This window comes from Callorhinus ursinus, unplaced genomic scaffold, assembly GCF_003265705.2.
Source record: "Callorhinus ursinus isolate GAN/ISIS: 27379988/994484 unplaced genomic scaffold, GSC_fseal_2.0 scaffold8, whole genome shotgun sequence".
NCBI lineage: Eukaryota > Metazoa > Chordata > Mammalia > Carnivora > Otariidae > Callorhinus > Callorhinus ursinus.
In genome coordinates, this window is record NW_027397070.1 from 65,218,439 (window position 1) to 65,345,822 (window position 127,384).

The 127,384-nt window shown below is 42.8% G+C and overlaps 3 protein-coding genes across 9 annotated transcripts in view; 2 read left to right on the forward strand and 1 right to left on the reverse strand.

The window, feature by feature from the left end:
- The window catches only part of ATG2B (autophagy related 2B), an 80,012-nt gene extending 50,698 nt beyond the window's left edge, over positions 1-29,314 (reverse strand). For 2 of the 5 annotated variants that reach the window (XM_025869407.2, XM_025869406.2), the window contains exons 1-6: positions 28,689-29,311; positions 10,231-10,393; positions 6,837-6,989; positions 6,259-6,361; positions 4,762-4,924; positions 3,685-3,864 (exon numbers count right to left, since the gene is read on the reverse strand). In XM_025869407.2, the coding sequence (XP_025725192.1) occupies positions 3,685-3,864; positions 4,762-4,924; positions 6,259-6,361; positions 6,837-6,989; positions 10,231-10,393; positions 28,689-28,850 (924 nt within the window). In that variant the 5' untranslated portion in view covers positions 28,851-29,311. Of the gene's footprint in view, positions 1-3,684; positions 3,865-4,761; positions 4,925-6,258; positions 6,362-6,836; positions 6,990-10,226; positions 10,394-28,688 lie in introns of those variants that run through there. The other 3 variants (XM_025869408.2, XM_073895852.1, XM_073895851.1) reach the window with 3 other exon arrangements.
- A 62-nt stretch (positions 29,315-29,376) lies between these two features.
- On the forward strand, positions 29,377-50,424 carry GSKIP (GSK3B interacting protein). 2 transcript variants are annotated; one of them, XM_025869405.2, is made up of 4 exons: positions 29,380-29,501; positions 39,495-39,555; positions 45,655-45,913; positions 48,610-50,424. In XM_025869405.2, exons 3-4 carry the CDS (start codon positions 45,656-45,658, stop codon positions 48,763-48,765), a joined length of 414 nt encoding a protein of 137 aa, XP_025725190.1. In that variant the 5' UTR covers positions 29,380-29,501; positions 39,495-39,555; position 45,655; the 3' UTR covers positions 48,766-50,424. The 2 variants fall into 2 exon arrangements, with proteins under 2 accessions (XP_025725189.1, XP_025725190.1); XM_025869404.2 differs by lacking the exon at positions 39,495-39,555 and having other exon boundaries at positions 29,377-29,501.
- Positions 50,425-56,437: 6,013 nt separating this feature from the next.
- Positions 56,438-121,409, forward strand: AK7 (adenylate kinase 7). 2 transcript variants are annotated; one of them, XM_025870437.2, is made up of 18 exons: positions 56,438-56,944; positions 61,872-62,060; positions 66,999-67,107; positions 72,020-72,114; positions 80,187-80,297; positions 90,675-90,755; positions 92,729-92,817; positions 93,548-93,638; positions 94,382-94,459; positions 95,538-95,687; positions 99,494-99,622; positions 101,039-101,168; positions 107,027-107,155; positions 107,509-107,577; positions 113,126-113,323; positions 116,462-116,682; positions 119,442-119,600; positions 120,244-121,408. In XM_025870437.2, exons 1-18 carry the CDS (start codon positions 56,840-56,842, stop codon positions 120,280-120,282), a joined length of 2,172 nt encoding a protein of 723 aa, XP_025726222.1. In that variant the 5' UTR covers positions 56,438-56,839; the 3' UTR covers positions 120,283-121,408. The 2 variants fall into 2 exon arrangements, with proteins under 2 accessions (XP_025726222.1, XP_073751958.1); XM_073895857.1 differs by lacking the exon at positions 90,675-90,755 and having other exon boundaries at positions 120,244-121,409.
- The last annotated feature ends 5,975 nt before the right edge of the window (positions 121,410-127,384 follow it).

Below are 127,384 nucleotides of genomic sequence, written 5' to 3' on the forward strand. Positions count from 1 at the left end.
AGTATACTTTAATGACTGATTACTTAAGTCTTGGGATTCCTTCAACTAAGATTCCCTCCACTAATTAACACAATCTAAATGAAAGACTTAAAGGCCACCAAACTGTTGTTCTAAGGGGAAAAATCCCCCTGCAAAATTCCTTGTTGGCAAGTCCAATGTCCTATTTTTATCTCTGAGTTTTCTGAGTATTTCAGGTATTTGAGGAGGCTTCAAGTCACAGTCACCAGGAAGAATATGAAGACAGCAGCAGCACAGAATTCATTCCCAACAGGATTTCAAGACTCAAATCATAATCCTCAAAGTGGGATTCAAGCCAAGAGCAAATAAAGTTGGCTTTCTCAAGTTCGCGCATGGGTAACACTCCCTAAGAGAGCATGTGAGGCCCTTCCCTACCAACAGTGTGCCTCTCCACACGTGCACACAGGGTTCCACAAAGCCCGCTCTCTGTTGGGCAGGAAAGTGCAGGCCACAGCAGAGATGCCCACGAAGCAGGTGCTCATGTGGACTGCCTTGCTCTTTTCCAAGTCTTTGTCCATTTTTCCTCGTGGAAATAAAAACCCCAGCTGGTCTCATCCTGATTCCTGTGGAGTATATTCTGACAAAACAATTACTCTATTTTCTACATCACATTCTAACAAGTTGAGTATGCCTGCCTTACTTTTCATTCATCTCCTCTTAGGGCTAATGCTAACACTCTTATTATCTTTATTCCATTTCACAATTTTAAAAGAATTCAATTAATATTTATATTTGGAAAATGGTATCTTCCCGGGGCGGATGGACAAATTTCTTCTGATTCTAAAAGCAAAAAATATTACACAGTAATGCCGAGAAGCTTCCATGATCGGAGAATATAATGTATTCTCCAGGAATAACAATCCTCACTATTACCTTTTTCTGAGTGTTAGGGCACTATGCTTTTACTACATTTCCGCTCATTCTAGAAAGGCACCTGTTTTACAGACGAGGACATGGAATCATAAAGATCTGCACAAGGCCATCTACAGACCCAAAGCCAGGATTTTAACCTAGTGTGACCGAGATGGGAAGCCCTCACTCCTCCCATGGTATGGTTCTCGGTGGATTTGTTTTATGGAGCTCCTTGCTGAGAGCTGCCATCCCAGATGATGAATCAGCAAGGAGTTTAGGCTGGGGACAGTGGGAAAATCTCTTTCTGATTACATGCCATATTTAAAAATTGGTTTTTAATTTCTTAGTATTGAAAACATAATCTCTGACCTTTATTAGGATGGATTATCAAGAGTTTCACTTCTAATGTTCATAGAAATATTACTTGTACATTCTAAATTTGGCATACAAAGAACAAAGCAGCTCTTACTTTCCTCTGGAAACAGAAAAAACAGAACATAACTAAAATAATTTCAAACTCAATATGACAACAGTAACCAAACAAAATGTCTATAAATTCAATACATACAGCTCCTCTATTTTCTTATACGCTCCTGAGAGTATATGCTAAAACTGAACATGTGAACTATCAAGCCGACACACAATTTGGGGTGGGTACCATCTCAGAGAACTAAAAAAAATTTTTTTAAATTTATTTTAGAGAGCGAGAGCGCACACATGCACATACAAGGAGGCAGGGGGCAAAGGAAAAGGGAGAGAGAGACCTCAAAGAAGACTCTGTACTAAGCGAGGGCTCAATCTCACGACCCTGAGATCATGACCTGAGCGAAAATCAAGAGTCGGACACTTAACTGACTGAGCCACCCAGGAGCACCCCCCCCCAAACCTTTCATAACATTTTGATCCCACAGTTGAAAAACCTGTGGATCTAATGAACATTGGTGAGACTAAAGATCTGACACCTGAGCACCCCTCACCAATGCCATCTTTGTCTACACGGCATTAAGTTTATGGGACTTATGTTTCTCAAAGCTAATATCTAGAACTTTAGCCTTCATTTTCATTAAATAAGAACAAAAGGTACTCAAACTCAAGTTACAACACAAAAATTACCATGTAGACAAGGATGTTAATATCTCCAAATATCAAACACTGGCTGGCAAACAATGCCATCATGCTATAAATTCCAGATGTTCACTTGTCACCTAATACAAAGATGTCCAAAAGTAACATCGAAAAGGCACTTATACAGGGGCGCCTGGGTGGCTCAGTCGTTAAGCGCCTGCCTTCAGCTCAGGTCATGATCCCAGGGTCCTGGGATCGAGCCCCGCATTGGGCTCCGTGCTCCGCAGGAAGCCTGCTTCTCCCTCTCCCACTCCCCCTGCTTGTGTTCCCTCTCTCGCTGTGTCTCTGTCAAATACATAAATAAAATAAATAATAATAATAATAAATAAATTTTTTTTAAAAAGGCACTTCTACAAATCAACACCTAATGTGCAAAAGTTCAGGTTTGCATAAAGATCAAATATACAAATGTTGAGGACTAGCTAATCAAAACAGAACTATAAAAGTGACTGCCTTTTATAGAAGGCAGTCAGAAGAAGGAAGGTTCTTCCTTCTTCAAGAAATAGCTAATGCATTCCCCAGAGGCATGGGTGTGTTAGTTTCCCCAAGGATGTTAGCACCTCAGGGGATTCCCTGTCATGCTGAAACAGACCTATGGCTTTCCTGTTATTTTATGAACAGGCTTAAGACCTAGTGAAAGGATCTCATACCCCCAGAGGTAGGACAAAGCAGTAAACAAAGGAGAGGAAGTAATCAGCAACAGGAAGGTTGGCATTCTGATCATCACCTTCCTCTGCTTCTAACTGGAGCCAGGTGTGCCAATCCAAGGATGGACTGCTGGAGATCCTCAATCGTCTGAAAATCTTATGTGCATGCACGAGTACTCAGTTGCTCCCTCTTCCATGTCCCCACAGCAATGTCTATACCCTTTATTATACGTTGTATTAAGGCAAAGACAGTATTCCCCTCTTCTCTGCATCTCACCCAAGAAACTGCATAGGGCCTGGCATCCAGTTTACTCCAACATCTACAGCTAGTTAGCCCAGTGAGTAAACAGATGAACAAATCCTGATATTTTCTTAATTTAAACTACATTTACAGAGATTATATAGAAAATTTGTTTTCAAAGTTTGAAAATAACACATAAATGTCTTTGAAAAGACATTTTTAACAGACTAATATAGGCTTCCTGATTCTCCAGCAGACTGTTCAATACTGTTCCCTAAGAACCAAGTGCAGCTGTCCCCTAAGAACCAAGTGCAGCTGTCTTTACAGGGTCTTCAAAAAGCCATGAGACATCATGAAAAAAAAAAAAATCAATCTCTTTTCATAAACATTGTACAACTATAAAAATGGTCATTCCATTCAAAACACATCTAGGTGGGCATTTTTAGATGCATACAATTAAACACCTTCTATAGTCAACTTCTTACTTCCATATTCTTCTCCTTTAAACTGAAAGTTATGATGACAGAAAGTCTTTAACAAATTCCTAATTTATTAACTCATGAATGTTTCTGAACTGCTAGAATGGGCGAAAGTGAGTGCAGGAGACAGTAGTAATACCTGAGCCTGAGCAGAGGCCCTGAGACCTAAGGACAGAGGTACCAGCTGAGATTAAGAACACGGACTCCAGGACAGAGGGCACCCTAGTTACAGGACAACCCACAGTGGCCAATTGGTGGGTCACTACACACATTAAATACTTGTACTTCTGTTTTAACTATAGAAAATGACACAAATACTGACCTTAGCTCCAGGAAGTACTTCATTCTGTTTCAACGTGAGACTCAACTCCAGCCTACCAATTAGCCCTCCAATCTGCACTGGGTCAGAGGGCGCTACCTCTGGTAAATTTCTAGTTAGTTGTGGGTGTGGCTCATATACAATTTTGGGATTCCAGCTAGGTGACAGCTTTGGCTCAGTTTCCTATAATAAGGCAATTAAGAATAAAGTAATTCTTTAGAACATCTTAGTATAAATAAACCAAAATGCAAAAAACAAATGTCAACTTAAGAAGAGTAAAATATTTGACATGAAAAACTGTACTATGTGACAATGAATAAACCAGTGTCTTATAGCTAGCAGGAAACAACGGTAATAAAGGCAAATCATGGAAAAGGACTTTATGAAAAAAAAGCACATCTATTCAAATTACAGCAATAAGAAAACATAATAGACATTCTATAATTATGAAAATCTGAAATAATGTAAAAGATAAATTATGGAAGGACTGATTTATAAAAGGGCTCTCTACTCTTAGAAAGGAGTAATAAAAAGTTCCTTAATTATAAAACATTAAGATATAATTTGTAAGTTTTCAGCCATACATTCATTATGTAAGGTAAATGTGAACACCGCTTTTGTTTTTATTATAAAAGGGTATTAGTTGTTAATATATCATTTTCCTACAAGACACAGTATCCAATGTTATACCCTGGTAGGAAAGGCATTAATCATAAATGTTGAGTATTTTAAAAAAAACTCTGAAATGTGGGTCTCCATTACTGAATATTTGTGTTAACGTCCAGATCAGATGGAAACTCACTAACACGTATTTTATATCCTAGCACAATTTAATTGCCCTCCTTTAAACCATTTATTTATTTTTAAATTTATTTTTTTGAGAGGGAGAGAGACTCTTAAGCAGGCTCCATGCCCAGCGCAGAGCCTGATGCTGGGCTGGATCTCACAACCCTCAGATCACCACCTGAACCAAAATCAAGAGTCAGATGCTCAACCGACTGAGCCACCCAGGTGCCCCTAATTTAAACTCTTTAAAAATCTATGATTTAGTGTTTGGTTTTTTCGTTTTGTTTTTCTTACCGCTGGTGCAGTTGAACACACTGGGGAAGATTTTGCTGACGCAGAAAACTCCTCCCAGAAGAGAGATACTCCGGAGAGCTGGAGTAACTTGTGAGCAAAGGCTGTGGGCTGATGCACGTTAATTCCTGAGGCCTCATCAGCAGCTTCATCACAGTAGACAGTTCTCAAAGTTCAAAACAAAAAGCGCTGGCATAAAACTCCTAAGAAAACCTACTTGCAAGTCTAAGAAACACACATAGCTTTTTAAGGTAAAGAGTTTTTCGAGTGTTAGCACTTAGAAAATGCCTAGAATGTGGTCAACATTAGTGCTTTACTACAGGAAATGTTTTCACCAAGAGAACCTCAGCCTCAAGAAGGATAATTTTATGGGGCCCCTAAACTGGAGGAAAAGATTAATAACTTCCTAAAGTTAGCCTCAAGGAAAACAATTCCTGTGCTTCCTCACAAACATCTCTTAGTAACAGTGAGACAGCATTTGGCTCCAAGTCACAAGTCCGCAATGAATGACATTTTTTGAATTCTTTGACTATTCTATGAGTTCTTATGACTCACTTCATTTTCAACAAAATACAGAATGTAGTTCTACATGAGATTTTAGATACTTTTTAATATACCATTTCAGGTAACACAACCTAATTTCAAAAATCTGCTAACAATAACTGTTTCACTAATAGGTAATTTTATGATAGAAAGACAGAAACCATAACATATCTGCTTAAAATTGCGTAAAAGCCCCCAAAAGTTCCCTATACAAAGTGTCTTCAGTGCTCAGTGGAATTCCGCGTATTTCTATCACATTAAGACACAGGTGAACAGTGACTACCCCAAGGGCAACCCTCTCGGGTCCCCTCCTTCTTTGGGTGCTTTGTACTATCTGTACATTACTGTACTCTCAAAAAACTTTGCTTTGCTGCCCACCAAAAAAAAAAAAAAAAGTGACTACCTCAAATCGACACTCAGCTATTTATAAGGCTCCCAGTGGGCATACACAGAAAACTAAGTCCTGGTTTCTATCTTTTTAAGTAAATCACTATTACACAAATACTCCCACAGAATCCTCTCAGAGAAAACTGCAGGCTTAGGCTTTCTCGTGAAAGCAGCACTCAGATCAAGCACAGGAAAGCAAAGAAGCCCCTCGTGTTAATGAGACATGCTGAAACAGGGCATCGCTCATATGAAAAAACTCCAACTGGAGTGTCTTAAATTTAGCAGCACTGACACATTCATGATTTTTATTTGATATTAACTAAAAGAATCATTTGCTTTGAATTCCACACATTATATATAATTATACCTCAAATGGTACTTTAAGTTTTCAATAAAGGGATTAGAACATATCTTGGAGAGCAGAGCTTTACTCTAAAAACATACAATGTAGTAACTCAATTGCATCACTTCTAATCTCTAAAACCATCATGAAATCTAATGAAAGTCAGATCTTACTATCTATAAAAGAAAAGAATAGGGTCATTTATTCTCAGATATAAGAAGTCTTACCTTTCTATTCGAATTTCAAGTGCAGTTCCAGTTTTGGAATTTTCTGGCACGTGTTCAATTCTCAAGACAGTGTCTATAAAAGTGACTTTTACTCTTCTTAGTACTAGAGTAAACAGGTAACCATCAACATGAGACCACATGTATACTAAATAAAAACTTCTAATGAAAGGAATATATAGTAGCTTAATAAGAACTTACAAAATAAACTGGTAGTATTTCTTTCCTTAAAAATCCCCAAATCTTGAGTTTGGTAATAAACATTTTTCCTCACTGAGCACCTAACAGATACGTGTGCAATGCCCAACACACTCTGCTGAACTCTAAACCCTTCATTACACAAGAATAAAGGAAACAGGAAAAAAAAAAAAACTAGGGTACAGAAGGACATGAAATTAAATTGAATATTTAAAATAACCTCAATTCTAAAGTTCTGAAGTGAGAACAGTAACGCCTTAAAAAAAAAAAAAAAATCACTCCAATGGATTTTCCTTATACAAGGCTCACTAAAGAAAGGTACTACATTACTAATTAAAAAAAAAAAAAACTAAAATTTTTGAAAGTACTCCATAATGCCAAACCTGTTTCAATGGTTTCAGCAAACTTTTCAAGTCCTTCAAAAGGCTGCGATGCTTCTCCTTGTTCATCTGTTAATTTCTGGCTAAGACATTCTTTTGCCAATTGCATACTGCTGGTCATGAAACTTGACCAATACATAGGTTCAGAACCAGTTGCTGCAGAAAATATAGATTAATCCTAAATAACTTCTTATAGTTACAACAAAGCAGTTTCTTAAAATGCCACATTTGAAATATATTCTTACCCTCCAAGAGATATTTAACATCAGGGTGTTACCTAGGCATATGGTATTCTAGAAATTACTCTTGAGATTTAAACATCACCTTACAATAACGGAGAAGAAAAAGGAAAAAAAAAATTAACAGAAAGAAGTCCAGAGACATGCTCTCATTAAATATGTATCTGTCAAATGTTAATTCATGAATTCATTCAACAACTATCTAATGCATGCATGGTACTGTTCAAAATACTATAGAACAGGGGTCAACAAATTTTTCTGGTGAGGGTCAGATAGTAAATAGTTTAGGCCCTATCACCTCTACCCTGACTACTCAACTCTCTCGCTCTAGTGCAAAAGCAGCCAGAGAGAATAAGGAAATGAATGAGTATGGTAGTGTTCCAATACAAATTTATTTACAAAAATATGACAGATCAAATTTGGCCTACAGGCCATAGTTAGCTGACCCTGCTGTAGGGGACCGAAAAATAATGATTAATTCTGCCCTCTGAGAGCCTACAATATATGGAAGAAATGAGATGTGGTTAAGAAGAATTAGTAAGCAACTATGCAATGTCAACAGAAAACACTGACAGCTAAATCAAGAGGTTAATTCTTCCCACAGACAGAATTTAATGGAAATCTGGTAGAGGTGGCTTCTGACCTAGGCTTTAGAAGGTCAGTATAAATGTAGATAAAACAGAAGAACATCCTTGGAGGAATCCATGAACTGGGAAAAATCCTTTTCAGATCATCCCTCATCAAAGAATTGCACTACACTTCCTTCCATTATTCAAAACAAACTAACAGATTACTAGAATTACCGCCTTCCAAAATGGAATTTAAAACCCTTCTCATCACGGGGCGCCTGGGTGGCTCAGTTGGTTGAGCGACTGCCTTCGGCTCAGGTCATGATCCTGGAGTCCCGGGATCGAGTCCCACATCAGGTTCCCTGCTGAGCAGGGAGTCTGCTTCTCCCTCTGACCCTCTTCCCTCTCGTGCTCTCTATCTCTCATTCTCTCTCAAATAAATAAATGAAATCTTAAAAATACATTTAAAAAATAAAAAAATAAAAAAAAAATAAAACCCTTCTCATGGAATATTTTTAAAGGCAGAATATTTGACTTTCCATAGGAAAATATTATTCTATCTACTCATCATGGTTAAAAAATAAAATATTCTTGTTAATTAAATGCCATTATCAAGGAGGATTTCCATGCATAGACTACCAATTTTCAAAGTACAGGTGCTATTAATTCTAGTAAGCATAATTTAAACTTTGGTGTTCCAGACAGCACTCAGAATTGTAATTCTTCAAGTATATCTTGACCAACATCACTTGTCACTCAAAGAATTTAAATTCAGAATTTAAGATGATTTAGATCATGACTCTATCGTCTTATAAAACACACACACACGCACGCACGCACACACGCACGCACGCACATACTCCAAAGTAGAAAATCTGAGCTACAACAGAGCACAGTGGTTAAGAACATGGACTCCAGAACTAGACTGCCTGGGTTGAGATCCCAACTTTCCACTTAACTACCTATGATCTTGGACACGTTACTGAATCCACCTGTGCTTCAATGTCCTGCTCCATAAAATGAAAGACAACAAACCGCATCTATTTCAAAGAGCTATGGTAAGATAATATTGGTAAAGCACTCACAACAGCATCTGGCATGCAAGAAGCACTATATACATGTTTGATAAGTCAGAAAACGGCATACATATAACTAAAGCTACCACACGGATACACTTATAAATAACTTACTACTACTTTAAAGCTTTTCCCTCCCAAACTTTTCTTTTGAAACTTTTTAATCCTAAGGAAAAGGTGAAAGAACGGTACAATGAACAAATGCATAGGCTTCACTTCGATTCATCACAACTATATACGCACACGCAAATACACACACTCTTATCCTTTTGCTGATCTATCTGAAGGTAAACTGCAGGCATCATAACACTCACTCCTAAATACTTCAGCAGGTAACTCTTAAGAATACAAACATACCCATGGCAAAAGCTCAATAACATGAACACACCCAAGAAAGTTAACACTGACAAAATACTATCTTCTATACATTCCACACCCAAATTTCCCAGCTGTCCCAGTAATATCCTTCATAACAAAAACATAAACACGGGATTATCTACTTCAGTTATTCATGTCTTCCTCTTCTCTAATCCGGAACAATTCCTCTCCTTTTCTTGTGTTTCATGATACTGATACTTAAGAGTACCAACTGGTCTATAGACCAGTTAGTCTATAGAATTTCCCTCATTTTGGATTTGTCTGCCTTCTTCCTTATGCTGTGATTCAAATTAAGCACTTTTAACAGGAACAGTATATATATGATGTGTCCTTTTCAGCCATCACTCAGGACACACATCATGGCAGTTTGACCCACTACTGATGAGATTAAGATTGACCACTAGGATTGTTGTGGTGTCTCAATTTCCTCCACTGTGAAAAAAACATTTTTCTCTCTGTAAATAACATGTAATCAATGGGAGGTATGTCAATACATCTCAATATCAAGCTCAACAACCTTTCACCAAATGGGGTTAGCATTCATTGATGATTACCACTGGTATCAATTTTTTTTTTTTTTTTTTACCATGGTGGCCAAAAACATAGTGATGGTCTATCATTTTTTCTACTCTAGTAAGTACATACTCTACTGCAATAAAGAGCTTTCCCTTCTTCCTGCCTCCCTTACATACTGAATACTTATTTTTAACAGTATGGACTTAGAATTGTTTTTAATTCCAAGTGTTATAATCCATTTATTGTCATTATTCCCAGATTTGGCCAATGAGAACACCTACAAGCCCAGTCCTCTGTCCTTTTAACACTTCTCCATCAATCATTAAGCACTTCCTTGGTTTCTGGCACAATACTTTGAAACTTTAAAATACAAGTCACTTTACATAATCAGTAACAAATAATTAAACCAAATCATCAGTATACTAAAGTTCCCATGGATAAATAGGGCAAGAAGTAACTCTAAAGGTAAAAAATCACCCCCAAGACCTAATATTTTATCTACTGAAAATCTCACAATGCTAAGTAATTAAATACTGAATTTAATACAATTAGGTTACCTTCCCAATCTGTGAAGAATACAAACAGAAACAAAAAAAACAGAAACACGTAACACACCTACCTAGGCGGGGTCTAGGCCGGAAGACCATTTCTAGCCCTTTCACTTCCAGTGCACAATTCTCCTGTAGCAAGGAGCCCCATGGAACTGACAGAGAAATTGACTGTATGAATCCTTCAGTGACTTCTAAAGGCGCATCTGCCGACTCCAGGATCTCATTGAGACACTAAAGAGAAAAACCAAGTGTATTTTGAAATCACAGGAACAAGAACTCAAAATTGTTTAATTTATTCAAAGATGCTGAATATGCTCATATGTGTGTCAGACACTAGGAATAAGGAAAGCAGAGTCCAAGATAAAGACTCCCCATCCTCACGAAGTTTACAAAATAGCTTACCATGAAAGACACACATAATTAAGGTGTGATGAGGTACATGAAAGAGGAAATATACTATACTCTTTGAGCATGTAATAGAACCTAACCCAGAGATCCAAGACAGGCCACCTGAGGAAGAGCTATTTAAAAAGTGAGACCAGAGGCTAAGGAGTTAATCAAGCAAAGTGGTCCACAAAGAGACAACAGTGTATGGAAGGAATCAAAGAAACCAGAGGTCAGAGAGTGCAAGCCCACATATTTGAGATGCAAAACTTTATGAAAAGGAAAAGCTGCTTTAGGCTCTAGTGTAGTGTGCTAGGGTGATGAGCCAGAGATAAAGCACACAGATAAGGGAGAGTGAAATCCAAACAGCCTTGTAATTCATGTTAAAGAGTCAGACTTTTATCTCAAAAGCAAAGTGAAGCCCCTGAAAGGTTTTAAGCAAGGGCACCATGATGAAATCAGAACTGGAGGGGAAACAGTTTCACTACCAAGCCAAGCATGTATTGGAGGAAAGCAAAATTCAGGCAAAAAGGTCATTCGGAGTAAGAGAAGCTAGGGAGATTGGTTTGGCGAGGACAGTGACACTGAGGACAGTCAGAAGTGGGCAGATTTTTGTAGAATATTAGGAAGTAGAATTGGCATCATGAGAAATAAAGAAGGAATGAAGAATGACTTCTGGGTTAGGGACCTGGGCAGCTGGTTAGCTGGCAGTGCCATTTACTGAGAAAAAAAAACCTGGAGAGGCAGGTTAGGGGAAGCTCAGGAGCTGAGTTCCAAAGAGTATATGTGAGCAGGCATCTAGGTGAGATGTCCAGGAGGCAGCCGGATATTCTGGTCTAGATGTCAGGAGAGCCATCTGGGCTGAAGACACAGAAGGGCATTATGAATCCAGAATGTCAATGAAGCCCTAGGGTGAGGAGAAACAGTCTTTGGGAACTTATGCAAAGTTAAATGACAAGAGGCCTAGGACTGAGTCCTGATAAACTACAATATTTAAGAATTAAGAATTGGGCAGGCGCCTGGGTGGCTCAGTCGTTGGGCGTCTGCCTTCGGCTCAGGTCATGATCCCAGGTTCCTGGGACCGAGTCCCACATCGGGCTCCCTGCTCCGCGGGAAGCCTGCTTCTCCCTCTCCCACTCCCCCTGCTTGTGTTCCTGCTCTCGCTGTCTCTCTCTGTCAAATAAATAAAATCTTAAAAAAAAAAAAAAGAAAGAAAGAAATACAACTTAAAAAAAAAAGAATTAAGAATTGGGGGCGCCTCTGTGGCTCAGAGAGTTGGGCGTCCAACTCTTGATTTCGGCTCAAGTCATGATCTCAGGGTCGTGAGATTCAGCCCTACATCAGGCTCCCTACCGGGCATGGAGCCCCACTTGAGGAACCTGCAAGTAAACTAGAAAAAAGCAAACAGAGAGATAGAAGGAAAATCAAAAAAGCCTTACATCCCCCCAAATCATGGAAAGACAATTTTAAAAAGTGGTGCAGTGCATCAAAAGGCAAGAAGAGGCCAAAGTTTTTAAGTGTCCACCCGATTTTCTGATATTTAGGATACTGGTGATCCAACTGAGAACAATTTCAATGGCGTGGTAAGGAAACCAGACTACAACAAAAGGAAGAGAGAATGGATGTAAATATAGTTAATAGAATAATTAAGTGTATTTCTTAACATACTTCTTTTTGACCATGTACTTTATAAATTAAAATAACAAATATTTATTAAATGCCAGTTTATATGTAAGGTACTTTCTGCACACAACAGTGAATAGCAACATCGTAATTCTTTGTCTACAAACTTAACGCTGAATGTTTTGATATTTAGACTGGCTCACATTTTATCATTGGAGGCCACTACTTTAAAAGGCTTTCTTCATGCTGTTTGTGTAATCCTACAAACTTTCTGAAGAGTACAGCGGCATGGGTGCTTTTAAGGTAAACACATTCAGATCCTCAATCCACAAATACATTGTTCTAAAACTGACCTTCCTGAGAAGAGCACTTAACCGTGGCACCATGTTGGAACTCCTCTCACATATTACCTTGTACAATCTCCGTCCTCCCACTTCGCCAAATGGGCCGATCTTTGCCCTTCCTGAATCCTCCTTTGTGCACTGCCTAGGGTATAAAAATCTCCAGGAAGCACCAGCAGTAAGTTTGTTAGTCTTTCCTTATCTATACATATCTTTGGCATGACACTCAAAGTCAAAGAACTAAGTGATGTTGCTACTACAAAAGCCCTTCGATTCTCATCTACTTATTTATGACTCAAGCCTATAACTATTTTAAAAATTTAGAATGAAATTTATGATGAGCCCTATCAAATACTAGTTGTAAGTATATTCATTTATGGACACATGAACTAGTCAGGGAAGAGCGGGAAAACCATCTACCCACATCATTAAGAAATGTATTTCCAGGACACCTGGGGAGCTCATTCGGTTAAGTGTCTACCTTTGGCACAGGTCATGATCCTCGGGTCCTGGGATTGAGCCCCACATCAGGATCCCTGCTTCTCCTTCTCCCTCTGCCCTTTCCCCCGACCTCCACTTGTGCTCTCTCTCAAATAAAATCTTAAAAAAAAAAAAAAAAGTATTTCCAACAGAAATTTTTATGTTTAGTTTTTCAAATGTATATTTATATTGTTTTGATCGACTGCACTTATAATCATAATACTCACACTTTCCAGAGGAAAAATGTTAATAAAGCCTAACGATTACCTAAAGGAAATACTGATACAGTCAGTATGGGAAGCGCTTAAAGGAACTAAGGAAACCACTAAAACACTCAAAAGACATCAAGTGAGGAAATCATTAAAGGAATTAAAATGGTAATTAAAAGGAATTAAATTTTTAAAAGGAATTAAAGGAAATATTGAGCAAGATGGCGGAGGAGTAGACGACCTAAATTTCGTCTGGTCGCAGGAATTCAGCTGGATGGGGATCAAAGCATTCTGAACACCCAGGAACTCAACAGTAGATTGAAGAAAATAGCAGCAACTCTATGACAGAAAAGCGACCACTTTCTGGAAGGTGGGACGTGCGGAGAAGTGAATCCGAGGCGATATTCGGGAGGACAAAGGGCAGGGGAGGGGGCCTACGACGACCGCTTCTGGCAAGGGATAGAGCCGCGGAGCACAAAATCGGACCTTTTAGAAGTCGGCTCCGCGGAGGGATGTCGCTCCAGTGGCTAAGCGGGAGGTGGAACCCTCGCGGGAGAGTGTGGTCTCAGGACCCTTGGGGTCACAGAAAGACACGGGTGACTGAGTGCGGCAGAGCTCCCAGGGATCGGAGCGGGGAAGCCAGCTGCAGAGACGGAGCCGAGGCGCGGGCTCTCAGCTCAGGGTGGCCATAAACCGTGACCCAACAAGCAGCAGATCCGGGGAGACTCCCCTTCCTCCCCCAGGAGGAGCGGCGCGGGAGCACAGCGCAGGGATCTGCTGGGTTTGCAGACGCCACACGGTGTCGGGTGCCAGAGGTAGAAACGCTTGGTCACAGGCCAGGTGAGCACCGAGTGTGGCCGGAGGCCAGGGAGAGCAGAGTGATTGACTGCTTTTCTCTGGGGGCTCACTGAGGAGTGGGGCGCAGAGCTCCCGGCTCCTCCGGGGGGAGATTAGGAGGCCGCCATTTCACTCTCGTCCTCCAAAGCTGTACCGAAAGCTTGCAGGGAACAAAAAGCTCCCGAGAGCAAACCCCAGCAGATTACTTCGCCGACCAGGCAAGGGCGGAAAATTCCGCCTACGGCAAAAAACATTTGGGAACCACGCAACAGGCCCCTCCCCCAGAAGATCAGCAAGAACAACAGCCAAGACCAAGCTTAACCGTCAATGAGAACCGCAGAACTCCAGGGCTAGGGGAATACTGCACATAAATTCATCACTTTCTTCCCCATGATTCTTTAGTCTTTCCAAGTTAATTTTTTTAACTTTCTTTTTTCCTTTTCCTATTTTTTTAAATATTTCTTTCTCCCTTTTGGAACCAACATCTTATCAATTCCTTAAAATCTTTTTTAATTTTAAGGTTTAGAGTCATATTTTATCCCTTCATTGTAGTTAACCTTATTTTTTTGTGTATATATAAGTGGTTCTCTCCTTAAAATTTTGGGATACAGTTTCTTCTAACAGACCAAAATATACCCTATATCTCTAGTGCATGGCTTTGTTCTAGTCTCCTGCCTGATCACAATCTCTCCCTTTTTTTTTTTAATTTTTCTTCTTTTTTCAACCAACTTATCAATTCCTTTTATACAATCTTTTATAATTTTCATCTTTACAGTCATATTCCATCCCTTCATCGTATTTACCCTTATTTTTGTATATATAAGTTTATCTTCTTTAAAATATTGAGAGGCAGTTTCTTCTAACAAACCAAAATATGCCCAAAATCTACTGTGTGGTTCTGTGTATTCACCAGCCTGATCATATTCTTTTTTTTTTTCTTTCCCTTTCTTTTCCCCCCAGTTTCGGGTCTCTTCTGATTTGTTTAGTGTACATTTTTCTGGGGTCACTGTTACCCTGTTAGCATTTCGTTCTCTCATTCGTCTGTTCCCCTCTGGACAAAATGACAAGATGGAAAACACCTCAAAAAAAAGGAACAAGAGGCAGTACCAACTGCCAGGGACCTAATCAATACTGACATTAGGAAGATGTCCAAACTAGAGTTCAGAATGACGATTATAAAGATACTAGCTGGGCTTGAAAAAACCGTGGAAGATACTAGAGAATCACTTTCTGGAGAAATAAAAGAACTAAAATCTAACCAAGTCGAAATCAAAAAGGCTATTAATGAGGTGCAATCAAAAATGGAGGCTCTAACTGCTAGGATGAATGAGGCAGAAAAGAGAATTAGTGATACAGAAGACCAAATGATGGAAAATAAAGAAGCTGAGAAAAAGATAAACAACTACTGGATCATGAGGGCAGAATTCGAGAGATAAGTGATACCCTAAGACAAAACAATACTAGAATAATTGGGATCCCAGAAGAAGCAAGAGAGAGGGGCCAGAAGGTACACTGGAGCAAATTATAGCAGAGAACTTCCCTAATTTGGGGAAGGAAACAGGCATCAAAATCCAGGAGGCACAGAGAACCCCCCTCAAAATCAATAAAAATAGGTCAACACCCTGACATCTAATAGTAAAACTCACTAGTCTCAGAGACAAAGAGAAAATCCTGAAAGCAGCTTGGGACAAGAGATATGTAACCTACAACAGTAGAAACATTAGATTAGCAGATCTATCCATAGAGACCAGGCAGGCCAGAAAGAACTGGCATGATATATTCAGAGCACTAAAGGAGAAAAATATACAGCCAAGAATACTATATCCAGCTAGGCTGTCATTGAAAATAGAAGGAGAGATCAAAAGCTTCCAGGACAAACAAAAACTAAAGGAATTTGCAAACACGAAACCAGCCCTACAAGAAATATTGAAAGGGGTCCTCCAAGCAGAGAGAGAGCCTAAAAGCAACACAGACCAGAAAGGAACACAGACAATATACAGTAAAAGTCACCTTACATGGAATACAATGGCACTAAATTCATATCTTTCAATAGTCACCCTGAATGTAAATGGGCTAAATGCCCCAATCAAAAGACACAGGCTATAAGATTGGATAAAAAAAACAAAACCCATTGATATGCTGTCTGCAAGAGACTCATTTTAGACCCAAAGACACCCCCCACATTGAAAGTGAGGGGGTGGAAAACCATGTACCATGCTAATGGACACCAAAAGAAAGCTGGGGTGGCAATCCTTATATCAGACAAATTTGATTTTAAAACAAAGACTGTAATAAGAGATGAGGAAGGACACTATAACCTACTTAAAGGGTCTATCCAACAAGAAGATCTAACAATTGTAAATATCTATGCCCCTAACATGGGAGCAGCCGCTTTTATAAGGCAACTAATAACAAAAGCAAAGAAACACATTGACAACAATACAATAATAGTGGGGGACTTTAACACCCCCTCACTGAAATGGACAGATCATCTAAGCAAAAGATCAACAAGGAAATAAAGACTTTAAATGACACACTGGACCAAATGGACTTCACTGACATATTCAGGACATTCCATCCCAAAGCAACGGAATACACATTCTTCTCTAGTGCCCATGGAACATTCTCCAGAATAGATCACATCCTAGGTCACAAATCAGGTCTCAACCGGTACCAAAAGACTGGGATCATTCCCTGCATATTTTCAGACCACAATGCTTTGAAACTAGAACTCAATCACAAGAGGAAAGTCGGAAAGAACTCAAATACATGGAGGCTAAAGAGCATCCTACTAAAGAATGAATGGGTCAACCAGGAAATTAAAGAAGAATTAAAAAAATTCATGGAAACCAATGAAAATGAAAACAACTGTTCAAAATCTTTGGGATGCAGCAAAGGCAGTCCGGAGAGGAAAGTACATAGCAATACAAGCCTTTCTCAAGAAACAAGAAAGGTCTCAAATACACAACATAACCCTACACCTAAAGGAGCTGGAGAAAGAACAGCAAATAAAGCCTAAACCCAGCAGGAGAAGAGAAATAATAAAGATCAGAGCAGAAATCACTGAAATAGAAACCAAAAGAACAGTAGAACAGATCAATGAAACTGGGAGCTGGTCCTTTGAGAGAATTAGTAAGACTGATAAACCCCTGGCCAGACTTATCAAAAAGAAAAGAGAAATGACCCAAGTAAATAAAATCATGAAGGAAAGAGGAAAGATCACAACCAACACCAAAAAAATACAATTATAAGAACATATTATGAGCAACTATATGCCAGCAAATTAGACAATCTGGAAGAAATGGATGCATTCCTAGAGACCTATAAACTACCAAAACTGAAGCAGGAAGAAATAGAAAAACCTAAACAGACCCATGACCAGTAAGGAAATTGAAGCAGTAATCAAAAATCTCCCAACAAGAGCCCAGGTCCAGATGGCTTCCCAGGCAAATTCTATCAAACATTTAAAGAAGAATTAATACCTATTCTTCTGAAACTGTTCCAAAAAATAGAAATGAAAGGAAAACTTCCAAACTCATTTTACTAGGCCAGCATTACCTTGATCCCAAAACCAAAGACCCCACCAAAAAGCAGAATTACAGACCAATATCCCTTATGAACATGGATGCAAAAATTCTCACCAAAATACTAGCCAATAGGATCCAACAGTACATTAAAAGGATGATTTACCACGACCAAGTGGGATTTATTCCTGGGCTGCAAGGTTGGTTCAACATCCACAAATCAATCAATGTGATACAATACATTAATAAAAGAATAAGAACCATATGATTCTCTCAATAGATGCAGAAAAAGCATCTGACAAAGTACAGCATCCTTTCTTGATCAAAACTCTTCAGAGTGTAGGGATAGAGGGTACATACCTCAGTATCATAAAAGCCATCTATGAAAAACCCACAGAGAATATCTTCTCAATGGGGAAAAACTGAGAGCTTTTCCCCTAAGGTCAGGAACACGGCAAGGATGTCCTCTATCACCACTGCTATTCAATATAGTACTAGAAATCCGAGCCTCAGCAATCAGACAACAAAAAGAAATAAAAGGCATCCAAATTGGCAAAGAGGAAGTCAAACTCTCACTCTTTGCAGAGGATATGATACTTCATGTGGAAAACCCAAAAGACTCCACCCCAAAACTACTAGAACTCATACAGGAATTCAGTAAAGTGGCAGGATATAAAAATCAATGCACAGAAATCAGTGGCATTCCTATACTCCAAGACAGAAGAAAGAGAAATTAAGGAGTCGATCCCATTTACAAATGCACCCAAAACCATAAGATACCTAGGAATAAATCTAACCAAAGAGGCAAAGGATCTGTACTCAGAAAGGTATAAAATACTCATGAAAGAAGTTGAGGAAGACGCAAAGAAATGGAAATACGTTCCAAGCTCATGGACTGGAAGAACAAATATTGTGAAGATGTCAATGCTACCTAGAGCAATCTACACATTTAGTGCAATCCCTATCAAAATACCATCAACTTTTTTCAAAGAAATGGAACAAATAATCCTAAAATTTGTACGGAACCAGAAGAGACCCCGAATAGCCAGAGGAATGTTGAAAAAGAAAAGCAAAGCTGGTGGCATCACAATTCCGGACCTCAAGCTCTATTACAAAGTTGTAATCATGAAGACAGTATGGTACTGGCACAAAAACAGACACATAGATCAATGGAACAGAATAGAGGGCCCAGAAATGGACCCTCAACTCTATGGTCAACTAATCTCTGACAAAGCAGGAAAGAATGTCCAACGGAAAAAAGACAGTCTCTTCAACAAATGGTGCTGGGAAAATTGGACAACCACATGCAGAAGAATGAAACTGGACCATTTCCTTACACCACACACAAAAACAGACTCAAAATGGATGAAAGATCTAAATATGAGACAGGAGCCTATCAAAATCCTTGAGGAGAACACAGGCAGCAACCACTTCGACCTCAGCTGCAACTTCTTCCTAGAAACATCGCCAAAGACAAGGGAAGCGAGTGCAAAATGAACTATTGGGATTTCGTCAAGATAAAAAAACCTTTGCACAGCAAAAGAAACAGTCCACAAAACCAAAAGAATGGAAGAAGATATTTGCAAATGACATATCAGATAAAGGGCTAGTATCCAAAATCTATAAAGAACTTATCAACCTCAACACCCAAAGAACAAATAATCCAGTCAAGAAATGGGCAGAAGACATAAAGACATTTCTGTGAAGACGACATCCAAATGGCCAACAGACACATGAAAAAATGTTCCAACATCCTCGGCATCAGGGAAATCCAAATCAAAACCTCAATGAGATACCACCTCACACCAGTCAGAATGGCTAGAATTAACAAGTCAGGAAACGACAGATGTTGGCAGGGATGCGGAGAAAGGGGAACCCTCCTACACTGTTGGTGGGAATGCAAGCTGGTGCAGCCACTCTGGAAAACAGTATGCAGGTTCCTCAAACAGTTGAAAATAGAGCTACCCTACGACCCAGCAATTGCACTACTGGGTATTTACCCCAAAGATACAAATGGAGTGATCGGAAGGGGTACGTGCACCCCAATGTTTATAGCAGCAATGTCCGCAATAGCCAAACTATGGAAAGAGCCAAGATGTCCATCAACAGATGAATGGATAAAGAAGATATTGGTAATATATATACAGTGGAATAGTATGCAGCCAAAAAAACAAAAACAAAATCTTGCCATTTGCAACGATGTGGATGGAACTAGAGGGTATTATGCTAAGCAAAATAAGTCAATCAGAGAAAGACAAGTATCATATGATCTCACTGATAATGAGGAATTTGAGAGAAGATCATAGGGGAAGGCAAGAAAAAACTGAAACAAGATGAAACCAGAGAGGGAGATAAACCATAAGAGACTCTTAATGTCAGGAAACAAACTGAGGGTTGCTGGAGTGGTGGGGGGTGGGAGGTATGGGGGTGGTGAGTGATGGACATTGGGGAGGGTGTGTGCTATGGTGAGCGTTGTGAATTGTTAAAAGACTGATGAATCACAGACCTGTACCTCTGAAACAAATAATTACGTATTTAAAAACAAAGAAGAAGAAGATAGTATGAAGGGAAAAATGAAGAGGGGGAGGAACAGGAGGGGGAGATGAACCATGAGAGACTGTGGACTCTGAGAAACAAACTGAGGGTTTTAGAGGGGAGAGTGTGGGAGGGATGGGTTAGTGTGGTGATGGGTATTAAGGAGGGCACGTACTGCATTGAGCACTGGGTGTTATATGCAATGAATCATGGAACACTACATCAAAAACTAATGATGTAATGTATGGTGACATAACATTAATAAATTTAAAAAAAGGAAATATTTACTTAATGCAAAAGAAAGCTGGAAAGTAACAGTAAATTTTAAAATACGATCAATTTCAATTTAATTACATGTTCTTATTGTAGAGAAGTCATAGCATGATCAATAAAAGGCTTCAGCATAAAATATATAAATTAAGATAAAATTTTGCAAAGCAAGAGTTCAATGGGAAAAGATACAATGTTAAATTTCCAACTATTAATGAAGACTTTGTTCAAGCATTTTTAAATGTATAATGATGGGTATTCAGATCCTATTGGGTGAAAATATGTATTTTTTACATCAGTATTTACAACACAATAAAAATTATCCTCTACAACTACTTAAACTGTTAAAAACAAAACTAAAGGCCAAGGTGGAGTCACCTGCCCCCCAGGACAGCAAATAGACTTAATTGCAGTTTCAACCTCTCCAGGAATGAAATTTTAAGCCCATCAGTCTGGATTTTCTGGTTGGCAACCAGTGAGGTAATCCGTAGTGTGGGCTCTCCATCCCAAATGAAGATGAGGTAATCCACCTAAAACTCCCTGCTCTTCCCCCTAAGGAAAGAAGTTCTGGCCAAAAACAATCTTCTCCTTTCTTTTGCTAGTAACTTCTTACCCTACCCTCCTCCCTCCTTCAAAAACCTTCCCGTTTGCACAACTTTGGAGCTCCCCTCTACCTGCTAGGTGGGGTACTGCGTTATTCGGCCAATTAGATTTTCAAATGCTCTTGGGTGAATTTTTTAACAAAATTATGAAGAATTTTCGAGTCAATTTTAAAATGCACAAGCAATGCGATAATTTTTCAAAAATTTTAAGAGAAAACCGGGCAAACGTGTTTGAAGAACACTCCTTTAAAAGAGCACGTATTCAGGTCCTAGCTCAGTCGCTTTACTAGCTGGGTGGCTTTGGACAAATTCTTGAGTCTCAATTTCCTCATCCATAAAATAGGATAGTATCTATTTCATAGGGTTACTGTTAACATAAATGAGATAATAACGCATAAAGCTATTAACATAGTTCCTGATACCAAGTACACACTTTATAAAAGTTAACTATTGTTCTTTATCTTGCACAGGGCCTACCTAGTGCAATGATGATCATCACTATTAGGAATTCAAGGTGTGTTCCACAGTATGGAGAAAAACATTAAGTTACGTTTCTCTTCACTATGTACCATAAAACTAACTAGGAAAACACATCCTTATTAGTTTAAACCAAGGTATCAGAATTCAGAGAGATAAAATAGAGCATAAAAATTAGGGCGCCTGGGTGGCTCAGTCGGTTAAGCGACTGCCTTCGGCTCAGGTCATGATCCTGGAGTCCCGGGATTGAGTCCCACATCGGGCTCCCTGCTCAGCAGGGAGTCTGCTTCTCCCTCTGACCCTCCCCCCTCTCATGCTCTATCTCATTCTCTCTCTCAAATAAATAAATTCTTTAAAAAAAAAATTTAGCAAGACCTGACAAAGCAATTAACATTTGATTTGCACTTATTACATACAGGACACTGCACTATGCTATTTTATATCTATGTTATTGCACTAAATTGTCACAATAGCTCTCTGAACTACGTATTTTTGTGCCCGTTTTACAGATAAGGCAACTGAGATCAGAAGAGTTAAGTAACTTTCAAAAGCTGTTCAATTAATCACTGCAGAAACAAAACTATAAAAAAATATATATTTTCACAATGGAAAATCTTGCAAGAGGCTCATAAAAATGATGTGCAAACACCACTAAGGCTCAGAAATGCAGTACCTGGGCTTGGGAGCTGGCTTATAGAACAAGCTTTCTAAGAGAGAAAAATTCTCAATCCCTTTGTACTAGTGTTTTTCAAAATGCAGTCAAGGACCATATGCATCAGACTCTCCTAGGAGGCTTCCTAAAAAGGCAGATTCTTGGGTCTTTAGAATGAGAATCTACAGCAAAGGGGCCAGAAGTCTGCATGTTAGCAAACTTCCCAGGTGAACCCAGTGCTGCTAGTGCTTTTAGAAGTTCAGGTTTCTTGAATCTTTTGAGCCAGTGTGATATACAAAAAGAATATAGGAGTCAGAAAGACCAAGGTTTGAAATCTCGCTGCACTGCTGATACTAAGCCCGAGTAAGTTATTTAACCTCATGGTAAAACAGAAACCCAACATAGAGCAAGAAAACATATATTAAAAGCACCCATCACAGTATACAGAGATGGAAGGTGCTTAATAAACAGACGCTATTATGTTCAAAAGCAAACTAAAATCCCCCACCTTGACTCTATGTCCCCTCTAATCATCAACCTCATTTCTCTTGTAACCAAGGCAACAATTTACTGGAACCACCAACCCCTACCGGCCTTCTAACCCACAGCTCCTATGACATTGCTCTGAACTGCCAAAAACAGCTGCCAAGCCCAACAATCTCCAGTCTTCCCCTTCCTTGAATTCTCGTCTCTAATTCCTATAGACGGCTCCCCTGTCTGAAACCCTGACTTCTTCTGGCTTCTACGACACTCTTCACACTCTCGCTCTTCCTTCCAATCCTGTACCACTCAGATGGTGGTTTCAACTCAGCTTCATCTTCAGCCTTTTTTGTTTCTCAGCCTCATCTACATACTACCCAGGAGCTTTGTGCGGTTCCTGTGTTTCAGTCATTACTGACACTCTGATAACTTGCAAATCTTTATCTCCAGCTCTCCCTCAACTCCAGTACTATATATGTTCTGAGAATTAATAAAAGGAAACCGCATCTAAAATGGAAGGAAGAGGCACCTGGGCGGCTTAGCTGAGCATCTGACTCTTGATTTCAGCTCAGGTTGTGATCTCATGGGTCATGAGATCAGGATCCACACTCAGCAGGGAGTCTGCTTGGGATTCTGTTTCTCCATCTTCCTCTGCCCCTCCCCCTGTACTCACACACACTCTCTAATAAAAAATAAATCTTGAAAAATAAAATAAAATAAAATGGAGACAGGAGGTCAGCAGGGACAGCTCTCATGCCCTACCACTGGTGATCAGTTGCAGACTCAACAAGGAGAGATCTACCTTGCAAGTCCAGCCTACCTTCGCTACTACCTTCCTATCCCAGCAGGAGGTAGGAAAATTTCCTTCTTCCCCGGCCCCCCACAACTGCCCAGCTGGGGAGAAACAGTCACAGTTCAGCCAATGAAGAGCCACTCTACTTCACACTCCCAGTTTACTCCAATGGACATTTTGTTTCTTTTTTTTTTCTTTAAAGATTTTATTTATTTGACAGAGACACACAGGAGAGAGGGAACACAAGCAGGGGGAGTGGGAGGGAGAAGCAAGCTTCCCGTCTAGCAGGGAGCCCGATGTGGGACCCGATCCCAGGACCCTGGGATCATGACCTCAGCCGGCAGACGCTTAACGACTGAGCCACCCAGGCGCCCCGGACATTTTGTTTCTAACAGCCCTTCCAACTTCTCCCTTTCCTCTGTAAAAGAACTTACTTCTTTGTTCTCCAGACTTGCCTATAGTTTTGCTGTAGCTTTACTTGTCCCAGATTGCAATTCTCTGCTATTACCAAATAAACCAATTTTTGCCAGTAAAGCAACTGCTAGTTTTATTTTTAAGGTTAACAACATATAGCTCCCACCGCCTCCTGAGCATCTGTCTGGATTTTCCAAAGTCCCCTTAAAAAAAAAAAAAAAATCAACGTCGAAACTTATTCTCCCCCCAACCTCAATCTCCTCCTTTCCTCTCCCATTGCTCCCCACTCCCACAGGGACAGAGAGGGGGGACAAACACAACCTTCTCTGTATCCAATATTTCCTATTAAGCCAATAAACTGCAGTAAGCTACGGTCATTCAAGATCATCCCTCTACTCATGTTTTTCATATTTTCATAACAATATTAAGAGAAATAGAATGTTTGACTCTAAAAAAAAGGCCCATCATTTAAAAAGTTCAGAATGGCTTATCTTATGGGTTATTTCCATAATTAAAAGTCTGAAATTTGGGGGGGGCACCTGGGTGGCTCAGTCAGTCGAGCTGTCTGCCTTCGGCTCAGGTCATGATCTCAAGGTTAGGGTTAGGGTTAGAGTCTACAGTTCAAGAATTTACACTGTGCCACTAAGGTACAAAATACTATCTCTAAATACAAAATGTTTAAATAGGTCATACTTACATGCAGTCTTATATGCACTTGGGCAAAATCCCCTATATTCAATATCATAAAGTACTTAGAAATTCACTCATTCTGTGAAATTCCAAGGTCTACTACAGTATATGAGTAGGACAAAATTCTCAGCTTCCTTGGCCAAATGGATTCCTTGTTATGTACTCAGGCAACATTTTCCTCGTTAGCCCAACGAAGTATATCCTTGTGATTAATTCTTGACCTAAAAGCAGAGCCACCTGAAGTGCTCAGCAAGTGTCCTATCACAGATTACCTTAGAGTTTTTCTTATGTTGAAGGCCATTTTGCTTTCAGTAATCAATGAGTTTCATACATATAGATAGAAAAAGAGAAGGTAACACTGGTCTACTACACCATCTGGCATAGAATTAGTAATCAAATGTTGCTTGAACTAAAGATAATTTTATTATATATACCAGTATAAGCAGGAAAGCAATAGAAAGATTATTAAGTTGAAATTAAAAAGCTTCAATGTCTCAATGTCTATCTTCCTGGACATACTGAATTTCTGCAAGGAAAGGGTTTTTATCCACTGCTATATCCCCCAGCCCCTCACTGTGGCACATGCTAAGAACTCAGTAAATGTAAATGAACCAATTGATGAAAAAACTTCAATTAAAAAAATAAGAATAAAGTCAAAGTCTTAGAGTTGGAAAAGGATGAGTCATCAAATCCAACTTCCTACCCAAGTAGAATATCCTTCTTTCAACATTTTAAATTTTCAACTACTTCCTTGGGAAAACAATATATGAATATATGAACCCACTACAGTTGTAGAATAGTCTCAAACCCTCTGCTTCTATTCCTCCCTCCCACTTTAAGCCCTTCAAAGGTAGTGATCTCCAAAGTGCAGTGTATGTATCCCCTAGAGTAGAACGGAGCACTTACAGGTATGTGAGAAGTTAGGCATTCAATCCTCAATTTTTCACATTTTTAGATTTAAAAGTTGTACCAATATTTAATATACAAATGGGCATTGGTACTCTCACGCCATTCATCAGATTGGCACAAAGCAAAGAACAGCAGCTCCACACTGGGGTAATGTTAAGAGTGTGCCCTCACTTGGATATTCCATTTCAGGATACTGAAACTTAATTTAACATTGATTCTACATTAATAAAAACAGATCTTGAAACAGTAGGATCTTTGTAAAGAGACAGAATATGGCAAAAACTTTCTGATTTCCTGGTTTTCTTATGGCCAAATATTTAAGAGTTGAATTTAAAGATAAGCAGTTTTCTTCTACACAAGAAGAGTTCCAAATATACTATTTATGTGATGACCCATGGCTATCAATAGCATATGCTACCTAGCAGTTATATTCCAAAAAACAAAACACACCATCTTTTCAAAGTAAAGACGCCACTTTAGGGGCACCTAGGTGGCTCAGTTGGTTAGGTGTCTGCTCTTGATTTCGGCTCAGGTCATGATCTCTGGGTGGTGAGATTGAGCCCTCAGCAGGGAGTCGGCCTGAGATTGTCTCTCTGCCTCTGCCCTCCCCCCCCCAAAAAGTAAAGATACCATTTTAATGAGTGAGAAAATAACTCTTAGGGCACATGGCTGGCTTGCTTGGTAGAGCACATGATTCTTGATTTTGGGATTGAGTTCGAGCTCCATACTGCGTGTAGAGATCACTTAAAAATAAAATCTTAAAAAAAAGGGAAAAAATTGGGGTGCCTGTGTGGCTCAGTCAGTTGAGCTGTCTGCCTTCGGCTCAGGTCATGATCATGGGCTCCAGGGATCAAGCCCCGCATCAGGCTCCCCTGCTCAGCGGGGAGCCTCCTTCTCCCTCTCCCACTCCCCCTGCTTGTGCTCTCTCACTCTTGGGACGCCTGGGTGGCTCAGTTGGTTAAATGGCTGCCTTCGGCTCAGGTCATGATCCCAGGGTCCTGGGATTGAGTCCCACATCGGGCTCCTTGCTCAGCAGGGAATCTGCTTCTCCCTCTGCCTGCCACTCCCCCCTGCTTGTACTCTCTCCCTCTCTCTCAAATCAATAAATAAAATCTTAACAAAAAAAATTCCTCCCTGTCTCTCCCTCCCCCTCTACAACACCCCCCTCCGCCCCCCCACACGTGTGCTCTAAGAAAGAAACAAAACATGTAAAAACAGAACAAAAAAACAAATATCACCACCTCTGATTTCCCATGAAAATTAAATTAAAACTACACAAATAAAAGTGCCTAGCACAGTGCCTAAAATAAATAGATGCTCAATAAACATTAATGCCTTTTCCCTGCTTTGAAGCCATGTGATTAATGAAGAAATAAGGGGCTTAAGAATTAGGTTTGAATTCTCACAGTACCACTTGCTGTCTGACTTGGGGCACATTTTTTTAAATTTCAACTTTAAAATAGAAATAATAATACCTACCTTATGGGGTTAATGTGACAAGTCATTAAAAAATAATGCATAAAGTCACTCAACCCACAAAAGACAATAAATGTCCAAACCTCCTCCTCTAAGATAGCTTATTCATACCTATACTAGAAGTATATAGATTCATGGGTCACCGAAATTAAAAATATCCATCAGAATCCCTATCTTCAGCTATGAATTACAGCAATATACTACCCTGACACAGTGGCTGGCATGGAATGCATACTCCATTAATGTTTCTTAAACTCTGGTGAATTACTACGTTGACTGTCACTGAGCTAACTGGCAGCCTGGGCTAGGATGATCTAGCCAGGTGTGGGACTAGGTCTACTCAAACCAGGGCTCTTTCCACTATCATTTGTACTCTCCCTAGTTAAGTCATCTACTTACTAAAAAAAGATATGTTTATTCATACTAGTACAAATTCATCAAAGGGTCATTATAAGGTGTTAGCATAATATGAATTTTTCAGGTTTCTGTGGCTAAGGAAGTCATTACTCTGTTAACACCTTTATATAAAAGTAAAAAATAGGGCGCCTGGGTGGCTCAGTTGGTTAAGCGACTGCCTTCGGCTCAGGTCATGATCCTGGAGTCCCAGGATCGAGTCCTGCATCGGGCTCCCTGCTCAGCGGGGAGTCTGCTTCTCCCTCTCACCCTCCCTCCTCTCATGCTCGCTCTCTCTCTCTCATTCTCTCTCTCAAATAAATAAATAAAATCTTTTAAAAAAAATAAATAAAAGTAAAAAATATTTAGGCTTTTTAAACAGTTTAAATGGGGGGAGGGGGAGGTCACCTTTTGTTTTGCTCAACTATCACCCGCAAGTCACCTATGTTTATAATTTCCTAAATGTACCCTGTGTAGGAATGCTTTTAAGAATAGTAAAATTTAAGATAGCACAACCAATTCAAACTGCCAGCAGCAAACTCTAGCCAACAAATAAAGGGTTGGGGGAAGGAGAAAAGCCGCTCCATTCTTGCTCAACTCAAGGCTAAATACAGTTTAAGTGAAATACAACGCATTGAACATACAAATGCAGGTACAACCATACGTGGTGAGTTAAACTATAGGTGAAACACCTGTAAAACACACAGTTTGAGTCAACTCACAGCCTCTAGCTGACAAGTAGAAAACAGGTTTTTAAATGTCCGAAAATCGCAGCTTCAGCACTTTTGAAACACCTGCTTTTATGATCTGTCACGTGAAGCCAGTAAGCAAAACTACCCAGCGCTACTAGGGCCACACAACCACTCACAGGTTGGCCTTGTAAACATAACATCAAGCAAAAAACAGGCAAACCGGCCGGCCGGAGGCCTTCACCTAACTTCCTTCCAGATGGCAGACGCTGTACGGAGGCCACGGTGTTCAAGTAGCCAACCCAAAATAAATAAAGGAATAACTAGGAATTCAGACATCCCCAAAGGTCTTCCTCATCCTTAATCTTTCCAGTGTGTCATCCCATGAAATAGGATTTGTTTGCCACGGAACCCCGCGACCCCTGCTACCCAAGGGTCAGCCCTGGTCACCACCTTCCGGGGACCCCTCGCGGCCAACTTTCCAAAACCCCCAAACCACTGACGCAACTGCTTCCCTCCCTGAAGACTCCGTCACCTCTGTTAAGTTTCTGAAACACGTGATTTCGGGATGCAACTTACTAGAAACAGACTAAACACTTGATTGAACACATTTCTGTGAGCCCTGCAAACCTTGGATCCAAACAATTCCCAGGGAGGGGTTGAACGTCACCAAGCTCGGGTGACACTCGTTCAAATCGCCCTAAGCATGGGAGCGAGACCCACCCGGCTGGCCGCCGGCGGCTCTTACCCATTTATCCAAGGGGACTTGGGCGAGGGACCCGGTGCCCTGGTACAGGTCCAGGCTGAGCTGCTCCAGGCTCAGCTTCTCCTGCAGGAAGTGGCCCAGGTACCTCTGCAGGAGGTACCGACAGGCCCTCTTCTTGATGGACTCCGAAAACGGCCAAGGCATGATGAGGGCTGGCAACGGGGCCCGCGGGGGCTGCAGGCGGCGACTCCGGCCCTGGGGCCCAGGTTCCGGCTCCAGGCCGCGGCGGCGGCGCCTCGGGTCCCGGCCCGCGTGCCCAGTCCGCGGCGGGGCCTATGCCCGGGACAGCCCCTCCATGCCCGCTCGGCGCCGGGCGTCCCTCAGGGCGACCCCATCGTCCGCGCCGCGCGCCTCGCGCTAGGCCTGGCAGGGACCAGGCACAGAGCAGTCCCCGTCGCCCCAGGCCCGGGGAGGGAGTGCGGGGCCTCCGCGAGGACCCTAGTAGTAGTCACCGAGAGAGGACTCAAGAGAACACGCGGGGAGGCGGCAGAGCCTGAGGCAGGTACTGAGGCGGACTCCTCCACCGCCGCCGCGCGACGAATTTGTTGTCCTACGCGGGGCGCGCTCCCGGTCCTGGGACGCTCCCGGCGCGTTCGCGACACCCACAGTCGCGGCGCGCGGCCCGGCGCTGGCGGAAGTGACGCCACACTAGGGCTGAGGAGGCGGGGAGAAGGGCCCTGAAGGGAGCGGTTCCGGCTCCGAGAGGGCGGGGCGAGGGCGGGAGGCGGGACGGCGCCGCGGGTCGGCTCCAGACGCCTCCGGAGGGAGGAAGAGGAGGACGCGGGGCGCGCGCAGGTGAGTCGCCGCGGGGGAGGCGGCGGGCGGGCGGCCGGCCGCCAAGAGAGGCTCGAGGGCGGCCTGGGGGTCCTGCGAGTCCTGCGAGCGGGACGCGGCGCAGCGGACCGGGCCGTGGGGCGCGACGGCGGAAGGGGCCCGGTGCCCGGGTTGACAGGGGTCTGGGGGCGCCTCTGGCCTGGGGCGTCCGGTCACCTGGGACCCCGACCCCGGAAACGGGCGCTCGGAGCGCCACCGGCCCCGGGCGGGGGGGCTGCAGCATCTCTCGGTCCTTCCCGCCACCGCGCCCCCGGCCCCCCCAGTATTGACCGGTGCCCATTGTCAGCAAGTTATTCGTCCCCCGCCTCTTTCGGGTATTGTTTCCAAAGCTTCATCTTCCGTACTGTTTGCCTAGCGGCTTGCAGTTTACAGAGCGCTTCCTTCGTGCTGGGTGTGCTGCACCGGCCACCGGGAAACTTGAGTTGTGGAGCCATTTGTGGGCAGAACTGCTTTCTCTGCTCGATGCCAGAGCCTCCGGACCCCGTGGAAACCTGAGCGAAGTACTTGTGCTGCTCTGGGAATCTGCGCCATCGTATTTCTGCCTTTTAGGGGGCAGCTCCTGCAGAAGCCGAGCTGCCCTTTAACTTGGTCAACCCGGAAAGGCCAGCGTGCCGGCGTTCGGTGCCCTGGAGGCCAGATGCCCCGGGTTAAAATCCAGACTAGACGAGTTTGAGTAGGGGACGAACCTAAACAGAGCACCGGTACAGAAGGTTTAATTAGGGTTAGCGAATTAGGACAACGGGCTTCAGGAGATTTTATAGATAACGTGGGTAACTTCCACCAAGACAGCCCGGAAGTGTTGACAGATGCCGGTTCCCCTTTCCACAACCACCTTTGCATTTGAGAACCAGTGTGCTCTCTGGTGTGTGTAGTTGCTTAGATTGTTGGTACCCCTCATTCTCTGTAGATTGGTCCCAAGCATTCTCAGTAACTTCAGTTCACTTACTCTTCGTTCATTGAAAAATATTTGTTAAGGGGGCCCTTTAAATGAAGGTCTTCACAGTTGGTGATGTGGAAAAGGTAGAAAAGAATTCAAAGAGTTTATGTTCTATGGTGAAAGGGCCATTCCTTTATTCAGTAAATATTTGTTGCCTGCCATGTGCCGGGCACGGGGTAGAGCAATGAACAGATTAAGTCCCTGGCCTCATGGAGCTTACATTTTTTGAAGGGAAGGGAAACGGACAATAATTCAATATACGGGGGCGCCTGGGTGGCTCAGTTGGTTAAGCGACTGCCTTCGGCTCAGGTCATGATCCTGGAGTCCCGGGATCGAGTCCCGCATCGGGCTCCCTGCTCAGTGGGGCGTCTGCTTCTCCCTCTGACCCTCCCCCCTCTCATGTGCTCTCTATCTCTCATTCTCTCTCTCTCAAATTAATAAATAAAATCTTTAAAAAAAATAATAATAATTCAATATACGGTAGGCCATGTGCTGGTAAGTGCTGTAGAAAGAAAGTAAAGTGATATAAAGAGAATGGAGAGGGAAGAGATTTGCCACTTTTATACAGAGGGGTAAGAGAAGGCCTCTCTTACTTAATAAGGTGATGTTTTAGCAGTCTTGGAGAACCCTGGGGAGCAAGACATGTTATTTTCCATGGCAAGGGAACAGCAAGTGCAAGGCCCTATGGCAAGGGCATGCTTGGTGAGTTCAAGGAACATCAGCGGGGTGTGAAGTAAAGAGGAGGAAAAGCTGGGGGCTTGGGTGGGGACAGTCCCTATAGGGCCCTATAAGGACTTTGGCCTTTAACTCTGGGTAGGTGAACGGGTTCGAGGAAGAGGAGTGACATAATGTGGCCTGAGTTTATACAGGATCATGCTAACTGCGTTGTGGAAGTGGGAGGACCAAAGGAGAAAAGGCCAGACCAGTTAGAGATTATTGCAGGAATCCAGGCAGCCCCAGGCAGGAACTTGAACTAGAGTAGTTGTGGTCAAGGTAGTAAGAAGCAGGAGATTCTGGATATATTTTGAAGATGATAAGTAAGACATGTTTATGAATAATAATTACATTTGCCATAAATGGAGTATAAACAAAGTGATGAAAAGGTGAAATCTCATCTGGCAGGGAATTAGAATAGGCTTTGTAAGTAACCGAGTGAGCCACCCAGGAGCCCCTAGGAACCAGCTCTTTCTAGGTAACTGTACTTTTGACAAATGGATACAATTGACTTCTTTCAAGTACAAATGTTAAGTGATTTCCTTTGAAATAGAGAATTGCATTCAGGCTGTCCATGGAATGCCTGAAATTTCAAATATCAGGAAAAGAAAATAAAAATCAGAAGATTTTATAATAACAAACATGCTCCCTTCGAGTGTTACAGGTGTTGCCTTGTATGTTTTATGCTTTCTAGGAGGATGTCAGCATAAATGTTAAGGCTTAGGACCTAGCATTATTATACCTTTAGCTCAAATAGGGTATGAACTCATCCTAAATCACAGCGCTATTTTTGTGTTTTATCAAAGACAGAGTACTATCACAAAATGTTAACCCCTAGTGTTAATTAAATGAGGAAGGTGAAGAAAAATTCTCAACCAAACACTGTCAACTTTTTAAGAATTCTGTAAAAGGCTTTGAAGTGACAGGTTAGAAGTTACATACCAGAGCTATGTACATCCTTCAAAGAAATCCATGTTAATGTGTGAAACAAAAGAAAAATGGATGACATGCTTTGGCCTTTTGAGACTTGCACCTGAGGTAACAGGAATATGATGATTAGGGCACGGTTCTGGAACCTGTACAAGACAGCAGCAGCCACAGCACTTTACATGATGTAAAAAGCACCAAACTCAGAGTTAAATGGCTTGAGTTTCAGGGTCCGCTCTTCTTTAACGATCTTTTTAATATATAATAATAAACATAATATTTCTTGAGCTTAGCACCTTCCATATGTACTTGTGGTATTCCATTAAGTGATGCTGTGGTTAGCTTTGTTTTAGAGAGGAAGAATGTGTGACCAGAGAGATTCAAGGATCTTGCCCCAAGTCCCAGAGTAGGTAGCAGAGCTGAGATTCTTGCCATGTTCGAGACCCTTTAACCACCGCACCTCCTGGCTGGCCACTTCTTCTTCATATTGAGAGCATTTTCCAGACTGTGATACATGATAAAAATAAAAAGTCATCCTGATTAAGATAGTGCATTTTAGCCCTCTGCTGACTGTTGGGATGTCACCTGTAAAGTCAGTCTCAAAGTGAAAATTGGAAATCTGTATACTGCTCTTGAAATCATTCTGCTTCTATTCTTTTTTTTAAGATTTTATGTCTTTGAGAGAGAGAGCACGAGTTGGGAGGTGGGCAGAGGGAGAGGGAGAAGCAGACTCCCTAAGCAGGGAGCCTGATGCAGGGCTCCAACCCAGGACCCTGAGATGGTGACCTTAACCAGACACTTAACCGACTGAGCCACTCAGGCACCCCTGCTTCTATTCTTTTGTCATGCTATGTATATTAAACTGTTGTCATCAAGGACAAATCTACAGTCTTTTTTTTTTTAAGATTTTATTTATTTAGTAGGGAGAGAGAGAGGAAGCACAAGCAGGGGGAGTAGCAAGCAGAGGGAGAAGCAGGCTCCTCGCTGAGCAGGGAGCCCGAGGTGGGACTCGCCCCCAGGACCCTGAGATCATGACCTGAGCCGAAGGCAGACGCTTAACCGACTGAGCCACCCAGGCGTCCCAAAATCTGCAGTCTTTTTTCACTCTTTGATGCTGTAAATTTGTGATGAAACAACAAAGTATTAAATCAAGTAGAGAATAAAGAACTTAGTGATAAATACCTTGATATTCAGTTCATCAATCCTCCAGAACACTAACATAGCCCAAAAATTATACCCACAGATGAAGTAAGAGCTGGTTCCTAGGGGCTCCTGGGTGGCTCACTCAGTTAAGCATCTGCCTTCGGCCCAGGTCATGATCCCAGGATACTGGGATTGAGCTCCCTGCTCAGCAGAGAGTCTGCTTCTCCCTCTCCCTCTGCTGCTCCCTCTGCTTGTGCGTGCTCTCTCTCTCTCTCTCTCTCTCTCTCTCTCTCTCTCTCTCGTGTCAAATAAATAAATAAGATCCTTTAAAAAAAAAAAAAAGCTGGTTCCTAAATAATGATGTATGATACTCTAAGGAATCCTTTTGGAAACTTTCTACAAGGTGATGCAGTCTACCAGAGTAAGAGCACCCGTAAGGTATTCCAATTTTTTGAAGGTGCTAGCAATGGAATATTGCTCACAACCTGGTAGGGAGCCAATTTAGAGTCGAAATGGAAAGCAGAGGGGTTTTCTATTTTATGCCTCTTTAGATATTGATTTGTCTTATTTTTGCTTATAATATACTTTATATTAAATATAGTACCCAGTCCTCTGTGTAACCTAGAGGATTACATGGAAACAAAAAACTAATGCCTGGAGCGTTTTTTAAAGCATTCCATTTTTTGAGTCTTTTCTTAGAATCTCATTTATAATTTCTCATTTGAAGGAAAGGTTGTTTATAGGGGTGTAGTATCACTGCTTATTTACAGTTTACAAGGCTTCTCAAATTGACAGCATCTGTATGTTTCTTCACTGTTAGCTCCCTCCATAATTGATTTGTTATTACTCAGTCATGTATATGTGTCTCTGTCACTGTTGGAAGTAGGGTACAGAGTAATTTTATGAATCAGTGTATAAATGGAAAAAATATACCATTTTTATTTGAATTACAAATACTGTATGTTTGTAACATATGATGATTCCAATTTTAAGTTTTAAAATTTTGGTGGCGGCTGGGTGGCTCAGTTGGTTAAGCGTCCGCCTCATTCTCTCTTGTTCTCTCTCTCTCAAATAAATAAAATCTTTTTAAAAATTTTTTAAAAAATAAATAAAATTTTTAATTTCAAAACACATCTTAGAGCTATTGAAAACAGATTATGTGTTATGTTAACAGAAAATAAAGATTAAACTGGCTTTAGCTTTGGCTAATTTCTAAATGTTGCTAATTATAATTAATCAACTTGATTTCATCTTTACTTTCAAAACTCTTGTTTGAAATGCAGATAAATTCAAACCTCTCATTCCAATTGAAACTGAAGCTACCAGTTACTTTAACTATCTCAATAGCTTGTCTTCTTTAAGAAGAATGTTTCTGCTTCTATTTCTTGTACTTTCCAGTATATCACATTTTCATCACTTGTCTTACTACAAACATAATACATTTTCTTTTTGCCATAGAAAAATTAGAAGATAAAAAATTAAAAGGTAGGGAATAAAGAACTTAGTAATCAATATCTTGATAACGAGTTTCATGAATCTTCTTACTTCTTTTACTTTTCACTCAAATATTTTTATCAGAGGCAGAGGAAACCCTAGGGGTGTGGAGGCATAACCTGAAGAGGGCATGGCCTAACACCTCCATTTGCTCTAAAGTTTTAGGCAATTTTGCATCCTACTTCATAATATTGTTACTATACCAGTGATGTGTATTTGGGGGGAATGTCTACAGTGTTTATCCTGGGCTTTGTATGCCCCTTGTCACAGGGCCAAGTATCACAGCTTGAGAAGCAGAGTTCATATTTTTTCTTTGGTTTATTCATTGAGAAAATATTCAGTGAAGGGACGCCGGGCTGGCTCAATTGGTAGAGCATGTGACTCTTAATCTCAGGGTGGTGAGTTCGAGCCCCATGTTGGGTATAGATTATAAATAAACTTAAAAAATATATATTCAGTGAAGACCTGCCTTATATGTGACCCTGTGCTGGTAATGTATCAGAGGCCCTGGTCTGCAATGAAGTACGAAAACCTACAGGAGTACTAATGCAAAGGAAGAAGGATATAGTGATTAACTCTTTCTTGAGATCAGATATAGAATCTTGAAATAAATGTGTCTAACCTGAATTTTGAAGAACTAAAAGTCTGAAAGTACAGCTGAACTTTGAACAGTGCAGGCACCAATTCCCCTGCAGTTGAAAATCCAAGTATAACTTTTTTTTTCAAGTATACCTCTTGACTCCCCAAACTCTTTTAACTAATAGCCTACTGTTGATCAGAAGCCTTACCACTTATATGAACAGCCAGATAACACATACTTTGTATGTTTCATGCATTATACACTATATTCTTTTTTTTTTAAGGTTTTATTTATTTGAGAGAGAGAGAATGAGAGAGAGAGCACGAGAGGGAAGAGGGCCAGAGGGAGAAGCAGACTCCTCACTGAGCAGGAAGCCCGATGTGGGACTCGATCCCGGGACTCCAGGATCATGACCTGAGCCGAAGGCAGTCGCCCAACCAACTGAGCCACCCAGGCGCCCTATACACTATATTCTTAACAACAAAATAAGATGTTATTAAGAAAAGTATAAGGAAGAGAGTGGCATAGTCGTTTAAGCCTCCGACTCTTGGTTTCGGCTCAGGTCATGATCTCAGTGTTATGGGATTAGACCCTTTGTGGGGCTCCCTGCTCAAGGTAGCGTCTGCATAAGATTCTCTCTCCCTCTGCCTCTCCTCCCCAACCCAGTGCGCACTCTAAAATAAATAAATCTTTTTAAAAAATTGTAAGAGAAAGTACATTTACAGTACAACATTGTATTTATTGAAAAAATTCTGCATATAAGTGGAACCATGCAGTTCAAACCCATGTTGTTCAAGGGTCACCTGTAATGTCAAAGTACAATTTTTTTTTTAAGTTAGAAACATGGGGGGGCGCCTGGGTGGCTCAGTTGTTAAGCATCTGCTAGGGTCCTGGGATCGAGCCCCACATCGGGCTCCCTGCTCAGCAGGAAGCCTGCTTCTCCCTTTCCCACTTCCCCTGCTTGTGTTCCCTCTCTTGCTGTCTCTCTCCTATCTGTCAAATAAAATCTTAAAATAAGTTAGAAACACTGGTCTTATACAGACATAGTAAGCATGTGTCAAAAATGTATTTAACTCTATGTAATGAATAAGTCATGAGAATAAAAGGCACACCTAAGGCATATAGTTAATGATAATTGTAATAGCTATGTAACAGGACAGAGGGTAGCTATACTTGGTGGTGAACACAGCATAATATATGAACTTGTCAAATCACTAAGTCGTACACCTGAAACTAATTTAACATTTTGTGTAAACTATACTCAAAATTTTTAAAAATGTATTTAACCCATTAATGAAGGAACTGGCAAGGTGGTAAAGTTGATCCAAAGTAATATGGGAGAGGAGTACCTTGGCCGGCTTGGTCAGTGGAATGTGCAACTCTTGGTTTCAGGGTCTTGAGTTGGAGCCCCATGTTGGGTGTAGAGATTACTTAAAAATAAAATCTTAAAAAATATATATATGGGAGAGCCTAAAATCACTGAAAGAAAAACTGATGAAATAAGATTGCAAAATTAGCTCAAAACTGGTTACTGGGTTGTGCACTCCTGGCAGAAACAGAGGGACGGGGCCCCGATTTACCCTTCCACCTGAAACAGTAAGAAAGTGGGCAGAAATATATGGGGAGTAAAGGTTTTTAAGACTTTGGGCATCGGACAATGAAGGACACTGATCCCTGGGAGGCAAGAAACAAATGCGGTGAGCCCATTGCCCTAGCTTACTGCCTAGAGATCTCCAGGCAGGGCACTGGGAGAGGAAACCTGGGTAGAGCCCAGTAGTCTTGCTGAGTTGAATATGTAGAGCTAGGAGTTCAGGAAGGCCAAGTCAGCTAGGACAGAGTATTAGAAATTAAGAGAGCTCTGTATATTTCCATAGCTTCCAAGAGCAAGGAAATCCTCCTGCAGCCTGCAACTGAATACTAATCAACACATAGGCGTGAGGAAACTACCCAAAAAAATTAGAGGAATTTTCAGAACTCTCAAACAGCACCAGGGAAGTTCCTGTTCCTATCACTGAAAATGGCAAACCCTCATAATCCACAGGACATCAGAATATTCAGAATGGTTTTTGACTCCAGAGTGGGTCAAAATTAACCAGAAACTAAATGTAGCTTTGATACTGCCTTAAGTCTAAAAGCAAGACCCAAAAGGATAAAGCTGTTTCCAGATAACTGTATCCCAGAAGAATGCTAAATAATACTTACAGGAGTATTAAAATAGCCAGGACTGTAAAAGGTAAAAAACACATTGTCTGGCATCCAATCAAAAATTATCAGGCATACAAAGCAGCAGTATACATCCCACAGTAAGAAAAATCTATAAATTGAAATTAAGCCAGAAATAACCATGAAATTAGTAGAGGACATTAAAGCACCATGTCATATGTTTAAAAAGCTTGAGAAAAGACTGAGCAAATTAAGTAGTAGAGATGTGGAAAATATGTTTTTTTAAAAAGACTCAGGTAGAAGAGATAAGACACTGCAGAAGAAAAGATTAGTGAATTTGAAGACGTACCAGTAGAAGAGGAGACTAAAAGCGTTGAGGGGGAAAAAAGTAGGACAACTTCACCTAGAGTAATACTCAAGAAATTTGAGTCCCCAAAGAGAGGAGGGACAGATCAATGTTTGAAGAAATAATGGCCAAAAATTTTCCAAATTTGTTAAAAACTGTATAAACCCACACATGCAAGAGACTCCATGAACCCCAAGCAAAAGAAACCAGGAAAACTACACCTAGAGGAACAGAGACAGTGATGACATCAGATTTCTCATGGGAAATAATGTAAGCAAAATAATAGTAGAGAGACATCTTTAAAATCTTGAAGGGGGTGGAGGACTGTCAACCCAGGTTTCTATACCCAGCAAAAATATCTTTCAAAACTGAAGGTGAAAGGAAGACTTGTTTAGATATACACAAGCTGAAAGAATTCATTAACAGCAGACCTGCACTGCAGGAAATGTTAAAGGAAATCCATCAGGCAGAGGAATATGAAACAGATCATAGATGCAAATGTAAATAAACACAAAGGAATGCAGAGCACCAGAAATAGTAATTATGTGGTTAAATATAAAATACTTTTTTAAAAATAATTTTTAACAGATTTTATTTGTCAGAGCGAGCACAAGCAGGGGGTGCAGCAGGCAGAGGGAGAGGCAGGCTCCCCACTGAGCAAGGAACCCAATGCCAGGACCCTGGGATCATGACCTGAGCCACAGGCAGACACTTAACCAACTGAGCCACCAGGCATCCCAAAATATTTATTACCTAAATCACTGAAAAATTGTTTAAAACAAGTAATATGTATTATGAAGTTTCTAACATGTAGAAGTAAAATATGACAAAAGTAGCACAAAGGCTATACGGTACACTCTTGCAAGTTTCTTATGCTCCATGCCATACGTGAAGTGGTATAATATCACTTCAAGGTTGAAGGTAGACTGTCATAAAGATGTGTATAGTATAAACTAAAGTAACCAATAAAAACATGCAACGGAGTTCATAAGCCACCAAAGGGCATAAATTAGAATACTGAAAAGTGGTCAGTCCAAAAGTAGGCAGAAAAATAAGGAAAAGGAAGAGAATACAGATGGCATGAATAGAAAAGAGCAAAATAGTAACCACATCAATAATTATAGTAGTCATGTTAAATATAAATGGTCTAAACACTACAGTTAAAAGGTAAAGATTGCCAGATTGAATAAAAAAGCAGGACCAAACTATATGCTACCTAAAAGAAGCCCACTTTAAATATAAAGACTGTTGGCTATTACCATTTACAAAGACCTTGAAAGAGGCTATTCTATCTAAATCAAGTTCTCCTGTCTGGGTAGCAGCACACTTCACATTGGGCCATCTGTATCATTCCTCTCTCAACATTGTCCTTGCATTAGACTAGTTAGGCTGGTCTCCTTAGAATCGCTGCCACACCCCGTGCAGACTCTTGTTTATGCTTCGTTCCCTATGAAGAATTCTTCACAACTCTCAAGTCCTTTCTGCTTTATCCATAACTTCACTTGTGCTCATTCAAGACCAGTTTTGACTGACCTGTTCCATGAGTCAAAGTCAAGCCCCATCATAACTGACAATTATGTCATAGATCACAGAATGTCAGAGGTCTCACGAACAATAAAGAACTTCTTGTCTATTCCCCTTACTTTATAGGTGAAAAAACCATGAGTCCAGTGAGGTTACATGGCCAGCCCAGGTTCATACAAGTTTAGTGGTAAGTTTGTAGTAGGGCCAAAACACATCATTGCTTTCTTTAATTATCTGCCACTCGCAATTAAGTACACTTCTTAGGTTATAATTATGATGCATGTGCATAGCGTTAATATTTATGTACATATTTCTTGTGCTTGCCTTATTTCCCAAGTTAAGCTATAATACCAGTAGACGTCTTTTTTCTTTTTAAGATTTATTTATTTTAGAGAGAGAGTGCAAACGAAAGGGAGAGGGAGAGAGAGAGCATCTCAAGCAGACTCCCCATGAGTGCAGAACCCAACACAGGGCTCAATCCCAGGACCCTGAGGTCATGACCTGAGTCGAAATCAAGAGTTGGACATTCAACCAACTGAGCCACGCAGGTGCCCCACCAGTAGACACCTTTAATTAGTATTCTGATGCTTAGAGAAATGCTGGATATATAGGTACACGGGTTATATTTGATAATTATGATATATGATAATTAATAAGCTTAGAGTCTAAATTGACAAGATCACAAAACATAAGAAGTAATTCATTACTTTTTACCATTTGAAACAAGATGGTTAATTCCCCTCCGTAGAGTAGCTAAGATTGAAAATATTTTTTCTGGGGGTGCCTGGGTGGCTCAGTCGGTCGGGCATCTGCCTTCAGCTGAAGTCATGATCTGAGGGTCCTGGGATCGAGCCCCACATCAGGCTCCCTGCTCAGCGGGAAGTCTGCTTCTCCCTCTCCCTTTGCCTCTCCCCACCTCTCTCTCTCTCTCTCTCTGTGTCTCTCTCTCTCTCTCTCTCTCCCTCCCCCTCTCTCCCCCTTCCCTCTCCCTCTCTCAAATAAAATCTTTTAAAAAATGTATTTTTCTAACATGTATTTCCAGATCTTGCTACTCATACGTAAAATAATTTAGTATCTTTTTATCTACTGATTGTTTTTCAACCGTAATATAAACTTTCTTCCTTATCATGTTATCTACAAGTATTCACAAAGATCTGTACCCATGCTATCTGGTGCAGGAGCCATTAGCTATTTAAGCTTAGATGAATGGGGGCACCTGGGTGACTCATTTGTTAAGCATCTGCCTTCAGCTCAGGTCATGATCCCAGAGTCCTGGGATCGAGCCCCACATCAGGCTCCCTGCTCTGCAGGAAGCCTGCTTCTCCCTCTGCCACTCCCCCTGCTTGTGTTCCTGCTCTCGCTGTGTCTCTCTCTAAATAAATAAATAAAATCTTTTTAAAAAATAAATAAATGAATAAAATAAATAAACTTAGATGAATGAAAATTAAATGGAATTTGAAATTCAGTAACTCAGTCACTCTAACCGGGAGCTGGTAGCTACTGTCTTGGACAGCGCTGATAAAGAATGTTTCCGTCATTGCACAAAGTTCTGTTGGTCTAGAATGTGTTATATAATGATAAATTGTTTTGCCTGCAGAAAGGGAAACCAAGGATTTTTACCAGATTCATACTGATGAGAGAGCCATTCCCGTAACCAGACAGCAGCCCTAATGTGTCAAGAGTAATTCTAGTAGTGTCCCTACCCTGGAATGGGCACACATTTCCTCATCCTCTATGGTGCAGGCCTCCACAGTCAGGTACACAAGATAATCCATTGAGAAGTAAGAGAAAATAAGTGTATAGTTCATATTTTGTCTTCTGTTTAAATTAAATGTATTGTGGTAGAATGTGTATGTAAATAAATATACATAACATGAGGTATCTGCTCACAGTATTTTTCGTTCCTGGGATGCATCATCAGAAATGTAGAAGCCATTTCTTTAGTGTCCCATTGATAAAGCCCCCCTGTTGCTGTGTGGTCTACTGCTGTAGCTCCAGCACTCTCACCACCAGCTGCCTTCGTGTTTGGCGGTGCCTTCAAAGCTCTGTGTCCAATCTCCTCAAGAGAGGATCTAATCGGATAGGCCAGTCACCACCCAGAATCAAGTAGCTGGACAGAGCTCTTAATTCAGGATAATTTATAGACCCCTTGCCAGCCTTGAGATGGTACCTTTAAATGAAACACCATCGCCAGTACATTTTGCTGTGATGATGGTCCTGGAGTTACAGAATACAAAGCATGAAACTATTGTTAAGGAACCTTTCCAAAGAAGGCATTAAGCTTGGCAAGTACTCTGGGCCGCCTTTTAAGAAAACCATGTAAACTGCCTGGTACTGTACATTCTCCGTCCAGTGTGTTTATTAAAAATAAATTACAGCTTCCAAAAAGGAAGGTCAGAAAGTAAAGTCTCTTTTGACTGCCTTCATACTCCTTTCCTGCTAATACGGTACAGACACTGTGGTAGAAAGAATAATGGCCCCCAAAGATGTCTATGTTTTAATCCCCAGAAACTGAATGTGTTACCTTATATGATAAAAGGAACTTTGCAGGTTGGATTAATTTTGGGACCTTGAACGGGACGTATCCTGGATTGTCCAGGTAGGCCCAGTGTAGACACAAGAGTCCTTGTAAAAGGGGTGCCCATGTCGAAAGTCAGAAAAAGAAGGTGTTATCACAGAACCAGAGAATGTAGTGATGTGCTTTGAAGGTGGGGAAGGGACCATGAGCCAAGGAATACAGTCAGCTTTTAGAAGCTAGAACAGGCACGGAAACATTCTCCTCTGAGGTCTCCAGTAGTAATGCATCCCTGCTGCTACCTGGATTCTAGATTTTTTACCAGCAGAATTATAAGAAAATAAATTTGTGTTGTTTTAAGCCACAGGGTTTGTGGTGATTTGTTACAGCAGCAATAAGAAACTAATAGAGACATGTATTGATAAGCACTTTCTACAGAGCTTTTATGAAGCACTTTCAGCATGACAGGCACAAAAATACCAGATTTCCATTTTTTAAATCTCTTTACTTTCATTAAGCTCTTGAAGAGCTAGGTCAATCACTACTTTTCATTTTGGGTTGGCTTCTAAATCAATTAGGATGCTTTCAGTTGCCAGTAAAAGAATGGGAATTTGTTGGATTCAATAACTGGAAAATGTGAAGGTCAGGCAGTTGTCAGGACTCTGGCTCCATTTCCCTGTGAATCTCTTGGCTCTGTTCTTTCCCACTGTCAGCATCATCCTTGGGCTAGTTTCCCCATCTCAGGATGGCTACCAGGAACACTTGGAGCTGTGTGCTCAAACTGCTCTGGATTGGAGTGACTGGAAAGAATTCCTGTGTCGAGGAGGACAGTCTTTAGCCGGGATTGGAGTCAATCTCATTTTGTTTCATTACTTTACTCAGGGGAGGGGGCGTTACGACTCCCCTAAGAAAATCTGGGTGCTATTAGGAAAGGGAAAGGGTATTGATAATAATCAAGAGCCTGTTATAATAGATAAAAGATAAATTATAATATCTTGAAGTAATACTGGTGTAAAATGTTAATAACTGGTATAGTGCTTCAATACTAAAATGTATCGTTTTCATGTGTATGTATCATTACCAGAAGTTCTGAATGTGTCTTTTTTTTATGCATCATAAAGACTTTTTTTGTTTTTGAGAGAGAGAAAGCGAGCACAGCATGGGTGGCCAGGGGGGACAGAGGGAAGAGAGAGAATCCCAAGTAGCCTCCACACCCAGCACAGAGCCCGACATAGAGCTCGATCTCACAACCCTGAGATCATGACCTGAGCCGAAATCAAGAGTCAGATGCTCAACCAACTGCACCACCCAGGTGCCCCAAGACATTTTAGAAAAATCTTCTAAAAGTTTGCAGTTAGGAAAGTTGTGTCGTTTTTGCCCATGGTGTTAATTATTACATAGCACAGCTTGATGACATACTTTCCTGACCTGTGAGGGTTTCTTCCATTCTGGTGTTGGATTCTTCGTCTTTCTCCATTATTAAGGTCCTAATTGCAGTGAATTAGACTCTTGCTTTAAAAGCTTGTCAACAAGCTTTCTCATATAAACATCTTTTTATGTAATGATTATTATTTCTGACATCCATAATTGAGGTCCTTGATCACTTAAGCAAAACAAAGATGTTCGGTATTCATGATGTGAAGAGACTTACAATGGACCGTTCCATTTCAAAATCTTCAAAACTGACTGTAAAAAAAAAAAAAAAAGGGCTCTTTTCTTATACACAAAACCAAGTATAATATTAAGGAGCATAATGATTATTTTTAGGGTTAGGTAGAAAATTTTAGAAAAACAAATTTTTCATTTTCATATATATATATCAATATTAGATTCCACTTATCTGACAAATTGCTCCAGCAATAGATAAATTTATAATCAACTTGCTAGTAATGAGTGACTAAGTCTGTAAAGTACCATGGAAGACAAGGTAAAGGAGCCTTAAAACATATCATTAGTTGGAATAGGATTGGAGGAATATATTATTAGTATATTTGCTATGCAATTTTTTGAAATGACAAAGTTTATCATCAACTGCCTTTAGCAAATAGTTTGCCTTTAATGATGGCAAATGACGTGCAGCTATAGGAACTACTTAAGATTTTTGTGAATAATTTTAGAGCAGTAGAATTCTCTGAACTTAAAAAATACGCAGAAAAATCCCCCAGAGATTTTGATTCACTTTCTCTGAGGTGGGGTCAGTGGCCAAGGTAAAAACCACTAACTTAGAGGATTTTTAATATTACAAATAGGGCAATTCTACAAATTACTGACTTCAGTAACTGTAGAAAAAGAGATGGAATTTTTAAGATAATAGAAAAATTACATAAATGCTCATGCCAAGTTGAAGAGTGCTACTACATTCAGGACAATGGATGCTTAATCCAGTTCAGAGAAATGAAATCTTTTTTTTTTTTTTGAGAAATGAAAACTTACTTTTAAAGCCTGCAGCTAAAAAGAAAGCATATTTTCTTCTTTAAAAGCCTACATTCCAGTGTAATTTGACATTCACTAACTTTTCTCATTCATACATTTTGAATTTTAACAATGCTCACTGCTACCCCAGTCACAGAAGAGAAGCTAGAACTCCATAGCAACCTGGCAGTAATACTGGATTGAGTTAGCCTGAGAAATAATGTTTTTCAAATTATAATATTTGGGTCAGTTCAGAGAAGTGGTAAAAACATGAGTCAGTCATTCAGTAAATGGTGTTGGGACTGTAAGCCATCCATTTCAAAATTAAAGCTACACAAAATAAATTCCAGGTGGGTCAGAAAGTTATCTGTACATGTAGACAATGAGAACTCAGAAGACAAGAGGTTTTTAAAATGTAGTCAGGGAGTGGGGAAGGCCTTCATAAGCAAAACCCCAAATCCAGAAGTCATAAAAGAAGCCATTGAGAAGTCATGTACTGTAGTAGGTAAAGATTTGAATTCTGATTTAATGGTCTGAGTTCATTTCCGTTTCAGTTTTTTACAGCTATATGATCTTGGAACTAAGAATACCGTATAAATATCAGAAAGATGTTTAATCAAAGAAATATATATTCCAACAGTGAGGCATCATTCTTTGCCTCTCAGATTGGCAAATATTAACAAGGATTGTAAAGAGGGTAATGAAAAAGTGTAGGCCCTCATATTCTATTCATGGAGGATAAATCAGTACAGCCTTTTTGTGAAGGTGAATCAGCAATATCTGTTGAAAGTTAAAATGAGCATACACTTTGACTCAACAATTCCAATTTTAAATATCTACATATTACATATTAAAAAGAAGTATGGGGGCACCTGGGTGGCTCAATCAGTTAAGCATCTGCCTTCAGCTCAGGTCATGATCCCAGGGTCCTGGGATTGAGCCCCACGTCAGGCTCCCTGCTTAGCGGGGAGTCTGCTTGTCCCTCTCCCTGTGCCTCTCTCCCCTGCTTGTGCTCTCTCTCTCTCTCTCTCTCTCTGTCAAATAGATAAATAAAATCTTTTAAAAAATGAAGTATGTACTAAGATTTTTACTGAGGCATTGTTGGAAATAGCTGAAAACTAATATTCTGAATTAGTGTCATTGTGGCAATTAACCTTTGGGGGAGGAGTGGAAAACGGATCTTTTTTTTGAAAACTTGTACACTTCTGTAACTGTAAAACTGAAAATGGTTTTAGACAATATTTTCCATAAAAGTTGTGAGCCAGTTAATGTTTTCTATTAAGGCATAGCTCCCTTTAATCAAACAGTAATATTTGGAATGTCTCTCTATAAACATGTCTTATATCTACTCCTTTGCAGAATGGAAACAGACTGTAATCCCATGGAGCTGAGCAGTATGTCAGGGTTTGAAGAAGATGCAGAGCTTAATGGTTTTGAAGAAGCTGATACGAAAGACATGAAGCTAGAAGCCGAAGCAGTTGTAAATGACGTTCTCTTTGCTGTTAACAACATGTTTGTCTCAAAAAACCTGCGCTGTGCCGACGATGTGGCCTATATCAATGTGGAGACAAGAGAAAGGAACAGATACTGCCTGGAGCTCACTGAAGCAGGGCTAAGGGTCAGTCGCTTTTCTTTTTAGGGGAAGAAGAAAGATGTTGCTGTCTCTACCACTTGAGGGGGTGGGGGAAGGAAGGGTGTTAACTGAGAACGCAACACCTTGCAGCTCCAACATTTTTTTTTTTTAAGATTTATTTATTTGTTTTTAGAGAAAGAGAGAGCAGGGGCGAGGGGCAGAGGGAGAGGGAGAGAGAATCTCAAGCAGATGCCACGCTGAGCGTGGAGCCTGACTCGGGGCTTGATCTCATGACCCTGAGATCACATCCAGAGCGAAAACCAAGAGGCAGACACTGAACTGACTGCACCACCCAGGCGCCCCAAGAGTTTTGTAAGGAAAACTTTTTTCCCTAGGGGTTCTTATTAATTCTAAAGTCTTTGGTCAACATGGGGAAATTGGATTTTTTGAAAAAGAAAAAACTTTGGATTTGCTGTGTTACTTTGCTTTGACCCTCACCCCCCAAATTAATTTATTTCTTGTCTGTAGCTAAATATGTCTGCCGAAATTAGGCATTCTGTGCACTGGGTGAGTTTTGCAATCATTGTGTTGAAAGGATCTTTTCTCACCTCTTATAAAATGTCTCTGCTCCTAAAACAGCACACCTGACTGCACAGTTCTCTAGCTGTTGGGTCAGAACTAAGTCACGGCAGAACACTCGGCCTCCAAATTTGCAAGAGTGTCCTGTCCTCCGTGTGAGCTTTCCTAGGCAGAGTCACCTCTCTGCACACTTTGAACCAGAATCCTCACTTTGGAATAGCAGAAAGCCCTACCCAAAAGCAGCATATCATTTAAAACAGCAAAACTCACTGGGGCGCGCCTGGCTGGCTCAGTCAGTGGAGCGTGCGCCTCTTAATCTCAGGGTTGTAGGCTTGAACCCCACCTTGGGTGTAGTGATTACTTGAAAATAAAATCTTTAAAAAATAATAAATAAGACAACAAAACTCACTGTTAGGAAAATTTTTTACCTGAACAAAGGAATAGGTATTAGAAATTCCGAAATTTAGTTTTGACTTTAATACTTACCAGTCTTGGTCAAAGATCTCTGCCTTTTCTGTTTCTATACCTAAGAGTAGTCCCGCAAAGTAGCACAGTATCATAAGGTACAGGGCAAGGCCTAAGCAAGTAAGAATGTCATACAATACTAAACAAGTACATAGACATCTTTTTATTTCACTAGATTCAGTTTGCTTAATATATGAACCATGTGTCCTGTGTATTCGTTGACAGTCACCTGCACTGAAGTAAATTGCAAGACTAGCCTCTTTACTACTTCCGGTTCCCTCATAACTGCCAAGTCGGTAGCTCCTTAGCTTTGGGAGTAGTACCTAGATTAACTAATCTTTGTGCTCTCCTTCGTAAATCCCTAAACTTATGCTAAAAGTGTGCAGTGTGTAGAAGTGGATCTTAAGTAGAAATAGACAAATCAAAAGTAGAGGTAAATGACCCTGCATAAATTAATTCAGTCTTGCATTGATTAATTCTGAGATGACTGTGGGAAGGTAGGAAGGGCTCTGACCAGAGTCAGAAGCCTAACATAGGAATTTGAGTGATCTTGGGTAAGTCATTCAACCTCTCTTAGTCCCTTCTTCTTTTATCTGTAGCCTAGAGATTAGGAAAAAAAAAAAAAAACTAAAAAGAATTTGGGGAATGCTTATATGAATAGTTTGCAGAAAGATCTCGATCCCTTAAAAACCCGGCACGTGGGTATCCAGTATTTGTTTGTTTTTGCAGTCTTAGTTAACTTTTATTGAGCAACTATCCTGAGTCAGGAATTGGAAATCAAACCATGAGTAAGGTATGATCCCTGTCCACTAGGAAGACTACAGACTAGCAGGGAAAGGAGGGGCAAATAGAATTGGAATGCACGGAGAAAGTGCAGTGACACAGCATGGTTCTGAAGAGGTGTGACTCATTCTCCTGACACGTCTGCCTCTGCTTGTCATGGAAAACAACACCACCACTACTTCTAACATAAACTTGCATCTTCTTGGATAGATGTCATTAAAAATTAGAGTTTATATAGGGAATTCACAAGCTTTAGTCAAATCAACGAAAACTAAGTTGATTTTGCCCTAACACTGTGCAGGTGAACCAGGATAGATCTTGTTGGGGACAAAAGCTTTCACTGTGCTTAAAGAAAACACACAAATACACATACACAGAATAACATTCCCTTTTATCTCACAGAATTGAGCATTTGTTTCCCTGTCAGATAAATAATGTGTTAGTAATGTTAAATTAGTAATGTAACTAATTGTAAAGCAGGATTGAAACTATAAACAATTTTTAGAACTCTTTATAAAAGTTTAAATAATGATAAAAATATGGACTGATGATACATTATCTCTTCTGGTGCCTTGTTATGGTTGATCCTCAGTCGGTGTGGGATTAAAGAGAAGCATGTTTCAGTCTATGAAAATGAAATACTAGTTCTTTGTAGCTTTTTACATTCCTTCTGACATTCCTTTTTAGTCAGGAGTAGGTAAACTGAACCTTTTACATTTTGAGGAAAAAGATGATAAAGAGGGCATTTTGTTGGTGGTGTTCCTGTATGTTTCCAGTTGCTTAGAAATGTGCATATTCTAACTATCGATTGAGAAATCGTGTCATTAAAGAACGGCCCCAGTAAACACGTGGTTTTTGCCTTCTGTACCAAGTTAAATCTAGTTATTTGATTCACTGTTGCATTTCTCTTGTAGGTGGTAGGTTATGCTTTTGACCAAGTGGATGATCACTTACACACTCCCTATCATGAAACGGTCTACTCGTTGCTGGATACCCTCAGCCCGGCCTACCGGGAAGCATTTGGAAACGCACTCCTTCAAAGACTGGAAGCTTTGAAGAGGGATGGATAATCATGCTTTTTCCTTCTAGAGGGGGCTGCTGGTACAAAATGTTGACATAAAGCTTGAAATACTTGCATATGGTCATAGTAGAAAATGCATCTTTGGTTTTTATGTCCATTTCTTGCTTCAAGCTTAGGCTTCTGACTCAAAACATCACTGATTAATGAATTGTCTTTCTTAGTTTCAGATTCATGAAGGGAATTGAGGCCATTGCTTGACACCGTAATTAAGACATTAAGATTTGTTCATATAGTATCTCTGCATTTCAAAACCTAATCAGTATTTCATTCTGTTATTACAGGACTTTGATGCTGCCGGCCCTCTCTCTTGCATAGGAAATTCTAGACTTGCACAGTAATATACAGGAATTAAAATGACCTAACTTCATACTTGGATTGAGCTTGCTAAATCAGGGGTTTACTACTAGCTTGGACTGACTTTGTAGTAATTATTTTGCTACTAGCCTTATTGGAAACAAATTATCGACTAGTTTCCCCTGCACAAATTTTGAAATTCACTGCTTCACTTAATCTATTTATATTACTAATATGGATTGATAAAGATGAATTAATTATATATATATCACTTAGCTAGTATTAAATGGAAAACAGGTACTGAATAATAGTTCTGTATTCCTTGTTTGCAACAGCCAGCCAACTAAGAGGACAAACCGTTAGCAAATGAATGTAATAATTACTTGTTTCCAAGATATTTAAGCACATAAGCAAATATAGGAACAGGCTCCATTTTTCTTAACAAAAAAGCATCTTCAGTGTGTGCGTGCGTGTGTGTGTGTGTGTGTGTGTGTGTGTGAGTGACTTAAAAGGAAGAAGATTCTGATTTCCTAGAAGACAATATTTTGGCCTGTGTTGATTCTTATTATGAATGTTTGTTTACATAATGTACAGTATATATTCAGAAAGTATTTTTGCCTCAATGTTTCCTTTCTATAAAGTAGTGCTTTGGTATTCCCATAGCCCTCCTCCTTCCCCAACAGATGCACAGTGTTCTGTCTCCATGCGAAATCTACAATGTAATATGCTGTAATATGCGTGCATTGTATGGGTTTGAAACCAAAGGATGAATGAAGCATTCAGAGACTTAATATTTGAAAAAAGGAGGCTCTGTTTTTATATTTTATTACAGGTACTAATATTTATAAAAATGAATTGTACCATGCTGCTACATGTTTTCAAGTACATATTGAATACTGAGGATTGGGGAGTTGATTTTCTAGTAGTAACCTAAAGCAGCTGTAGAAATGAAGTAAAACTCTGCATCGGGACACACCTTCGTAATTTGTCATTTGCAGACTTTTCTTAATCATTATTAAGTAATAGGTACTTTTAGGCTCTGAAGATCACATAGACCGCATTGAGGTTCGGTTGGGTCAGTATTCATCATCGGAGTTCATCGGGGTGCTTTAACTATGTTCGGTAAATGCATGTCCATTCGCAGCTTTATTTTCAGATGCTAACTATTTGGGCAGTAAAGTCTAACTGCAGGTCGGATTTCTTCATGCTTAATCTCAGGCTAAATAAATGTTAAGGATATTTGTAAAGTTTGAATAAAATTCTGTTTACTCATTTCAAGTTAAGTATGAAGAAAAGTGATTGTATGTTCAAAAATTGACATTGTTCACTTTGTGATAAATGACTGGTTCCAGGAGCTTCCACGTCCATTTTTTAATTCCGTGCAGTTACATTTTGCTGTGAAGTGATTTGCTCTTTCTACCATTACGAAAGAGGAACAGAGAGAGAAGACATTAATAAAACTATACAGTTACTAAAACTTCCATTTCATCTAGCTTATTTAAAGAATCTAATCAGATAAATTAAGCCTTGATTTCCCTTCCAAAAGGAAAAGCCTCTAAATAAGTAACTCTTACAAATCAGTAAGAAAACAAGAGCAATGGGTATATAATATGATCAAACAACTCTAAAGAATATATAGATGTCCAGTAATCACTTGAAAGATATTCAACTTGACCAGTAATTCAAGAAAGGAAAATAGGGTTTAGCTCTGTGTTTCACCTAATAATTTCATAATCTCCCTTATTTAAATGTAATGATGACAATAAGGATTTAGTGAGGGGCATTCTTACATCCTGTCGGGGAATATATCAATGAAACCTTTCTGGAAAACATTAGTAATAGAGCCTTTACAAAGCTTGTAACTTCTGTACTGGTAATATCCCAGCAAACTAGCATAGGGAAGTGACTCAGCAGAAAATACACTACAAGGATGTTTACTTTCTCTAATGAAAAATTGGAAAGGCTGTAAAAAGTGGTTGTTATGCCACATGCTTTAGATGGAAAAATATGCAGCCATTAAAAATCATGGAAAAAATGGCAACAGGAAAAAATTCTACATGATAAAAAAGGATTTAAACTATGATCTATTTTTGGAAAATATACAGTGTTCTACAATGTTAATAGTAGCTATCACTAGGTGGTAAGATAGGTAATTTTCATCTCCTTCATATGTTCTCACAGTTTCTGCGTTAGCCTATATGCACTAATTGGAGGCAAAATACAATAGATCCGGGGTTTCAGCCAGCCAAAGAACCTTTCTCTAGCAAAAGCACCAAGCTAGGTTGAGTTGTGTTCATTCCCAGGATCCTTGAAGAGGCAGTAGGATTGTGAAGACAGAAGAGTGCCCACCTCTTTTTCCATGATCAGCCCCCGGTGGTGTCCTGGTCATTAGCTTCCTCCGCACACAGCGTCATTCTGTCCAATGTTTAGAAACACAAAAAGTGTTGAGGGGAGCAGGGTAGAAATAGATTCCGACACAGATCACGTCGACTTCAGAACTCTGCCTTCAGCCCCTTTGTTTTGCGTATGACATAGCTGAGATTTGGACAGATGGAGGGACTTGCTCAGCGGCCCACCTGTGAACACGAGTTGGGTCAGAACCCAGCCTTCTGTCTCCACCAACTATCCCTGTCCGGTGTGTGTTGATAAAAGCATCACCTGAACTCTGTGGTTACAGGTGCATATCATTTTATTGTGCTTTACAGATAATGCAGGATTTTTTGTCACAAATTAAAGGTATTTTATTCTGGTGGTCAGTGATTTCTGATGTTACTGTAAGGGGGGGCGGCACAAACCATACCCATATAGGATGGTGAACTTAACTGATAACTTGTGTTCTAACTGCTTCAGTAACCAGCTATTTCCTTCTCTCCCTCTCCTTGCACCTGACACACAACAATAGTGAAAGTAGGCCAATTAATAACCCTACAGTGCCCTCCTAAGTAGTCAAGTGAAAGGAAGAATTGCCCATCTCACTTTATATCAAAAGCTAAAAATGATTAAGTTTAGTGAAGGAAACGTGGAAAGCCAAGATACGCCAAAAGCCAGGCCTCTTGCACTCGTTAGTGAGGATGTGAATGCAGAGGAAAAGTTCTTGAAGGAAAAAGTGCTACTGCAGTGAATACACGAATGATAAAGCAAAACAGCCTTACTGCTCATGGGGAGAGTTTTAGTGTTCTAGACAGAGGATCAGCCAACCACATTACCTTATGCTAAAAACTCTTCCAGAGCAAGGCATTAACTCTTCAATGCTATGAAGGGTGGGAGAGGTGAAGCTGTAGAAGAAAAGTTCAAAGCTAGCAGAGATTGGTCAGGGGGTTTACGGAAAGGCAATGTCTCCATAACATAAAAGTACAAATCAAAGCAGGCTATCGAGAGGATCTAGCTAAGATGAGTAACGAAGGTGGCTACACTAAACATTTTCAATAGATGAAACAGGCTTCCATTGGAAGAAGGTAACTTCTAGGACTGTTACAGCTAGAGAGAAGTCAATCCCTAGCTTCAAAGGACGGGCTGACTTGTCAGGGGCTAACGCTCTAGAGACTTCAAGCAGAAGCCAATGCTCATTCACGGTTCCAAAAAATCCTAGGGCCCTTAAGAATTATGCTAGGAACACCTGGGTGGCTCGGTCAGTTGAGAATCTGACTTCGGCTCAGGTCATGATCTCAAGGTCCTGGGATTGAGCCTTGCATCGGGCTCTGCGCTCAGTGTGGAGTCTGCTTGTCCCTCTGCCCCTCCCCGTGTTCACTCTCTCTCAAATAAGATCTTAAAAAAAAAAAAAAAAGAATTATGCTGGGCGCCTGGGTGGCTCAGTTAAGTGTCTGCCTTCAGCTCAGGTCATGATCCCAGGGTCCTGGGATCAAGTCCCACATCAGGCTCCCTGCTCAGCGGGGAGTCTGCTTCTCCCTCTGCCTCTGCCCTCCCACCTGCTCGTGCTCTCTCTCACACTCTCTCAAATAAATAAAATCTTAAAAAAAATTATGTTAAATCTACTCTGTGCTCTATAAACAGAACAACTAAGCCTGCGTGACAGCACATCTGTTTATAACATGGTTTGCTAAATATTTTAAGACCCTGCTGAGACCTGTTGGGAAAAGAAAAATTCATTTCAAAATATTTCTGACAAAATATTACTGACAGTATATTACATTGACAATATACCCGGTCACCCAAGAACTCTGATGGAGATATGCAGTCAGATGAATGTTCTTCTCATGCCTGCTACCACAACGTCTATTCTGCCCCCATGGATCAAGGAGTCATTTCGACTTTCAGGTCTTATTTAAGAAACATTTTGAAAGGCTGTAGCTGTCTTACAGCTCTGATGGATCTGGGCAAAGTAAATTGAAAACCTAAAAAGGATTCACCATTCTAGATGCCATGAAAAGCATTCATGATTCACGAGGAGAGGTCAAAGGACCAACATTAACAGGAGTTTGGAAGAAGTTCATTCCAACCCTCATGGATGATTTTGAGCGGCTCAAGCCTTCAGTGGAGGAAGAAATTGCAGATGAGGTGGAAACAGCAAGGAGCCTGAGGATGGGACTGAACTGCTGCAATCCCACAGCAAAACTTAAACAGATGAGGAGTTGCTTCTTACGGATGAGCTAAGAAAGTGGTTTTCTTGAGATGGAATCTACTGGTGAAGATTGTTGAAATGACAAAAGGTTTAGAATATTTCATAAACTTAGTTGATGGAACAGCAGCAGGCTTTAAGAGAATCCATTCCGATTTTGAAAGAAGTTCTACCGGGGCACCTGGGTGGCTCAGTCGGTTCAGCTCAGGTCGTGATCCCAGCGTCCTCAGATCAAGCCCCTCATCGGGCTCCCGGCTCAGCGGGGAGTCTGCTGCTCCCTCTGCCCGGCCCCCTGCCCGTGCTCTCTCTCACTGTGTGCACTCTTTTGCTCAAATATCTTTTTAAAAAAAGAAAAAGAAAGTTCTGTGGGTAAAACACTATCAAACACCATCACCCGGGGCGCCTGGGTGGCTCAGTCGGTTAAGCGACTGCCTTCGGCTCAGGTCATGATCCTGGAGTCCCGGGATCAAGTCCCACATCGGGCTCCCGGCTCAGCGGGGAGCCTGCTTCTCCCTCTGACCTTCTCCCCTCTCATGCTGTTTCTCTCTCTCTCTCTCAAATAAATAAATAAAATCTTTAAAAAAAAAAAAAAAAGAAAGAGCAAATCTTAAAAAAAAAAGTTTAAAAAAAAAACACCATCACCCGCTAGAGAAATCATTCCTGAAAGGAAGAGTCAATCGATGCTGCAAACTTAATTGTCTTATTTTAAGAAATTGCCCCAGCCACCCCAGCCTTCAGCACCCACCACCTGGATCAGTCAACAGCCATCAACATTGAGGCGAGACCCTTGCTGAGAGCTCAAACGATGGTTAGCATTTTTTAGCAATAAAGTATTTTTTAATTATGTACATTAGTTTCTTTAGACATAATCCTATAGAACACTTAACTACAGTATAGGGTAAACATAATTTTTATATGCCCTGGGAAGCCAGAAAAATAATTTCACTAGCTTTGTTGCAATACTCGCTTTATTGTGGTGGTCTGGAAACCAAAATTCTCCAAGGTATGCCTGTGTATGAAAGCTGATTTTGAAAAAAGAAAGGAGTAACAGTAAAAGAAGGGTACATTACTTGTTGATATAATAGAATTAATCAATAGAATCTCATTTTCTCACCTACCAATATGATAGATATAAAATTCTCTGGAAGCCATCCACTTATAACTATGGTGCTAGCTCCTTTAGCTGTTACCAGGAGTATAAACAATAAGAATGAAACAAGGTGAGATATTTTATAGTAACACATCCAGTTGAATAGCTTTCAAAATACCTGCTTAACTGCACATCAGTAGTAGGGACAAACTAAAAATCAAAAAGAGGCATCCAGTGAATTCTAGAGTATTTGGAATAACAAGTCATTTGAAAGAATGCTGAAGAAGATCTCCATCAAGTTTTGCTCAGGTCTTGCATGAATATTTTTACATCTTGTGGATAATTTAAAAAAAAGAATGTTGCTATGAATAAGCTGTTCCCAAATTGAATGCAAAATCTCAAAGGGTTAATTATTTTATCAAAACAAATTTTAATGAGATGAGAAAAAGGGGGCGCCTGGGTGGCTCAGTCAGTTAAGCGTCCAACTCTTGATTTGGGGCTCAGGTCATGATCTCAGGGTGGTGAGATCCAGCCCAGCATCGGGCTCTGTCCTGGGCCTGGAGCCTGCTTAAGATTCTCTCTCCCTCTCCCTCTAGGCTTCCCCACCATTAGTTAATTCATTCATTCACTCATTCATTCATTCATTAAAAAGAAAAGGGGGCGGAGACCAAAAAAAAAAAAAAAGAATGAAAGGGTCCCATTTGCCGAAGTGTGCCTTAGCGTTGCAGAAAAAAAAGCAATTTCTGGGGCGCCTGGGTAGCTCAGTTGGTTAAGTGTCTGCCTTTGGCCGGGGTCATGATCCTGAGGTCCTGGGATAGAGCCCCACATCGGGCTCCCTGCTCAGTGGGGAGCCTGCTTCTCCCTCTCCCTCTGCCTGCCGTTCCCCCTGCTTGTGCTCTCTCTCTCTGTCAAATAAATAAATAAAACCTTAAAAAAAAAAAAAGCAATTTCACCTTTGGACACCACTTCAGTAAAGGCTGTCAAATATGTCTTATTCAATCCTAACAGCCCTGTTAGGCTGGTGAGTTCACTCGTGTTTTACGTCAATTTAACAGCCGAGGTAAGGTTAAAACATCGTCCCAGTCGCTAACAAATGGTTGCAGAGCTGGAATTTAAGGCCAGATCTGCTGAGTGCCCAGAGCCTCCAAGCTGGCTGGAGCTCCTGGGTCACATCCGGTTTTTTTAAGGCAATCGGTTAAAAAAAAATACAAAAAACTACCCCCCCAAAATGCTATATGTGTTAAATATTTATATTTAACAAGTTATTGTTTAGAGCATGAAGTATTTCAATAGAATCTGACTATTCCAAGATAAGGGCAGGATGTCCACAAGGACATTTGTGGTCCCGTGATAAGGCAAACTGGATGTCATCTTTTAATTTGTCGGTTTATCTGGGCACCTGCATGTCTAATCTCATTTGGAAAGGTCAAAAGCCTAAATTCCGTCCCTTTGTGAATGTGGATGGCCGCCGGGCACCATGGCCTCTAGCCGCCACCACCCCTGCCCAGCCCCGAGGTCTCTCCCGAACTGCCACCGAACACCCGGGGACTGCCGAGCCCCATCGACCGAGCGGCGACTGACTGCACTGTGAGGACCACACACGCTGTCGTTGCAGCGTCCTGGACCCAGAACTCCATGGCAACAGCGGCTCCCGGCGCTGGAGGATTGCCACGTCCTCCCGCTCACACGATCCCACAGGGGAATGGGCTTCGGGCTTTCCTCGTTCAGCTGATTCAGCAGTATTTTCAGTCCTCCGGGTCTTGTGAACCCGGGGTCGTTTCCAGTTTCGGAATTAAAGAGACGGAAGGGAGCCGGGGTCACGTGGCCCCTACGGCACGGCCCCGGGAGGCTCCGAAAGAGAACTCGCTCCGCCGGCGAACGCTGGGCGTGGAGCCTAGCAGAACGGGGGTGGGGGGCCACTGTGGCCCCCAGGCCCCGCAGAGCCCACCCCGCGCGGGACACCCGCGGCCCCGTCCCCTCCCCGGGAACGCCCCGCCTCGCGCCCTAGGCCCCGCCCCCGGAGAGTCGGGGGGGGCCCCCCCGCCCCACCTCCTTGGCAACCAGAGGGACGCTTTCTCCTTAGCAACTAGTGCTGCTCCCAGCATGGCTGAAGAAAAGGAAGTTATTGCAGCCACCGAGAAAGTTATCCGGATCCAGAGGGTGTTTATAAACCTGCTGGATTCATACAGCAGCGGGAACATCGGGAAGGTGAGCAGCGGCCGGTCAGAGTAGACAGAGCCCCAGCCCCCAGTCCCCAGTCCCCCGCCCCTGGGTTCCCGAGCCCCGGAGCCCAGGGAGGGTTTGCGCCACGGGACGCTGTCAGGGCCTCCCCGAAAGGAGGGTCCCGCGTCCTGGGCACCAGTCCGCACGCAGAGCCGCAGCCGGAAGCCCAGGTGTTTGGAGATCGCCGGTCCAGCACTGGGTCCTCCCCGTTAATGAAAGGAAACTGAGGCTCAGAGGGAGAAAGGGACCTGCCCCAGATCACATAGCAAGTTGGGGGCCGGACCCGGACACAGGGCCCAGGTCTCTGGCCGCCTAACCGGGCTCTCCTTACCCACCACCGCCGCATCTGAAGCAGACATCTGACAGCTAAGCCCAGTGGTTATGTCGCCTAACCAAGCATATTCATTCATCCATGCCTTGCACAGGCATCTTGAGGGTCTATTGTGTGCCAGGCACTGTCTTGGGCCCTGAGTCCCACTAAACTTCCCCGCTCTTCATCGTTAGTCCTGGGAAATAAGGATATTCTAAAAGAGGATCCCGAGACCCTTCATCTTCAAATACTCGGTAGTCAGAAGAAAGCCATGATTTTATCACTTGCCTGAGCAAGACTCATTCATCTCAATTCTACCCTCTGGAGCTACCCAGAAGTGTAACCTCACCCTGGGCAGACTTCTGTGAGGCTAATGATCGCGCTTTCAGACAACACATGCTACCTGAATTAGGATGTGGCTACAGTGCATACCATCTATACTGGTTCCCTAGCGATCACAAATTACCACAAACTGGGTGGCTTAAAACAACCGGGTTTATTCTGTCTCGGTTCTGGAGGCCAGAAGCCCAAAATCAAAGTGTGGGCAGGGCTGGTTCCTTCTAAAGGCTGTGAGGGAGATTCTGCTTCATACCCCTCTCATAGCGCCTGGTGCTTGCCGGAAGTTCTTGCATCCCTTGGCTTGTAGACTCATCACTCCAACCTCTGCCTCTCTTCCCATGCTGTTCTTCTCAAGTATCTCTGTGTCCCAATTTCCCTGTTTTTAGGACACCAGTCATTGGATTAGAGCCCATTCTAATCCAGTATGACCGCATTTTAACTCAATTACATCTGCAAAGACCCTATTTCCAAATGGGGGTGGGGAGTAGGGGGCCACTATTCAACCCAGTACACCTTCTAAAGTTGATCAGTAAAAAAATAATACAGATTTAGATAGTTAATTTATATGTAAAATAGTATATTTTATATCTGGCATGCAATAATATATATGGTAGTCTATGTGATGGTGTTGTTAAAAAGGAAGCCACAAGGCCCAAGATGGAGTCATTTGCCAGGACAGCAAACCAAGACTTAATTGTAGTTTTCAACCTCTCTAGGAGTGGAATTTTAAGACAGTCAGTCTGGAATTCTCTGGATGACATCAATGAGGTTATCTGTCACTGGGCTCTCTCCATTCCCCAAAGGAAGATGAGGTCATCTGCATAAGATCCCCCCCTTCCCTAAGGGAAGGTGACCTTCCTAAAACAATCCTTTCTTTTTTTGCTAATAACTCCTCACCCCATCCACCTTCCCATAAAAACCTTCCATTTTGTGCAGCTTCTCAGGGCTCCCATCTGCTTGCTAGATGGGATTGCTGCTCAATTCATGAATCACTTAGTAAAGCCAATTCAATCTTCAAATATTCCCAATTGAATCTTGATTTTTAACAGTATGTACAGTGTATATGATATGTATCTACTATGAGAGACTAAAAACACATGATGTATCTTCCACATTACTAGAAAATCGAGGAGAGGGACAGAGAAAGGACAAAGACACAATTGGAAAAAATATGTAACAAAATCTGTTTATTTAAAGAAAGGAAGCATTAAAAAGACAGATGTAGTATGAAGTGATTTATGTCTTTCAAAAAGGTAGATACAAATATAAAGATAGGTAGACAGGTAGATGAAGAAATAAATAGAGATGATCTATATGCAGAAAATGTCTCAAAATAGGGGTGCCTGGGTGGCTCAGTTGGTTGAGCCTCCAACTCTTGATGTCAGGGTCACGGGACCAAGCCCCACGTCGGGCTCCGAGCTCAGAGGGGAGTCCGCTTGACATTCTTTCTCTCTCTCTCTCCCTCTGCCCCTCCCATAGACGATAAGTAATTTTTTGAACAACCACGGTATTTAGGTGTGTGATAGGTACTTTGGAAGAAAGAGAGTAGAAGATTGGCTGGTGAGAGAGGGCAGCTGCTTAGGGTCTCAGGAAAGGGCTCTCCTTAAAGCTGCCCCTTACCGTCACACCCCAGGATGAAGATGAAGCCAGAGGAGCTGGTTCTCAGGGCACAGCAGAGGCAAAGGTTCCAAGGCGGGAGTCGGAGAACAGGGGCGTGAGAGTGCAGGGAATCAGGCCCCAGGACAGCCGGCCCAGGGCCCAGGGCCCACGAGACTTGGCGGCCCACAAACATGTCCTAATCTCTTTTAAAATCGGAAGGAAGCAAATGAAATTTTGGAGTCAAAGATGGTAGGTCTTTATGGCAATGCAGTCACAAAGTATAATTTTTAATTTTTTTTTTCCTTGGAGGAAAGGACCCGTGGAAGTCTGAAGGTGGCCTTGCTCAGCAGCTCACTGGTGCCCCACGTGTGGTCAGCACTCCACTGATTTTTGTCGCAAAAATTAACAAAGCAGAATCAAACACAAAGTGGAAGGGGGTGTGGGAGATGCCAAGGGGGAGAAACAAGCAGGCTCCATGCAGAGCACAGAGCCCAACAAGGGGCTCCATCTCACTACCCTGAGATCAGGACCTGAAATGAAATCCAGATTTGGATGCCTGACCCACTGAGCCACCCAGGTTACCCCCTGGATTATTTTAAAAAGGGAGGGGACGTGATTGAGATTAGGCAAGAGAATTTAACCTTTTTCTCTACCCCTTTTGAGCTCTGGTTATTTTTTTACAGCATAATATTTTTTTTAAAGATTTTGTTTATTCATTTGAGACACAGAGATACAGAGAGAGAGAGAGAGCATGAGCAGGGCTAGAGGCAGAGGGAGAGGGAGAAGCAGGCTCCCCGCTGAGCCAGGAGCCCGATGCGGGACTCCTCCCAGCACCCTGGGACCACGACCCGAGCCGAAGGCAGCCGTTTAACCATCTGAGCCACCCAGGTGCCCCTACAGCATGATATTTTTAGAACAAAAGATTTTCTTTTAGTGTGTAGAGATCTTTTCCAAAAGCTTATCAATAACAGAATTTTTTGGTTATTCCTTGACTCACCTGGACGTCTAGTTCTGAAATTTTAGGGAATTACTGTTCTCCATACCAAGCAACATGGGACTGAGAATATGAAGCATATAAAAGAAATGGAGGCTGGCTGGGTCTCTAGTCTTCAGGCTCCCCGCCCAGTGGGGCAAAGCCACCTGCCCCCTGTCCCCGCCCCCCAACTCATCCCTGGAGGGGAGCCGGGTGGCCGTGGGGTCCATGTGCCGCCTTGGGGATCAGGAGGTCCGACTGCACCCCTCCCTGCCCATGCAATCTTGGGCAAGTTCCTTAGAGCCGGGCATCAATGTCCTCAACTGTGAAATGGGGTAATAAAATTGACTGTGTATGTTTGAGAGAGAAATGAAAATATATATGACATACTTGGTAGAAATAGAGTCCCATAAGTGGTTGAACCTGACAAGCTTGCATTACTAACTCGAAATGACTGTTATCAAAATAACAGAGGTGGGACTTCTGGTTTGTTTGGGGTTTTTTTGTATGTCTTTCCTCCCAAGGTGTGATAATGTCATGACTACTTACATATGTTTAACATGTAAATTAAAATAAAAATTGTTTTTTTGTTTTTTTGAGAGAGAGAGCATGAGCTAGCAAGGTGATGGGGGAGGGGCAGAGAGAGAGAGAAAGAGAGAGACTCTTTTTTTTTTTTAAAGATTTTATTTATTTATTTGAGAGAGAGAATGAGAGAGAGAGAGCACATGAGATGGGGGAAGGTCAGAGGGAGAAGCAGACTCCCCGCTGAGCAGGGAGCCCGATGCGGGACTCGATCCTGGGACTCCAGGATCATGACCTGAGCCGAAGGCAGTCGCTTGACCAACTGAGCCACCCAGGCGCCCCAAGAGAGAGACTCTTAAGCAGGCTCCATGCTCAGGAAAGAGCCCATTGGAGGACTGGATCTCATGACCCTGAGAGCAAGACCTGACCTGAAATCAAGAGTCAGACACTTAACAGACTGAGCCACCCAGGCGCCCCTCTTTGGATTTTGTTTGTTTTGGTTTGTTTTGGTTTGTTTGTTTGTTTTTTGCCAACTTGATTCTATTTCGTTCTTCAATAAGGTAGCCACTGGCCACTTGCGGCTATAGAACATTTCAATGTGGCAAGTCCAGATGGAGGTGTGCCCGCCCTCAGTGTAAAATGCACACTGAATTTCAAAGACTTAGTATAAGCAAAAAGGAATATAAAAGATCTAATTAATAATTTTATATGGATTACATGTGAAATTAGTAATATTTTGAATCTGTTGGGTTAAATGAAACATTATTTAAATTCATTTCACTGGTTTCCTTTTACTTCTGTTTAATGGGGCTGCTAGCCGGTTTAATTTACCAGAGAGGATAGCATGACATTTCTCCATTTCTATTAGACAAGACCAACATGGTGACTGCAGCCCTGCCCTGCCACATATGCTTGCTACATCCCTTAAGCTCTCTGAGCCTGGGTTCCTCATCTAGAAAACAGAGCATCGTAATAGTACCCACCTCACTGTGTTACCATGGTTATTGCTAATTTCAGTGAACTACCACCACTGTATAACCCACTGGCTGTGCGCGTCTGGTACCTCTAGCAAGCCCTCCAGAAACTTCAGTTTTTAGAATCCTTTCACTGGCTGCCCTCACTCTACGTTGTTCTTAGTATTTTCTTAGTAAATTTATGTTTTCTTGCAGTTTCTGTCTAACTGTGTAGTCGGGGCTTCCCTTGAAGAAATTACAGAAGAAGAGGAAGAAGAAGATGAAAATAAATCAACCATGCTGGAAGCCGCATCAGCCAAACTGAAGGAAGGCACCTTCCAGATTGTGGGCACGCTCTCCAAGCTCGAAAGCGTCCGGCCCGACTTTGCCGTGGAGACATACAGTGTAAGTCCGGGTGGCTTTTGCTAAGAATAGACCAAGGGCAGAGTCACCTCGAGCTCCAACACCTTCACAATGTGCTCTTCTTCTTCTTCTTTTTTTTTTTTTTTTTAAGATTTTATTTATTTATTTGACAGAGAGAGAGACAGTGAGAGAGGGAACACAAGCAGGGGGAGTGAGAGAGGGAGAAGCAGGCTTCCCGCTGAGCAGGGTGCCCGATAAGGGACTCGATCCCAGAATCCTGGGATCATGACCCGAACCGAAGGCAGACACCCAACCGACTGAGCCACCCAGGTGCCCCACAGTGCGCTCTTATTCTTTGCTTCTACTTCTCCCACAAACATGGACAGGGAGAAGGTGAGGGGCAGGCAGGTCGAGGCAGGTCTTTCTCCTCTGATGGAGAACAATCATTGTCTCCACTTTAAATGTGCCTTGCCTGGAGCAAAGAATTTAAATTAGATTTTCTTTTCTTTTTTTTTTTTTTAAGATTTTATTTATTTATTTGAGAGAAAGAATGAGAGAGAGAGAGCATGAGAGGGGGGTGGGTCAGAGGGAGAAGCAGACTCCCCGCCGAGCAGGGAGTCCGATGCGGGACTCGATCCCGGGACTCCAGGATCATGACCTGAGCCGAAGGCAGTCGCTTAACCAACTGAGCCACCCAGGCGCCCCTAAATTAGATTTTCTTAGAAGGGATGGATCTAATCTGTATTTCAGACTCATAAAATTTCTAAACTTTGGGCACCTGGGTGGCTCAGTCAGTTAAGCGTCCGACTCTTGATTTCGGCTTGGGTCATGATTCAGGGTTGTGAGATCGAGCCCCACGTCGGGCTCTGTGCTGTGTGCAGAGCCTGCTTAAGATTCTCTCTCTCCCTCTCCCTTGGCACCCCGCCTAAAAATTTTTTTTCTAAGCTGTGTTTAAAATGCATTCTACCCTCCATTCCCCAACAACCCTGGGCCGTGGTGGGTGCTCACCTCTGTGAAAGAGAAACCTCCTTTGGTAATAAGCCACTCAGTAATAACATATCATTATGTTGCTGTCTTAATGAGAAACAGTGCTTCTGTTGTGGAAAACCCACCTGTGTGCTCTGGAGCTGAAATATAACACGAAGACAGAGTTTGGGGATAAAGAGGAATGACAGTTTTGATACTTTGCCCAGCAAAGGAGGCTGCAGCGGGCTAATGCCTTCACAACTGCAGACCCTTCCAGTTAAAAAATGGGCAGAAGACGGAATAGACATTTTTCCGAAGACGACATACAGATGGCTAACAGACACATGAAAAGATGCTGAACTTCGCTCATCATCAGGGCAATACAGATCAAAACCACAATGAGATACCACCTCACACCTGTCAGAATGGCTAAAACGAACAACTCAGGAAACAACAGATGTTGGAGAGAATGGGGAGAAAGGGGAGCCCTCTTACACTGTTGGTGGGAATGCAAAGTGGCGCAGCCACTGTGGAAAACAGTATGGAGGTTCCTCAAAAAGTCAAAAATAGAGCTACGCCATGACCCAGCAATTGCACTACTGGGTATTTACCCCAAAGATACAAATGTAGGGATCCGAAGGGGCACACGCATCCCAATGTTTATAGCAGCAACGTCCACAATAGCCAAACTGTGGAAAGAGCCAAGATGTCCATCAACAGATGAATGGATAAAGAAGATGTGGTATATGTATACAATGGAATATTACTCAGCCATCAGAAAGGAAGAATACCTACCATTTACATTGACGTGGATGGAACCGGAGGGTATTATGCTAAGTGAAACAAGTCAGTCATAGACAAATACCAAATGATTTCACACATAGGCGGAATTTAGGAAACAAAACAGATGACTATATGGCAAGAAAAAAAAAAAAAGAGAGGGAAGCAAACCGTAAGAGACTCTCAACAGTAGAGAACAAACAGGGTCGCTAAAGAGGAAGTGGGTCGGGGGATGGGCTAGATGGGTGATGGGTATCAAGGAGAGCGCTTGTTAGGATTAGCTCTGGGTATTATGTGTAAGTGATGAATCACTAAATTCAACAAATGAAATTAATATTACACTGTATGTTAACTAAGTGGAATTTAAATAAAAACTTGGAAAAAAAACAAAACAAAACAAAAAACCAAACACTGCAGACTCACCCCGGAGGGAAAAGGCTGAGAGGTTTTACAAGAAAATACAGGATCCGAGTGGTTTCGCGGAGTCCATTTGGTGCTGTCATCCTCGCCCTTCCCGTCTTCAGGGTGGTCTCCTGCCTGGCCCGGCCCGGCCCTCCGGCCATCCGCGTCTCCGTTACTAAGGATACACTGAGGTCCCCGGGATGTCAATATCGATGTCCAGTTCCTGGAACAAAGGATTCTACCGAAAAGCAAGTGAGGGGGGAGGGGGAGGCTTCAAGAATGAAGAAGAGAAAAACGTGTTCAGTTTAAAGTCAAGCTTTGCTGAAGCCCTAGCGTGTCCATCTTAATTTCCGCGCATCTTTACGTTTCTCTAGCGGTTTCACTGCTTCCCCGGTGACACGTGCTACCCAATCCTCACCCTGTGACATTTGCATACCTCCGAGAGGGGCATCCCTCTCATCACCCTGCCTGCCGCTCTTCAGACCCTACCGTACAGCTTTGCACACACCGCACCCTGCAACAGCCTTTCCTCTTCCAACCCCACCCAGTCCTAGTCATCTATCAGGATTTGACTCAGGATGTCACCTCCTCTAGGAAGCCCTCGGTGATTTCTACTTCGACACTCCCTGTTTCAATACTGAGCTCTTTTCTTTGACACCCATAGCACCTTTACCTGCCTACATCATCACACCTGTCACACTTCATGGTTATTGTCTGTCTCTGGTGGGTGGCCCGGACTACAACTATCAGCCCCTTGAGAAAAGACACCGCACCTGACTTTTTCTTCTGCTCATCTGTGCATCTTTGGCCCCGAGCACATCGACTGGCAGAAAGTAGCCCTCAATAAAACACTTGTGAAATGAATGAACAAGTCCCCCTCCCACCATCCGAGGAAACTTTCTCCACCACTTACCCACTTTCACACTCTCCAGGGGCTTTGCCCACTACTGGCTTCTTTCTTTCCGCCTATCCACGTACTCCATGCTCACATCTTTCCAAGTGTCGGAAACACTGCATGTGGCCTCCCTGCTGGCTACCCCCGGGCCCGGGCCACCACTGCCACATTCGCCGGCCTCACTCCTGCCCTCCCGGCCACTTGGGAGTCCCTTGCCAGCAGACTCTGCCCCCACCACGTCACAGGAAATGCCCTGGCCAGTGTCACCACGGAGCTCCTAATTCCCAAAGTCCTGTCTTCCCTGGCTTCCCAGGGGAAAGTCTCCTTCCCCCTTCTGCAGCGTCCCACAGCCTCACTTCTCTTGTTCATCTGAGGCTCCCTTTAAATGCTGTTTTCCCCAGAGCCCCCTCCTTTCTCTTAATGGATGTCCTTCCTCAATCTGATCCAGTCCTATGGCTTGAGCTCCCCCACAGGAGCTAATGCCTTTCAAATCTGTCGCCAACCCTGTTGACCTCCAAATCCAGCTGCCCTCTAGTGCGTCCCCCCCAGAAGCCCTGCCGGCACTTCTGAATCAATATGCCCCAAATTAAATTTATCACACTCCTCTGCAAAACCCCTCTGCCTTTTAGATGCCTCATTTTTATTAAGGACCTTGCTCTCTATATCACTTTGGGCTGTTTGGGGGCTGCAAGCGCTAGGGAAGTGTGGCAACACAAACTGGCTTTGCAAATAAAGAAATTCCTCAGTGTATGTGGCTGGCGGTCTCAAGGAAGATGCAGTTTCAGGGCTGGCGTGATCCAGGGGCTGCTGCTGCTTTTCCTGCCCCTTCCTGGGCTCTGCCTCCCCGTAAGGGTGACTTCAGCCTCAGGCTGGCAGCCAGACAGCAACAGTCCCGAGGCTTATAATCACAAACAGCAACATTTGTAGCCTCCAGACTGTGGAACATGAATTTCTGTTATTTAAGCCATTCAGTTTGTGACAGTAAGTGACAGCCCTCGGAAATGACTACAGCTGGACGCCAAAGGCCGTAGGGAACCGGGCTGCGGAAACTGGCCGTCTGCAGGGTTGGGTTTAACAGGGATGCATTAACCCTGCCAGGGTAGTCCTCCCTATATGGATAGGCACTCACTTTGCTTTTGTTCTTTAACCAAGTTATGTGGTAAGAGATCACGTCTGACCTGAAATGTTTTGCTTTAATGCAACTGGTCAAGGAACTGTGGGGAATATCTGCCCCTCAGGATATCTGGACTAACAGCGAATACAAATCCTGATTTGGAAATGCAGGGTCCTCTGATGGTTATCATAATACCCGCCCCAGGTAGGGCACTCCTAGGAAACCTGCCGACATCCACACAGGAAGGAATAACTATTTAAAACAAGACAATCACCAAAGTTACTTTTGTCTAATGTAAGAATTTTATATCTTTACCCACTAAAAGTTTCTGTATTTTTAAAATATTCCCAACTGTCAACTGTAATAAGGCACCCTACATCTACAAAGAGGACCGATTAATTCCATCTTGAGGATTCTGAAACAATCCGCATTAATCACTCATCAGCCCTTGTGAGTGATTCACGATATATAATGGCTCGAATAATCTTGCGCAGAGTTGGAGTTAGTTTCGAATGCCTCACACATTTTCTTTCAGTGTGTTGTAATTCTTCCCTTCTGAATTGGGGTTTAAACAGCCTGCAGAAATAGTACCTAAGATCATTATGCAATTTTTTAATCATCTGTTCCCAGCTATTTCCATAAACTTATTTGTTACTTGGAAACTACACACAGAAGAGAGCCAAAATTTCATTTTAAATAGAAATCCTGCAAATGTTTCCTGTAGGACACTTCATCTGCAGTATATCTCATTTGGAAAGTGTCATTCCAGCTAAATATTAAGGTTAGCTGCTCACAACAAATGACTATCAACTCTCTTTTTCAGAACATCTCTAGAGGAGACCTTCTCATGCGCCTCCTGGAGTGTGACGTCATCATTTATAACATCACTGAGAACCCACAGCAAGCAGAAGAGGCCATCTGGGCAGTCTCTGGTCAGTGAATCGCTCTCTTTCTCCAAAAGTGGCACTTCTGCGCAACTTCCTTACCCTTAGAACCACCTAATGACCACGAGGCAAATTACTGCCAGGGGGAAACCGATCCGATATGGAAGATGAAACGTGAAATGAAATCAGGCTAATGAAAATGCCTTTGGATCGTGTTAAAGATAAGCTGAGGCCTAGGAAAATCTTCAGGAGTTTATCTGAGCAAAAACGGATTCACGAGAGCTCGCCACGTTGGAAATGGTTAGGAGCGCTCCACCAACAGGAGCCAGGGGCAGGTCCTACAGAGCAAAGCAAGGACATTATTTGATTGGCTATGGCTGAAGCATTTGCCTGACCTGGAAGGGCCTAGTCACTGTCGTGATTGGTGGTCCTTAGGTTTTGATTTTCTAACCTTGCGGCATTTACAGACCTAGGTTTTGGTTTGCTTATGGGAACTGCTATGGCCTTAGAGCCACCTGAGACTTAATGGCCCCCTTGTTGAATTCATTAAAAAATGCGTGCTCCCGCAGAATAGAATTTTTTTTTAAACATTTTATTTATTTATTTGACAGAGCCAGAGAGGGAACACAAGCAGGGGGAGCAGCAGAGGGAGAGGGAGAAGCAGACTCCCTGCTGAGCAGGGAGCCCGATGCGGGGCTCGATCCCAGGACTCTGGGATCATGACCTGAGCCGAAGGCAGACGCTTAAGGACTGAGCTACCCAGGCGCCCCAGAATAGAATATTTTTAATCGTGAAAAGAAACGGTAACTTTCAAAATTCAGCCTGTATTCATACTACAGGCACTGCTTAAGGAGACGGGGTTGAAATGCATTGGGAAGATACAAAGACAAATGAGACAGAGATTATACCCCAAGGTCCCTGCGGTCCCACGGAAGAGCTGAAGCACACACGAGGAACGTTAATGCAGGGCAGAGGATGGCAGGTTCACAAGAAGGGTATCAAGAGATGGATGGTGCCTTTAATAAAGAGGGGAGGACTGATTTTTGTGAGGATTTGATTCAATTCAACAAGTGCGACATGACATCAGCCAGGGCTGAGGGCTCGGGGAGAATGCTTGCATGTTTGGAATGCTTTCAAAACTGTAATGAACTCTAAGGACCGCAGGTCTAAGAGAACAGGGTGATGTTTAGCAATTTGGGACTGTTACGATTCATCTCTCAATTAAGTCGGGAGAAAAGGAGAAAGCTTATCAGCTTATTTGAATCACCATCCTAGACTAGCAGGACAGCCAAAAAGACACAGAGCGCCTTACATTTCGATATTTTTTTCACATCAGTATTTTTGTTTCAGGCAGATTAGAACAGAGGTCAACAAATTTTCTGTAAAGGGCCGAAGAGTAAATATTGTTGGCTATTCGTGCTAACTACTGTGCTGTTGTAGCAAGAACGTAGCCATAGACAATATGTAAATGATGGGCTAGGTTCCAATAAAACTTTATTTATAAAAAGAGGCACTACTTTGCCAACCCTTGAATAAAATCAGCAGCAAAGCAATATTTTGGCTTAAATTCAAAGAAATGGAATGCAGCCTCAGGAATGCCTGTACCATACTCAGAGAAATGATGGAAAAGTACTGTGTGTTGGATGTGTGGGATTCCTCAGGAGTTTAGAATGTTTGATTTCTCTTTTATAACTTTGCGCCTACATTTCATCCAGTGAGAAACAAATAAAAAACATGAACATCGTATCATCTTTTGAAGCAGAGCTTTTCTGAAAAGCCAACTATCTGCATTTTGTCCCTTTGCAAATATTTACAGATGATGTATAATTGCACCTTCTAAAATAATTGCACCATTTAAAATCACAATCAGAGCTAACATTTATTGAGTTCTTATTTTGTCAGGCTTTGAAAATTGATGTTTCTATATAACGTATACTTGCAATGTTTAAACATTTTTTTCTGAAATAACCCCTGGGACATGTTTTTAAAATTAAAAAGCACAGTAGGGCTGGGACACCTGGGTGGCACAGTCAGTTAAGCATCTGAGTCTTAATTTCAGCTCAGGTGTGATCTCAGGGTTGGGAGATCGAGCCCCGCATCGGGCTCACACACAGGGCAGAGTCGGCTTCAGATTCTCCCTCTCCCTCTGCCGCTCCCACTCGTGCTCTCTCTCTCTCTCTCTTTTTTTTTAAGATTTTATTTATTTGACAGAGAGATAGAGCGAGCACAACTAGGCAGAGCGGCTGGGAGAGGCAGAGGGAGAAGCAGACTCCCTGCTGAGCAGGGAGCCCGATGTGGGACTCGATCCCAGGACTCAGGGATCATGACCTGAGCCGAAGGCAGACGCTTAACGACTGAGCCATCCAGGCACCCTTGTGCTATTTCTCTTTCTCTAAAATAAGTAAATAAATCTTTAAATAAAACAAAATAAAAAGCACAGTAGAGCTTAGAATAAAAAGCTACGATTCCTTGCATTTCCCTTCCACTCCATCCCTGTGCCCCAAAAGGAACCTCATTTAACCCACTTGTACCTTTTAATGCATAAAAATGCTTGCACGGATGTCCTTTGATTATGGATTTTAGACCTTAGCCACTGCCCTCCTGCTGTGACAGGTGAGCTGCAGCTCCTCTTAGGAGCCCCCACTGCCCCTCGAGGGAACATAATGCTTTCCCAGACTTTGACACAGCAACTCCCTTCATGAGCTTTAATATGGAGTGGGTTTTACTGCCTTCCTTCTTCATTCTAATGAAGAGCTTTAAATAACTAAGAAAATTTTTCCTCTCTATTTGGGGGAAAGGTTTTAACTGTCTTACCTCATTTTGGAAAAACAGAGTGTTTGTGTCCGCAAGAAAGTAATAGTCAGAGGCCTTCAGCCTGTCATCAGGGTCACCTGGGGGTGGGGTAGACGTGGGCCTGGTGGGGCTTCAAGCATTTTGTCCTAGGGGTGCCTGGGTGACTCAGTCATTTGAGCGTCTGCCTTCGGCTCAGGTCATGATCCCAGGGTCCTGGGATCGAGCCCCACATTGGGCTCCGTGATCAGCAAGGAGCCTGCCTCTCCCTCTCTCACTCCCCCTGCTTGTGCTCTCTCTGTCTCTCTAATAAATAAATAAAATCTTTAAAAAAAAAAAAAAAGAATTTTGTCCTTTTACTTGATGTGCACAAGCTTAGATTTGGGGTTTGGTTTTTGTTTGGGGCTTTTTTTGTATGTTTGTTTGTTGTGGGTTTTTTTTAAGATTTTTATTTATTTATTTATTTGAGATAGAGCGAGAGTGAGAGAGAGAGAGCACAAGCAGTGCAGGGTGAGGGGGCAGAGGGAGAAAGAGAAGCAGGCTCTCCACCGAGCAGGGAGCCCGACACGGAGCTGGGGGTTCGATCTCAGGACCCTGGGATCACAACCTGAGCTGAAGGCAGACGCTTAACGACTGAGCCACCAGGGTTTTTTGTTTTTCGTTTTTTGTTTTTGCAAAGGATCTATGTCTTACTTCTTAATAATGTGTCATTAAGTAATTTTAAAATGTTTTTAATTGAAAAGGATTCTCCTACCTTGCTTTTCACAGATGCTCTCCAAGGAAGACAAGATGACACAAGAGAAAGGAAGCAAGTGTTAGGATTAAGAGAAGCCATTTGCATATAAGGATAAAATGTGCTTGTTCCAAGTGAACAAGGAGATTATTTTAGACCCATTAAAATGATCACAAATGAAAGGATAACCCACTTTGAGGATCTCTAAGTGGGCCAAACATTCACAAACTAGGCCAGTCTGAAGCATAGTAGAGCCAAAAGGGCAAAAGGGCAAAATGAAATTGAAGAAGCCATTTTTGTTAATAGAATGAAAATGGAACTAAAATTAACACTTGAGTCAGAGATTAATACATGGACATCGTGTTCTCAGACTTAATTCAGTAATGCTTTCTCACCTTAGGGCCGGACTCCACACGTTCATTGGATTCAGGGTATCAGCCTTTTATTGTTTTGCTTCTTTAGGGAATCAGCTCCTGAGACTAAAAATGTACCATGACAACCGTGTCACTTAGCTCCTCTGACAATTTAATTAGACCTCCCTTTAGATTTTTTTTCCTCTGGAAAATTATATGTCATGAAAAATATTTTAATGGGATCACATGCCGAAAGTATTTAAGGAGATTTAATGCTTCAGTGTGTGGAGAGCCCACCCCCTCCTCCCCTAGAGGTGACAAACCCTTTAGAAGTCCAATGTTCATCCTTCCATCCACCACTGTTCTCAATTCCGATCCCTACAGAATGTTCACAATCAGCCATTCCTGCTGTACCCAAGCCCTCTGGCCACGGCCCACGGCGACCACAGCATGGGCTGCCCACCCCCCAGGCCAGGGGGAATGTGAAACCCCCCAAATTACTTCCTTCCACAGTGGCGCAAGCTACACAGGACTGCTTTAGGTGAAACCGTCAGGGGGTCTTACTTTCAGATTTGGGGCCTTTGCGGCCCCAGCCCCAACCTTGCTAGGGCCCCCTGCTCCATTCCACACGCGGCATAGTGGGGAGAGCGCGGCCTTTGCAACCAGGCTGCTGGGATGGGACTGTGCCCCCCACCTCTCCTCCATACCTCTGGGCAAACTGCACCCCAGTTCCCTGATCTGCAAAACAGAAATAATAGTAGTACCTGTGTCATAACGGTAAGGATGAAGGAAGGGCCGTAAAGTGTTCTAGTCCATGCCAGCGAGCATCAGTACTCCCACCGGCCACCCCCAAAAGTGAAATCACACTGCTACAGCCCAGGAGGCAGGAAAGAGGGTTAATCCTGGGAGCCCGGGCTCAGTAGAGGTCGGGTGGCTGGAGGGAAAATGCCAAGACCCGTGAGGGCAGGGGGACCAGCCGGGGAAGCACAGAGGTGACACCCATCTTAATTTCAAGTCCCACACACGATGGGGAAAACAAGGTCTTTGTGGGTACATATAACTGCTCTACTTTCTGGCCCTACAGCACTGAATGAAGAAGTCAGCCACTTTGAGAAGCACAAGGTATTTATTTTAGTATCCACGGTGATGACCTGGGCACGATCCAAACCCCTGGACCCCGTAAGTAATGCATTAGCATTTCCTTTTTTGTTTTTAAACAAAGATTTATTTATTTATAAGACAGTGAGTGATTGGGGAGAAAGGCAGAGGGAGAGGGAGAGAGAGAATCCCAAGCAGACTCCCCATGGAGTGAGGAGCCCAACATGGGGCTCAATCCCGGGACCCGAGATCATGACCTGAGCCAAAATCAAGAGTCAGATGCTCAACCGACTGACCCACCCAGGCACCCCTACACTAGCTTTTCCTTTATGCAACCTTTCGCCCTTCCTACCTTGTTTTCTGTGTGTGGAGAGAACTTTCTACAGTGCACCATATAATCTTGCCCTCCTGAACCCTATCCCATTATCAGTGTTGAACAGAAATCAGCGACTCTAAGCACACTCAATTCTAAGGGGCCTCACTGTGTTATGTGCCACTTAGGAAGGAAAAGATAAAGGATACCTATTAAACCATAACCATGCTTACTTATCACTTAGACTTCTTATCTGAAAAAGCTCTCTTTTAGACATTTTGAGACCTCTATTTCTGTCATACACCTCGTGCAGAGGTGAAGAGGAAAATGGATGCCCCATAGAGTTGTTACGGGAACCCCCAAACCCCTTCGTCTTCAGAGGCCAGGTGTGTGACTCACCCCTACGTCCTGTCTTTGTCCACACAATAACTCAGTATGAAAGCTGCCTCGTGTCCTTTACTTCCTTTTCCGTAAAGCACACGATTATTCCTCTGCTGGAGAGTGTGGACTTAGAGTCGGTCTTCCAGAGCTGTTTATTTTCTTTACGGATATCAGATGTACCTTTGCCGTTCTGCCCCAGTGCCTTCGTGCCCACGAACCACCTTTTCACTTTGGTGCTGAATCACAGTGTGGTCTTGTGAAAGACATTTAGAAAGACAGTTCAATGAACAGGTGCAGTGCCTAATTCCATTGGAAGGGATGACAGTATCAGTTGTGCTCAAGGTCCCCCAGGTGTCAGAAAGGACGGCGTCAGCGCTTCCTGGCTGAGCACCACTGTAAGAAGCTGCTGATCGCAAGGCACATCCTACCTTCAGGGACCAGAATGTGCGGAGGGAAATGGCACATGCTAGAATCAATGGAACACATTACTTATAAGGAGGAAATAAATATGTAGGGACTGATCATACATTGCATCAAAGGCCATTTGTTTGTTTAATCGTCTCTCCCTTGGTGCACCAGGAGATCCTTGAGATCAGAGACCTGCAGTTTTCTGTCTTTTTCTGTAAAGTTCACTCACCCACTCCATCTGGCTGCCGTCACCTCAAGGACCAAGCGGGTCATTTGACTCTTGTTCTTTTTTTTTTTTTTTTAAGATTTTATTTATTTATTTGAGAGCAAGAGAGAGAACATGAGCAGGGGGAGGGGCAGAGAGAGAGGGTGAAGCAGACTCCCCACTGAGTAGGGAGCCCAACATGGGACTCGATCCCAGGACCCTGAGATCATGACCTGAGCTGAAGGCAGACACTTAACAGACTGAGCCACCCAGGCGCCCCTTGACTCCTGTTCTGGTTCCTTCCCACAGACTGTCCAGTGAAGTGTCTGCTCTAAAACAATCATTGGTCACTTGACCAGCTGCAGGCCTGCCAGGTTGTGCTCCCTCCTTCGCTTACATACTAACTTGTACTGAATTCAGCAAAATGGGAATGTATTGGCTCATAACTGGTAAGTCCAAAGGTGGACTTCAGGCACAGCTGGAGCTAGAAGCTTAAACAATGTCCTCAGAGCTCACTACTCTCTTTCTCTCTTCTGTGGGGCTTCATTCTCAGGGAGGCTCCCTCTCCTGCCAGCCCCCAGCAGCTCCCGGGCTTACATGCCCAGAGCTTCAGTTCCCTTTTCCACTTTGGTCATGTCCCACCCCAGGACTGGAATATGCTGTGTGTCCAAGTCTTGGGGCCTAAACTCAAGCCAGTCACTATGGCCAGGGGAACATGGAGCTCGGGCTGGCCAGGCCTGGGGTTATAGACTCACTTCTAGTTGGGGGGGATCAGCCCCTAAACTACATGGGCTGAGAGTGGAGAAGAGATGGGTCCCCCAAGAGAAAATGCAGGGAAATGGCTGCCGTGTTAGCTCCTATGTCCTGTGGCAAGTCCGTATCCTCTCACTGTGGCTTTAACTTCTATTTCCTCGACAGCTCATGATGGCTTGAAGTGAGGCTTACGAAGATATAACTTATACAGAGTAGAGGTAACCCTCTTTCCTGGATAGTTCTATGAGTTTTGACAAATGCACACGGTTGTGTAACCACCACGGCCATCAAGACAGAGAACCAATTTCGGGGGGTTTCCATCACCCCCCAAAATTCTCTACCCCACACCACACAAAAAGCTCAGTTCCAGATGGATCACATAATTAAAAGTAAAAACCAACACTTATTCATTTTTTTAAGAAAAATTAATAGAACTTATAGGGGAAGAGTTCTTAAACAGGACCTAGTCATGCTAAATATGACTCCCAAACATGAATAACTTCAACTGCAGTGGAATGAATGGGGTATTTATGGACAGAAAACCAAAGCTCTGCTCCAAATAAAGATGAACGAGACATAGCAGTTCTGGGCCAGATGGGATCTTGGACTGGACCTATGCTGGAGGAAAAAGCGCCGTAAGGGATATCACTGGGACAGTTGACAAAGTTGGAACATGGACTGTCGATTGGATGAAATTATTTACATCAATATTAAATTTCCTGAATTTTACCACCGTACTATGGTTTCATGGGAGAATGTGCTTAGGAGCTACGCACTGAAAAGTTAAGAGAAAAGGGACACAGGGTAGGCAACCTGCTCTCAAATGATTCAGAAAAAAGAAATAACATGTGCATGCTGTGGGGAAATATAATTAGAAACAGTCTTCACCCAACCCGGAAAATCCCTCCACGAGGGAGGAGAGAAAGAAAACAGCTTTATTACTGAACAAGCATTAAAATGGAATGTCATGCACGTCGTGGGCAGTCCACTAAGAGATTGCAAAGATAGAAGGAAATCTCACCTTTTTCTATAGCCAAGCAGATTCTGTCCATCGCATACATGTTTCCTGACAAACAATAACTAGTTCTTGAGTAAGGGGATTTGACAGCGCCATCTGTCACAGATAGTTCGTCCTAGATTCACCTAGTAATTTGGGTGGCCATCTGTGTTAGCTAATTGGCTTTATGCAGAGGAAAAACAAATCTTTCATATCTTTACAACAGGAGTTGGTTCTGCAGCTAAGCGCAAGGTGTGCAGCAAAGTTAGGCTCCTACCTTCCCACAGAAACTGGAAGACGAGAGGTGCTCTCTCCCTTGATGTACATCTCAAAGAGGTATCTCCCAGGTCCTTGAGGAAGACCTTTCCTGGTTAGAAAGCTGGCAAGAGGCTTATTTTGCTTCTAAAAAAACTCACACACTTGGGGCGCCTGGGTGGCTCAGTCAGTTAAGTGTCAACTCTTGATTTCGGCTCAGGTCATGATTTCAGAGTCCTGGGGTTGAGCCCTGCATCTGGCTCCATGCTCAGCAGTGGGTTTGCTTGAGATTCTCTCTCCCTCTGCCCCCACCTCCCTCTATCCCGCTTGTGTCCTCGTGCACTCTCTCTCTCTTTCAAATAAATAAATAAATAAGATCTTAGGGGAAAAAATCCACATACATTTCAAAGAGACAGAGAAAAAACTTACAAACTTTTTATTAAAGTATAATGCCCTAAGAAAAAAGGATGGGAGAGAAGCCTCTTCCCTTGTTGTCAACAGGGAGAACGAAGCTTCTTATTTTTAATTTGTACTTGTCCTTAAAATATACATATAAAGAGAAAGAGAGAAACAATGAGAAAAGAATGTGATAAAAATTTAAAAATCAGTGGATCTGAGGGGAAAAAAATGTATAGGAGTTATCCATGTTGTTTTTGCAAACTTTCCATAAATGTGAAGTTATGTCAGTGTAGAAGTTCACAAATAAGTAAACCGTAGTTAGAAACACACTGGGGGCGGAAGAAAGCCTGGTGAGATTTCAGTTTTCCCTATTTTTTTTTGTTTTTGTTTTTTAGATTTATTTATTTATTGAGAGAGAGAGAGAGCTGGGGGGTGGGGTAGGGGAGGGAGAGGGAGAGAGAAACTCAAGCAGACTCTGCACTGAGCCCGGAGCTCAAAGCGGGGCTTGAGCCCATGACCCTGCGATCAGGACCCTGAGATCGGGACGTGAGCTGAAGCCAAGAGCTGGACACTCAACTGACTGCCCCACCCAGGCGCCCCTCAGTTTTCCATCTGAGGCACAGTTGCCTTAATAGTCTCTTTTAGGGTTTCCGTGCAAGTTACAGGTGACTTGTGATTATGAATTGAGCTCAGCTAGATCTGTAAGGACAGGACATTGGAGGATCTGATAAATGTGAGGCTCTGCAAACGTGGCTCTCTTTGTCGCTCAGCCCCACACAAACACTGAATAAGACCATTTGAGTGCAAGCCCTTCATGACTTCCTTTAAGGCCCATGACTGCTCCTTGCCCAGAGATGTTCATCATCCCAATTGTGGTTATGGTTGGAAGAGGAAATTCGAGCATCTGTCCTCAGTGTCTGGTCATAGAGATGACTGGTGCCTTCTTTTCTGGGCAAGGAAGTAAACTGAGCCCAAGCTGGTCTGAAGGCCAGTTTGTCCCCCAAAAATCTAACTGAAGGGTGTGGGGCAGAGGAAGACTTTGGCATCAGTGGAAATCAGGGCTTTCAGGTTGCAAGTAACAGAATCTAGCTGGACTTAGCTGACACAAAAAGAGGAAGTTGTTTTATTTTTTTTATTTTTATTTTTTTAAGATTTTATTTATTTATTTGAGAGAGAGAATGAGATAGAGAGCATGAGAGGGAGGAGGGTCAGAGGGAGAAGCAGACTCCCCGCCGAGCAGGGAGCCCGATGCGGGACTCAGTCCCGGGACTCCAGGATCATGACCTGAGCCGAAGGCAGTCGCTTAACCAACTGAGCCACCCAGGCGCCTGAGGAAGTTGTTTTAAAGATATAAGTGATGTCTACAAAAATCCACAGAGAAGCCATTGGGCATCAGAGGTTGGGAAATCTTAATAACTGATGAAACTTGGTCCTAGGAAGGTAGGGGTCATTAACAAGATATGTTAAGTTGGAAAAAATCATTGTGAACTCATGACTTCAAGAAAGACAGATCTTCAGCTCTGTCATTATGAAAAATGGCTCACCAGCAGCCCTCCGGGGCCTCCCTGAGGTACAGTTGTTCCTCCCTAACACCGCTTTTTAGTACAACTAGCTCCAGGACACTATGGAAGGTACTGGATTGTGTTTTGGGTCAGTAAAAACCTGAGTAAGCCTGGAACATATCTTTGAGGCTAGAAAGCTGAGACATTTTCAGAGATGCCATGGGCAGTGCTGAGAGTCCAAAGGGGGGGCTCTCCACTAGCCCCGCGGTAAAGGGTGAGCATCATGAAAATAATTTTGTGTGCTGGGCATTTCCCATCTGCCCCTTCAGACTCAGTCTCCACTTTTCTCCACCCTGCTCTGGCCTCATAGGCTAGGTCAGCAAGCAAGCTTGCCCTCTCCTGCGCACTGGGTTTGGCCAGTGGGGAGTGGGGTGAGAGGTTGAGGGAAAGAAGACAGAGGCCAGCGTACTCATCCTGTGAACTGGCAGGCTGAGCTTTTCAACCGACATCACTGTGCCTGTGGGCTGCCTGTCCCCTCTTCTCTAGGCCCTAATTAATTATTGCTGGCTTCCTCTTGACTCTGGGACCTAGGAGTGGTACAGAGCACCCTGTTACTGACTCCAGGGTATCTGATTCCCCTTCACCCTGTCCACATCTTTGTAAATAATCCTGTTTTTATTTATTTATTTTTAAGATTTTATTTATTTATTTGTCAGAGAGACAACGAGAGAGAGACAGCACACAGCAGGGAGAACGGCAGGTGGAAGGAGAAGTAGGCTCCTGCCTGAGCAGGGAGCCCGATGCGGGACTCGATCCGAGGAACCTGGGATCGTGACCTGAGCCGAAGGCAGACGCCTAACTGACTGAGCCACCCAGACATCCCAATAATCCTGTTTTTAAACTCTCCTCAAATTACCCACTTTGAGTGTACTTTTTATCCTGCCAAGACACCACCCAACACATTGTGGCTAACTGAAATCCATTGAGTTGGTGAAAAGCCATGACTTCATTATGGACCTCAAAAGAAAAAGATGAGCGTGGATTGGTGTAGACACTGTTGGTCCCCGGGCAGCCACCCCCCTCCCCCGTCTTCCTTGCCAGCAGAGTCCTGATCTGTTCAGGTGGTCACACTGCCCATGAGAGCCAGGGAAGGGGGACGCTATCCCCAGCTCCAGGGGGAGAGCCTTATGAATCCAAATGAGCCGTGATGGTCCCATTCCTCTCGCCAACGATGAGCTAAAGGGCAGGCATGCAAGCTAATTCCAGAATGCCAGGGAGTAACTGCCAAACCCCTAGCATGGAGAATGTCTTAGCCGTGGTGAAAGTTTATTCCTTACTTGTATGCAACATATGACAGGTGTTCCTGATGAATGAGGAATTGTCCTCCCAACTCTGAATCAAGACCCAGGCTCCTCTCACCATCTTCCAGAGTGGCCTCTGGAATCATTATGCAAACCTACATCAAGCCTGGGGACCCCGGGTAGAAGGCACAAAAGATCATGCACGGCAAGTTTTCAAGCCAGGCGTGGAAGACATGAGCATCCCTTCTCTAAATCCCTTTGACTAAAACCCAGTCACATGGCCATACCCAACTGGGAGAGAGCCCGGGAGGTGTCATCTAGCTCTGTGCCCAGGAAATCAGTGTGGTCCAGGCTCTGGCACAGAAAGAAGTCTGCTAGGAGACCTCTGAAGGGCTCATCCCTACTTAGAAGATGCAACCTTCTTCCCTCTGGGGATATTGTCAACTCTGGACTTGACACTTATACATGGAATGCTCTTAGTAACATAAGGTTGATTTGAGGGGAAAGGGCAATGTGGAAAAAAAAAAAAAACCATTGGCACCTGGGTGGCTCAGTCGTTAAGCGTCTGCCTTTGGCTCGGGTCATGATCTCAGGGTCCTGGGATCAAGCCCCGCATCGGGCTCCCTGCTCGGCGGGGAGTCGGCTTCTCCCTCTCCCACTCCCTCTGCTTGTGTTCCCTCTCTCGCTGTGTCTCTCTCTGTCAAATAAATAAATAAAATCTTAAAAAAAAACCCCACAAGTTAGATTAAAATATGAAACCATATATGTTGCAAGAACTATTAAGAAATGGGTTTAAAAAAAAAAGAAAATGGGTTATTTTATTTACCCAAAGGATACAAACATAGTGATTCAAAGGGGCACCTGCACCCCAATGTTTAGAGCCGCAATGTCCACAATAGCCAAACTATGGAAAGAGCCCAGATGTCCGTCGACAGATGAACGGATAAAGAAGATGTGGTGTATATATACACAATGGAATATTACTCAGCCATCAAAAGGAATGAAATCTTACCATTTGCAATGGCGTGGATAGAACTGAGGGTATTATGCTAAGCGAAATAAGTCAATCAGAGGAAGAATTATCACATGATTTCACTCATATGTGGAAGTTAAGAAACGAAACAGGGTCATAGGGGAAGGGATGGAAAAATAAGATAGGACAAAATCAGAGAGGGAGACAAACCATGAGACTCTTAACTCTAGGAAACTGAGGGTTTGGGGTGGGGGGGAGATGGGGGTGGGGGTGGGGGATAACTGGGAGGACGGCACGTGATGCAATGAGCACGGGGTGTTGCAGGCAACGGATGAATCCCTAAACTCTACCCCTGAAACTAATAATACACTATATGGCAATTAATTGAATTTAAATAAAATAAAAAAATTTTTAAAGAAATGGGTTATTTAATGTCTTTAAAAGAAAGACATTTAAATTTTTTATTTTGCTTAAAGTAAGTATAAATGATAACATTTGGCTAGCTGAAACATTTTCAAGGGAGTTGAATCACTGGAAAAGTAAGCAGTAGCTTTTCCGATGCTTCATTTGAGCTCTCCGGAACACAGTCGAGGCAGCATTTGGGGCTTGGACGTTTTATGTAGCTCCAAGCTTTATGTCTCAGGTCTGGCTTTCTGTCTTTCATAGGATGATTCTGAGATTCCATTTACTGAAGAGGATTATCGAAGAAGAAAACACCATCCAAATTTTCTGGACCACATAAATGCCGAAAAGATGGTTCTCAAATTTGGAAAAAAGGTAAGTCTGGAGTAGTAAAGCATCTAGAGTGAGAGAGGTCCTTTCTGAGGCAGCTCTCAGTGTGTATGGCCAGGGCTGGGCCGTTGCACGCGTATCTCAACTCCTTACACGTCTCCGTGTCTAGTGTCCCCACGCCCACAGATCTCTGAGCTTCAGGCTCACCCCAGGATGCGCTGTCCGGTGTTGGCCCAGCCCCCTAAGTTGACAGCCTTGTGTTAGGTCCCCAGGAGAGCTCAAGCCCTCACCCACTAAGGTGTGGGTGCAAAGAGTCCCTTAGCCCAGAAGACGCAAATAACTCAGAGTCAGAGTGGGGAGGAGGGGGAGCTGCTTTTCCCCTTTTTTCCAGAATCTCTCTCACCTGTTTCTTATAGCGGAAAAGTGCATATTAACCTTACCTTACAGATCTGGAGAAGAGGCCTTCCAGAAGTTAAATAACTAGCTCAAGGTCACATAACTAGGATTTGCTGAGCACCATCCTGAGCACTTCTTGGCCCTGTCTGAGCCACTCCGTACAACGGTGTCATATACGTACATAATTATCCCCATTTCACAGATGGGGGCGCTGTGGGAAAGAGGTGCCAAGTGGTAGAGCTGTGGTTCAGCCTCAGATCCATCAGACCACAGAGACGGCGGGATTTATTTTTATTTTATTTTTTTCTTGATTCCAGAGCTCCATCATTCACAGGCAAGGTCCAGATCAACCTGTTACTAAGATATACCTCCAGCTGAGACACTCTTGTAAAAAACAGCTTCTTAGCCCTCGGCTGCAGCAGAATTTATCGTTTCGATACATAGATATTGTAAAACCATTGTATTTCCCATCTTTTGTCAGAATAGATGATAGGAATGCCCTGGTGATGAATGAGTTTACTAAGAATTATTGAGGGTTTGCTCACTAAGTGCCAGGCCCTGTGCTAAATGCTTTACTCATGGTAGTTCATGTAATCCTCGTGTATCTCCTAGATAACCCTCAAAATTCTGTGAATCAAGGACTATTATCATCATCCTCATTTAACTTACGTAGAACTTCTGTAGAACCCCCAAACCTCTAAAGGTTCCATGCACCACGTTTTTCCCATGAGCAGAGAACCCACAGTAGTGATATGTAATCATGGCTCTAAGGTGACACCTAGTGGTCTCAGAGGATATTGTGATAGGAACGTTGTCTCCTATTTTTAAATGACACAAAAACAATTTTTTTTTTAACTCTGTCAATACAAACACTGCAAGTATAAAATATTTAAAGGAAATAACACTTGGATTCAGAGTTCTAGACCCTTTTCTACCCATTAATTTATGACCTTTGCTAACTCATTAAAGTTTTGGAGTTAAATGAATAAAGGCACTAGACTAGACAGGTCTAAATTTCTTCCAATTCCAAATCTTGTGAGTATATTATTTTATTAAGCATTGAGCATTGCCCCAGATAGAGAATCCATGATTTCTTGAACATTTATGTTCAATTATCTAGATGATCAAACACACACAAATAATTTATGTGATAGTCTAGATGATCAAACACACACAAATAATTTATGTGATAGTCTAAAGTGGAGAAATCTTACCATTTTAATGTTTTCTTATAAAAACATTAAATTTGTCTCATGCTCTAAATAATACAAATCAAAACTTTATTTTAAAAATACATTATTCTGGGGGCATCTGGGTGGCTCAGTCAGTCAAATCCTTGATCTCAGCTCAGGTCTTGATCTCAGGGTTTTTAGTTCAAGCCCCAAATTGGTGGGGTGTTTGGCTTTAGAATCAAGGTAATGCTGGCTTCGTAGAATGAGTTTAGAAGTTTTCCTTCCATTTCTAATTTTTGGAACAGTTTGAGAAGAATTAATATTATCTCTTCTTTAAATGTTTGGTAAAATTCCCCTAGGAAGTCATCTGGACCTAGACTTTTGTTTGCTCAAAGGAGATTTTTGATTACTGATTCAATTTCTTTGCTGGTTATGGGTCTGTTCAAATTTTCTATTTCTTCCTGTTTCAGTTTTGGTAGTTTGCATGTTTCTAGGAATTTATCCATTTCTTCCAGATTGCCCAGTTTGTTGGCATATAATTTTTCATAATATTCTCTTATAAATGTATTTCCGTGATGCTGGTTGTGATCTCTCCTCTTTCATTCATGCTTTTATTTGCTTGCGACCTTTATCTTTTTTTTTTTTTGATAAGTCTGGCTGGGGGTTATCAATTTTATTAATTCTTTCAAAGAACAAGCTCTTAGTTTCATTGATCTGTTCTACTAGTTTTGTTTCTGTATCATTTATTTCTGCTCTAGTTTTTATTATTTCCCTTTTTATGCTGGCTTTAGGCTTTATTTGCAGTTCCTTTTCTAGCTCCTTTAGGTGTAAGGTTAGGTTGTGTATTTGAGACTTTTTTTTTCCTTTTTGAGATAGGCCTGTATTGCTATATACTTCCCTCTTAGGACTGCCTTTGCTACATTCCCAAGATTTTGGACTGTTGTGTTTTCATTTTCATTTGCTTCCATGTATTTTTTTAATTTCTTTTTTAATTTCCTGGTTAACCCATTCATTCTTTAGTAGGATGTTCTTTAACCTCCATGTATTTGTGTTCTTTCCAAATTTATTCTTGTGCTTGACTTCAGATTTCATAGCCTCGTGGTCTGAAAATATGCATGGTATGATCTAAATCTTTTCATACTGGTTGAGGGCTGATTTGTGGCCCAGTATGTGATCTATTCTGGAGAATGTTCCATGTGCACTCAAAAAGAATGTGTATTCTGTTGCTTTAGGATGAAATGCTCTGACTATATCTGTTAAGTCCACCTGGTCCAGTGTATCATTCAATGCCATTGTTTCCTTGTTGATTTTCTGCTTACATGATCTGTCCATTGCTATAAGTAGGATGTTAAAGACCCCTACTATTATGGTATGATTATCAATTAGTTTCTTTGTTTGTTATTAATTGATTTATGTATTTGGCTGCTCTCAAGTTGGGGGCATAAATATTTACGATTGTTAGATCTTCTTGTTGGATAGACCCCTTAGTTATGACATAGTGTCCTTCTTCATCTCTTGTTACAGTCTTTGGTTTAAAAATCTAATTTGTCTGTCATGGAACACTACATCAAAAACTAATGATGTACTGTATGGCGACTAACAACATAATGTAAAAAAAATAAAAATAAATAAAATCTAGTTTGTCTGATATAAGTATGACTCCTCAGGCTTTCTTTTGATGTCCATTAACATGATAGATGGTTTTCCACCCCTCACTTTCAATCTGGATGTGTCTTTAGGTCCAAAACGTGTTTCTTATAAACAGCATATAGATGGGTCTTGGGGTTTTTTAATCCATTTTGACACCCTGTGCCTTTGGTTAGAGCATTTAGTCCGTTTATAGTTAGAGTAATTATTGATAGATAAGCATTGACTGCCATTGTATTACCTGTAACGTCGCTGTTTCTGGAGATTTTTCTCTGTTCCTTTCTTTGTTGCTTTTTGTCTTTCTCTTCCACTCAAAGGATCCCTTTAATATTTCTTGCAGGGCTGGTTTAGTGGTCATGAACTCCTTTAGTTTTTGTTTGTCTGGGAAATTCCTTATCTCTCCTTCTATTCTGCATGACAGGCTTGCTGGATAAAGTATTCTTGGCTGAATATTCTTCTCCTTCAGCACGTTGAATATATCCTTCCACTCTCTTCTGGCCTGCCAAGTTTCTGCAGAGAGATCTACTGCTAACCTGATTTGTCTTCCCTTGTAGGTTAGGGATTTCTTTCTTTCTTTCTTTCTTTCTTTCTTTCTTTCTTTCTTTCTTTCTTTCTTTCTTTCTTTTTTTTGGGGGGGGGATTTCTTTTCCCTCGCTGCTTTCAAGATTCCTTCCTTTAAAGATTGATTAAATGGTTGATTGATTTAAGAGAGCGAGAACACAGAAGGAGAGGGAGAAGCAGACTCCCCGCTGAGCAAGGAGCCCAATGCGGGGCTCGATCTTAGGACCCTGGGACCATGACCTGAGCCAAAGGCAGACACTTAATGACTGAGCCACCCAGGTGCCCCAGGATTCTTTCCTTACCTCTATATTTTGCAGACTTTACTAGGATATGTCTTGGTGTTGGCCAGCTTTTGTTGAATTTGATGGGAGTTCTCTGTGCCTCCTGGATTTAGATGTCTGTGTCCTTCCTCAGACTAGGGAAGTTTTCAGCTATAACTTGCTCAAACAAACCTTCTGCCCTCTTTTCTCTCTTCATCTTCTGGAACGCCTATGATACAAATGTTATTACACTTTATGCAGTTGCTGAGTTCCCTAAGTCTACATTCATGATCCAATACTTTTCTTTCCCTCTTCTTCTCAGCTTCATTACTTTCCATACATTTTATCTTCCGTATCACTGATTCATTCCTCGGCTTCTTCCATTCTTGTTGTCATTGCATCCAGTCGGTTTTGCATCTTTTTTTTTTTTTTAAGATTTTATTTATTTATTTATTTGACGGAGAGAGAAGAGAGAGAGAGCACAAGCAGGGGGAGTGGCAGGCAGAGGGACAGGGAGAAGCAGGAGCAGGGAGCCCGATGCAGGGTTCGATCCCAGGACCCTGGGATCATGACCTGAGCTGAAGGTAGACGCTTAACCGACTGAGCCACCCAGGCGCCCCTCGGTTTTGCATCTTGGTTACAACATTTTTTTTTTTTACCTGACTAGTTTTTAGTTCTTTTATCTCTGCAGTGTCTTCTATGCTTTTCTCAAGCCCAGCTAGTATCCTTATAATTGTTATTTTCAATTCTGGCTCAGGCATATTACTTATATCTATTTTGATTAGATCCCTGGCCATGACCTCTTCATTTCCTTTCTTTTGGGGTGAATTCCTCTGTCTTGTCATTTTGTCTAGGTCACTGTTAGAGTGTGTGTGTTTGTGTGTGTGTGTGTGTGTGTGTGTGTGTGTGTGTGTGTGTGTGTGTTAGGAAACCCTGTTATATTTCCTGCTCCTGAGAGTAATGGCTATATTAAGAAGAGGTCCTATACTGTCCAGGGCCTGGTGCTTCAGCAAGTGTTTCAGGGCGTGCACTTTGTTGTTGTGCTTTTGCTGCTCCTTCCCTCTATAGTCAGTCCTCTGAAGAGTTTCTCCTGCAGTGGGGAGTGTTTGGACCTTGTCCACAGTGTGGTAAGTTTTAACTAGGTGTGTTTTGGTTTGCTTGTTAAGAGGCTAGATCCTATTTTCCATAGAGCTGAATCTTTGCAGCACTCTATGATCAGTAAACTTGGTGTGAGCAAGGGGTTTGTGCTGGTCCTCTCAGGAAGTGGCCTGCTGCACTGGTTCTCAGGCTGACTTGCCCTAGTAAAGATGCACCTGCAGGGTGCAGGGGGTGGGGCTTGGCTTAATTGGCTCCAGCTTCCACGGGGGGCACTGCATTGCTCAATGGAGTCTGTCCATGCAGAGGAGAAAAATGGCATCACCCCTCTCTCTCATCCCCAAATAGCAGAGTTCCCACCCACCACTGTTCAGGAAGCCCCCATGAAAGAATGAACCATCTCCCCTCTTGTGTCCCTAGCTTCCATCGGATCCCTGCCTTCACCCTGTCTGTGTCCAAGCTGTCTGCCTGCTAGGCAGCACCATACTCCTGTGTTTTATCTCAGGTACACAGCTGGGTTTCAAAACTCCAAATCTTAGGCACCTGGTGCACATGCACCTGTGCTGATCCTCCGGAGGGTCTCCCTGCATTGTGGTCAGTGCTGGTTTGTCCCAGAAAAGCAGTCAACACAACCGTGCAGCAGTTTGGGGTTTATAGTAAAGTGCAGCAAAAAGCCAGCACCAAGGTATACTGCCCTGAGCAGGTGTCTCTGGTCCTATGCTAATGAACAAGGAGGCACACTGGTGCCTGCCAGCTCTTTTGTCCCTGGAGAGGCTGTACCACCACTACCATTCCCAAATGCACTCCAAGAAGGGGAACACTGTCTCCCAGTGCGACCCAGGGGATCCTCAGACCACACTGCCCACTCCCTCCTTCCATGCAGGAGTACTGCTATGCCCACCAGGTTCTACGCAGCAGTAGTGCAGACTTCTAAAACTTCAGACTTTGGGCTCCAATGCTTGTAAAAACTTGCTGTCATCAGTCACTCTAGTTTTCCCAGTCAGTGGTTTTGGGGAAGTGTTTCTCTTGTGCAATCCCCTGCATGCTGCTTTCTCTGTTTCTCTCTCTCTCCTCTCTCCGAGATCAAGGCTCCCTCCTTTCTGCAGCACCCATGATTCTTTTCTCCCTGGAATCATATCTCTGCACCTCCTACCTTCCATAATGTGGCTTCTTTTGTCTCTCTAGTTCCGCAGTTTGTTCTCTCAGCATTCAGATCGAGTTCTTGGGTGTCTGGAAGGATTAGATATTTATCCAGCTGTGTTGGAGGGATGTGGCAAGCATAGGGTCCCCTTATGCCAGCTTAACTCCTCCTCTAGTGTCATCTTTTTTTGTTCATTTTTCACTGAATTGCTTTTTGGTCAGAGGATGTGGTCTGGGCGGTGGTGATGCTGTAGTATTTGGTGAGATGCTTTGCTACGTAGTACACAGCCAGTGTTGTTTTTATTTTAAATTCCATACGGACTTGAGAAACCTGTGCCTTTCAAACCTGCAATAGGCCAGAGCCAGAATTGAAAATAACAATTATAAGGATACTAGCTGGGCTTGAGAAAAGCATAGAAGACACTGCAAAGATAAAAGAACTAAAAACTAGTCAGGTAAAAAAAAAAAAAATGCTGTAACCAAGATGTAAAACTGAGGGGCACCTGGGTGGCTCAGTCGATTAAGCATCTGCCTTCAGTTTCCATATATGTCTACTTAGGTCAAGTTTCTTAATGGTGTTTTGCATATCTTACTATTTTGGGGTCTCCTGAATCTATCAATTACTAGGAAGGGGTATACTAAAAAATCTCCCACTATGGAGTAAATGTATCCATATCTCCTTGAAATTAAGTTAGATCTTTGCCTTGCTCATTTCAAGGCATAGTCCTGTAACCCCTTCACAGTGTTAGACATTGTTGGAATGAAACTATAAAACCATTTTTTTCTTAATAATTGGGAGCAGGACAATATTTCTAGCCAAGTCCGCAGCTTTCCAGACCATTCTCAGGTATTAATGGAGTCTTTTCTAGTTCTTACAAAGGCTCAGCAGGTTGAATACTAAAGTCATGAGTCTATCATTTGATTTTCAGCTTCTCTCTGGCCTCTCAGCCTGACTCAGCCTCACATGAATGCAGGAGGGAAGGAGGCTAAGACGTGATCAACTCTCCTCCTTTCTCCACCTTAGTCAGCCCCCTTCTCTCCTGTTCTCTGTTCCTTGCTCTACCCCCTGCCTATTTTTTTTTAAGATTTTATCTATTTATTTGTCAGAGAGAGAGAGAGAGAGAGAGAGCACAAGCAGGGGGAGTGGGAGGCAGAGGGAGAAACAGGCTCCCTGCTGAGCAAGGAGCCTAGTGCAGGACTCCATCCCAGGACCCTGGGATCATGACCTAAGCCAAAGGCAGACACTTAACCAAGTGAGCCACCCAGACACCCCCCCCACCTGCCTATTCTTTATCATCATCATTATCACTGTCCTGATCATCTTGTTTTTTCCCTTTGTTTCCCATTTCTTAATTTTTTCATCATTGTAACCGTATTTATTTCAGAATCTCTACTAATTTATTTTCTGAAGGCAATGCAAGTCTGATTTCACTCATGGTGGATTGTTCCCTCATAAGTTTTATAATTTTGGTTTGTGAGCTCATCTTTAGTAAGGTCTTTTAGTACAAAATTTCTATTAGTAAGCATATTTTCTTGTGATTTCTGGAATTCCAGTTGTAAAGATAATCCTGTAATTTGGCATGGATTTTTAAAAATAGCATCTCTTTAAATTGTCAACATCCATTTCTTTATAACTCATCACCCCTAAAAACCTCATGTAAAAGAATTCTCAGGGAAAAGTGGGCAAAATGCACTTTGTATCAAAGTGTAAAGTGTATCTTCCAAAAGTGCTGCTATAAAAGTCTCAAGTGTATTCAGGGATCTGGTGCCTTCAAGATTCATGATGGTCAGTGTGAAATGGGAATTCACAATGAGAATATGCCTTATGGTTTGTAATTGGCTTGACAGTCAATGCTGTGCCCTCAAACCAGCACCCATCTGCTACAGTGAGGTCACCACCCTTGCCCCAGCTGTTGTCCTTTTACTGGGGTTTTAAAGGACAGTGGAGGTCCCCGGGGTGGGGGGAGGTACAGGGAGCTTTGATTTGCCTCTCTGAAGTGCCCCAAGAGTCTCACTGCCTGAAATGCTTTTTATGTTAATTTTTGGTTCTGGAATCCCTACATCAAGCAGGTAATTTAAATGTGAAAGACAAACTATCAAGAAGTACAAGGTCAAGGTTAAATTTCTCAAGGGAGCCTTGGCTAGATTTGACACAATTCCTTGTCACCTTCTTCTGCCACAGGTTGGAGTTTTTCTAGTTCACCCTTTTGTTGTGGATGAACACTTCGTATTGCGGCCCAACTCCTAACTTCACCAGATCGAGTGTTTGTCTCCTCTACCTACATGGATTTCAAAACCTATGCACCTAGATCATGAGACCCTCAACTTCCCAGGGCGCCCACACTGTCCACCCTTCATCACTCTTGTTTTCACTTCTATTTTTGGCCCCTAAGGATAGCTATTATGTCCTTGAGAATTCTGCCATCCTCGAAGGATACTATTGGCATTTTATATGGCACTCCTAGGTATTTGCACTAGGAGGTTTTAGATTTTTTTAATCCCCCATGGATTACCTGGAGCAGAGGAGAGACTCATTTTCCTGATAAAGGTTCCCAGTTTCAAAATGTGTGCTCATGCACTCTGGGAGGGGTTTCCCATGACACCAAGTAATTCGTGGGCACCTGCTGGGCATCCTATATTTCAACTCAATTCTGCCACTATCTTCCTAGAAGTAGCATCAGATCCCACAGGTTTAGGGCTCATTCCTACAAGACTACCCCCCACTTCCAACACCAGTTGTGTTGTGGGGTCGTTGAGCACAACTGTCAAGAAAGAATTCCTGAGATATTGTATGGTATAACTTAGTAAGTTTATTTAAGTAGCACGGGACAGGACCTGTGGGCAGAAAGGACTGCACTTTTGCTGTATGAAGCTGGTGGTTATACGCTTAGTGTTCAAGGGGGGAGGGGACGTGCAGGGGGTATAAGATCATAAATGTTTCTTTGAATTTCTACTTGTAAAACTACTTTTGTAAGATTTCTCTGGTCCTTATCATTCAGTTCCATATTAACCATCAGTGAAATATACAGGCAGTCATGAGACCCTTTAAGAATGTAGCAACCAGGGGGCATGAGTGGCTCAGTTGATTAAGCTCAGGTCTTGATCTCAGGGTTATAAGTTCAAGCCCCACGTTGGGCTCCATGTTGGGCATGGAGCTTACTTAAAAAAAAAAAAAAAGAGTGTAGCAACCAGTACATATTTGATCCTTACCAAAACTATGCAGGCTAGGTTAGCTTCCTGGGCTAAAGGTGGACATTTTTCTATTTCTATCCCTCATCAGTGGCAAGCCCAGGCTATCATCTGTGCTTCTGACCAACTCTTATAGGTTGGAGGTTCCAGTGACCCCTCCCACCTCCCCAAGCCTTGGGTTTGATTAGTTTGCTAAGGGTGGCTCACGGAATTCAGAGAAACATTTTACTTACTAGATTACCAGTTTCTAATAAAAGAATATAACTCAGGAATAGCCAGATGGAAAAGATGTACAGGGCAAGGTTTGGGGAAAAGCATGGAGCTTCTCTGCTCTCCCCAAATCTCCCCTGGTTCACCAACCCAGAAGCTCTCCAAACCTTCTCCTTTTGGGTTTTTATGGAGGCTTCATCATGTTTGAGACAATCATTGATCATTGGTGATTGAACTTGATCTCCATATCCCCGGAGATGGCAGGGGAGCTGGAAGTTGGCAATCAACCCACATCTTCAGGTTGGATCCCAAAGTCACCTGATTAACATAACAAAAGACACCTTTATCACTCTGTTTGCTTGGAAATTCCCATAGTTCTGAGAACTCATGCCAGATATGGAGATGAAGACCAAATATATATTTCTTATTGTGAATCACAATATCCCACCTTATATTGTGGCCCATTACTAAAAACTCCCTGTGTATGTCCACCTCCCCTACTGCATAAGTAAAGATCATCATGGAAGGACCCATCTTTATATGTTCCCTTTCCTGTAGGTGCCAGCATAGTGCATGCAGGTGTGAAGTCTTCACAGATAATTATCCCTGGCTTTCATTCAATTAAAAGTCCAAATAAATTTTAATAGTGGTTAGAGGCATTCATGTAGGACTCATTTTAACCACTAAAATAATCTGGTTTGGTATGATTAATAATACTACATTTAGCTTTTTTCCTCTCCTTTATCTAATAGGCCAAAAAATTTGCAACTTACGTGGTTGCTGCTGGACTTCAGTATGGAGTAGAAGGAGGCATCTTACATTATTTTTTTAAGGTATGACTTTTTAGTGACTATGAGATAAGAACCAAATTAACCAGTACACATAAAGGATTTCAGATGTTGTAAATTATATGGAGGGGCGCCTGGGTGGCTCAGCCGGTTAAGCGGCTGCCTTCGGCTCAGGTCATGATCCCAGGGTCCTGGGATGGAGCCCCGCATCGGGCTCCCTGCTCGGCGGAGAGCCTGCTTCTCCCTCTCCCTCTGTCTGCCACTCCGCCTACTTGTGCTCTCTATCTCTGTTAAATAAATAAATAAAAATCTCTAAAAAAAAAAAAAGAAAATTATATGGAAAGCAACAAAACAGAAAGAAAGCCAGCAGTAGGGTTGGGAGGTTGTATCTTGAATATGATGATCAGGGAAGGCCTTTCCTATGATATGACACTTGAGCAGAAAGTGACAAGGGAGCTGGCTACTTTGCTTTCTGGGGGAAAGTCAATAGGAATTGTAAGTGCAAAGACCTAAGGCAGAAATGTGCAGACTGTGTTAAGGAACAGCAAATAGACAAGTATAGCCAAAGTATAGGAGAGTGGTAGGCAATGAAGTCCATTTGTCCTTGTCTATTCTCAGCTGCTCCTCACCTACCTGACCACTGAATCTTGGCTTTCTCAGGTCTCTGCCCAGATCTTCTTGCCTTTTTTTTTTTTTAAGATTTATTTATTTATTTGAGAGAGAGAGAGAGAGCACAAGTGGGAGGGGCAGAGGGAGAGGGAGAGAGAGAATCTCAAGCAGACTCCGCACTCAGTGTGGAGGCCAACACAGGGTTCCATCTCACAACACTGAGATGATGAGTTGAAACCAAGAGTCTGGACGCTTAACTGACTTTGCCACCCAGGCGCCCCGCCCCCTGTCTTCTCTGTCTACACTCTTTTCTTGGGTTGGTCTGTCCATTCCCATGACTGGGTGCCAATGACTCTCAAATATCATTCTCCAGCAGGGCTCGCTCCTGAGTCCTAGCTTTGTGAATCTGGCTGCCTATTCAGCACCTCGACTTTGAATGTTTCACAAACCCAAACTCTACCTACAGTCACCCCCAACCTCCAGGACCCCAGCTCAGAAAATGGGACCTTCTTCTATCCAGCTGCACCAACCAGCATCCAACTCCTTGCTCTTTCTCATCTGCCACAAAATCTCCCAGTAATAATAGAGCCAACCTCCTCAGTATCTCCTTCTCTCCAACCCCACTCCCCCAACGGCCCCCCCCCGCCACAAGCTAAAGGACATCTCTTGTCCACACAACTTGCCTGGCCTCCACCTCCCCATTTAGACTCTTACTTTACATCATTCCTTCACGAGGCAACAAAAGCAAATCTAATGATGTCATTTCACTGCTTAAAACCCTTCAATGGTTTCCCAAAGCCCAAAATATCTTACAAGATCCCGCGGTCTGCTGTGGCCCCCACCCCTACCTCTTTCACTCTTAAAAAGCAATTTAAAATAATCTAGTACCTGACAGCTAATAAACACTATCCAGATTGTCTTTTTCTTTACTGAAATACTTAAATGCAGGGAAAAGACAAGGGTTTGGACTCTGAAGATCAGGGTTCAAATCCAGGCTCAGCGACTCATCAGATGCTTTATCTACTAAGCATTTCATCTTTGAACTGATAACAATTACTCCAGCCCATGGGAGTAATTTTAGACTTTCATTCTCATTTTTTTGTGTGTGAGAATGGAAGGTGTCATGTATGTGAAAGCTTTTCCCTTCTGTGTGGACACCATGCCAATGACGACTGAAGACAGCCCACGAGATTGTAGATTTCCTGAAAAGTATTTCAGTCTGAGGTTAGTTTCTCTTAATAGGCTTTGATCAGCAACTAAATCTCATCAGAGCTGATTTTCAAAACATCCCCTTTAGGTGATGACATCATCAGACAGCTGGGTCTTTTGGATGCCCCAGACTATGGCTGTGTGTGAGCTGTAATAGTTACATACAACTAGCGGAAAATACGCTTTTGCTTTTCTTTCAGATCGCTTGGTTGGGTGAGGTCCCTGCATTACCCGTGTTTGGAGATGGAACAAATGTAATTCCAGCAATTCATGTCCTTGACCTAGCAGGGTAAGTGTTCTCCTAGAGCTAGGACTTCCCCGGAAGTAATTGACTAATGTGTTTGTGCTTAAGCAAACACTTAGTGAGCGCTCGCCAAGCGCTATAGACCCTTACATGTGTCACTGTATTCGTTCTTCACAACAACCCTGTGCACAAGGTCTACTTATTATCTCTGTTTTGTATCTGGCGGCATAGTGTCCACCATCTAAAAGTGCCAGGAAAGCCCATAGCACGGTCTTCATCCAAAGGTAGGCTCTCCGAAATGTCGGGAGTCGTGATTCACCAGGGGTAGGAAATCGTAGTCCCCGTACTGCTTCTTACTGACCAGTGGTTCCCCTAAGAGAGCCACGGCTTCTCCCAATCTGTGTCTGACTCTGTGAATGCCCCTCCCCAAAGCACTGTTGAGAGACTCACAGGAGCGCCAGGTGAGCGGACTTCACTAACTAAAGTCCTGCCCCGGGGGTCAGGTGCTCTTTGCAACGCACTGGGCGAAGCTGGAGCTGAATGGATCAGCCTTGGAGTCCTGGCCTTTCCACTTTCCCCAGTGGCTCTTCAGCCTGAGATGCGTTCCTTGACCATCCCAGCTTCCCTGTGTGTGGAGATCATCGTCCCACGCTGACCATGTTGGAAATGAAGTGAGATACTGCCTGGCTCCCAGGGGCGGTGGTCGGTGGACTCTCCTTTGACTCCATCTCTTTTGCTTTCTCCCCTGGTGGTGGTTTTTCCTGGTGGGCTGCAGAGTGATACAAAACATCATAGACCACGTGCCAAAGCTTCATTACCTGGTTGCAGTGGACGAGTCTGTTCATACCCTGGAAGACTTGGTCAAGGTACAGTTGTTCCATCCCATATTTGATTGCATTTCTTAAACTGTTGTAGCCCCTAAAGTATAGCAATGGAATCAGGGGTGCTAACAAGACTGGGGACTCCCCAAATGGAATATCCTGAAAACCAAAGTCACTATCCGCTTCTGCAGTGTATGTGTTGGGAAATTTACAATCAAGATGTCCTTTCTCTGGTCTGTGCCCGGAAGGGAGTGGGAGAGGCCACTGTGGGGCCAAGACACACACGAATCCCACAGGGGCGTTACTAAAATGTGTCCTTGCCCCAAAGTACTGATACGGTCAGTTTCCCCAAACCTACTGGCAGCTTCCAGGGGCTCTAGGTTTGTGGGGGCTGTCTCTCCAGTCCAGGCCACTTGTCACCTTGTAGCCCAGCTAGCGCAGCGAGTGTAGCCTTCCCCTACTCATCCTTTAACCTGCAGCTCAGATTTCATCCTCACGGAAGGCTTTCTCCAGCAGCCCCTCTGCAGGTGATCCGCATAACCGTCTGTGTACTGCTGCCTCCCCTTCAGACTGAGAGCCCCCTGAGGGCAGGTCCTGCCTTACTGGTCTCTGTTTGCAGTCTCTGGCGTGCAGGGGCGGATGTTGAATATTTGCAAAACAAATGAATCAGTGCATACCCGCAGGGCACCCCCTTTTACAAAAAAAAAAAGAAAAAATTATTCATTTAAGAAATTTTGTATTAAAATCTTACAAGCAAACCAAATAGTATTTCTATTTTCCTCTAACAGTGCATCAGTAAAAATACTGGCCCTGGGAAAATCCAGAAAATACCCAAAGAAAATGCTTTCCTAACCAAGGACTTAACAGTGAGTAGATAAGAGATTCTTCTCCTAAATGTATTGGTTCTTGAGGGATTTGGAGTCCGAATTCCTGGCTTCCAGGTTTATCTTTGCCCCTCCTGCACAGCTAAACATTTTACCCTAAAGCAATTTCCTCTTGTCTTCTGAGAGCTGCTGTTTTCTTTTCTGAAAAACCCTCAGAGGTCCTGGTCAGAAAACGTACTTGAAAAACTGATATGGGGGTGCCTGGGTGGCTCAGTCGTTGGGCGTCTGCCTTCGGCTCGGGTCATGGTTCCAGGATCCTGGGATCGAGCCCCGCATCGGGCTCTTTGCTCCGCGGGAAGCCTGCTTCTCCCTCTCCCACTCCCCCTGCCTGTGTTCCCTCTCTCGCTGTGTCTCTGTCAAATAAATAAATAAATAAAAATTAAAAAAAAAAAAAACCTGTTTGATACGTAAATGCTTTACAGACACTGGATGTTCTTCTCTTTGGCCTCTTTGTATTAATTCACACAGGAACCCGGGATTTCTGATCTCATTGCCACAGAAACTTACCCAGCCTTAGTCAGCAGTGTGCCCTTTGAGCTTGCTTTAGGACACAATTTTTAAAAATTATTTTATTATTATTATTATTAGGAATAAATTGCATCAAAATGCTACCTTTGAGAATGTTTCTGGAAGGACTGGTATCACTGGTTGCCTCTGGGGAACAGAGCCGGGTGGATGGTGATGGGGGTCAAAGAGAACGCTGTCCTCTATACTTTTTCTTTTGGATTTTGAGCCAAGGGATTGCACTATTCAAAGAATAGATACAATTACAATTTGCAAAAAAAGAAACCTTACACTGGGACTTCCAGCATCCCCCTACTCTGAGCTGCTTCTCCAAGAGCCAGGATGCGGCCTGTCCCCAGCACAGAGGTGGGAAGAGTTTAGAATTCTCACGGAAGACCACAGGGGGCGCTCTGTCAACACCGAGTGCCACCATTGATGGTCTTCCATGTTTTGTGACTGTATTTTTTTCTTTAAATCACAGTGATTTTGGTCTGTTGTAACTGTCAAAGTGAAGGAAAAGTCAAGTCAAATCTCTAATAATTTCTTTATCTTTTAGCAAGAGTGCCTTGACCATTTACTGGTCAATTTGAGAATGGAAGCACTTTTTGTGAAGGAGAATTTTAACATTCGATGGGTTGCCCAAACAGGATTTGTGGAAAATATCAACAATATCCTCAAAGAGTACAAGCAAAGCAGAGGACTACTGGTAACTATAACAATTTTCCTGTTTTGATATCCTGTTTCAATTCAACTATAACAATTTCCTGTTTCCTGTTTTAAATTCGAATTTAAGCAAAGTAAATGAAACTTTTAGTAGAATCACACGAGTGAAAGTATTTTCTTTTTCAAATGTCCCAATTTCTAAAATCAAGTTCTTTTTAAAATTTGATCCATTTGTTCATGTCTAACAATGTGTGTATATATTATATTAATTAATTAATGTCAACCAAATATTAAACATTTTAAAGTTAATACAGATAATGACTGTTACACTTGACACAAATTGAACATGATAGTAAATTCAAAACTGACTGCCACAGCACTGTCTATATACAGAAAAGTAGCAAGTGCAACCTGGCCTGTCTGTTTCAGCCCTGGGTTACCTACAGGAGATGGTCGGTGGGAGGTAGAAAGGAGAAGACCGATTGTTACTTTGATCTCTTCCTGTTGGCCAGGGGATTCACTGGTCATTTATCATCAAACTCTTCAAAGTAGACATGCTTATCTCCACATTATAGATGATGAAACTGAGGCTCAGAGAGGTTAAGCAATTTCTTCAAGGTCACACAGCTAATCAGAGATTTGAACTAGCTGGGATGCAGACTTAGCTAGAACAGCCTAACTTCAGGGTCCCCACACGTCCCTCCCTAAAATCACTTATACGTAGCCCTTTCCCAGCTCCTTGATTTACCCCAGGGAAGCATCCCAAAGAGGATAGCGGGTAATACATTAAACATGTGTTGAAAACTGTCAGGTAGCATATGAGGAACAGGTGCCATCCTAACCATAGCTACCACTGTGCATGGGAGTCTTCATACAAGCAAGAACAGTAATCATTGTGTTCTAAGAACCATATTCTCCTGAAAAACATGCCTAGTTAAGAGTAAGTAGGAGAGGGGTACCTGGGTGGCTCAGTCGTTAAGCGGCTGCCTTCGGCTCAGGTCATGATCCCAGGGCCCTGGGATCGAGCCCCGCATCGGGCTCCCTGCTCCACGGGAAGCCTGCTTCTCCCTCTCCCACTCTCCCTGCTTGTGTTCCCTCTCTTGCTGTGTCTCTCTCTGTCAAATAAATAAAAAAATCTCTAAAAAAAAAAAAAAGTAGATGTGCCTTTTAGCAAAGGAAACAGTGATGTCTTTAAGCATCTGAAATACCCATCTTAAGTTTTTGGAGCCTATCCTGAGACACACAAGACCCAACTCAAGTGGTGAGACTAGTGTTGTCCTCTGTGGGTCAAATGGACATCAAGGTACCATGACCAGATGCCACTAAATAGCCCGTTCATCTAACTCTTCATGTTCCAAACGATGCTCATCAACAACCCTCCATGACTGTCTGCTCCGAGGGAGCAAATGTACCAGACAAGTGCACTTGGAGTTCTGAATTCAGTGGTAGTCAGACTTCTCACTATTAAGTGAATAAATGGCCATTCTGGTTTTTTACCTGGCTGAGGTGTGCCTACCCCAGGAGACAGATCTGCCATCGCTGTGTGGACAAAATGGTGCTTATGAACATGCTCAGTTGAGAGCTGGACCTTAGACCATGGTGAATGCACCAGGCCCACCCAGGAGCACAGCCCAGCTCATCAAGAGTCTGCTTGAGCTGCTTTCTCAGACACCCTTCCACTGCCCGCCATCTTGGTCATCACCATTGTCCCGAAAGTATCCTTCACCAGATAAGACCAGTCATGTTCACCATCCTCACCCAGCACCCCTGCAATGTCCCTGTTTATTTCCTTCACAGCCGTGGTCTCCTCATCTGTCAAATGGTAGTAATAATAACCACAACTAACTTGGTGGCTGAAATTATATGACCTTTAAGCGCATGGTCACTCTGCCAATGGAAATTCTTCCCATCAGCCTGATTTTTATTATTAATTTGCCTTACAATATACGAGGCTTCAGTTCCACAACTGTTTGGATCATTTTGCAAGAAATGACTGCTACTGATATTTTGAATTCTGTTGGAAATAAACATTTACTCCCTGGTTACAAATGTCACAGAGTTTCTAGAGCATTCAAGCAAGGTTTGGCAGAAGAAATGGCGGGGCTTTTTTTTTTTTTTTTTTTTTTTTTGTTTTTTTTTTAAATAGAATAAATTAACTGTGCTAAAAAGTAAAGTATGATTAAAGACCCAGTCAGTCCAGAAACAATATTCATGAGGCAATAATCTAAGCCCCCACACACTGGACCAGAAATTCTATGTCTTTGTTGTCTTTGTAAGAGTAATATGACTCATATGTGGAATTTAAGAAACAAAACAGATGAACATAGGGTAAGGGAAGAAAAAATAAAATAAGACAAAATCAGAAGGGGAGAAAAACCATAAGAGACTCTGAACTCTAGGAAACAAACTGAGGGTTGCTGGAAGGGTGGTAGGTGGGGGGATGGGGTAACTGGGAATGGACGTTAGGAGGACATGGGGTGTAATGAGTACCGGTGTTACATGCGACTGATGAATCACTGAACTCTACCTCTGAAGCTAATAGTACAGTATATGTTAATTAAATTGAATTTTAAGTAAAAATTTTAAAAAAGGAGTGATATGGTAGTGTGTAATGCTCAAGTACTTTGTTCTTTAGTACTTTTAGTACTTTTGTGTAATGTTTGAGTACTTTAGTACTTCAGTACACTATATGTTAATTAAATTGAAAATTGATTTTTAAATAAAAATTTTTTTATTTTATTTTATTTTATTTTTTTAAGATTTTATTTATTTATTTGAGAGACAGAGAGAATGAGAGAGAAAGCACATGAGATGGGGGGAGGGTCAGAGGGAGAAGCAGACTCCCTGCTGAGCAGGGAGCCCGATGCGGGACTCGATCCAGGGACTCCAGGATCATGACCTGAGCCGAAGGCAGTCGCTTAACCAACTGAGCCACCCAGGCGCCCTAAATAAAAATTTTTTTAAAAAGAGTAACATGGTAGTATGTAACACTCAAGTACTTTGTTCTTTAGTACTTTTAGTACTTTTGTGTAATGCTTGAGTACTTTAGTACTTCAGCACTTCAGTACACTATATGTTAATTAAATTGAAAATTGATTTTTAAATAAAAATTTTTTTAAAAAGAGTAACATGGTAGTGTGTAACACTCAAGTACTTTGTTCTTTAGTACTTTTAGTACTTTTGTGTAATGTTTGAGTACTTTAGTACTTCAGTACTTCAGCACACTATATGTTAATTAAATTGAAAACTGATTTTTAAATAAAAAAATTTTTAAAAAGAGTAACATGGTAGTGTGTAATGCTCAAGTACTTTGTTCTTTAGTACTTTTAGTACTTTTGTGTAATGTTTGAGTACTTTAGTACTTCAGTACTTCAGCACACTATATGTTAATTAAATTGAAAATTGATTTTTAAATAAAAAATGTTTTAAAAAGAGTAACATGGTAGTGTGTAATGCTCAAGTACTTTGTTCTTTAGTACTTTTTAGTACTTTGTTTTTAGTACTTTTAGTACTGTGTTCTTTTAGTACTTCTCGTACATCCAGAGCACATCGCATTGAGCGTTGTGTCCCCCGTGGTTGGTCGGTGCACATAGTAGATGCTCACTAAGTACCTGCTGAACGAATGAACAGGAAGGGCCACTCCCTGAGTGGGGAGCAGTGCTGTGAGGATGATGTGGCACTGACCACAGAGGCTGGCCGTGGAGGAAGTGACTCTAGAGACTTGACAGAGGAGAGTTAGGCTGCAGGACCCCAAGATGTTCAGGAAAGGCACCCCCTGAAATGAAAAACACTCTGTCGAACCACAGCTTGTTCACAAATCACGGGATGGTCCTTGTTCTTCTTCTGCAGCCAATCAAGATCTGCATTCTGGGTCCTCCAGCTGTGGGAAAATCCAGTATTGCTGAAGCCTTGTCTAAGCACTACAAGTTGCATCACATTAAATTGAAGGATGTTATTTCCGAAGCCATAGCGAAACTGGTAACATTTCTAACTACTTCACTGGGAATTTTTATATCTTAAAAATGCTTTTCTTAGTCTTGTAATAAGGAAGCCACTAATTTTACGTGGCATCCTGCAAAGAGATCTGTTATTTTAATTGGATTTTGTTGTTGTCCCCAGTTATGAAAACAGCATCCCACAGGACGTTCCTCTGTGCGATGGAAGCATCTTTCATGGGGTGCCCTTGAAATTTAGTTTGTCTCCAGCTGTTGCTAAAAAATATATCTTGTATTCTCTCTGTTGACTGGAACATTTTTAGTTTTTTTGGTTTTCGTTTTTTAAGTAGGCTCCATGCCCAGTGTGGAGTCCAATGTGGGGTCTAGACTCACCACCCCGAGATCAAGACCTGAGCTGAGATCAAGAGTCAGAGGCTTAACTGACTGAACCACCTGGGCACCCCAATATTTTTTAGATTTTTTTTTTATTCTTGATGTGTGTTTCTCAGAGTATTATCAGACTATTTATTAACTGCTTTAAAAGAAAGAGACTATTGGGGTCCCTTCATGGTTCAGTTGGTTAAGCTTCCGACTCTTGATTTTGGCTCAGGTCGTGATCTTGGGGTCATGAGATCAAGCCCCTCATTGGGTTCCACACTGGGTATGGAGCCTGCTTAAGATTCTCTCTCCCTTAAGAGGCCCTCCCCCCTCGCATGCACACACACACTTCCTCTCTCTCTCTAAAAAAAAAAAGAGAGACTATTTTCTTAGAGCAATTTTAGGTTCATAGCAAAACTGAGAGGTAGGTACAGAGACATCCCCTCCCCTTTGCATGCATAAGCTCCTGCATTATCAGCACCCCCTCCAGAATGGTTACATTAGTTACAACTGATGAACCTATATGGACACTTCATTATCACCCAAAGCCCATTGTTTACTTTAGGGTTGTTCTTGGTGTTACACACCCTATGGGTTTGGACAAATGTATAATGACATGTACTTACCATTATCGTATCCCATGGAGTAGTTTTACTGCCCTAAAAATCCTCTGTGCTCTGCCTATTCATTCCACCCTCCCCTCAGCTAACTGCTTTTTATCATTTTATTGGAAATGGTAGCTGCTATGGTATATTTCCTTAAATGATTCCTAAAAGTCTTAATTTGTACAAAATGTGTTTCCTTAAGTAAGATATCACCTGACACCTAGAAAGTGTTGATTCTTAAGCAGTTCTGGTGTTAACACAGAAACGAATTCTTCTCCTAAAATAGAGTAAGAAAAACCTCGAGTCTCTCAACCATCTTTGTAGATACATGCATCCTGACAACTTGCACAATGACTGTGGGTGAGCGTATTCCCTATTTGGACACCAGCCTTTTCCAGGATCACGCGCCAGATGATTTTGTGAGTAGCAGATCCGTGCGGGGCATCATCCAATTTGAATATCCCTGTGGTATGTAGGAGGCGATTGTCACACTTAAGGATGAAGGGGAAGAGGAAGAAGAAGGTGAGCAGGGGGAAGAGGAGGAGAATGTGGAAGATGCACAGGAGCTCTTGGACGGCATCAAAGAAAGCATGGAGCAGAATGCAGGTAGTGTGCCCAACTCGGGGCTGCTCTTGTTAACAGGCTTTGTTTCCTTGTTATAAAAGACTATTTGTTTGCTATTTAAAGTACAGAACAGGGCACCTGGGTGGCTCAGTTGGTTAAGCGACTGCCTTCGGCTCAGGTCATGATCCTGGAGTCCCGGGATCGAGTCCCGCATCGGGATCCCTGCTCAGCGGGGAGTCTGCTTCTCCCTCTGACCCTCTTCCCTCTCGTGCTCTTTATCTCTGATTCTCTCTCTCTCAAATAAATAAATAAAATCTTTAAAAAAAATAAAGTACAGAACATATAACAAAGAAATTTCAATCATAATCCCACCCCCGCCTCCCCAGGAGGAAAAAATCACCATTGATATTTGGTGACTATCTGATCATAGGACGGGAAAGAACTCAAGTTAACAATAATAAAAGACCAAATGTATAGTCATATATTTTAGAAGCATGAAAAATCATTAATTAGGGTGCCTGGTGCCTCAGTTGGTTAAGCTTCTGCCTTCGGCTCAGGTCATGATCCCGGGGTCCTGGGATCGATCCCGCATCAGGCTCCTTGCTCAGCAAGGGGTCTGCTTTTCCCTCTACCCCTCCCCCTTGCTCCTGATCTCTCTCCCTCTCAAATAAATAAATAAAATCTTAAAATCATTAATTAAAAGGCAAAGGACAAACCAGGAAAAGATATTTGCCGCTAACATGATAAAGACCTAATATCCTTAATATATAAAATGCTCAGGCAAACTAGTAAGAAAATCATTAAATCCTTAATAGAAAAAAGTGGATGAAATACATGGAGCCATAATACATTCAGGAAGAAATACAAGTAAGTGGAAAAATATCCTTACTCATTGGGTAACTGTAAGCATTTTGTTGAACAAACTCACTGCGGTGAGGGGTCACTTTAAACACAAACTCGGGACCCATTCTCTCCCCTCTCCCGCTTGGACAGAGTTTCAGGCTGGTTCCATTGCAACTCCTAGATAATAAGTAAGTAGTCTCTTTGTTCATGCTTTAAGAAGTCCGTGCCAATCAAATGATTGCAAGCTGTTTTGAACTTAGACATTTCCAAGGGACCTGGTTATTTGGCAGAAAACCAGTGTAATTATTCGGAAACTAAAACCACTTCATTTTGATTTATGTAGATAGTCGAGATCCTCCATCGAACGGGTTTTACTGGTATCACCTATAGACTAGTCCAACGCGTGACCACTGGACTCTGATCCAACGGAGTTTCTCCCCTTGTCACCCCCTCAAGCATGTTTGGCTTCTTTCCACTTACCCCCTCCTCCTCTCATCTTTGCTGGTGGCTGTTTCTGATCCTCCAGGGTTGGGCTGGCCGGGTGAGAGGCGGGGAAGAAGGACAGAGGCATGAGCCAGGCCTGGGCGACGACAGATGGCTCCTTCCTGGTGTTGCCCTTCACAGACCCTCCCACCGAGGACCGCCCACTGCATTCCTGGGGGCACAACTCTTGACTGCCCTCCCCACCTCTGGTCTTCTAGCACAGACGCTTTGTCCCTCCAGGTGGTCCTCTCCCCAGCCACTCGTCTTCAAGAATTCTAGTGTCTCCATGGCTCCCACTGAAGGTGTCTCTCCCCCACGTCTCCTTGTCCCAGGCCACTCCAGTCTGGTGTTTAGGGGTGGAGAACGTGGGCTTGTATGCACACGCTGGATGTCCACCTCAGACAGGTAGCTGATTACCTGTGTCTTGGTTTCTGCTTTGGTATGGGCTGGGCCAGGAGGAAATGGAATTTAGAATCCCGGAGATGTCCCAGAGGAAAAAGAAGGTACACAGAAAACCCAGTTTATTTTTAGAAAATTTTTTAATTAAAAATTTTTATTTATTTATTATTATTTTAAAGTAAGTAGGCTCCACGCCCAATGTCGGGCTTGAACTCATGACCCTGAGATCAAGCATCACATGCTTTCCTGACTGAGCCAGCCAGGTGACCCCTTTTTTTTTTTTTTAAGTCATTCCTATGTCTGACCCGGGGCTCAAACTCACGACCTTGAGATCAAGAGTAGCATGCTCTCCTGACTGTAGAAAACCCAGGTTAATACTTTGAGAGAAAACATTGCCTCTGCCTCCCCTATGAAATACGTGGGAGCCAGGATGCTGGTTTTAGGGAGACTACCAGCATCCTGGCTCCCACCACTTGGGGAAGGAGAAACAACCCAAGATAAGACATTCTGCTGTGAGGACGCCTGGGGAGGGAAATCTGGCAAGGCCACAGGAGAGGGTGGAGGGCTGGGATGATAAGGAATCTACAGGTGTCCACGGCCCTGTGTATACACCGTAAGCCTGAGAGCTAAGGCCAGAGCAGGGCGCTGGGAGCAGTGAACACCACCACCCCAAGAGGAGAGGGAAGAGCATCTAGGATTCAGGCTAATGGGGTGAAACAAAGCCTGGACAATATTTATGGGACAGAGACATGTAACTGGTCTTTGCAAGAACCCAAAAATTGTATCCAAAGTGTGTCGCTGCTCTGCTCAAGCTCAAGAAGGGCCCTGTCTTTGGCAGCCGACTCTGTTCTGCCCCCAAATGTAAAGAGAGGCCACTCTGGGGACGCCTGGGTGACTCAGTCAGTTGAGCATCTGCCTTCAGCTCAGGTCATGATCCCCGGAGTCCTGGGATCGAGCCCTGCGTTGGGCTCCTTGCTCAGCAGGGAGCTTGCTGCTTCCCCTGCTTGTGCTCTCTCTCTGTCTCTGTCTCTCTCTCTGATAAATAAATAAATAAAATCTTAAAAAAAAAGAGAGAGAGAGGCCACGCTGGGTCAGCAGCCTCTGCCCCGAGGGGCCCTGGAAGAGTACAGAGGAAGTGGCCTGCAGCCACCGCCCCCCCCCAACAAGATTGGAATAGTTCATTCAGTCCCCTTTAACCTTAGGAAGGTTTTTCTTTTTTGTTTTTTGTTTGTTTGTTTTTCTTCCTCAAGTTTGCCCCCAAATCCTTCCTATTCGTATTTACCTGAAACTAGAATGCGGACCTTGATTATGTTTGGACGAAACAAGACCTCTGAGCTCCCTGCACAGACCCAACATAGAAATTACACCGCCGGAGCAAGGACAGAGGTCAGCTCGCTTTCCCCTCGCATGACCCCATTTGTTAGTAAATAACTAACGATTCCAGCGAGACCAATTTCACAATCCTGCATTGGGGCATCTCCGTGTTCTGAGGATTCCGCTCCAGTCCGCCCCCGACAATGCAGCCAAAATGGGGGCCTGGTTAAACTGGAATGCACCAGGTTGCCGATTCTTTGGGCTCAGTTTATGTGTTTCAAAAGCATTGTGGGATTATTGAAACTAGTTGGTGGAGTTCCAGGTGGTCATTGGACTAGTCTTTCAACTTTTCTGTGAGTTTGAAAATAGAAATTGGGGCGCCTGGGTGGCTCGGTCATTAAGCGTCTGCCTTTGGCTCAGGTCATGATCCCGGGGTCCTGGGATCGAGCCCCGAGTGGGATTCCCTGCTCAGCGAGGAGTCTGCTTCTCCCTCTCCCTCTGCTGCTCCCCCTGCTTGTTCTCTCTCTCTCTCTCAAATGAATAAATAAAATCTGAGCAGGTCCTGTCCCCATGCTTTAATAAAACCACCATTTTGCAAAAAAAAAAAAAAAAAATAAATAAAATCTTTTAAAAAATGAAAAATTGGGGGGAGGGAGACGTATGTAACTCTTTCAATATCCTAGTGTCTATCCTCTGCATGGATTATTTTAAAACGTTGGAGGCACCTATTTTTTGAAACGTGTTTTAGTAATTGTGAATATGGATTCATATTAGCATTTTAAATATTACTTGAATATGAAAGACTAAAAAAAAAAAAGAGCAGGTGGTGTTTTCAAGGCTGTCCTGTAGGGCTGTGTTCATTCATTTCAAAGTAGAAGTGACAGTCCCCTTCCAAGGAGCTCCACACTGCCAAGGTCATGGGTGTATCTCTAGGAGGTCACGGTTCTCCAGAGAGAGCCATTTGAGCTTGGCCCTTTGTGTACCCACATTCCGCAGTTATCAGAACCTGCTGCTCGAGGTCCCTTCTTGCATACCGAACGTTTCAGCTCTGAAACAAATAGGAGTGAATGGCAAAGCTGGCTGGCTGAAATCAACCAAGGGATGCATGGAGGGGCCTGAAGCTTGATTTCTGAGCATGTATGTGCCTTTGCCTCAGCAACAGAACCTTTGAAAATCAGAAATAGACTGCTTAGATAAAACTCGTCTTCGATTTTTGCTGAATCCCTCGACATTTTATTTGGCTTTATTTCTTTGCACCACAGTGAACCTTACTGAGAAATAATGTCACATCATTTCAAGGAATTTCATTATGTGAAATAATGCCTTTGATTTTCTTTCTTTCTTTCTTTCTTTTTTTTTGGTCTCAGCCCTAACATTTAAATTTCTGGAAGATGCAATTAGTTTTGAATCAGTTCCTGCCTAATGAGTTGTGTGGCGATGGGAGGTAGAAGAAAGAAGAGGTGTTTTAATGACATTATTCTATTGTCATGAATACAGTGATTAAAAGACACCAAACCCCAGGACGCCTGGGTGGCTCAGTCGGTTAAGCGTCTGCCTTTGGCTCGGGTCAGGATTGCAGGGTCCTGGGATAGAGTCCCACATCAGGCTCCTTGCTCAGCTGGGGGTCTGCTTCTCCCTTTCCCCTTGCCTGTGCTCTCTTGCTTCCTCTCTGTCAAATAAATAAATAAAGTCTTAAAAAAAAAAAAAAAAGATTCTCTCTCCCTCTCTAAAACAAATTGAAAAAAAGAGAGACCAAAACTATTTTATATTGTAGACCCACTGATAAACTAAAAGTATGGTATAACCCTAGAAAGAGCTTTGTAGATCAATTACTCAAAGTTGCCAAACTCACCATACTGTAACGCACACATTAAGCAACGTAAGGGCAGGATCGTGTCTCAGAAACAGTAGCTGTTTGATGATTACAATAGAATAATACATGAATATCGCAGCGAAGCTGCATCATATCGTCCTTTAACCACTGTGCCCGTTTTAGAACAGACTCCTCCCTCCTCAGCGATGCCATGCAACCGCCGGAATCCAGCCTCCAAGGCTGGAGAAAGAACTGTGTAGCGGGGCCAAGGTCGGGAATGCAGATTTGGAGAGACCCGGGGTGGGGAGGGCGTTGGTTCCTGCAGCTTTAAAGAGAACCGTACCTTTGAGAATCAGATCAAGCTCAATTTTTATTTTTTAATTAATTTTTCCTTTTTATTTTTAAGTAATCTCTACACCCAACGTGGGCCTCGAGCTCACCACCCCGAGATCAATTGCATGCTCTACCAACTGAGCTAGTCCGGCACCCCAAGCTTGATTTTTATTCCAATGCAGCAAATATTTATTACTATTGTTACACTATTAATAATAAGTCGTGTGTTAACAACACGTGAACACTATCTCACTTAAATCTTACAATGGAAACATTTATTTCTATGTATTAAGGCTATTATTACTATGTCTTAAGGCTATAAGGCTATGTATTAAGGCATAATATCAAAACAGAATTGAGTGAACCCTGCTGGCAAGTGGTAACACTCGGGACATCTCCACTTGCTCCTTGTTCTGCTTCACCCAGAAGTTGTGACTTTACCCAGATTAATATTTGGGAATTGCAGACATCAGCATTTACTTCTGGTCTTTATTGCAGACAAGCTCATTGGGTTCTCCTATTTTATTGTGCATTACAGTTCAATGTGTCATGTTCAAAATACAAAACCACATATTTGTAACTTTAAGGGAAAATAAAAGATTTTCAGTAGTAACGTTGACTACACAACAAATTTTGAGATGGCTTTGGAATGTAACCGCCATGTAGAATGTGACTCCCTAGTTCCCTAGTAATATATATATATTTTTTTTACCAGGCCGACTAGAAGATCAATATATAATTAGATTTATCAAAGAAAAGGTGAAATCTATGCCTTGCAGGAATCAAGGTTATATTTTGGATGGATTCCCAAAGACCTATGATCAAGCTAAAGACCTGTTCAATCGTAAGTTCGAGTGTTCCTCTTATTTTTTATTTTATTTTTTAAGCTTTTCTTTCTTTGTGTAAACTCTACCCCCAACGTGGAGCTTGAACTCACAACCTTGAGATAAGAGCCACATGCTCTGCGGACTGAGCCAGCCAGACGCCCCTCCTTACATTCAGATAAGTTGCAATGTATCGTAGTAATAGTCACTCAGTTAAAATTTAAAAATCAGAGAGACTGTGTCTAAAATGCAGGCTTTTCTATTATTGGTTAGTTTTCTAGTCAACTTCTAGTTAAAATATTTTAATTTTTTGCCAAGCTGTCCATAGTGATAGCACGTAATAAACACAACAATGTATATTTTGTTTTATTAGAAGAAGATGAGGAGGAAGAAGAAGATGTCAGAGGCAAAATGTTTCCCTTTGATAAACTAATCATACCTGGTAAGTTTAAAATATTTCTTGAAGGTCATATTTAGGGGAATGCCATTTTGCACCCAAACCATCTTTTCGATGTCAGTAAAACAGATCTCTCTCTCTTTCTCTCTCTCTCTTTTTTTTTTTTTTTTTTAGGGAAAAAGGGAAAACGATACCCTTAAACGTACACTCTCAAGCTAGGGAATGTATGGGGGGCAGCAATCAGGAATACAGGAATACTAAGTTCTGAAATGGACAGAAGTCTCTTTGAGAATGTTCTTTTCTGCTGCTCCCTCCAGGAACAAAGCATTGGGTGGCCAGTCCCCTAATGGCTTGACTTCTGAGTCAGTTGGCAAGATGACCAGGGACTGGATCCTTCCTACCATTTTAGGTGCTAGCCATGCGATCATCTTTCCCAAATCCAGGGTTGAGACTGGGCAGGTGCAGAGTGTCTTGGTTCACTGTCCACGTAAATACACAGTCGTTGCACCATGTCCTCTTGGAAGTAAAGCATAAACAATGTATTCCACGAAAAAGGATTTGCTGAGTACCCGGCAGGCATTTCTTGTGACCTTGCCTTGAACTTTTCAAGTTTTTTTTTTTTTTAATCAATTTGCGTGCGATATCATCATAGGAAACACAAAAACAGCTTTTTTCAGCAACTGAGCCTGAGGTCGTAATGGTGGGGGGCGGGGGGGTGCTGCTCGCTTGCGTCAGAGTCCCCACGGGAGTCAGTTGATGACAGCTTGCCATGAAGCTTCTGGAAGCACTGGGGCCACCAGAAAGCAGTCATCCTCAGGGATAGATATTTACTGTTTGCCTGAGGGCCCTGAAGCCTTGCAGGAACTTGCAACAGCAAAGGGGGTGGGTTGTCTTGGATTTCCCGTGAACGTATACATTGGGCTTAACAAAAGTTAAAAAGTCAAGTCGATTAACCAGATCTGTCTGGTTTCTGAGAGTTTATCACTTCTGGGCAATATTCATTCATTGCAAACTTCATTGTAAATCCTCATGCTCTCACTGGGGCAGCTCAATGAACCATTCGTCTGCCCAGAACTGCACGAGAGAGGAATTCCTTGGGCCTTTGCACGGTCCTGTCAGGCTGGAATTAGTCCCGTGGTTACCTGATCCAGAAGCCAAAGCCCAGGGACTTGCCCAAGCCCGCTTCCCTGGTACACAGAATGGCTTAAATTCAAACTCGGTCTGCTCTTCCCACTGCCTCCAAAGCACAGAATTAATGAAACGCCTTCAGGAAATGGAATCACGCACATGAAACAGTCAATGATTCTTAAGCGTGGTCCCCTGGGCTGCCCTCCCTCTGCTGGATGTGATCCAAACGGGTTGAACATGTCATCTGTTTGGAATGTTTAGTCTGCTCATAGTTATCCTCTTTCTGGAAATTGTCATTATTTTCTGTCTTCCTGGAAGAAATGAGAGAATTGTCTCATTTGTCCCCGGGGGATTTGAGTACAGGGAGGTGGCTGAGTGAGGACACGAGAGGCCGATGCCATTGAAAGCCGGGTCCCCAGAGCAGGGGGTGGGCCGCACCATGCTGGGTCATGCGGGGAAGTGTGCGAGGCTTGGTCAGGAAGCAGGAAGCATCGAGGGGAAGGCTAAGCCATTGCCTTAACTGGGGTTTCTGTGGGAAAGGCAAGGCAGGGCTGAGTAAACAGCTTTTTTTTTTAGAGGATTGGCTAGTTTGAGCCAGCCCCAGTGGGTTTTGCTCTCTAGTTCCCCGGTACCTGGCTCTGGGATGATTTAAGGCAGGGAAATATTGGCTTGGTGTGTGAGAGTTATAAAAAGGGGGTGGTCATCTTGTATATGAGGGCCATCCTCCTGAGTAAGTGGTTGACTATCTTCAGGAATTAGCTAGTCCTGAAAGGGGCAGTGTCTCTCCAGGTGTGTAACTCCCTTCGGAGATGTCAGAACATCGTAAGATACAGAAAATAATAAATCTGATTAATACAAGTCTCCGTGCTTGATTTGAATGATAACACATTTCAACCTATGGTGACCCAGTCATAGGTGGTATTATCTCTCCTTGATAAATCATTGCTTTTTACAACTGCTGCTAGCCTGTATCCAGTTCAGTTCTTTTCAGATCTCGTTGTTGAAGCAGACCTAAGTTTAAAGTCATACCTGCTTGGGGCTCCTGGCTGAGTCACCACTCTTGATCTCAGGGTCATGAGTTTGATCCCCATATCAGACATGGAGCCTACTTAAAAAAGTGAAAGTAGATCAATAAATAAATACAGTTGTATCTGCTTGATGACTATGGAAAAAATGTTTTAAAACACAGATTTTCAGGGGCGCCTGGGTGGCTCAGTTGCTTAAGTGTCCAACTCATGATTTTGGCTCAGGTCATGATCTCATGGGTTGTGAGATCAAGCCCTTTGTCAGGCTCAGTGGGGAGTCTGCTTGAGATTCTCTCTCTCTCTCTCTCTCTCTCCCTCTGTCCCTCTTCAAATAAATAAATAAATCTAAAACAAAAAAAACAGGGGTACCTGGGTAGCTCAGTCATTAAGCATCTGCCTTCGGCTCAGGGTCCAGGGATCAAGCCCCGCATCGGGCTCCCTGCTCCACGGGAAGCCTGCTTCTCCCTCTCCCACTCCCCCTGCTTGTGTTCCCTCTTTCGCTGTCTCGCTCTCTGTCAAATAAATAAACAAAATCTTAAAAAAAAAACATTAAAAAAACCCAAAAAACAAAACAAAACAACAAAAAACAGATTTTCACATGACTCTAGATAGCCAAACACAGTGACCTCCTTGTTATATACAATCTTACCAAGCAGAAATCTATTACTTGCTATCCACAGTTAGCCAGTACAAGGACAGTAGATATTCCTTCTTTTAAAAAGCAATTTATTTGTTTATTTGAGAGGGAGAGAGAGAGAGAGAGCACGCAAGTGGGGGGAGGAGCGGAGAGAAAGGGAGAGAAAGAATCCCAAGCTGACTCTGAGCTGAGCTGGGAGCCCAACATGGGGCTTGATCTCACAATCATGACCAGAGCTGAAATCAAAAGTTGGATGCTCAACCGACTGAGTCACCCAGGCTCCCCAGCACAGTAGATGTTCTGAATAATTATCTCTAGGTACTGCAAAATCCTGAAGTTCTGTCTGAATCATAAGAGAGAAAGGACTTTTTAAAAATATCATATGGGGGGGGGCGCCTGGGTGGCTCAGTTGGTTAAGCGGCTGCCTTCGGCTCAGGTCATGATCCCAGGGTCCTGGGATTGAGCCCCGCGTCGGGCTCCCTGCTCAGCAGGGAGCCTGCTTCTCCCTCTCCCTCTGCCTGCCTCTCCGCCTACTTGTGCTCTCTCTCTCTGTCAAATAAATAAATAAAAAAATCTTTAAAAAAATAAAAAAATAAAAATATCATCTGGGGGCACCTGGTTGGCTGAGTTGGTACAGCACGCAACTCTTGATCTTGGGGTCATGAGTTCAAGCCCTACCTTGGGTGTAGAGCTTACTTAAAAAAAAAAAAATCATCCAGTGGGAAATATATTCCATCATGCTAAAATTCTTTGAAATCTGGAAGCCAAGGACATCACTCACTGTTCATGGTACTCGATTAACCGGAATCTTCCTTCTCCCAATCACTGGGGAGAAAAATACAGCATCGCATTTTAAAATTCTTAGATTACTAACAGAATCATTAACTTTTCATCTAGATGCCTGACGTCATGGAGCTTAACTAGATTCAAATTTCAGTGAATTTAGTGACATAATTTCAAGTACTCTACCAGCATTTGGAGGTCCAGCTGTCTCCTCTCCTTTTCAAAATATAGCCACTCCTGAAAATCAAATGATCACAGATGAGCATCTAAACTAAATTAAAATAGGTCAGAATAGTGGCAGCATCAGACTATGGTTATGAATTTTTTAAAAAATATTTTATTTATTTATTTATTTGAAAGAGACAGAATGAGAGAGAGAGAGAGAGCATATGAGAGGGAGGAGGGTCAGAGGGAGAAGCAGGCTCCCTGCTGAGCAGGGAGCCCGATGCAGGACTCGGTCCCGGGACTCCAGGATCATGACCTGAGCCGAAGGCAGTCGCTTAACCAACTGAGCCACCCAGGCGCCCTGGTTATGAATTTATTGGATCTTGTTCCACAAGCTCTGTCCTCACCTTTATTTTCCCTGTTAACACACGAAGTAGATGGTATTCAATGGACATCCACTTGCCCCATAGGCACACTCTGCTCTGGGCTCTGCTCCATACACTGACTTTTCTCACTTACTCAAGAAATCTTATTAGAATGCATTTGAGTGAAAATGGCATCATTATGTGGCAAACCAATACAATTTAATTAATTAATTAATCTTTAAATGTCCCAGTAAAACTTGATTTACAAAATCAGATGATGGGCCGGATTTAGCCCACAGGGAACCAACACAATTTTAGGATAAAAATTAAACCGTTACCATGCTTTGCCAGACTCTTACAGGTAGCAAGTTATTTGTAATACACCTGGTTAATGATCTGGGCACCCGTGTACTCTGACCGTGTTGAGAACCTCTCAGAATAGTAACTCACGTAGAAAGTCTATTTCACTGATGTGCACTTTAACCATTCATTCCCTCAACAAATATCTGCTGAACTTATACAAGAAGCTGGAGAAACAGCTGCTTTCATAGTTTAAAAGAAAAATCACAGGTGGGGGGTGCCTGGGTGGCTCAGTCGTTAAGCGTCTGCCTTCGGCTCAGGTCATAATCCCAGGGTCCTGGGATCGAGCCCCACGTCGGGCTCCCTGCTCAGTGGGGAGCCTGCTTCTCCCTCTGCCTGCCACTCCCCCTGCTTGTGCTTGCACTCTCTCTGTCAAATAAATAAAAAAAAATATTTTTAAAAAAAAAAGAAAAAGAAAATCACAGGTGGGTGAAATGATCCCCATCATTAATCTGATCCCCGTGTTCAACATCAGATAAGCGCTCTGTTGAATGGAAGGCAGATGCTTCCTAGCCAATTGCATTAAGTTAGAAGACAGCTGGGTCCTTGGGAAATTGAAATCCCAAGGGGAGTCCTTGTTTTTATTAATTTGCCAAATTGGCCATCAGTTTGCTCAGCCGCTAGTCTCTTTGGAAGCCCGTGATGCTGTGCTGGGAAAAGGGCGGGGTGGGGGTTGACTGGGAGGCGGTTGATGCCACAGGGTTATCAGAGATGCGCTAATTCTGATTTTTGCTGCTTTTTCTTATCGGATTTGTTGTTATTCGATGATTAGATTTGCTACTATTTGCTATTTGGTATTAGATTTGCTATTTTTTTTGTCACTAAAGATTTGCTATTTCCAATTTCTGTTGCTTTTTTTTAAAAGGGAAGGAAGGAAAGAAAGAGGGAAAAAATAGAAAAATAACAGATCTCACAAAATACCAGCTGGTTGGGCCTCATCGGGTGGTGTTTGGAAATGTCGGTGATTTGTATCTACGTATGTTCCATGAGAGGCAGCAAGGAGGCCAATTTGTCATGAGGTCTCTGGTAACTGGACATTTCAGGTTAAGCACTGGTCCGGCCACCAGCTCCTGCTAGTTAGCCCCTTCATCCTTGGGTTAACTCAGGAGCCTCTCTCTCTCTCTCCCCAGAGTTCGTTTGTGTGCTGGATGCCTCGGATGAGTTCCTGAAGGAGCGGGTGATGAACCTTCCTGAGAGCATCGTGGCGGGGACCCATTACAGCCAGGACCGCTTCCTCCGGGCTCTGAGTAACTACCGGGACCTCAATACTGAAGATGAGACTGTCATCAACTATTTCGATGAGATTGAAATCCACCCGATACATATTGGTATGAAACGAGCTCAGGACTAAGGTGAATGTGAAGAACCACTGCCAAGTGTCAGGACCCCCCACCCCCGCCGCCAACCCAAGGCACCCCTGCTGCCTGTCTGTCATAGGGCTGGGGCGGGGACGGGGAAGCAGAGCTATGTCCCTGGGGCCAGGAGGTCACAGGATAAACAGGGGAGTCCTCCTCCTGGGGAGTCCTTCTACTTGAGAATTTGGTGTGTGCATTGGGGGGCGTGTGGGGTATTGTTATACGAAAACATATACATACATTATGAAATCGAATACCAAATTGGCACTTTTTTTAAAGGACACTTCAAAGATATGTGTATCTGCTGCTGGCTTCTTTGGGGCATTCTCCCAGCTTCCTTGGGGGCAGCGTTTTGTTCCTGTAGCATTGTAGGGCCCTGGTGTTCTTCATAGAGCCCCTCCTGGCCTTTATCCCAGCCATCTGACACCCCCCCCACACACACACACACTGCTACTCAGAAAGCAAATTGTTCTTCATTGCATTCCTCTTTGTTTCCAGTAAACACTGAACTCAGATCTTAGCACCCAGCAGGTACTCAGTAAATAGGAGCTGTCATCAACCTCACCGTGGCGTCATTGTTCCTGGCTCCAAATCTCAGCTGTCATAGATGTTTCTACTTCCCTGGGCTTTGGTGAACCGCGAGACTTCCTTTCTGGCTTCCTGGATCTTGACATTTCTTCCTCCCCTGGGTTTGATGAGAACCCCCTAGCCTGGTGGCAGCTTAGTGGCCAGGCTGAACCCCTGAGGGTCTCTCTGGGTCTCTCTTTGCACTCAAGAGCCAGATGGGACAGCATCTGGACCCTGGAGTCCTGGGAGGTGTAGCACCAACGAACGATGTCCGCATGAGGCAGGAGAGCTGATTTCAGGACTGGTTCTGCTCATCTGTGTTTTCATCTGTGAAATGGGAAAATAACCCCTGGCTTATAGAGTTGTTCCAAATACAGAGATAATAGATAGGAAGTGTCTGGAGTACCGGGAAGTTCAACACGTGGTAACTAATTTTGTTATTACTAAGGCATAACATAGCGTGCTATTAAGCAATAAAAAGATAATGCAATTTATAAATCTACAAAATCCATTTGGCATCCGCGGAAACAGTTGGGTTTTGTTCTCATCTGGACGTGTCTGTACGCACTGGACCCACGTTTTCCATGTAAAACCTTAGGATTTGAATCTACTTATGGAAAGGAGCTCACCCTATCTGATTAGAGAACTGGGAGAAAATGGTGAGCACATTGCACAAAAACAGTGATTGCCATCTTTTCAGTAAAGCTCAAAAAGGTATTTATGGAAAAATCAGGAGAGCCCCGGGGAGAAACGTTGAGAAAGACAGAAATGAGGGGGGAGGAGTGGATGAGTGGTCATTGCGTTCCTGTCTCATTCTGGGCCCGTTCCTGTCTCATTCTGTGCCCGTCACATTTGGCCTCATCTCTACCCTGGACAAGCAGGAGATGACGTACAAGGGAAGGGAGAAATGGATCTTAGGGATGGGTATGGGAGAGGGGTCAAGGTCAGGAAAGCGGACCAGCCTCAGAAGGATCAGGAATGGGGCTGGCACCTACATTTTCTCCCTGCACTTTTGGTCTCCTCTTCTCTCTGGGAGTCTCTTTCTTTCCAGCTCTTTGGACCATCACCTCTACTCCACCACCCACATGGTGAACTGGAGCTGCCCCACAACCCAGGAGCTTCTACCCTGGGAGCCAAGCCTAGAGCTAGACTTTCCACCCTGATAACACATCCCTAGAAGGGCAAATCCAAGGTCATGGTTTGGGCAGGCTCCCATCCCCAATCAGCAATTCCCCTGTCCCAGGGTCAGGGCAGAAGCATTGGTTTGGGCAGCACTAGTCTCCAAACGTGAGCCTCTTCAAAAGTGTTTCAGAGCACTTTCAAGCACGTCAAGTTGTAATTACTCTGTTAGAGAAATCTGGAGAAATACATTTAAATGTCAGAGCACAGGCAGTAAGTGGAATATATGAGTTTTGTGTTATTTTGGTTTTGTTTGCTTTTTGGGGGCTGGCTTCCTCCCACCAAGTGATACATTGACCCAGTTCTTCCCCTCTTCCCATGCAGAAGCTAGAGGTGCCTCTAGTCTGGGTCAAGGTCATACTGTAGGAACAGAGGGAGCGGGCATGGCTGTGGTTGTGCCTGGGGCGGGGTGAGAGGAACCTTACTCCTAGGAAGGTCTGAGGTGCTGAGAACCAAAATCATCCATTGCACACCCTTCCACGGGGGCACCTTCCAAGCAAACCCAAGAGAGTGGTGTAGAATTTAGTGTTGAGTGACTTTGTGGAGAAACCCGTTGTTTACCAAGAAGCTGCTGTGGGGTTTTTTTTTTTTTTTTTTTTTTGGTCTTGATGTTAACATTAGTCAGATATTCTGGAATCTGGACTTTTCCCTATTCAAGTAGGCTAACTGAAATGGTTTGTTTTTCTTATGAATTGGAAATGTATCCCAGGATCATTGAGTCTCAGAAACAGAAAAAAAAAAAAAAGAAATGGAGGAAATCCTATCTGGTTTTCTTTTTTAAGATTTTATTCATTTGAGAGAGACAGAATGACAGATAGAAAGCACGAGAGGGAAGAGGGTCAGAGGGAGAAGCAGGCTCCCCGCCGAGCAGGGAGCGCGTTGTGGGACTCGATCCTGGGACTCCAGGATCATGACCTGAGCTGAAGGCAGTCGCTCAACCAACTGAGCCACCCAGGCGCCCCCTATCTGGTTTTCAACAAGAGCGGACTTCTTCCTGTGGAAACCCCCCATAGAAGCATCTTTCTCTGTTTGGATGCTTCCAGGGATGGATAACTCTTTTTTTTTTTTTTTTTGGAGGAGGTCCTTCCGCCCCCCACCCCAACTCAAAATCAGTGCTGTCAGAGCTCAAAGACTGAGCCCCAGTTTTCCAGCCCTGGGACTCCCAGCCACAGCGCTGATATTTGCCAGTGAGCCAAGAAATCCTGAACCGTGCTGGCCACTGGAACAGCAAAGCGCAATGCAGTCATTTCCATAACGTACCATGGCACGTTTATGGGAACAAAGAATTTTCTGGAATGTGATTTCAGAGTATGTTGCAGAATGTATGTGTGTGCTGATCTCCTTCCTCTCTCCTGGTATTTAAAGATGTAGGAAAACTTGAAGACCCTCAGAACAGACTGGCCATCAAACAGCTCATCAAAGAGATCGGGGAGCCTCGAAATTATGGTTTAACGGATGAAGAAAAGGCAGAAGAGGAGCGGAGGGCTGTGGAGGAGCGCCTAGCCAAGGAGGCGATGCACGAAGCAGAACGGGAGGCCAAGGAAGCTGTGGAGTTGGCCGAGAAGATCGCTCGCTGGGAGGAGGGGGTGAGTGAGTGTGTGCATGGGTGGGGGGGGGGGGGGTCAAGCCATTTAGGACAGCTGCCTTTCCCATCCTGCTCGAAGAGAAATGTCATGGAAATACCCAAGCACGTTTTTTTTTCCTTTGTTTTGTCATAGGACCATTTCCTAAAAGGTGCCCTTGGTCTTTTGCTTGGGATAAATAATCATGATAACAGTAACTAGCCGTCGCCGGGAGTTTTGATAATCCAGATCCCTGTAACTGGGCCCCCTGGTGCTACATGCCAACCTTGGGATTTCTTCTGATTTTCCTCCATTTATCCCTCTCACCTGGGTGGTCAGCCTCCTTCACCGTCTCAATTCCCCAAATCAGGGAGTCGTACCTACTCTGCTTCCGAAAATCGTACTCAGATCCACCCACAGCTCCTCACTTCTGGTCAGGGTCGGAGTTTCTCGCCAGAATTACGGCGCCTCCTCACTGGTCTCGGCACGGTGCACCTGTCCCTTTCCCTCCGGTTTCCATGCTGCCCCTGGCCGTCCTCCTAACGTCTGGATCCACGAGGGCAATTCCCTGTTGAAACGCTTCACAGGCTTGCATCACTGTGAGACCAAAGTCCAAACTCATTATTGGGGGCCCTCAAGGTTCTGGCTTGATGCATTTCAACAACACACCGTCTGCGCAACTAACTTCCTCCTCTGCTTTGAGTCTTGCCTAAAAAGCCATCTTTCCAAGGAAGCCTTTCCTGCACACCATGTTTAAAATGTCAACCCCATGGGGTGCCTGGGTGGCTCAGTTGGTTAGGCGTCTGCCTTTGGCTCGGGTCATGATCTCGGAGTCCTGGGATCGAGTCCAGAGTCGGGCTCCCTGCTCGGTGGCGAATCTGCCTCTCCGTCTCGATGTGTTCTCTCTCCCTCTGTGTTCTCTCTCTCATTGTCTCTCAAATAAATAAAATCTTTAAAAAAAAATGTCAACCCCTGCCACTCCCCACCACCTGTCATATCCCCTTTTGTATTTCTCAATTTCCCTCTTTTTGCACTTATTCTCATGGACTATATATTTTATATATTTATCTTGTTTATTGTCTTTGCGCAGAATTTAAATCACATGAGGACAAGGATTTTTGTCTATGTTGTTCACTACCATATTTCCAATGCCAAGAACAGTGCTTGGGACGTAACAGACACCCAACAAATATTTGGGGAAGGAAGGAGGAGACAAAGGAAGGGTGTCCTTATGCACACATCTTTGGGTGCCTGGTTATCTCCTTAGCACAAATTCCTGGATTTTGTTAGATCAGACTACAGGTGGTTTAATTTTTGATACATATTTCGAAACTACCTTCTAGCAAAGGTAAAGCAGCTCACACCTTGTCTACCAGTGGCTTTCCCTACACTTCCTCTAACCCTGCTTTCTCAATTTTGCTCACAAAATATCTACCTGATAAACAAAACCCCAACCCACTGCTTTAATATTCATCTCTCTGGTCAGGCGTGTAACAGCTCTTCTCATGTTCGTTGGCATTTCTATTTCTTACGTTGCACGTTTTCTCTGCTTGTGTTTGGGCGGTGTGTCCTTTTCTTAGTATTTCTGCAAGAACAGCTCCTGATAAGGTAGTGTAGTCATAGAAACACGAACGGCCTCGGGAGGCAAGGGTTTCCCAAGCTGTGTTGCTAGAGTCCAACTCTTGCTCCTTCTCCTTTTAAGTTTGTGGCTCTGTGCCTCCGTTTCTCCATCTGTAAAAGGAGGATGATGATAGTACCTGCTTCATACAGCGACGGGGGTGAGCGATGGGACGGGGGTGATGAGTCAGTACGTGCATAAATCCTCAGTCAGTGCCTGGCAAACTGTGTGCATCTTGTGATAGCCTAGCTTTTTATAATCTGTTGCAAATAGTTTTTCTCAAACTCATCAGTTATCTTTTGGCAGCATTTATGGTGTCTCTTCTGGACATAAAGAAGTTTTATGGTGGTATGTAGTCAAATCCATCAGTCTGCTTCCCATGTTGATTTCTGGGTTTGCTGTCTTGCTGGGAAAGACTCTTTTCAAACAAATAATACCGGTTAGGACTCTTTATCTTGCAAGTGACAGAAAAGCAAACTCCAAATGGCTTAGAAATAAAGAAAGCTTATAGATTCACATCAAAGTCCAGGGGGGTAGGGCTGGCTTCAGGCAAGGCTTGATATAGTGGCTCAGATGGTTTTACCAAGGACCTGGGGTCCCTATCTCTGCTCTGCCCTCCACATTGGCACCATCCTTAGGTTCTACCTGATAAAAGTGTTTATCCTTTACTAACATCCACAGCCGGGAGGTGGGCTGGACTGATGGGCTTAAGTCCCACCTAAACCACCAGGCTAAGAAGGGAGACTTCTCAAAGGAAATCTGGAAATTACTATTCCCCAGAGAAGGGGGACCATTTGCTGAGCAAGGAATAACAGGCATCCACCAGATGAATGAATACCTTCTAGACTTTCTATTAGCACTTCTGTGATTCTTTCCTTCGTTCCTTCCTTCCCATCCTCCCATTCTTACTTTCTTCATCTGGGCAGCTAGAAGTTATCTTGATTTAAGAAGCGAGTTTGGGATCCAGTTTAATATTTTCTAGATTACTAAGCAGTTGTTATAACACCATTTACATCTTTCATCTGCTCTTTGCAATGCCATCTTTATCATAATGTGGTGACCACGTAAAGCGGTATCCGGCTCTAATTAACTCTGAGGTGAATCGGGTGAAAGTGTTCTCCCCTTTCTGTCTGTTTACCCCAAGCCCCAAATGTTCTATTTGTAGAATAAACGACTAGAGGAAGTGAAAAGAGAAGAAAGAGAATTACTAGAGGCCCAGTCTATTCCCCTGAGAAACTACTTAATGACCCACGTTATGCCAACACTGATGGAGGGGCTGAATGAGTGTTGTAAGGTCAGACCGGATGATCCTGTTGATTTTCTGGTAAGATTTTTTTTTTTTTAATATCAATTTGAAAATAAAAGATGCCTGAATCTAAACAGAAAGCTAGTTGAGATAGAGAAATTGTGTGTCTGGTTATTTGGGAAACAGCCTCTAAGACCTTCACAGTTTCTAGTAAGATTTTCTTACTCATTTGAAAGTAAAGATTTACGGGGGCGCCTGGGTGGCTCAGTCGTTACGCATCTGCTGGGCTCAGGTCATGATCCCAGGGTCCTGGGATCGAGCCCCGCATCGGGCTCCCTGCTCCGCGGGAAGCCTGCTTCTCCCTCTCCCACTCCCCCTGCTTGTGTTCCCTCTCTCGTTGTCTCTCTCTCTGTCAAATAAATAAAATCTTAAAAAAAAAAGTAAAGATTTATGTACTTTTATTTTTAAATTTAATTTTATTTATTTATTTGACAGAGAGAGAGGAGCAGGGAGCCCGATGCAGGGCTCGATCCCAGGACCCTGGGATCATGACCCGAGCCCAAGGCAGACACTTAACCAACTGAGCCACCCAGGCACCCGTAAATAAATAAAAATCTTAAAAAAAAAAGTAAAGATTTATATACTTTTATTTTTGAATTGTTAACATTAGTAGTAGTGTCTTCTAAACTGACTTGTCTTTTTGCCTTTCTTTCAATTATAGGCAGAGTATCTCTTCAAGAATAATCCCGAAATGCAGTGAAACTTTCAAGATCGTGTGTGATATACCTTTACAGAGATGGAGATGAGGTTAACAAGTGTAATTTGAAAATTTACTTGAAAAAAAAGTTTTTCCTATTTTTGGGAAATTCTTTGTTTTCCCCACAGGCAAATACTTTGTTATTTTTTCTTAATACTTCATACTTTTTTTTGCAAATACTTTATTAGGTAGAGTCATTATAAAAAGCTGATGGCAATGAGTGACTTCATTAAAGAACTTTATTTGAAAGGTAAATTGATAAAGTATCTGTGCATAGTTCATGGAACAGATATTGATTTAATGTTTCATTCTTAGTCAAAGTGTTCTGCACACTTGGATTTACAGTAATTTATAGCATGAAGAAAATTAGACTATATATGATTTGAACACGTAGGCTAATGACTTTACACAGTCTGCTATTGTTGCATGCCAATGGGGTTAGAAAGAAAGGAAAATGGTTTATGCTTTGTTGACTCACACTGAGTCAGATGTCATTGGCTTCCACTAGGTTAAGTTTTGAGTTCAGGGTCAGTATCTTAAGCGATGAGTCAGAGAGAGAATTGTAAACCTCTTGGTAGAAAAAAATCCCATAACAGAATGAATGACCCTAAATATTTGGGATAACTAAAAATTGAATATTTTCAACAAACTTTATAATATAGGCATAAGCCATCAATCTCTATGGTCTTTTCTAGCTTGAAAAATCCCATCATTTCTAGAATTATACTGAATGAGAAATTACCCTGAGTGAAAAATATATTAAAATCTGTTTCATCTCTTTAAATAACGTAATCTGAATATAACTGCACTTTTTTTTTATTATGGTAAAATACGTACAACGTAACATTTACCATTGTGACCATCTTAAAGTGTAAGTCAGTGACACTAAGTGCATTCACTGTGTTTGTTCCATGAAAGGGAGTTAAATGCAAAACGACCTCCAAAGGCTTAGGTGGCAGGAAGACCACAGAAAAAGGCTGACAAGTCCAGCTTGACAAGAAATGGTTTATTAAGGAGACTTATGAACAGAAGTGTGTCTCAGGGTAGCCCCAAGATGAGTAGATCCCCGAAACCCCACTCCCCCCTTAAGAGCTGCTTTTATTGTCCTAGGGGCTGGGAGTCCACCCAATGGGAGAATAGGTGTGTGTTGAGGCACGTGGGTGGCTTAGTCAGTGAGCATCTGACTCTTTTTTTTTTTTTAAAGATTTTATTTATTTATTTGAGAGAGAATGAGAGATAGAAAGCACGAGAGGGAAGAGGGTCAAAGGGAGAAGCAGACTCCCTGCTGAGCAGGAAGCCCAATGTGGGACTCGATCCCGGGACTCCAGGATCATGACCTGAGCTGAAGGCAGTCGTTTAACCAACTGAGCCACCCAGGCGCCCAGAGCATCTGACTCTTGATTTCGGCTCAGGTCATGATCTCAGGGTCGTGAGATGGAGCTCTGCTGGGCATGGAGCCTGCTTGAGATTCTCTCCCTGTTTCTTCACCTCCTCCCCTTTTAAAACAACAACAATAACAAAGAATAGGTGTGTGTCATAGTCCTAATTCCTGGGCACAACAAGGACCTTATGCCCTAAAGGCACACTTAAGGGTGTGGTTAAAGAAAAGGAAAGAATGTGAGGGAAGGACTGAGCTTGAGAAGGCTTCAGGTCACAGAGCTGTCCGCATGTCAGCTGTCCGCCTTTGCCCAAGACGGCTGTAGTCTGGTTCACACAGTGCGGGATACTCATCACCACTACCTAGTTTTAGAACCTTTCCATCACCCAGATGGAAATCCTGTCCCCCGTACTATCCCTTCAACCCAGCTCCTGGCAACCACTAATCTGCTTCCTGTCTCTACGGATTTGTCTCTTCTGGATATTTATGTCAACAGACTCACACAATATGTGGCCTTTTGTGTCTTCTTTCACTAGCATGTTTTTAAGGTTCATGCCGTGGCATGTTATCAGGGCTTCATTCCTTTTTGTGGCTGAATAATATCCCACCATGTGCTGTTTAACCATTCATTCGTTGATGGAGCATTTGGGTCGTTTCTACCTTTTAGATACTGTGAATAATGCTGCTATGACCATTTGTGTACAGGTTCTTGTTTGAACAGCTGGTGTGAATTTTGGGGGGCGGATACCCAGGAGCGGAATTGCTGTCACACGATACTATGTTTAACTTGCTGAGCAACTGCCAAACCTCTCTGCAGTAGCTGCATCATTTTCCACGCCCACCAGCAATGCATGAAGATTCCAATTTCTCTGCATCCTTACTAACGCTTGTTAATGTGTGTGTGTGTGTGTGTGTGTGTGTGTGTGTGTGTGTGATGCTAATGGGTCTGAAGTGGTGTCACACTGTGACTAAGCATGTTTTCATATGCTTGCTGGCCATTTGTATATCTTCTTTGGAGAAATGTATATTCAAGTCCTTTGCTCACTTCGTATTTGTCTTTTTGCTAATGAACTGTAACAGTTTTAATATATTCTGCATGTAAGACCCTTATCAGATATATGATTTGCAAATATTTTTCCCTGTTCCGTGGCTTGTCTTTTCACTCTCTTGAAGGGTGCCCTTGAATGCAAAAAAGCTCTTAATTTTGATGACGTCCAATTTACCTATTTTTTCTTTTGCTTCCCTGCACTACTTTTGACCCTTACATTTTAATCAAAAACACTACATAAATAAAGAGAATACATCTTCAAGTTTGAAGTCATTAGCCTTTATAATAGTTACCTTTCATGCCTGCACGTTGGTTACATTTCATGACCTTGCTTTTGGCTCACTGAGAAAATCCAAGCAATCAAAAGAGCCATTCTATTCTCCTTCTGCAAACTAGCTCTGTTTCCCTTCTGTGCTTCCATCTGAGACTAACTCCTCACTTGTGCCCTGGATGCCATCCGGTCTCACATCATCAGATGCTGCTCCTAGAACTGTCTCTTCTCTCTCACAGGCTGATTTCTCCTTCTCTTCTGGATCATCACCCTTTGCTTCCAACTTAATGAATTAGCTCCTACACTTCGAAACAAGACAAAAACAGATTAAAATGCAAAAACCTTCCTAGCCCTCTGCATTCTCCTCCAGCCATGGCCCCAATATCCTGTTCCTCTTTAGATCAAGGTTACCAGTGACCTCCAAATCCAACTGTGAACTCTTACTTGACCTCTCTGAGCATTTTATCATTTGCTCCTTGAAATCCTCTTTTCCCTCCACCTGAATGTCTAAAGCATGGCCAATCCCATTCCTAAGCACACTCGCCCCTCCCCTCCACCGCTGCTCCCCCATGCCCCCATCTCAGGGATTGGCAAATCCATCCTTCCAGTTGTTCAGGCCCCAAACCTGGTGTCATCTTTGACACTTTTTTCCCTTGTTCACACTCAGTTCTCCAGTGCATCATATGTGCCCAGCTTCTCTGCTTGCTTCTCACCCCTCCAACACTACGGTCCTGGCCCAAGATACCACCATCTCCCACATGGATCAAGACTGTCACCTGTCCCTGGGCTGCTCCTTCCTGTGACCGCTCTTAACATATCAGCAGGGGGATCTTTTTCAAACAGATGTCAGATCCCCTCAAAGCCCTCCAAGGTCTTGCCGTTTCATGTAGGGTGGAAGGCAAAGTCCCGACTTAGCCTACGAGGCCCGATATAGTCTGACCCCTCATGATCTCCCTGCCCCCTCACTTTGTTCTTCATTGCCAAGCACAGTCTGCTTTGGGGACTTTGCCTGGAATCCTCGGCCCACACGTATCCCTGTGGCTCACTCTCACTTCATCCTTGGCTTGGATCAAATATCATGTCCTCAAAGGGGCCTCCTCAGACCATCCTCTTGATGACATTCCACTCTGTTCCTTTTCTCTGCTTGCACTGACATCATTTTATAAGCCTATGTGTTTATCGTCTCTTTCCCCCCCCTAAAAATGTAAGCACCACAGGGGTGGGGATTTTGGTTTTTTCTCTATCTCTAGAGATGAAGAAGGTACATAGCACATGGTAGAGATGTATAAATAGTAGTGAATGAAAGCTATTTAGCTGAAATTCTGTTATTTATTTTTTTTAAGATTTTATTTATTTATTTGACAGAGAGATAGCACAAGTAGGCACAGCGGCAGGCAGAGGGAGAGGGAGAAGCAGACTCCCCTCTGAGCAGGGAGCCCGATGTGGGGCTTGATCCCAGGACTCTGGGATCATGACCTGAGCCGAAGGCAGACGCTTAACCGACTGAGCCACCCAGGCGCCCCTATTTGTTTATTTTATATAACTAATTCAAATCTCCAGTCCTTTGACAAAGTCCATAATACACATTTCCATAGGCTCTGATGGGATACTTGAGTAACTCTGAGGGTCACTAAGAGGCTTTACTAAGTGGCACTGATTTTGGCGAAATCATATAGAGTCCAGCCCTCCGCCATGCAAGTTAAGAAGAGTGATCTCATGCAAACAATTTCACTGTTAGCAGCATGTCTGTTTCACTGTCTCCAGTCCTAACATTATTTATTCTCTTCTCTATTTTTAGAAAATGTTTGGAAAAGTGGTTGCGGTATCTACCCACATGGGAAAATAATATTTGTTGGAGTTGCAATAGAAAGTTAGGTTGAACACCCGTTATATATGAATGCTTTTTCACCATTATGGGGCATTGAAGCATCTGAGATTCCTTTTATCCCCTTTCTCTGGTAGTGGAGGGAATTCCTGTATAGCATTAGATAAATTGCAAACACTCAATTTTTTTTTTTCCAAATCTAGTTACATAGTACTGTCGGTACCTTTCAGTTTCAGGCAAAAAACTTAATTAATGTGTTAAGAGAATTTTGATGTTCTTAGATTAAACGCCTATATATAGAAAGAAAAAAAGGAGTATCAGCAATTATTTATCTAACCTTAATTAGGTGATTGATAAAATAAGCCACTGGAAAATTAAACTACCATTTGGAGAAGCTGAAAAAAAAAAAAGAGTGATCTCAGCCATGTCTTCGGTCAGGCAGGACCCTGAGATGTTGACTTGTCTTAACTAATCTCCTAGGAGACCAGGAGAGAAGACAGAGTACCGATTGGACTTACAATGAGATGCATGATTGTTGAGCGGGAGGATATTTGCACCCATTTCACCAGCACATTCTCGTCCTAGAAGCAGGTTATCTGAGTAGGCGGATGATCACAAGTGCTTGGGGAACAAAAACCACGACAAGGCATTGGCTTCCGCTAGCTTGGTGTATCCACCCCCACCCCGCCACCAACATACCTGTCCTGTGTTCTGGTTCTTCCTGAAAAGGTGCACTTGCCTAGGCTTTTGGGTGGGCGGTGAGTTTTTACCTCCATGACTCCCCTTGACACATTCTCTGTCCTGGCCCAAGACACCACCATCTCCCACCTGGATTGTGGCTGTCACCTGTCCCTGGGCTGCTCTTTCTGCACTGCTCTTAACATACCAGCAGGGGGATCTATCTTTTTCAAACGGATGTCAGATCCCCTCAAAGCCCTCAAGGCCTTGCCATCTCATGTAGGGTGGAAGGCAAAGTCCTGACCTAGTCCTGACCAAAGACCTGACACCTGGCTGGCTTAGTCCAAACAGTGTGTGACTCTTGATCTTGGGGTCAAGAGTTTGAGCCCCCTGCTGGGTATAGAGATTACTTAAATAAATATTTAAAAAAAAGGAGTCAAAAGCCAAACTTCAGAATTGGGAAGATATTTACAATGGATGTACATAGATATGCACAGATATACAGTAGATAAATGACAGAGGACTGTTCAGAATGTTAAAAATTCCTTCAAGTCAGTAAGAGTGACAATCCCAATTTTTAATTTTTTTAAAAATTTTTTTATTGTTATGTTAATCACCATACATTATTAGTTTTTGATGTAGTGTTCCATGATTCATTGTTTGTGCATAACACCCAGTGCTCCATGCAGAACGTGCCCTCTTTAATACCCATCACCAGGCTAACCCATCCCCCCAACCCCCTCCCCTCTAGAAACCTCAGTTTGTTTTTCAGAGTCCATCGTCTCTCATGGTTTGTCTCCCCCTCCGACTTACTCCCCTTCATTCTTTCCCTCCTGCTATCTTCTTCTTTTTATTTTTCTTAACATATATTGCATTATTTGTTTCAGAAGTACTGATCTGTGATTCAACAGTCTTGCACAATTCACAGTGCTCACCATAGCACATACCCTCCCCAATGTCTGTCACCCAGCCACCCCATCCCTCCCACGCCCCACCACTCCAGCAACCCTCAGTTTGTTTCCTGAGGTTAAAAATTCCTCATATCAGCGAGGTCATATGATACATGTCTTTCTCTGATTGACTTATTTCACTCAGCATAACACCCTCCAGTTCCATCCATGTCATTGCAAATGGCAAGATCTCATTCCTTTTTATGGCTGCATAATATTCCACTGTGTATATATACCACCTCTTCTTTATCCATTCATCTGTCGATGGACATCTTGGCTCTTTCCACAGTTTGGCTATTGTGGACATTGCTGCTATAAACATCGGGGTGCACGTACCCCTTTGGATCCCTACATTTGTATCTTTGGGGTAAATACCCAGTAGTGCAATTGCTGGATCGGATGGTAGCTCTATTTTTAACTGTTTGAGGAACCTCCATACTGTTTTCCAGAGTGGTTGCACCAGCTTGCATTCCCACCAACAGTGTAGGAGGGTTCCCCTTTCTCCGCATCCCCGCCAACATCTGTCGTTTCCTGACTTGTTAATTCTAGTCATTCTGACGGCTGTGAGGTGGTATCTCATTGAGGTTTTGATTTGGATTTCCCTGATGCCGAGCGATGTTGAGCACTTTTTCATGTGTCTGTTGGCCATTTGGATGTCTTCTTTGGAAAAACATCTGTTCATGTCTTCTGCCCATTTCTTGATTGGATCATTTGTTCTTTGGGTGTGGAGTTTGATAAGTTCTTTATAGATTTTGGATACTAGCCCTTTATCTGATATGTCATTTGCAAATATCTTCTCCCATTCTGTCGGTTGTCTTTTGGTTTTGTGGACTGTTTCTTTTGCTGTGCAAAAGCTTTTTATCTTGATGAAATCCCAATAGTTCATTTTTGCCCTTGCTTCCCTTGCCTTTGGCGATGTTTCTAGGAAGAAATTGCTGCGGCTGAGGTCGAAGAG

What these genes read in the sequence shown, in the direction of transcription:
- GSKIP (XM_025869404.2), top strand. Translation starts at nt 45,656, where the DNA reads ATGGAAACAGACTGTAATCCCATGGAGCTGAGCAGTATGTCAGGGTTT. An exon ending in TCACTGAAGCAGGGCTAAGG is followed by an intron (nt 45,914 to 48,609) that starts GTCAGTCGCTTT and finishes TTTCTCTTGTAG; the next exon opens with GTGGTAGGTTATGCTTTTGA.
- AK7 (XM_025870437.2), top strand. Translation starts at nt 56,840, where the DNA reads ATGGCTGAAGAAAAGGAAGTTATTGCAGCCACCGAGAAAGTTATCCGG. An exon ending in CATGTCCTTGACCTAGCAGG is followed by an intron (nt 92,818 to 93,547) that starts GTAAGTGTTCTC and finishes GGTGGGCTGCAG; the next exon opens with AGTGATACAAAACATCATAG. An exon ending in TCGCTCGCTGGGAGGAGGGG is followed by an intron (nt 116,683 to 119,441) that starts GTGAGTGAGTGT and finishes TTCTATTTGTAG; the next exon opens with AATAAACGACTAGAGGAAGT.